The 119058-nt window shown below is 42.7% G+C and overlaps 1 protein-coding gene across 1 annotated transcript; it reads left to right on the top strand.

The window, feature by feature from the left end:
* Window positions 1-41939: 41939 nt before the first annotated feature.
* On the top strand, window positions 41940-108231 carry LOC142465728 (vomeronasal type-2 receptor 26-like). Its single transcript, XM_075570011.1, has 6 exons — window positions 41940-42316; window positions 51456-51747; window positions 78505-79326; window positions 101414-101641; window positions 105500-105623; window positions 107327-108231. The coding sequence occupies exons 1-6, from the start codon at window positions 41940-41942 to the stop codon at window positions 108229-108231; spliced, it is 2748 nt and encodes a 915-aa protein (XP_075426126.1).
* The last annotated feature ends 10827 nt before the right edge of the window (window positions 108232-119058 follow it).

Raw genomic sequence — 119058 nt, 5'->3', positions numbered from 1 at the left:
TGTAGCAGGGGTTCTCCTGATCACAAATACACTAACTAAAACCTCAACAGTGCTCTAGACCTAAAACATGCAGTATTAACTGTGAATATATCCTACAAATTATAAAGAATATATAACAATGAGATACCTAAAAACCACCTAATAACCCAATTAATGAGTCATTGAACTAAGTGGAGCAGCCAAGAGGAAAATAATGGCAAATTGTCCCCTACAACTTGTTAATAAAATGTCGCAAAATTACAGAAAGATTTCCCCGGCGATGGAACCTTACAATCACAATAAGAAACCACTTAATGGAAATAGTCCACCACAATAGTCCATACGTACGTTCCAATTGGAATTGAGCCAATCCTGGATCTTTGCTGGTTGAAATTCTTCTTAACGGGAAAGGTCCACCCTAGTACAAAGCATACAAGGAGGGAGAACACTTCATAGTGTAATATGTAACTGTCCAACCGGAAAGGCTTATTAAACTATAAAAATGCTTACTTACAAGATGTACTTGTTTCAGATGCGGTTGATAGAATCTCTGCTTTAGCCCACGACTCTCACTGCTCCACGACCCCCATGTGTTGCTGAATCAGGAGCTCCGTCGCTGCACTTCTGCACTCGGCACCAACCAATGTTCCCCAGAAATGAATTAAAGGGTTAGATGGTGCAAATCTATGAGGCTTTTAATAAAAACACTGAACAACACAACGAGATACACTTACATTGTATCTTTGTTAAAATGTGACAAGATTGCCGTCCGCAACATGTGCCTGCTGAGTCTCAGTTGTTACGCGTTCACCCTTGTGTTCCCCGATCGCGGAGCACCAAGCGCGCTGATGACGTCACTTTGAGGCTCGCTACACACTTCCTGGCTGGCAAAAAACCTTGGCTCCTCCCACATGGGTTAGCTCCTCCCTACACATTTCGTGACTGCACGCCACTTCCTCAGGGATTTGTGAAGCCTTGCAATCCTTTGTGCTTGAGGTCTCTTATAGGGGATGGCCTCCTTATCCAGTTCTGCAGACATTACAGTACAAGAGAAATTGCCCAATCAATATCAGGTGATGAAAGGGTAGGGTATGAAGGTTTTAGTAATAAATATATCACAATACTCACACGGGCCAGTGTGAGTACACACTTCTAGCGGTATCTTGTTCTTTTGTTCCAATTGTCACCGATGGTGAAGATGGGGTTTAACAAATAAAAGACACTAATGTCTGGGGGGTAAAAACTATCTTTAATAAAAACATGAAAAATAAAAACAAAAACAAACTCAGAATACAAACGATTCTGTGGAAGGTGAATGCAAGGGGTAGGCAGTGTGGTGTATAGTTGTAGGGGGTCTCTCTTTTCCGCGTCCGGATGGAGAGCTGCAACTTCACCTCTGCCTCCTCTGTAATGTGCTTTTAAAATGTTCCAGATGAAGAGCAACGCGTTTCGTCCAGGTACTGGACTTCCTCAGGCTCTGTGAATGTGGTATTCCTATTCCCAGCTTCTTTTATGCCAGGTTTAGCCAATCGTGGCCTAGGTGTGGTCTCCGTTCCACTTTCTGATGCGACGCGACGTCGCCATCTTGTGCAGTTGCGCGCGCATCCCATCTTCTATTGGTGTTGCGCGTGTAATGAATTCTGGTCATTAATAAAGTTATTCATTGTTGAGGGGTCACGTGTCTTGCTGGCATATGCAAGGCAGCCCCATGTCCTTAGTAGTGTCCGTGGATGTCTCAATAAAGTTTGTTATTGAAAAAAAGTTTGGAATTGAAAAAAATAAAAAAATAAAAAAAATGACGATGGGAAAGTTCCGCACACATTCCCCTGCTTGCAGTTTAAATGTGTGCTCTATTGAAGATCTCTGAGTGTTTCTCCTTATGTTGTGAAATCTCAAAAGGGATAAAGGTGATATAGAAGGTATCAAAGATATACCTAAGGTTGCTGCTACATAAGATACATTATGCTGTACCATATGTCTCTCGATGTGTGATTAAATAAAATAGTATATTTATAATAAATAATGTGTCTTTATTGTATACTCATTTTGTAAAAAAGGTGGTCTCGTTTTTAAATTTAAAATGAAAGATATGATTCAATATAGGTTTTATCAATTTATAAATAGTGTATGCTCTAATGAGAATTGCCTAATGAGGTGATAGATATAGTTGAGTCTTGTGTTGATAAAAAGTGATTAATGTTTAAAGTGCAAGGTGTTTAGGCTTAATTTGATTAGATCAAATTAATTGATCTGTTTGTATATTAATTGAGATAGTATGTGGATCAATAAGTGATGTATAAAAAATGTGTAAAATATGTTATCCTTTTAATAAAAGTGAGTAATTTAAATATTTAAAGTGCAGTGTGATTAGAGTTACTTATGTGAGATTAGTTTAAGTATCTATTCAAAATTAGTGAAAATGGTGTTGATAGTGATAATCCACGATTAATAGTGAGCGACATACTGAGTTAAAATCCTATGTGAGTGAGTATGACGGGTGAGATATCATGTTCTAAGTATGTGCCATCCAAGTTTAAAATGGACTACTAAAAAGGGTAAGTAGAATTGATGATGCCTGAAGCAAGCTAATATAGATAAAGAAACAACAAATAATATCTAAAAATGAGAACAGCAAACAATGTCTAAAAATGAGAAAATGGTCTCTATCCTTAGTAGATCGGTGCAAAAAGGGGGGGTGTTCTATAAGATAAAAAATAAAAAATAAAAATAAAAAATAAAGTTCTAAGTTTTTTAAGACCATCGTGGTTAAAACAGTCCAATCCTAATAAACGAATAAACGAAGGGAATTTCGAAGTCTTGAGTGAATGTATCTGTTTGTTGGAGGAAAAAAGTAGATTAGTTATTGCCATTGCTTAAACATAGATGTTGTCCGGAGGATGGAGTATGTGGGCCATAGCCTGGATGTTCACATAAATGCCCCCAGATCTATGTCTATGTTGAGCCCTCTGGGTATCAATGTCTTTAATTTATATATCCAGAAGGTCTCTCGTTGGCAAAGTTTACGTAGGCGATCCCCACCTCTCCAATTAACGTCTACCCTCTCTATTCCTTTATATGTCAGAAGGTTTGGGTTGCCTTCATGGAATAAGCTAAAGTGCTTGGAAACGCTATGTGTCATTAGCTGTCTTTTTATATTTCCCATGTGTTCCAGTACGCGGACTCGCAAAGGTCTTGAAGTGCGGCCCACGTACTGGAGTCCACAGGGGCAGGACAATAAATAAACAATGTGGTCCGTGCGGCAGTCTAAATGTTGATTTATCTTAAACGTTTCTTTTGTAGCATTCGACGTGAATACTAATTTGTTTCCCTTCGCTGCTTGTTTGCATGCTTTGCAATTAAAGCAGCTGTGGAAGCCTTTTACTGGGGGTAACCAGGTCTGAATTTTTGATTCCTCTTTTTTGAAGACACTAGGTGCTAATTGGAGTTTGATACATGGCGCCTTTCTAAATATGACTTTTGGGACATTGGGGGCATTGTCTTTGAGGACAGGGTCTTGTAATACCACATGCCAGTGTTTTTTTATTATTTTTTGGATTTTCATGGCATCTGCATTGTATGTGCTAATAAACGGGGTTTGATAGTGTGTATTGCCCTGTTTTGCTTTAGAAATCAGCATGTCGCTACGTGGTAGTGTATTAGTTTTGGCTACTGCTGATTCTATGAGTTCTTGAGGGTAGCCTCTTTCAAGAAATCTGCCTTTCAGAATGTCGGCTTGATCTCTGAAGGTGCTATCATCAGTGCAATTTCTTCGGACTCTCCGAAACTGACCAAACGGTATGTTGTCTAACCACTTTGGGTGGTGGCAGCTACTCGGCATTAGAAAATTATTTGCATCCGTTGGTTTAAAGAATGTTTTTGTCTTAACTACTGAATTTTCTATATATATGTTGAGGTCCAGGAAGTTGATATTTTCCTTGCTGTGCTCTGATGTGAACTCTAAGTTAATGTTATTTTGATTGATGTGTGTAATGAAATCCCTCAGTCCTAATTCGTCCCCCTTCCATATAAACAGTACGTCATCTATATAGCGATGCCATGAGACCAGGTTTGCGCTGAAGGGGTTGTTAGACCAAATGTTTGATTCTTCCCAGCTAGCTAGGAAAATGTTCGCATAACTGGGCGCAAACCTGGTCCCCATCGCAGTTCCGCACATCTGGAGGTAGAACAAGCCATTAAACCAAAAAACATTATGCGTAAGGATGAAATTAATGCTATCAATAATGAAGCTACGCTGTTCTTCTGGGATGTCAGTGTCCTGGCTAATGGCATTTTCTACTGCTTTGAGACCATCTGTGTGTTGAATGCATGTGTACAACGACTTCACATCGCAAGTGGCTAACGTGAAGTCTTCCTGCCAAATTATATCTTTAAGGAGATTTATAACCTGAGTGGTGTCTTTAAGGTATGATCTCCCTCTGATGGCATATTTCTGTAAGTAGAAGTCTAAATACTCCGACAGGTTCTGGGTTAAAGACCCTATGCCCGATATTATGGGTCTACCGGGTGGCTTCTCCATGCACTTGTGAATTTTAGGCAAAAAGTAAAATACCGGTAAAATGGGTTTCTCCTGGTGTAAATAGCCCCATTCTTTTTCGCTTAGGATTCCTAAGTGTTTCCCTTTTTCCAAAATCCTGTCTAGTTCTTGTTTATGAATGTTTGTGGGGTCGTTCCTTAGTTGATGATATGTGGTTACATCTCCCAATATTCTGTTGGCTTCAAGTAAATAATAATCTGTGTCCATCACCACCACCCCTCCTCCTTTATCCGCTGGCTTGATGGTGATGGATCTATTGTCTGACAGTTCCCTTAGAGCTGCTAGTTCTTCCTTATTAAGGTTATTTCTAGGGTTCTTTTTGTCCTGCGACAATTTTTCGAGGTCCTCTAAAATCAGTTGGTGGTAAACCTCTAGATAATGTCCCTTACTCCCAATAGGGTTGAACTTTGATTTTTCCTTTAGACCGGAATGTACAAAGTTCACTGCTTCTTCCCCTATTGATATGGGTGTATTAATGGTATCCCTAATTGCTGCATCCTTATTTAGAAAAAATCTTTTCATGGTTAGATTTCTTAAGAATTTGTTTGCATCCATGAACATTGTGAAGCCACTGGGTTTTGTTGTGGGTGCAAAATTAAGGCCCCTAGCTATAACTGCGTGTTGTGCATCTGTTAAAACGGTTTTACTAATGTTAAAAACTCCTTTTATCTTTGATATTTCTTTTGGAGCTCTCCTTCTCCCTCTCTTTCCTCTCTTTCTATTTTCTGTCCCTTTTTCTTTTCCTCCGTGTCTGGTTCCGCTAACGCTGAGAATTTGTTTTTTAATGGAGGGGGGTGTGGTGTGCTTTGCTCTAAAAAAGCCACTGATGCTCCATTTTTCGTTCTTTCCCATACGGGGCTCCTAATGGGCGATCTAACGGGTGATCTACTAGTGCGTCTTGTCCTTTCTGGTTCCCTATCTCTGTGCCTTGAGTGATCTCTCCTGTCTCTAAAATGTTCCCTTTCCCCTCTCCATGGTGGTCTTTCCCTTTTATCTTCCCTTTCATATTGTGGTTTATAATCCCATCCCTGACGTCTCTCCTGACTGTGATGATCTCTTCGATATTGGTCCCTCCTGTCTCTGTGGTCATACCTCCTTTCTCCCTCCCAGAAATGTCGTGGCCTTTCCTGATGATAGTGTCTGTGGGGAACATACGTTTCTCTCTCTTGTGGTGGTCTTGGTCGTTCTCTCTCCCTTACATAGCTATCTTTTCTTCTCTCTGGACTTTTTCTTTCTAATTTGGCGGGGGACTTTCTCGCTCGTTCTTGATTTTCTGTGTGATTAGTGGTTCTAGTGTCTGTGGAGTTTATTCTAGGTCTCCTCGGTGTGTGTGTACTACCATCTCTACCTTTATCGTTAGTCTTATTTATTCCACTCTTATCCCATTTTTTATTGTTGGTGTATACTTCGTCTTTGTAGTCATCCTCATCTCTTTTAAATGTTTTGTTTTTAGAGATTATTAAGTCTCTTTCTATTGTATCTATCTCTTTGGAAAGTTTTTTATTCCTTTCATGGAATGTACTGCAGTTTTTCAGGGGTTCTAATTTAGTTCTTATCCTGTTTATATCTTCTTCTAGTTTTTTAAGAGTTATCTGGTGGTGTTCAATTAATAATCTTATGAGGTTGTTGCCACAGGTATCTAGTATGTTCTCCCACCTCACCGTGAATTCGATTTCCTCTAGATCAAAGGAGGCTTTTTTGCTGACTCTTAGGCCTCTTGGTATTCTTTTAACCTTAATGTATTCTTCTAGATAGGCTTTGTCTAATAATTTTCTAATCTCCTTTTTTAGGAGTTTATCTAGTAGATCAAATTCCTCGTTAATGACCTCTGAGTCATCTCTCTCTTCTGTTATTTTCATAATGCTCTCCATGTCTGTATCTCTTAATAGTCTTTTTTCAAAGATGTTAGGGGTAGTTACTGTGGTTTCCATTTCTGTGGTATCCACTTCTATAAATGTTGTTTCTAGATCGGGATCTGTGATAATAGAATCTGATTCCATTTTTTAGAGACCAGTTCTTTAGAGGATGAGAAGAGCTGCCTACAGGTAGTGTGGATACTGAATGAGTTTGTTTGCGAAGGTACCCGGGCGCTATCTCTGTTTGTTATTTCTGATGTGCAGAAGTATAAAAAGAGTGGTGTAATACTGCCTGTAAATGGTTTTCGGGTGGTGTCCTCTCGTGACTCGAAACCCCAGCAGGATCTATCCAGGACCCTTACAGTTAATGAATACAAAAGAGATGGGGGAGCACAATAGTCGGAAACAGGCAGTGTTATAGAATTGATAGTTGCTCTTTTCTAAGGTGAAGCAGTTATAACCTGAATGGATGTGGTGGCTCAGGTGTCTAATATCTAATTGGGAGGGTGGACACACATGAGTGTATGTGTGTTGGTGTAAAAGTGGAATAAAGGTATATAAGACTTACACGGCCTTGTGTAAGCCCAGTCGCATCAGAGTTTCTTTAGGAGTCCCGTGTACTTCTGATGAGGCTTTTCTTCTTGCGATGCTAGTTCTTCTTCTTGTTTTGTAGTCCACTTGCTTCGTTGGTTCACAGTGCCGCTCCAGGGGAAATTTCCTCTCGTGTAAACAAAAAGGAGGATAGGGTTAGCACATATAATTGTATACACGTAAATTATTAATGACCAGAATTCATTACACGCGCAACACCAATAGAAGATGGGATGCGCGCGCAACTGCCTGTTTCCGACTATTGTGCTCCCCCATCTCTTTTGTATTCATTAACTATAAGGGTCCTGGATAGATCCTGCTGGGGTTTCGAGTCACGAGAGGACACCACCCGAAAACCATTTACAGGCAGTATTACACCACTCTTTTTATACTTCTGCACATCAGAAATAACAAACAGAGATAGCGCCCGGGTACCTTCGCAAACAAACTCATTCAGTATCCACACTACCTTTAGGCAGCTCTTCTCATCCTCTAAAGAACTGGTCTCTAAAAAATGGAATCGGATTCTATTATCACAGATCCCGATCTAGAAACAACATTTATAGAAGTGGATACCACAGAAATGGAAACCACAGTAACTACCCCTAACATCTTTGAAAAAAGACTATTAAGAGATACAGACATGGAGAGCATTATGAAAATAACAGAAGAGAGAGATGACTCAGAGGTCATTAACGAGGAATTTGATCTACTAGATAAACTCCTAAAAAAGGAGATTAGAAAATTATTAGACAAAGCCTATCTAGAAGAATACATTAAGGTTAAAAGAATACCAAGAGGCCTAAGAGTCAGCAAAAAAGCCTCCTTTGATCTAGAGGAAATCGAATTCACGGTGAGGTGGGAGAACATACTAGATACCTGTGGCAACAACCTCATAAGATTATTAATTGAACACCACCAGATAACTCTTAAAAAACTAGAAGAAGATATAAACAGGATAAGAACTAAATTAGAACCCCTGAAAAACTGCAGTACATTCCATGAAAGGAATAAAAAACTTTCCAAAGAGATAGATACAATAGAAAGAGACTTAATAATCTCTAAAAACAAAACATTTAAAAGAGATGAGGATGACTACAAAGACGAAGTATACACCAACAATAAAAAATGGGATAAGAGTGGAATAAATAAGACTAACGATAAAGGTAGAGATGGTAGTACACACACACCGAGGAGACCTAGAATAAACTCCACAGACACTAGAACCACTAATCACACAGAAAATCAAGAACGAGCGAGAAAGTCCCCCGCCAAATTAGAAAGAAAAAGTCCAGAGAGAAGAAAAGATAGCTATGTAAGGGAGAGAGAACGACCAAGACCACCACAAGAGAGAGAAACGTATGTTCCCCACAGACACTATCATCAGGAAAGGCCACGACATTTCTGGGAGGGAGAAAGGAGGTATGACCACAGAGACAGGAGGGACCAATATCGAAGAGATCATCACAGTCAGGAGAGACGTCAGGGATGGGATTATAAACCACAATATGAAAGGGAAGATAAAAGGGAAAGACCACCATGGAGAGGGGAAAGGGAACATTTTAGAGACAGGAGAGATCACTCAAGGCACAGAGATAGGGAACCAGAAAGGACAAGACGCACTAGTAGATCACCCGTTAGATCGCCCATTAGGAGCCCCGTATGGGAAAGAACGAAAAATGGAGCATCAGTGGCTTTTTTAGAGCAAAGCACACCACACCCCCCTCCGTTAAAAAACAAATTCTCAGCGTTAGCGGAACCAGACACGGAGGAAAAGAAAAAGGGACAGAAAATAGAAAGAGAGGAAAGAGAGGGAGAAGGAGAGCTCCAAAAGAAATATCAAAGATAAAAGGAGTTTTTAACATTAGTAAAACCGTTTTAACAGATGCACAACACGCAGTTATAGCTAGGGGCCTTAATTTTGCACCCACAACAAAACCCAGTGGCTTCACAATGTTCATGGATGCAAACAAATTCTTAAGAAATCTAACCATGAAAAGATTTTTTCTAAATAAGGATGCAGCAATTAGGGATACCATTAATACACCCATATCAATAGGGGAAGAAGCAGTGAACTTTGTACATTCCGGTCTAAAGGAAAAATCAAAGTTCAACCCTATTGGGAGTAAGGGACATTATCTAGAGGTTTACCACCAACTGATTTTAGAGGACCTCGAAAAATTGTCGCAGGACAAAAAGAACCCTAGAAATAACCTTAATAAGGAAGAACTAGCAGCTCTAAGGGAACTGTCAGACAATAGATCCATCACCATCAAGCCAGCGGATAAAGGAGGAGGGGTGGTGGTGATGGACACAGATTATTATTTACTTGAAGCCAACAGAATATTGGGAGATGTAACCACATATCATCAACTAAGGAACGACCCCACAAACATTCATAAACAAGAACTAGACAGGATTTTGGAAAAAGGGAAACACTTAGGAATCCTAAGCGAAAAAGAATGGGGCTATTTACACCAGGAGAAACCCATTTTACCGGTATTTTACTTTTTGCCTAAAATTCACAAGTGCATGGAGAAGCCACCCGGTAGACCCATAATATCGGGCATAGGGTCTTTAACCCAGAACCTGTCGGAGTATTTAGACTTCTACTTACAGAAATATGCCATCAGAGGGAGATCATACCTTAAAGACACCACTCAGGTTATAAATCTCCTTAAAGATATAATTTGGCAGGAAGACTTCACGTTAGCCACTTGCGATGTGAAGTCGTTGTACACATGCATTCAACACACAGATGGTCTCAAAGCAGTAGAAAATGCCATTAGCCAGGACACTGACATCCCAGAAGAACAGCGTAGCTTCATTATTGATAGCATTAATTTCATCCTTACGCATAATGTTTTTTGGTTTAATGGCTTGTTCTACCTCCAGATGTGCGGAACTGCGATGGGGACCAGGTTTGCGCCCAGTTATGCGAACATTTTCCTAGCTAGCTGGGAAGAATCAAACATTTGGTCTAACAACCCCTTCAGCGCAAACCTGGTCTCATGGCATCGCTATATAGATGACGTACTGTTTATATGGAAGGGGGACGAATTAGGACTGAGGGATTTCATTACACACATCAATCAAAATAACATTAACTTAGAGTTCACATCAGAGCACAGCAAGGAAAATATCAACTTCCTGGACCTCAACATATATATAGAAAATTCAGTAGTTAAGACAAAAACATTCTTTAAACCAACGGATGCAAATAATTTTCTAATGCCGAGTAGCTGCCACCACCCAAAGTGGTTAGACAACATACCGTTTGGTCAGTTTCGGAGAGTCCGAAGAAATTGCACTGATGATAGCACCTTCAGAGATCAAGCCGACATTCTGAAAGGCAGATTTCTTGAAAGAGGCTACCCTCAAGAACTCATAGAATCAGCAGTAGCCAAAACTAATACACTACCACGTAGCGACATGCTGATTTCTAAAGCAAAACAGGGCAATACACACTATCAAACCCCGTTTATTAGCACATACAATGCAGATGCCATGAAAATCCAAAAAATAATAAAAAAACACTGGCATGTGGTATTACAAGACCCTGTCCTCAAAGACAATGTCCCCAATGTCCCAAAAGTCATATTTAGAAAGGCGCCATGTATCAAACTCCAATTAGCACCTAGTGTCTTCAAAAAAGAGGAATCAAAAATTCAGACCTGGTTACCCCCAGTAAAAGGCTTCCACAGCTGCTTTAATTGCAAAGCATGCAAACAAGCAGTGAAGGGAAACAAATTAGTATTCACGTCGAATGCTACAAAAGAAACGTTTAAGATAAATCAACATTTAGACTGCCGCACGGACCACATTGTTTATTTATTGTCCTGCCCCTGTGGACTCCAGTACGTGGGCCGCACTTCAAGACCTTTGCGAGTCCGCGTACTGGAACACATGGGAAATATAAAAAGACAGCTAATGACACATAGCGTTTCCAAGCACTTTAGCTTATTCCATGAAGGCAACCCAAACCTTCTGACATATAAAGGAATAGAGAGGGTAGACGTTAATTGGAGAGGTGGGGATCGCCTACGTAAACTTTGCCAACGAGAGACCTTCTGGATATATAAATTAAAGACATTGATACCCAGAGGGCTCAACATAGACATAGATCTGGGGGCATTTATGTGAACATCCAGGCTATGGCCCACATACTCCATCCTCCGGACAACATCTATGTTTAAGCAATGGCAATAACTAATCTACTTTTTTCCTCCAACAAACAGATACATTCACTCAAGACTTCGAAATTCCCTTCGTTTATTCGTTTATTAGGATTGGACTGTTTTAACCACGATGGTCTTATTAAACTTAGAACTTTATTTTTTATTTTTATTTTTTATTTTTTATCTTATAGAACACCCCCCCTTTTTGCACCGATCTACTAAGGATAGAGACCATTTTCTCATTTTTAGACATTGTTTGCTGTTCTCATTTTTAGATATTATTTGTTGTTTCTTTATCTATATTAGCTTGCTTCAGGCATCATCAATTCTACTTACCCTTTTTAGTAGTCCATTTTAAACTTGGATGGCACATACTTAGAACATGATATCTCACCCGTCATACTCACTCACATAGGATTTTAACTCAGTATGTCGCTCACTATTAATCGTGGATTATCACTATCAACACCATTTTCACTAATTTTGAATAGATACTTAAACTAATCTCACATAAGTAACTCTAATCACACTGCACTTTAAATATTTAAATTACTCACTTTTATTAAAAGGATAACATATTTTACACATTTTTTATACATCACTTATTGATCCACATACTATCTCAATTAATATACAAACAGATCAATTAATTTGATCTAATCAAATTAAGCCTAAACACCTTGCACTTTAAACATTAATCACTTTTTATCAACACAAGACTCAACTATATCTATCACCTCATTAGGCAATTCTCATTAGAGCATACACTATTTATAAATTGATAAAACCTATATTGAATCATATCTTTCATTTTAAATTTAAAAACGAGACCACCTTTTTTACAAAATGAGTATACAATAAAGACACATTATTTATTATAAATATACTATTTTATTTAATCACACATCGAGAGACATATGGTACAGCATAATGTATCTTATGTAGCAGCAACCTTAGGTATATCTTTGATACCTTCTATATCACCTTTATCCCTTTTGAGATTTCACAACATAAGGAGAAACACTCAGAGATCTTCAATAGAGCACACATTTAAACTGCAAGCAGGGGAATGTGTGCGGAACTTTCCCATCGTCATTTTTTTATTTTTTTATTTTTTTCAATTCCAAACTTTTTTTCAATAACAAACTTTATTGAGACATCCACGGACACTACTAAGGACATGGGGCTGCCTTGCATATGCCAGCAAGACACGTGACCCCTCAACAATGAATAACTTTATTAATGACCAGAATTCATTACACGCGCAACACCAATAGAAGATGGGATGCGCGCGCAACTGCACAAGATGGCGACGTCGCGTCGCATCAGAAAGTGGAACGGAGACCACACCTAGGCCACGATTGGCTAAACCTGGCATAAAAGAAGCTGGGAATAGGAATACCACATTCACAGAGCCTGAGGAAGTCCAGTACCTGGACGAAACGCGTTGCTCTTCATCTGGAACATTTTAAAAGCACATTACAGAGGAGGCAGAGGTGAAGTTGCAGCTCTCCATCCGGACGCGGAAAAGAGAGACCCCCTACAACTATACACCACACTGCCTACCCCTTGCATTCACCTTCCACAGAATCGTTTGTATTCTGAGTTTGTTTTTGTTTTTATTTTTCATGTTTTTATTAAAGATAGTTTTTACCCCCCAGACATTAGTGTCTTTTATTTGTTAAACCCCATCTTCACCATCGGTGACAATTGGAACAAAAGAACAAGATACCGCTAGAAGTGTGTACTCACACTGGCCCGTGTGAGTATTGTGATATATTTATTACTAATACCTTCATACCCTACCCTTTCATCACCTGATATTGATTGGGCAATTTCTTTTGAACAAGATACCAAGATAGGACAACACTCACACTAGCCCGTGTGAGTGCTAAACTATATTATATAGAATACAATTCCTGTTGGTGTATAAACACACCATCCCCCACCCCCCCCCTCATTTACGTGTATACAATTATATGTGCTAACCCTATCCTCCTTTTTGTTTACACGAGAGGAAATTTCCCCTGGAGCGGCACTGTGAACCAACGAAGCAAGTGGACTACAAAACAAGAAGAATAACTAGCATCGCAAGAAGAAAAGCCTCATCAGAAGTACACGGGACTCCTAAAGAAACTCTGATGCGACTGGGCTTACACAAGGCCGTGTAAGTCTTATATACCTTTATTCCACCTTTACACCAACACACATACACTCATGTGTGTCCACCCTCCCAATTAGATATTAGACACCTGAGCCACCACACCCATTCAGGTTATAACTGCTTCACCTTAGAAAAGAGCAACTATCAATTCTATAACACTGCCTGTTTCCGACTATTGTGCTCCCCCATCTCTTTTGTATTCATTAACTATAAGGGTCCTGGATAGATCCTGCTGGGGTTTCGAGTCACGAGAGGACACCACCCGAAAACCATTTACAGGCAGTATTACACCACTCTTTTTATACTTCTGCACATCAGAAATAACAAACAGAGATAGCGCCCGGGTACCTTCGCAAACAACATTACAGTACAAGAGCAGAGACATAGCCCATTTTGCAGGATTGTATGTGCTTGCAGTATAGTACATCACAAGCACACACATATGAAAAATATAATTGTGAAATAAGGGGACCAGGTTTGATCAATAATGTGTATTTTTGCTACAGGTTTTAAACAGGGACAAGAGGAATGAGGTTTTTTTTTTCTCCTGTTAATAAAATGCACACAAGAACCAAATGTTTTGACACATATGAGCTGGGTCACCTGCCTATGCAAGCTTCAAAGGTAGCAGGCATTGTCCACGCCTGTAAGTCTCTCTGAACGTTGCATATCAAAAGACCCAGAGTCAGGGGCGTGTGTATTAGCCAGATGAATGCTAAATAGGTAATCCTGTTGACCATTTGTGCTAGCTCACACCCTGAGTTTCCCCCTTCCAGCCTGAGAGGGACCAGGTAAAGAGGGGAGTGTACCTATGCTAAGTAGCCAAGGTGGCGTTGTCGCACATGCTCTGTGTGAACTGGAAATCCCTAGTGCCCACTCTCCAAACTGTGGGCAAGTAGGTGATTGGGGATTGATTATTTTCCCACGAGGGGGATTGGGTGGGTATGTTGGCGATAGGCTACCAAACCCTATATACATCCCACCCAGGCTATTCCCATTTCGTTTTTCATTCTACCATGTGAGCGGAGTTCCAACACGCTTCTCATAGCGGAGAAGAGCAGCAGAACATTCCTGGAAAGCAAAGAGTCTAATTACATCGGAACCCAGGACAAAACTTTGCATTAGGACACTGTGATTGCTGGGGGTTATCTGATTAACCCCAACGGACCAGAAAAGACTTTGCACATTCACAGAAGGATTGGGCTGGCAATTTATGCCCTTGCAAAAGGACTAAATTTTAAAAGACAATCCTCTGGTGCTTGGCACCTTTCTGGACATTATCCCCTGTTCATATACCAGTAATTGTAATTATTAAGTGTATTCTGCAGTTGTCGTGTGCTTGGCTATCAAGGGAATAAATCTCAGTTTATTTTGCTCAACTTGTTCTGCTCAATTGGGATCCACAAAATATACATTTGTTAATAAGTGCGTCCATCGTGACACTCCACCACCACAAAACACATATAGTACAGTAATGGGCAAAATAACTATTATCCAGATATGGATAATAGATTATTTGCCCATTATTAAACACAACATTAGTAAGCATAAATAAAGTAAATGAAAACAGTTCTACTTACCCCTGAAATAGGAAGGGTGTCCTCGTCAGCATACTGCAAGGTCCCGGTCCTACGTTGCCAGGAATCATGCATTTGATTTGGAGAATAAAATGTGCTTTTTGGATAGTGATGAAGTCATATTATATTAATGTAGCACTGCTCCCCCCACCCCCCTCTGGGAGATGTTACCGCTGCTACTAAGCTGTTGTGGTGGTGCTGGCATGCCTGTGAGGGTCAGGAGAGCTGAGATGTCTGCGTTAGTGTGGGGACAGGGACAGGCTTTTGGTGTATTCAGACTTCATTCATGGTGACAGCGCCTCCAGCTTCAGTGAACTCCAGGAATCCCAGTTGTTCTCACCAAAGCACACTTCATTCTCCTCCCTGCCCAATATACTGCAACTAAGGTAGAGGTACTGTATATAAAAACAAAGGGCTTTATTGCAGACACTGAAGATGTTACAGACAGCAGGTGCAGGTGGATAGCAGAACGTCCCCAGACCTCTGGATGTGCTGAACCTCTGGTGATATTGTGGCCTCTATAGAATTTAGATGGTCTCCAAGCCCTCTAGGGGCTGGGGGCCACGCTCATCCCTGATGGGAGAGACTTCCAGTCCTTCCAGTCTCTCAACACTCCAGGCAAGAACTGACTAACTTGGCCCTTCCCCTCTGAGACCCAGAAAGGGGAGGGCATAGTATCTGCACCACTACTGGCTGCACACAAACACCATGTCACCTCATCTCGTGTCACTCAGAGAGTAGCATCAGGGGTCAATACCCCTTTGAATAGCTTATCACAGCCTGCAGCGCTATCAGGACTTACATGACAAGGGCAGAGAGGCGACTGGGACCAGCCCTGTTACATTAATATAGACTTTTAAAGAAAACATCTACCGGATGCTTTTGGGAGAGTCGTTATCTCTATTTCAATAAACAAATAGCACAGATTATGCGTGAAACTGCTCTTCTGCTAAATATAAAAATGCATAATATAGTTTTCTATAATATTGTAGTAAAGAGAGCGAAATATGGTGTATAATTACTATTATTATGTCTATATATGCAAGGTTTATTCTGACACCATTATCCAACTGCTTAATGTATCCTGGGTGTCACGCAGGGAGAATTAGTGGAGCTGGAGATGCTTGTAGTCAGTCTCTCAAATACTTGAACTAGTGGCCACCAGGGGTCACTATAAGCCCTATAATATTGCACTCTGAAGTTTCAACATCCAGTTATAGACATCGTCAATGAAAGGATATTGTATATTTAATAGGACCAAAAAAGGGATCCAAAAGACCCCATAGCAACAGACTCAAAAGCATTATTAAAATAAAAAAAATAATAAAATTTTATTAAACCAATAAAAAAAACACACAAATAGGGAAACATGTAGACAAAGGTTATTAAAATCCCCAACTGGAGAGACGGCTGAATATAGAGAAAACTGCTATCTAAATATAACCTATGCTCATAAGGAAAGGTATCCCATAAGTATATAAGGTACAGTAGGTATAGAGGGTGGATAGAGATGTATATACAGATATACTGTCAAACTTCACATAAAGGTTAGATTTCCTTGATAGTGATTATAGCCACCCAAAATATCACATATTAGATACATAGAAAGGTTTCTCTCCATATGTGTATCTTTCTCATTTTATCTAAGACCATATACATGAATCACAAATGGATGGATGTACAGATACTCATGTATCTGGTGATCAGAGGAGGTGGTATAGCAAAATGGCCACGTTACCTAAAGGTCGCGTTAGTGTGGCACTAATAGCATTGTTACCTTAGTATCCACATAGGTATGGTCAGGGAGAGGAACCAAGTAAATTTCTATGTCCGGCGCTATACTACCTTATCTTCAGACCCCATATAAACAGACCTTCTCTTCCTGGTGTACGTCATGCGTCTGACGTCACCATACCCCGACGTACGTTTCACGTGATTCAGGCATGCTTCTTCAGGGGGGCGAGTCACATAACGTGATAGTAGATGTCAGGTTTTAAAGTCTGTTGCCAAGGAGGAGCCGCATGAGTGGTGGGTATCTGGTCGTGCCTCTGGATGGGCGTGAACATACTGCGGCACATAAATAAATATACAGGGAGTATATATGGGTCATAAAAACACTGTATATAAAGTTTTTGGCAGGAAGGGTGTCTGAAGTGAGGTGGGAAGAGTGATAAAAGGTGAAGTATATTACACAAAGACCTGAAAAATAAGTCATATCGGTCTCTTAGACAGAATGTACATCTGTCTATATTTGATATGTAAGTTGCATGTCACATCAATTTTTAGCATCCAGTGATATCAACTAGGTGATATCATGTGATATGGATGTCAAAAAATATGATGTGATCAATATGGAATCCATATATCAGAAGAAGCACTTACTTAGTGCAAATAGGCAGAGATAAAGGATGTGCCCAGACACCAGGTAGAGGCAGCTGTATTTATATGTGTAGAGATCATAGAGACACTTGCCACTTGAATGACACCATAATAAGCTATGTCCACAGATGGAAGTGGACACTTGAATCATACATATGAACTTAGGTAAGTACTTACATTAAAGGAATACATCCCTATTGTGTTGAAATTATTTTCTTAATGTATTCTTAATTAGGAATATGCATCGAAAGGGTAATTAGATTCACGAAAGCGGAGTCCACAGGTGGAAGAGGACACTTAACTCATACGGATGGACTAAAGTAGGTAGTCACGAAAAGGGGGTAACGATCGTATCTTGGGAGGTATATACCTATGTGATATAAGTAATGAATCTATATATATATAAGAGCATGTGTACTGTGATTGTAGAATCTGTGAGGTGTAAATAATGATGTGATGGGGAAGTGTAATCTAAATCTATGAGGTATTGTTTAAACACTACGTGACGTGTAGTGATAAAATGAAAAAATAAAATAATGTAAAGATGTGTAGGATTGTGCTATACTGTTGGTACCACACAAAAGGGTCAAAACGGAACCTCTAAATATTAAAGTTAACAATCTACCTTGATCCCGCTAACTCCCGACAGGAAATGTGTTAGTGTGAAATGTGAGATATAATGCTAAACAAGTGTGTGAGGGTGTAGGATTGTGCAAATCTAATTGGGAACACCCATAAGGTCAATACGGTACCTTTATAAGTGAATAGTGAATATCTTAATATAGATAAAAATAAATATACCTAAATCGACATATACCCTCTCTAGATATACCGATATAGTGTAGTGCAGTGAAGTAATGAGGGAATATATAAATAGGATGAAAAAAGGAACCCCTCATTCATCCCGTGGGGAGATTGAGTATTAAGCATATGAATCCACTGGCACTCACTTTGAAGGAGTTTCTGATCCCAGTCCCCTTTGTGTGGTCCCCATGGTATATGTTCAATACCTGTGAAGTTCAGGACTGAGGACCTACTTGATGAAGGCCTATAACCTGTCGAGCTACCGGTGTATCTGCTTCATTATGTATGGACCCTAGATGTTCCAAAACTCGGACTTTCAGTTGTCTATGAGTTTCTCCCACATATTGTTTACCGCATTTACATGAGATAAGATATATAACTCCAGTGGTTAAGCAATTAATGAAGCTTTTGATCATATAGTTCTTGATATTTTTGGAATCTGAGAAAGTTTTTGTTACTCGCATAGATGTGCAGGTTTTGCAGCGTCCACACATATAGCAGCCACATGGCTTTGGACCAAGCCATGTCTTGGTAAGTTTGGCTTGATAATGGCTATGTACCAGGCGATCTCTAAGATTTCTATGTCTCCAGCATACCATATTAGGTGTACAGTAAAGGTGATGTGGTGCTCAAGCATGAAATCCCATCAGGTTATAATGTGAGAGGAACACTTCTGGGACATAATACTATTCAAACCTAGAAAAGGGCTCCAGTTGCCCTGAAGGCAGGGGTAGATGCACAAAAACACCCCCCTTAACCTCATTGGGCTGGCCCCAGGTAAGTACTCAGTATTTTGTACTTGAGTATTTTGATCTGCGCATGCGCGAAAAAACGTGGCTTGCTTGAGGCGCATCTCGCGAGATTTGGTCCTCCATTGCCCTGCGGTGCGTGTCACTGAGCAGGTGTGTTTGGAGGCGGCTTTCTCGCAGTGTTAACAGGTATTTAGCCGCCCTTATGATGCTTACACAGCTATATATCATATGTTTAATTAGCATGAGGTTACCAATTAGTGATTTTGGCGCCAAATCGGCAGACTGTCCCAATATACTGTATAGTGTGTTGTATACCATGTTAATACACTTCTTGATAAAGTGCAATTTGTCTGCACGAAATGCGTAGAAGGTTGCAGCCTTCTGTTTTTATGTCCCTACTATAAAGAAATATTTTTGCCAGACCTGCCATCACCTTTTTTGCTGTGCGTTGCACCAACCTACATTGTATACCATATTAGGTGATTGTTTAAGGATCTGTGAAAAATCTAGATCTTGCATCAGTATATGCCAGTGTTTTTGTAGACTATGTCTAATGGCACCCCATTGGTCATTATAAGTACTAACGAACCTAATAGTACTGTCTGTAGAAGTCTGTGCTCGCAGGCCATGTATCAGGAGTGTTGTTTTTAGTGCCTTATCATATGCTCTATTAATCACAGTTTTGTTATAGCCATGTTCATTGAATCTATTAGTCATATCCCCAGCCATATCCCTTATATATATATTCAGGTCAAGAAAATTGATTTTATCTTTATGTGCCTCATATGTCAATTTCAAATTATGGTGATTTTGATTTAGTTTCTGAATGAATTGATGTAATAATTCAGGGGTCCCATTCCATAGTAACAAAATATCATCTATGTATCTGGACCACATGTCATTGTCGTCCATGAACACCATGGCTTCCTCCTACCATCCTACTGTAAATACAGATTAGCATAGGTGGGAGCGCACGTGGTGCCCATGGCTGTTCCTTGGATTTGATGATAAACTTTTTGGTCAAAAAGAAAAAAATTCTTAGTGAGGACTAGTTCAAGAAGATGGAGAATGAATCGGTTATGTATATGGCAATTCTCATCACGTGCCCTTAGAAAATGTGCCACTGCCTTAATACCTGCCTGGTGTGGAATACTGGTATATACAGTAAGCTTTCGACGTCAATGCCTACTAGCAGAGTATCAGTATCAACTATAACGTCTTCAATTCTCAAAAGCACATCCTTCGTGTCTTTAAGATGCGAGGGAAAAGTGCAAACAAAGGGTCTTAGGAACCGATCCAGGTACAGTATTTATCCTCCTGTGGCCGCCACCGCGGGATTTTTAAAAACACGGCGCGCGGCTGTTTTTCGTCATTTTTCCCGCGTCACTGGCGCTTTCAATGATAAGCGCCATTAGCGCTTGTCTGATGATGTGGCCGCCGCGCAGGAAACTCCAAGAAAAACTGAGAAAATCCCCGCATTTTTCCGGGTAAGTAGGAGGATAGGATGGGCCGCAGCAGTAGACACGTGCATTTGAGGTGATGTTATTAATACCTGAAACGATCGGTCTACCTGGCGGAGGAATCTTGTCCTTATGAATTTTCGGTAAATGGGCACTGAAGAAACTGCAGCCCTATTTGTATGGCAGGTCATTCACAATGATAACAGATCCCAATCCCCTCAGGTGGTTGCAGAGAATGTTTGGGGAGAATGGCAAGTTACTTTGCTGGAGCCTTGCTCTGCAGGAGTTTGACTTTACCATCCAGCACAAAAGGGTAGTGAGCATGGTAATGCCGATGGACTCTCCCGACAGGACACCCCCAGTGACTCCAAAGCCTCAAGGACATCCAGGCTTGCGGAGCCACCTGATGTGGTGACTGCCACAGAGCCCTCATCTTGAGGGGGGATGTGTGATGTTAGGGGGTAACCAGGCACTCAAATAAAGGTTAAGCCAGTTTTGGTTACCCCGTGTATAAGTGTTCAAGAGAGTTTGCTCTTGAGCAAAGTAACATTGTATGTTTCAACTGTACTTTGCGTAGTGAAAGTTTTTTTTGTGTTTTTCCCTTTCCCGGCATGCAATCAAGCATGGATTGCTGGGGTATGCGTTCAAGGGGGGTTTTGTGGGGGAACCATTAACAGAATGTGACTAGGAGGTTGGGGTCCGGAGTTGTTGGATCCCCCATAAATGTACCCAGGAATATTGCCTGTTTCTCGGATTCATGTAGGCACAATGTCCCGGCAATAGCTCCCCTTGAAAACGCAAGCACGACTCACCACTAGGGTACCCTGCTTCAGTATAGCTCATAAAGGTGAATGAGGCACAGGGTTAAAACATGTATTTCTGTAGCTGAGGGAATTCCTAGGTTAAGGGGGGTACCCCAGCTGGTGCCCAGGTATCCCAGAGCCAGTGTAGGGTTTGTGTGTGCCCCAACCGTATATAAGGTTGAGGTGGGACTCTGAGTGTCCAGTCTGACTCTAAGAGTCCACACTGAGTGTCACGGTGGACCAGTACTTTTGAACAATTTATATATTTTTATGATTCTCGATTGAGCACAACAAGGAGGGCAAAATAAATTGTCATTTATTTCCTTGATAGACAAACACACAACAACCTCAGAATACACTTGATAAAACACTTACTGGGTAAAGGGAACGAAATAAAATGTCCATAGAACGAAAGTTGAAGAGATAAAGTCTCTAGATCACATTCTGTTTGGCTAGGGTGCAGCTTGCCGACCCTACATGTCCGCCAAAAGAGAGAATTTAATGCTGGTTCGTTTGGATTCATTCTGGAATCTCCAGCGCTATCAAAATCCTGAAGCAGGGGAAGTTTCTTTGTTACGATGGTTTTAACCCCTTGTTTTCTGGAACCGCTGCCGCTGTACTTGGACAAAAGTCAGTTGTTTCTTTGGATAAGTCATGAATCACTTAGATGAAACTTAACATCTGATGGAACTTAAAATCTTGGATGAATCACCCAGGGATGAGGGTTACAGTCACCTTTATAGTTAGGTGCCCTTACAGGTTAAAATTAGCCTCATCCTATTGGCAAGGAATTATCTTCCTCCTATCAGATCCTACAGGTAACGTGGGAGAGAGGTATCAGACCTCCCCTGGCAGCTTTAGACATGCACAGTGCACATTGGAATAGCATAGCTTAGAAAACAGAGGCCAGAATATCTGGAGCCAGTGAGTCTGGGTGGGGTAACATTTAGACCGGTAGGGCTTTGTCTAAAGGTGTGACTTCTGACAAGCCACATGGTTATCACATCTTTACTATCCCCGGCTTGCATACTAAGCAGGGTGAGTTAGATCCCTTGCTGGTCATATCTCTCCAGCCACTCTGTCACCTTCCCACAGGGGTCTCTGGAAATGCAGGGCTTCACAAAGCCAATAATTACCTCCTTTAAAATGCATTAGCATAGCACACGGACACACAAGCCAGGAGGGCTTACAGCTAGAAATTATATGAAAAACATAACATTGTATTGTATTGTATGTATTTATTTATATAGTGCCATTAATGTACATAGCGCTTCACAGTAGTAATACATGTGGTAATAAAATAAATAACAGATAATATAAATAACAGATCATGGGAATAAGTGCTTTAGACATAAAAGTAACATTAAGGAAGAGGAGTCCCTGCCCCCAGGAGCTTACAGTCTAATTGGTAGGTAGGGAGAACGTACAGAGACAGGAGGAGGGAGTTCTGGTAAGTGCGTCTTCAGGGGGCCAAGCTTTATGTATCATGTGTTCAGAATATCCACAGTGCTATTCATATGCTTCTTTAAGCAAGTGTGTCTTAAGGTGGGTCTTAAAGGTGGATAGAGAGGGTGCAAGTCGGGTACTGAGGAGAAGGGCATTCCAGAGGTGTGGGACAGTCAGTGAAAAAGGTTTAAGGCGGGAGAGGGCTTTAGATACAATGGGGGTAGAAAGAAGACATCCTTGAGAAGAACGCAAGAGTCTGGATGGTGCATAACGAGAATTAGGGCTGAGATGTAAGGAGGGGCAGAAGAGTGTAAAGCTTTAAAAGTGAGGAGAAGAATGGAGTGTGAGATGCGGGATTTGATCGGAAGCCAGGAGAGGGATTTCAGGAGGGGAGATTCTGAGACAGATCTAGGAAAGGGTAGAGTGATTCTGGCAGCAGCGTTTAGGATAGATTGTAGGGAGACAGGTAAGAGGCAGGAAGGCCGGACAGCAGGAGGTTATAGTAATCATGACGGGAGAGAATAAGGGCCTGAGTCAAAGTTTTAGCAGTCGAGCAACAAAGGAAAGGGCGTATCTTTGTTATATTGCGGAGGGAAAAGCGTCAGGTTTTAGAAATGTTTTGAATGTGAGGGGTGAATGTGAGAGAGGAGTCGAGTTGACCCCTAGGCAGTGTGCTTCGGCTACTGGGTGAATGATCTTAGTTGCAACAGTAATGTGGAAGGAGATAGGATGAGATCCAGGATAGTGCTTTGTTCCGAATACCAAAAGTATGGAGAATGTGAAGGAGAAGAGGGTGGTCCACGGTGTCAAATGCTGCAGAGAGGTCGAGTAATATGAGCAGAGTGTAATGACCTTTGTCTTTGGCAGCATGGAGGTCGTCAGTTATTTTAGTGAGGGCTGTTTCCGTGGAGTGAGCAGTGCGGAAGCCAGATTGTAGAGGGTCTAGGAGAGAATAGGTGTTGAGAAAATGGAGGAAGCGAGAGAATACAAGACGTTCAAGGAGTTTAGAGGCAAAAGGCAGGAGGGAGACAGGTCGATAGTTAGAAAGACAGGTAGGGTCAAGCTTGCTGTTTTTGAGTAATGGCATGACTGTTGCATGTTTGAAGGAGGATGGAAAGGTTCCAGAGCAGAGGGAGGAGTTAAAAATGTGTGTGAGCGTAGGGATTATAGTAGGAGCAAGAGGTTTTAGGAGATGGGAGTGAATGAGGTCAAGAGGGCAAGTGGTAGAGGGAGAAGAGGCGATCAACAGCGACACATCCTCCTCTGAGACAGTGGAAAAAGAGTCAAGGAAGGCAGGAGGAGAGTTAGGAAGAGGTATAGGATGGGAGGAAGAAACAGAGGGGATATAATGACGTAAGGATTCCACCTTTTCCTTAAAATAGTCAGCAAAGTCCTGAGCGAAGATGGAGGAAGGAAAGGCAGCTGAGGGTGGTTTGAGTAGAGTATAAAAGACAGAGAACAGTCGGCGTGGGTTAGACTTGTGCATGTTGATTAGTGAAGAAAAGTAGGCTTGTTTAGCTTGCGAAAGGGCAGAGTTGAGACAGGATAGCATAAATTTGTAGTTAAGGAAGTCTGCGAGAGTATGGGATTTCATCCAGAGGCATTCAGAGGAACGAGTGGAGGAACGCAGCATGCACGTGTGGCAATTTAGCCAGGGTCTAGGGTTAGAAGGGCGAGTGCGGCAGAAAGAAAGCGGGGCATGTAGATCAAGAGAGGAGGACAAGGCAGAGTTGTAGTTCCTGACCAGGTTGTCAGGGTCTGTTGCTGAGCTGAGAGAGGAGAATGAGGAGCGTAAAGTGGACTCAAAGTCAGGTAAGTGAATAGAGCGCAGGTTTCTGCAGAACCGGGGGGTAGATGGAGGTGGAGAAGGGGAGAAGCGAGATAGAGAGAATGAGATGAGGTGATGGTCAGAGAGAGGAAAAGGGGAAATTGAGAAATCGGAGAGAGAGAAGTTTTTAGTGAAAACCAAGTCTAAGTAGTGGCCATCCTTGTGGGTGCTGGCTGCAGTCCACTGTTGAAGGCCAAATGAAGAGGTTAGAGAAAGAAAGCGGGAAGCCCAAGGGAGAGAGGGGTCATCAATGTGGCAATTGAAGTCCCCAAAGAGAAGAATAGGGGAGTCTGAGGAGAGGAAGAAAGGGAGCCAGGATTCAAAGTGAGAGAGAAAGGCAGAAGGGGGATGAGTAGAGGTAGGTGGGTGATAGATGACCGCCACATGGACACGGAGAGGAGAGAAGATGTGGACAGTGTGAACCTCAAAGGAGGGAAAAGCAAGAGAGGGGGGAATAGGAAAGTTTCAGTAACGGCAGAGAGAGGAGAGCAGGAGCCCCATGCCTCCACCCCTGCCATCAGGGCGCGGATTGTGGGAGAAGGAAAGACCACCATAAGAGAGGGCAGCTTCCAGAGCAGAGTCAGACTGAGTGAACCAGGTCTCAGTTATAGCAAAGAGAAGTAGGGAGTGAGAGAGAAAGAAGTCATGCACAGAGAGGAACTTGTTAGAGAGGGGGCGAGTATTCCAAAGGGCACAGGAGAAAGGGAGTGAGGAGGGAGGGTGGCAGGGGATGGGTATGAGGTTGGAGCGGTTAACACCAGAAGGAGTAGAAGTTGCGTGTGGGAGGCGAGGACGAGAGCAAGTAGAAATAAGACAGGGACAAGGATTGGGAGAGATATCCCCAGAAGCAAGGAGGAGAATCATGGAAAGAAAGAGAATGTGTGTAGATGATTTGTAGGGGTGTGTTTTAGTGCAGGGTGTAAAGCTGTGTGGTGTCAGAGGATGCAGGTAAGAAAGGAGTTCATGTGAACTGAGAAGTGGGGAAGAAAGGAGAGCTGGAGATATATGAATAGAGTTACAGACATAAGGAGACTGGTGGAAGGAAGTGCATAATTTGAAAATAAGTGAGGTTACAGCAAATATAAAAAATAAAGGTGGCATCACAGCAATAGTTAAGTGTTGAGATGTGCAGTCTGGGATAGATGATATCCTCCTTTCCAATGTAGATCAAATGCAGGAATCAGAAGCAGTAGAGGTTGTCCACTTTTCCACTTCTTTTTGAACTTCCTTTTTAAACTTCATAACAACTACTTGAAACATTTCTACTTAGGAGCATGGCTGCAGGCAGCTAAGGCTGCTATTAGTTTACTTATATACTTTCACAAAGTCACCTAGCTGGCCTAACAAACTTAATTAGCACATGTGAGGGACGTTAAAGCAAATGGTTTTTCTAATGCACAAGTGTGAAAGCTGAATTAAATTAAGACAGCAGGGGAGGATATCAGGATAGACAGACAATTTGAAATATGGTTTTACCTAAAAAGATCTAAATACACAGCAGGGGAGGATATCAGGATAGACAGACAATTTGAAATATGGTTTTACCTAAAAAGATCTAAATACACAGCAGGGGAGGATATCAGGATAGGCAGACAATTTGAAATATGGTTTACCTGAGGAAAAAGAAGAGATGAGAAGAGATGAGATGAGTGATTCAATAGTCCCAACTTCCTTCCTTTTTAAACTTCATAACTACTACTTGAAACATTTCTACTTAAAAGCATTTCTGCTTAGGAGCATGGCTGAAGGCTGGAACATTAATTTCTAGTTGCCTAAATAGCATGCAAACATCGGGACATGCTTTTCCACGTGCATAAATAGCATACAAACATCGGGACAGGCTTTTCCACATGCACACTGGTTACGTTCCAAAAATTAGCCTGATCGGTTGTTCACACGCTAAGATACAGTTTCTGCCTTATAACTCATCTCTAATCCCTCACACACTTTGCCAGGTTTGTGAAAGCTGGCACCTATGGCTTCAGAAAAGTGAGAGGGCATTTGTGCACAAAATGCCATCTTGCCCACTTACTATTCAAAGACCCCTGCAGGCTCAGTGCCTCCAAGTCTAGGAAGGTGACAACTGGCCAGGCTGGTCAGCTAACCGTCTAGGATGCGGGTACTTTATTTAGTCATTTCGCCTGAATAGCTTTCACACCTCTGGCAGCTAGTGTCACTTTGATCCAAGGACCTGGGATTAGACTCACTGGCACCAAAGCCCAGGTGGCCAGGAGCCCCCTCCCCTCTGTCCCTAGGATGAAAGACCCTGCCTGATTTAATGAATAAAGTGAAACATATTTTAAAACACTGCTACTTAATAAAATAGACTTTTATACATTCTGCTGCTAAAATGTGTTACAGTCCTTTGGTGTATGAAATAGAGTGTAAAACTAAACTGTTCCCCTTACACCAACCTTTATTTCTTACACACAGCAAACTAGACTTTTAAACATTTTAACTTTACTTTTAAAACGCTCACAGCTTTTTCTCTGAAAAGATTAACCCCCAAACCTTTATACTAGGTTTAGGGGGTCTGGGCAAACACTGGGCACCCCCCCTTATACTAGGGACCCTGTACCCATCTGCATGTTGCAGGGATGCATTAACCCCTTCACGCCCCGTTTTACCCTCTGGTCTGTGATGAAGCAGACAGATTAGCGGTAAGCCGCAACAACGCTTTTATGGTAGGGTTTTGACCGGAGCACTGCACTTTAATGTAGCCAGGTATCTAACCTGAATCCCGGGTACATTTTGGGCTCTCCAGTAACTTTGGAACCGCGCTAAATAGACGCAGTCTGAAAGACGTTTCTCCGTCAAACCTACCCTGAAACTCACAGCCTGGTCATCTCCACTTGCTAGCACTCCTGGAAAGGGTAAAACATAAAAAATTGCAATTGTTGCATATTTTATTACATAGTACAGTAATGCATGCACAATACACAGGCCCAAGAGCTGACTCTCTAGGACCCCAAAACACAGTTCAAGGGCAACCAAGCGGCTTAACCTTTATTATAAAGCCTTGTTACCCCCTCGCCGTCACAACTGTAATGTATTGTGTTTGTATATTCGGAACCAATGTCCACACAGGCTGCTTAGCTAACCCTTAGGCGCTGGTAAGTCTGCTGGTCATCAGAGTTCAAAGAACCAGAGGATGCCCAGAGGTGTGAAAAGCATTTGGTTAGCAGGGAAGGGCTGAGTACCCAGGTCTGGAGAACATTGACAGTCATCTAGGATGCCACTTGTTCTTCCAGACCTGGAGGAGCCTGTCCCAGCGGGTGGCATTGAGATTGCCAGGGAGTGAGGTGCCAGACTTGTGCATGTCTCTTGGCTATTTTGAATTTCCCGCTGACCCGGCTTTCCTCACCAGCTTGGCTCGGAATGGTTGCTGGGAATTTTCCCATGCAATGATTGGCTGCTGAGTTTGTTGAATGAAACTCAGAATACTTTAATGAACCTGTGAGCCATTCAGATTCATGTCTTCCAGATGTAAGAGAGCGGGCGGGATTTTCAAAGTTGCTCTTGTGCGAATAGTAGAGTAACCGACTTCGATTTGTAGCCAGAAAAACCTACCTGCCTGAGACTAAGTCCCGACTTTTGCACCCAAGTTCTGAAAATCTAACATAGCAGACGTGGCTGGGTTCTGGTGCCGATTCAGTTCCAGATGATTGGCAGTAACTCGCGCTCAAGAAAGTCCAAGTTCTCAGATGAGTGAGTCTTTTCATCTGTATTTTGTGTTTGTGTGTAAGCAAATTTGTGCGAATGAACTGCAATGTATTTCATTACCTTGTTTTGCTCATTGGATGATCCCGGTAAAAATGTGTACAATAACCTGGTCTCCCGTGACACATACATTTATTTTAAGGCTCTATGTAACTTGCCCGGGCTACCAGTTAAGATGCCAGCAAGTCTATATAGGGTCCGTAGTTCAAAGGGGAGAGGGTGGCCCGAGGTGTGAAAACGCTTGTTGAGTGAGAAAACGCGAATGGCCAGGTCCAGACTACAAAGGGACACCCTTTTGTCAGTGCCAGACCTGGGGGAGCCGGCCCCGCAGGTGGCAATGTGTTAGCCAGAGATGATGCAGCCATATAGTCTGATCACCTGAGCTAAAATCATATATCCAGCTCACCCGGCTTTTTGAGTCTCTGTGGCATGCCTACTCCCCTGACACTAGCCAAGAGTCGAGTCCCTCTTTCTATTGGCTGATGGGAGGGGATTCCCGTTCTCTGATTGGCTGCTCCTTCGCCCCTCCATTCTGGGGATAGCGCAACCGAGTGCACAGTATGTAAGGTGCTGATCAGGCGAGGGAGCCAGTCCATCCAAGCCAACAAAGCCAGCTACGGCGGGCTTTTCAAAGATGCTCTGCTCAAAATAACAGAGCGACTGGCTTCGTTTGGAAGCCTGAAAAGTTAGCCTCGCAGAGACTAAGGGCCTCATGCAGTAAGCGTTGATAAGGTATTTTTCGGCATTTTATAGCCAAAATTGGGTTTGAGATTCAGTAAGTGCCGATAAGTGCTTGATTTCGGCAGGTTTCGGAGCCGATAATTTGGTTATGGCCAGTCGGCTGCCGATAAGCCTGTTTTCGCCACTGATCGCCACTTTTTTAAATCGGCTGGATTCAAGAAAAAAAATCAGCTTATCGGGGCTGATCGGCACTACGAAATTGAGATGTTATGGCCAATTTCTCCCGCCAACTAAAGTTGGCAGTTTGGAGGGGAGAACGATCGCTAAGGCTGCCGGAACGGCACTTAGAAAAAAAAAATCTTCTGTACATCAATGGAGCCTATGGAGCGGGGACGTATAACAGTATAGTACTGTTTACGTTTCATTGCTCACAATACAAACGTCATTTGCATTACAGTGTGGGGGGCATTCCCTGCATTGTGTCACAGCTGACGTGTATTATTTGCATAACATTGTACTTTTACATGTTTTCAGCATTTGCGGGTCACATTACTCATCATGTGATGATGTGTCAAGGGAAAATACTATACTCAACTCTTAAAGGAGAACCTCACATCATATCACACATTTTACTGAACTGAGCGACAATTATTTACATGATGTTACACATGTCACACATGTCACACATACACCGTATATTCATGTTCCTTTACATTACACAATGCTTGTAATGTGTCACGCATCTTTAAACGTTCATGTACATCTTTATTCTCATGTTTACATCTAGTTTTGGGTCCTCCCTATTTTCATGACGTCACTTATTGGACGCTCAATCACATTGCATGTTTACATTGTAACCGTAGCATTACAAGCACTTCAACCTAACTTATACACACATGTACAGTAATTCATCATTGGGACACCTTGTAAACTCATTCTATAGCAACTATCCTCATTACAGAAATGCATGCATATGCACACGACTATTCATTGTTGTCAACATGTGACAATAACATGGCTAATTACACATGTTACAGCAAACTTGTCCCACGTCCAGCTCAGCCTTTTTGTCTAATTACATGACTGACTGTTGCGTTCACAAGTGTTACATGCATTGCACATTACACTATTTATTTTCAACCAATCTTTGTACAAAGCTTCACGTGACATCATTGGCAAATATCATCATTCCCTGCAGAATACACACAACAAATACTTCTAAGAACAACTGCACACAGCTTGCCACAGAAGTACTTTATTATGTTAATGTAACACCTTGCATTTTACTATGTCACCTGACATCATCACATACCTATTTAAAGGACGCCCATTACCTGCTCATTCACAGCTACTCATTTCAAAATGTTGCGATTGTTTAGGAGACGGAGGAACATTCTTTTCTATGACATGCTTGCTGATCAAGAGAATGATATAGGGCTAGGGAGGGACAGACCGAGGGACAGTGACAGGGACAGTCACGCGGATACGACAGGGACAGGGAGAGGGACAGGCCGAGGGACAGGAGATCAGAGGAGAAGACAGAGGAGACAAGTTGTGCCTCGTCCGCGTGTGTACAGGGAGAGAACCCTGTTAGATGGGATGAGTGAGGAGGAGATTGTAAGTCGCTATCGTTTGAGTTCAGCAGCAATCTTATCTCTTTATGAGGAGATAAGGGGAGATTTAGATTTTTTCACAGCCAGAGGTCGTGCAGTCCCTGGGCTTGTTAAAATGCTGTGCTCATTACATTATCTTGCTTCCGCGTCATACCAGACAACTGTGGGCATAGTGGGCGGGGTCTCGCAATCTACATTCTCACGGGCCTTTACCCAGTTTCTCTATGCACTCAATAGACGCGCTAGGAATTATATTCATTTTCCTACAGAGGCAACAGAGTGGCTGGAAGTCAGGACTGGCTTTTATAATATAGCAGGGATACCATGTGTGCTGGGTGCAATCGATTGCACACATGTTGCTTTGATTGCACCTAGTCAGAGTGAGCATGTGTACCGCAATCGTAAGCACTACCATTCACTCAATGTACAGGTGGTATGTGATGCGACGATGAGGATAATGCATGTGGTACCCAAATTCCCTGGTTCCAGTCACGATTCCTCTATCCTGAGGAACTCTTTAGTCTTCCATGCGTTCGAAGAGGGACATTTTGAACATGGTTGGCTGCTGGGTGAGTACAGATTTACATGTTCTAACACAAAACACATTTTTATTTAGGAATGTTGGCATTGTACAATTTGATCACTAATGTCAGCTTATGTGTGCTCCATTCATTATAGGTGACTCAGGATACGGAATTAGGCCGTGGCTCTTGACTCCGGTGCTAACCCTCAAACTGAAGCAGAGGAGAGGTACAATGCAGCCCATATATCTACAAGATCTGTTATAGAGAGGACATTTGGCCTACTCAAGACCAGATTTAGGTGTCTGTACAGAACTGGTGGGGCTCTTCTATACAAGCCTCAAAAAGTGTCTGATATTATCCTTGCCTGTTGCATTTTGCACAATGTTGCACTCAGGCACAATGTACAATCAGACCTAGCTGAGCCTTTGGTAGACGAGCATCCCACCCATGTAGCTGCTGAAAATGAACAAACAGCCAGTGGTGGCTAGACACGCCAGAATCTCATCAATTCATTTTTTTCTTGTAAGTAAAAACAGATATGTTCCAAGTTCTACTTTTATAGTTAAATTATGTTATCTTAACAATAATGTTTTTTTATATAACCTTCTGTTAGGACACAGATGAATATGGGTTGCACACCTTTCTTTTCTCTGCTGTGTGCACAAAGGGATGTGGCACCGGTATGTTATTGTTGCACAGGTTATATAATCCCTCTTCAATTGTACTTTAGTTGTGTGTATGTGAATACAACTGGGGTAACAAAGCACTAATATTTTAGCATTGTGTTGTTCCTTATGCTAAGACAATACACATATTATGCCCATACTCATTCATGCTTCTAGTATGCTTACATACAATGTTATTGGTGCAGTGTAACATGTACATCCATATGATGTGTACACCAGGCTGATTTACATTTTGAATGTGATTAAATATACATGGTGTTGCACATTTAACACCAAATACACACTTTGCTGTGTTGTTTACGGTACTGAAGATGGCATGTCAATGTTTGCAATTTATATATTGTTCCTTTGCATTATAGGTATATCTCCAGTATGACTGATCATGGTATGTATATTTGCTGACATCTCTCATAAGATGTGCCTACCTCAATCTTCCTATAATTATTTGAAGTAAAAACACAACATATTGGTTTAAACACAAATGTAACATACATGTACTTTCTGTATCATGTATATGCATTTAGCTACTCTTGAGGTTTCATGTGCATTGTATTAGAAAATGATTACTCACATTTCATCACATTTTATGTATGTTTCCTTATAAATTCCATTAATGTAATATAGAGGTGTTTGGAGAAAAGGGGATAACTGTACTTATTTGTCTACTTACGGGAGCTCATTCATCACGGATGAAATTGACTGATCATAACACTCCATGCATGAATGCCTGTAATCACAACAATGCGTACTACATCTTATATTTAGCAATGTAGGTGTTTATTAATGCTAGGAATTAATAGTCAACATTCATTTAAATTTGTGACATGTGTATGTATAAGTCACACGTGTGTGGATGTGTCCTACATGTACCAAGTGTAAAACTGTTAACAGAAAACACAATTTTGTTGCAAATGTTACTGTCATTTAGCATTTCTAATTTACCAATATGACAATGTTGGTAATATTTTCGCAATATAAATCACGTCACTTCATCATTATCATGATGATAATTATCAAGTATTCTCACAATTGTAACGTCAATCACGTGCACATTAGCATAGACACACTTTGTAAGACAACTGTTTGTGTCTGTATCAATTTGTGTAGGATCCATGTATAACACCGACAAATGATAACACCAGCTTTATTATGGTAGCTTATATGATCATATTGACTATACTATTTATTTTTAGAACGTTTAATAAACATAGTAAACTATAGTTAGTTAGGTTAATGAAATATACACAGAAACGTACTTCATTACATGATGTTGATGTAATATTCAGAACATCATGCATTGTAGGGGACCACAACATCTGGGCAATAACATTATTTGCTACAGTCCCAAACCATTTTATCAACATACCCATGTAACAAGAGATTTTTAACAATAAATGGCTAGTTGGTTGTAAGTGTCCTTTACATTGGGAGAAGGAGTGGCTCAGTGAGTAAAGACACACACTGGCACTGAGAGTTTGAAGCAGGGGAGTCTGGTTCAATTCCCGGTGTCGGCTCCTTGTGACCTTGGGCAAGTCACTTTATCTCCCTGTGCCTCAGGCGGCCAAAAATAAATTGTAAGTTCCACGGGCCAGGGACCTCAGCCTGAAAAATGTGTCTGTAAAGCGCTGCGAACAACTAGCAGCGCTATACATGAACATGCTCATATTATAATTATTATTATTATTGTTACATAGTTTCGACAGTCATACGTTCCATTACACAATAGAATACACAAATGTGTTAGCAGAGTGGGAATGGTTGTTATATATAAAACACACCATGCCATAAAATGCTAGTAGTAATTAAAGAACACTCAATAAAAATTCATGAGGCACTCTTTTGCAACATCATTATGTTAATTAAGTGCTTATGCAATATAGGCATAAGGGTATCACATTTTTAATTGTTTGTTAATAAGCGCTTCAAGCAATATAAAATTAGTTCCATATGTAGTATAGTAGTCGGTGGCTCCTCCTCACAATCATCTCATATAAAGGTAGACTCTTCTGAAATCATACATTGATCCGATTGTATCTTCCCCGACATCTCTGAAATACAGCAAACACATGATGGTCAAAGATGGCACCTTACTATATATGTATCCGTGACAACGCGTTACACAGCTCTATATGATTGTGTACATACACACGTCACTCACTTATATGTTAGAAGTACAAGTGTACATCAGTATGTAATGTTTCTTTAAATTTGTAGCAGGCATAACAATGTATATGAAGTGAACGTTGGCTGAATACTAAAATGTGCGCGCACATCTTAGTGTGCGCACGCACTTCACGCTTGGGTCGACTAACTGTTAGCGCATGCGCAAAACAATGCGTACGTTGTGCGTTCAATACATGTTGAAAATACCAGTAAACATAAAATCTTTATTTCAACTACAATGAAGACGAAACTACATTCGTTATGAACGAGTACATCTGTATTCTTTTTAAACAGACGTGTTTCCACAGAAAGCACGGCCGATAACAAAATGCGCAAATGCAATACGTGTGACGTCATGTTAAGCCAGCGTGAAACGCACGCTAACACTCCTACCACTCAATTAACATTCGGCTAACGCCCAGTGTATGCCCCCACTGTATGACACACTGCAGTTACCGTTACTATAACAAAACAAGACAGCCAATAGGCTTTGAGGCGCGCACGTCGCTTGGGGGCGGGACTTACATCCGTAATCCTTTTTAAGGACGCCTTGGCCCATGACAAGGGTCCCACGTCATACGTGGTGGACCCGGTTTTTTATTTTGTAGATGTTGCATGATAACCAAACAGGTATGTGTTAGAGTTATGGTAAAATGTTGCTAATATGTTTAAAGGGATAGGAAAGTACGTATATTTATTCCGTCAGCAATGTGTACTACTCTTTCAGGTTCTACTATATTGTATTAGGAAACAATTTGTTTGTGATCGCTACATGTTATGCTGTGTGCAATGTTACGCTGTATCCACGCATTGAAAGTGAAAATGGTGGTTACAAAAAAAAAAAAAATGTAAACGCAGAGTCAACGCATAACGATTGTTATATTTACCATTCTTCTAGAATTAACTCTTCGTCTGCCTGCAACTGTTCGCTCCAGAAATGCAAGGCATTTTCATCCACGCTTGACCCAAACGCTAAATCCAGTATGACACACATCTCCTCCATGAAGCGCTCATAGGAATCGCCACTGCTTTCTTCAAACAATTGGTCCGGAGGTAGGTTCATTTCTTCGGGTACCCATTCCAATGCATTTTCAGCTGAAAGGCTTGGTACATAATCATAGTAGTTATGTTGTTGTACAATGTGGGTTTCAGGAATGGAGGGTGCAGATATTGCAGCAGGTATCGATTCACACGGAACAGTAGTAGCGGATCCATTGCTATTGGCATTAGGAATAAATATGCCATTAAGCACAATATGTGTGCCCTCTTTCACGGTGAAATGTTTATCCTTGGCAATCTTCCAGAAACCATACCTGTCTTCTAGCTTATCCTGCACACGTTCAAAACAGTCATTAGTTGATAAAGTGAATCTTACTGAGGAATTAAAATTGCGCACATGCCCACGTTCTTGGTAATAAGGATATTTGGCTCTAATCAAATCATAGATTTGACGTGTGTTAGCTTTGTGTCCGCAAGTGGACAAAATCGCTTCTGCTATCATGAATTTATACCCTTTTTGCGGATTCATAGTCGTTACGAATTCTTCATCCATTGCAGATTAACAGGACAAATGTGTGCAGGTCTCTGTTCTTTGCTCTTAAGAATGAAAGTGGTCAATGCATAACAATTTGCTGTGTTTCGTTTTCAAGGTCATAAAAAGTATCAACTCTTACTCCTTTTTTTGAAGCTCCAATTGGATATGTTGAATTAATTGGTTGAACGTTTGTGGTTTCTGATAGCCGTTTGTCTGACAAACATGTATCTTTTTTATCTCGTTTCTCATAACATTCCGAGACTTTTAATTAAGTAACATTGTGGTTTCTTGAAAAAAAAAATAGAGCACTGTGTGAAAATAGTGCTTACAAAGCCATATCATGAAATACACAGACACCTGCAAAAGGAAATGTTTTTTTTCCACATACATTTCTGTGTGTATTTGAAAGTCTGGTTAACTCCCTGTCTGCATCAGTAGAAGTACGTCTGTATATATATATCTATAAATATATCTCTCTCATAAATATAAATATATATATATATATATATATATATATATATATATATATATATATATATATATATATATATAATGCAGGAGTACACACAACATATTGATGGCAGTAAGTAGGCCTTGTATGCAACCTTTTCAAATGGTGTTAAACATGAGTGAATTAAGTAATAAACATTTGTTTTAGGCCAATACTGTTATAGGCTCACAGTTAGTATAGTTCTCAAACATTAGGCCTGTATTCTTAAAATAGTGTGTTTTCACAAGGAAGCATGAAGTGTATGTTTTTGGTAAATACATATATACCAGTTTAGATAGTACTATATATACATACACACACACACACACACACACACACACAGTGTGTGTGTGTGTGTGTGTGTGTGCATATATCCATACATACTACATATATATTAGTATAAATTCAGAGATGTTCTTGAAACAAGAACACATAAAGGATTAAAGGACAACATTACAATGGCCATCAAAGGTAAGTAATATTTAACACAAAATCCTACTGTACACGTACAATAAAGATGTTTGCAGTTAAATAGATGTTTTTAAAATTGCATGTGAATAATATGCACATGCAATGATTACATCAAGTAACACACCCAAATGCAATGTTTTGCTGCAAAGTCAATGGCAGCTTCTCTAAACTTAGCAACTGGCTCCTGGTGGACCATTACTGAATACACGATTCATACATCAATATTAATAACACTATTAATTAATTAGGACTGGTAAAATTTCCAGAAGTTCACGTGTACAAGAACATACTTGAAAGTTTGGAAACAACACAGTCTTCAGCATACATACAATATTAATTAGATAATCTGAAGTCAACAAAACAAGGCCAAAGACATATTTAGTGAATTAGAACATTTATTTTTTTTGTTCCTTTTGAGAGCGTGTAACAGGCCTGCTTGTTGTCTCTTGTATTTTCCTTTTTCGTTTTGAAACAACTTTAGCCACAACAGAGCCACTTTGAGTGGCCTCTGGCACTTCACGGGCAGGGCTTGTGGCCAGTGACTCACCTACAAGGCTTTTGGGCAGTGACTGTTCACCTACAGGGCTTTTGGGCAGTGACTGTTCACCTACAGGGCTTTTGGGCAGGGACTGTTCACCTACAGGGCTTTTGGGCAGTGACTGTTCACCTACAGGGCTTTTGGGCAGTGACTGTTCACCTACAGGGCTTTTGGGCAGTGACTGTTCACCTACAGGGCTTTTGGGCAGTGACTGTTCACAGACAGGGCTTGTGCCCACTGACACATGTGAGCAAGTTGGTAGACACTGCACAAGTGATGGTTGGTCTGTTTCATGTGTGTCTTTTTTTGTTTGTGTCCAAAAACTGGTCAGTAGTAACTGCTTGTGCTGTTTTGTTTTTGTCGCCTCCTTTGTAGGTGTCAGCTGCTGATTTTGTACAGATGGCAGCGGAAGGATGTCGTCAGGAACCTGCACAGCAATGTCTGCTACTTGACCGGTAACATTCGGACCTGGGGAATGAAGATCAGATGCATGTGGTGAAAACTGACCAGCATGTAAAGATCCTGCCTGTGAGGTGTTGAAGTTGAATTGTGGTACATTAGTCATTCTCAAGTAATTTGCTTGGGTTTGCTGAACAACTAATGCTTCGAATGAGGTGTTGATTTTTTGCAACTGTTTAGGCACTTCAATGAAGACTCTGTGGAGATGTGCCAATTGTGATACTGTTTCTTCCTGCAGTGCAATCATCCTTTCCAGCACTGTCATCAGGTCAGAATGGTGACGATTTTCTGCTTCCACAATTTTTCCCTCAGATGCTACAATTGCATCGTATGTGGTAGTTGCTGGACGATTTGGCGGTAAAACAGTTTCAATTGGAGCCTCTTCATGGTCACTTGCTTGTATTTCTGTGTCTATGGCGGCATCATCATCATCATCATCATAATCCTCATCATCATGTTCTACAAATAAATGTACACATTATTAAATGGCATGTTAATCTCTGCTGTGTTACTATGTAATTCTACTGTGTCATAAGTAACACCTAACATGTTTCCATATGTTTTATAACCTCACATTAAAAACTACCTTGACTTACGAATAATGTTTGGACTCAGTATGAAATATGAATGAATGAAAACTTGCTCTAAACTCAGAACTCCTACATGATAGTTCACATCACTAACACAATACATGTTGCCTTACACTTCATTTTCACTGACACTAAGTAATCCTATTTAAAGAAGATGTGCAAAACAAATAATGAACATGACAACATAACATATAGAAGTGCACATATTATATGGCCACCAACTGATACACTCACCTTCTAGGTGTGTTGAGCTGCATGACCCAGGTGAAGACACTTGTTCCATCTCAGGTGACACATGTCTTCCAGGGGCAACTATATATAACAATAACATTAGTTTTACATTTACATGTGTAAATATTGAACAAACACTTATTGTATGTTCTGTATTTATGATTACCTAACAGCATCAGTTCCTTAACCGAAAATGTGTGTGAAAGTGAACATAAATAGTTGTAATAACAATGTACATGCCTGTGTACTTAGAACTTTTGAGTTCCCTAACATACAACATACTATGTTTCTGCAGTAATGCGTGAGGATAAATAGATTAAATTTGTACATAAAAATCATATGTTGTGTAGTCATATCAGTATCATAATGTACATAACTATCATGAGATGACCATTCACAATGGTTATCATGAAGGTGGTCATATTGCAAAAAGTTTTGTTTTTGGTACAGGATATGTGTGGTACATTAATAGAAGATGTGGCACACCTGAATGTGGCTGTCACTCAACAAGACAACACATGCAGTGTGTGATAATGTGTCGTTGATAGTAGTTCAACTATAGATATGAGTGAACTAATGTGTGACGTACGGTTTGATAACTAATGAGTTGTTGGGGCATTTAGTAGCTAGAGTTAAGCTTTCAAATGAGTGTGATTAACTTCAGTTGTGCTAGTCATGTTGTAAGAACGGTATTCCCTTCCCCAAAAAGCCTAATCAGCCACACCTTTCAATTACTTCAAACAGGTGAAAATGGTGTGAACTAAGTTGACCCTAAAATGAGCCTGTAATTTGTGTGTGTGCTGAACCCCACCCCCTCTGTTGAAGTGTATGCTGTGATGAGATATTAATTGCAGCTGCTTTAACACAATGGTAGAGGAGCTAAATAGTCGTCTGCAGTGTTTAAGTTATGAACACAATGACATAACATATGCTACGTGTGCCTCATTATGCTGTCTGTATATGACATAAAGCAAAAATGGACCTTTTCATAAACAACTATAGATGTGTTAGTGCAAGTGATGTTTGTAGGCCGTTGCATGCAATATATTTGATGCATGTTTAAAATAGGCAGTAATGTCGTGTTTGTAGGAGTAAAATAAATAAAATACACAATAATATTATACATATTTATGTTCTGTACCTGTAGCTACTAATAATTTCTCATTATCATGTGTTACACATGTGTGCTACCCTGTTGTTCCCCATCTTCGCCCACCATAAATTGCTTCCAATGCAGCAAAGCATTGTGGGAATTCACATGCAAATGAGCATGCAATGCAACGTGGTATATTAGTTACTGCTTTTAGTAGGACTACAACAGATATGTCTAATTTGACACACACACACACACATATATATATATATATGTGTGTGTGTGTATATATATATATATGAGACAGAGAGAAACAGACATATACATATATAGAGGTAGGTATGTTTATATTGGGAAGACACTATAAAAAGCTGCGTAAATATGCAAAATAACTTTAAACAACGACACGCCTAGTACAGTAATATTTCTCACTTGGTGGAAATTGTGAGGGATAAATTCCAATATCACGGTCACTAGCCAATCCCTCCACGACGACGGGAAGTAATTTTCCCCGAAGCAGCTCCTCCAATGGAGTTAATATCAGACGTTGTGGTGTGGGCCCACCTCCAGTGCCAGTAGCATGCACGCGTTGGTCTTGTATTTTCCTTTTTAATTTTGACCTAATATCGTCAAATCTCTTGTGACAATTCCGCTTGTCCCTGATATGATTCCCACACGCATTGACACCAATGACTATTGTGTCCCACATTTCTTTTCTGCTTGATGCACTTGTCCGCCCTTGAAAAACATATAAAATATATGAGGTTAATTAATAATAATACAAGCACCAGTTTCCTACACTGCTAGCTGTTCCAAGAGATAGCAAACATGCTGTTTTAGGTGTAATATGTGAAGCACATGAGCATTCACTACTAAACCTATACATGTAAGCAAGCTTGCATTCATATTTTATGCAGTTATGGCAAATTGACCGCCTGTGTTTAGTTGTCCTTGTAACGCATGATAAAAAGCTGTGTTTCCACACTAATTAACATAGAAAGATATTCTGAACCCATATTTGCATATGAACAAAACTCAGATGACCTAGGATCACATGTATTTGAATAATAAATGTAAAGGTACACTTACCTAGTAAATGTCCATAGATACTGTCATAGTGCTCCAGAATCCCAGTGACAAGAGCTGTATTTTCCTGGTCATTGAAGCGAGTATTACGTGGCTTCTCCACACGTTTCTTCCGAGCAGGTTTAGGGTCAGAGCTTGGCTGGTGCTGACTGGACTCTCCTTCTTTCAATGGAAGAGCCTCCAAAATCTGGCCACCAGCAAACACGCCACCACCAGACACCCCATCAGCAACTGCGCCACCAGCAGCACTCCCAGCACCAGCACTCCCACTCCTAGCACCAGCACTCCCACTCCTAGCACCAGCACTCCCACTCCTAGCACCAGCACTCACACTCCTAGCACCAGCACTCCCACTCCCAGCAACAGCACTCCCACTCCCAGCAACAGCACTCCCACTCCCAGCAACAGCACTCCCACTCCCAGCAACAGCACTTACACTCCCAGCAACACCAATCGCAGCACCAGCACTCCCACTCCCTGCAACACCACTCGCACTCTCAGCAACATCACTCCCCTGAACAGTACGTTCACTCCGACGCGTACTCGCACGAGTAGCACTCCCACTCCCACCAGCATCACTCTTCCCACGCTTTGCGGGCATACTTACAGCACTCACAAAAAACAGACAACAAATGTACAGCCAATCACACGAAACACTTCCACATATAAAACAAGACAAAGATGAAAACAAAACAACAAAGGACAAAGCTTTCCCAATACACAACAAGTCTCTCAGTAAATATGCAAATCTTCAATCACCAAGCTCTGTGCGTCTCTCTCTCTCTCACTCCCAACAACACAGAGAATGATTAGCAGTACACGTTGCCTTTAAATATGGCGCGCTATCCAATACATGCTTGTTTCGCCTGATTCAGCAAGATTTGTGATTGGGCAACCTAACAGCACCCCGCCACGCACGCCGATACACCTGTGTGTGATCGGCTAATCATCGTGAGAGTGGGCGGATTTGTTTTCGCCTTGATTTTGAATGTATTCGGCACTTACTGCATACGGAGAGGAAAAATCGCCAATAACATGACTAATCGGTAAGCTTGCCGATTTCACATAATCGTCGCTTACTGCATGAGGCCCTAAGTCCCGTCTTTTGCGCCCAAGTTCTCAAAATCGGATTGGTCACGATTAGGAATTGAAGCCCAAAAGAGGAGGGAGAACCGGGGGTATATCCCGGTCAGGGTAAGCTCCTCCAAGCGGGCGCCCTGCACCTAGGAAAGCCTAGATTCCCCCCCTCCCCCCAGACGCCCAGTAAGTGTATTTGTAACTGTTCATTGTGTATCTCTTCTTGTTGTGCGTGGGTTTACCAAAATAAACGCAATTTGTTTTTACTATCTTGTTCTGCCTAATGAATGATCCAGGTAATCTATAAATGGTTTAAAAAGTACCTGGTCTTCCGTGACAATGGTAACCTATAAAACAAGATTTTCTTAAGTTCAAATTATAGACAAGGTTAAATTCTGTAATTGTTTGGGTGCCTGATAGGACTGAAAATTAAAGCTTTTACTTCATGTACTCAGAACCAATGACTGTGTTTATCTGTTGGTTGGAGCTAATGATTGACACACTGTACATGTAACATATTTTAAGAGTAGGCGTCCCAAACCACAGATGGAAATAACTTCAGTAGGACGCTGTGAAACGTATTCCCCTGAGCTATATAAGAAGAGCATAAGATGATTCTGTTCCCTTACACTGTCATACAGATGCAGCAGGCTTCATTGTCATGTGTGCTGCTCTATGCCATTGAGTCCTATGCAGTTATATTCTGCATTATAATGGGATATGTTGTGTTATCTCGGAAAACAAAGCCACCCACTGTATCTCATTTGTTTCCAGTACTGTTCTGTGTGACAGTCCTGTTTGTGGCTCCTTGCAGATCTGTGATTCAGCGTTCCAAACCTGCACCTGATCTCCAAATGAGACAATTTGTGGAAGAATATAAATATGTTAAAGAAGGAGAAATCATCATCGGAGGAGTGTTCACGGTGAATTATGAGTTGTACGAGTTTACACCACACAATGGTCTTGTCCCCAGAATGATGTGTGTGGGGTAAGTCCCTTCTCTTACAAATACTAGAGATCAAAAGGAAAAAGATGGCTGTAACATTAGGAAGAAAATGATCACACTACAGTATGTCTGCCCTTGTTTATCCTCCAAATCCCTTCTCAGAAGGAGTGTGTGAGGAGTGTAGGTAGATGCATTATTAAAGGTTATCTCTCTTTACTTGCTAGCACAGGAATATCTATAGTTTAAGCTATTTGGCCCATATTACTTAGTGGTGCTATGCCATAAAACCCTTCTGGTGATACCTTATGGCCCATTCACGTGAATGAGATATACAGTGTCTTCTGCTGCAGGAAGGTGTCTAATGACAAGGTGTCACCTAATCAAAATGTATCTTGGAGAGGGTTTAGGGACTGGGGCAGGCTGGAGGAAACTGTGTGATGTGGCAGCTCTCTGATTTTCTGCCTTTAATGCACCTTAAATGATAGAGATTTTATTTTGTGTTTTTGTTGAAGCTGCAATCACACAGTATTATTGTAGGTACAGAGGCAGCAATCCTTACTGAATACATAATTCTCATGTTTATATATCGTATATGTGAAACCACTAATGGTGCAATATTATGAGATACTGAAGGAAGAATGCACATCTACAGGAAAACATGACTGATCTGTGAATATGTTGATATGCGATTCACTTCATTTTTTACATTGATAAAATTTTTGCCAATTTCACCAGATTTTACCCAGAATAGTGGTTTATTTTCAAAGCTTGTCATTTTTTGCAAAATTTTTAACAAAAATTCCCACCCAGCAAATGACACCTGATTCACAGACTTCAGCAACATATGTGCACATCTCTTGTAAAGATAATAGGTAATTAGTAAGAAATGACTTCACTGCCGCCCTGTGATTCACTTTACACATTTATCTTGGTCTCACTATGTTTGTGAAATACTATTTCTAGTTAAACTGATTCTGAATAACGTTTGTTTTATTCTTGGAAGAGTATGAGGAAATGGGAAAAATAGATAGTATATTCGATTTGAATTGTGAATATTTACCTTATTTTATTTCTGCCCTAAATATGACTGTAGAGGCTCTGGATGTACAAACTGTTGTTGGACCTCAGACAAAGGGAGCAGCCAGAAGTAATAAAACCTTCCCAAGTTTAAGCTCACTGTGTTTACAAAGTAACTTACACAAAATTATTCAGGTTTTTATTTATAAAAGGGAGGTGGGTGGATGGATGGACTGCCGCTCCAAAAAGGAAAAATGATGGAAACTCACCAGCGTTGAAAAAATAAAATCCATTTATTAAGCTACATAAAAAAGGACAAAACAGAACAAAACTCCTCCTCCTACGCGGTTTATCGTCCACTGCGGCGCTTTCTCAAGGAGTATGCAGTTGGGGAAGGAAGGTACAATGTTTACCTCCACCAAGAACATATAGACAACTGGTGTCAATTAGTAATCATGACATAAAAGAACAAACAAAAAAACGCACAATGTAAGAACAGTGACTCAAAAAACAAAACACAACAAAGCACAAAGACTAGACAGGAGATCAATAATAAGAATACATTAAACAGAAATTAACCAAAGAAAATACTGTACTGTATGTAGTGAAACAAAATATAAATAAAAAATACAAATATATATAATTCCTATATAAATAAGAAATGGGTTATGAAATTTGATTTTAAAAAGGCATCAATCAGTTGGATATAATATAACCCTAAACATGTCACTAACATTAATATATGTGATATTTCTGATATACTGTATGATACAAATTGATATATTTTTTTCACATACAAAACGTTTTTGTTATATACACTTTTATGAAATGAGATAATTAGTCGGTTTTTCATGGGTCATGCTTAATCTTTATTTATTATATATAGGTTCTCAGATTACCTACCGTAAGGGAGATATCTACCCCGCTTACTGCCTTGTTACTCTTATATGTACTACAATCAATTATACTCTAGGTTGTATTTTAAACACCTCGTAAGATATATTTTAATTAGGGTTGTTACTGTATGTCTTTTTGGTGCGGTTTTTGTGTTTTCATATAATTTTTTATGTATAAGGAAATTGAATTTTTTAGAGGGCAATCTAGTTCAGGGGTATAGAGTATGTTTTTGGGGGTTTTCTGAGAAGTTACTTGGTGATATATATATATATATATATATATATATATATATGTTCTTCAGTATTAGGTGATACCTTTTTTTTGGGGCTAATAATTTATGTCATAGGACAAGTTTTCGAGAGTTATCCTCTCATCTTCAGGTCAGCAATACTGATATACAAAGGTTTCAATGGCAAAAACAGTGTAGAGAGAGGGGGAAAAAAACAGCAGATATTTACTGTAGATAAGGTAGGGTGTTAAATGTGTTTGAAGCCAGGGAACGGTGTCAAAGAAAGGTGGGGAGGGGTAGGGATACAGGGGGGAAACCTTTATATATCAGATTTGCTGACCTGAAGAAGAGAGGATAACTCTCGAAAGCTTGTCCTATGACATAAATTGTTAGTCCAATTTTAAAAGGTATCACCTAATACTGAAGAACTCATTTATTCTGCACTATCGCAACTGGACTAACACGGCTATTTTCTGCTTTATATATATATATATATATATATATATATATATATGTAGCGGTCATGTAAAATGGCTACAGTCATCTCTCCTGCTGACAGTAAGGCCTGGTAAGTTGTGGGCATGCCAGAAGTAATTATGGAGGTTTGCCCTCACACCCTGGTGAGGTGCCCTATGTATGGATGGGAGTGGTCACAGGCTCTGACTCCATGGTTAGTGATGTCAGGGGTGTGTCAGCCTCCAGAGTATACATAAGGCACAGCACTGAGCCAAAGTGTGTGTGTGTGTTACTGGAGGAGGAGTAAGAGTATGAGCAGTTAAGAGTTATGTTATAGTAGCTGAATAAGAAGACTGTGTCCAGGGACCTGGCACACAGTAAAGACATCCCGGCTGGGATAGGGAATCCCTATTTAAGGCGAACTATACCTTTTAAAGGGAAGTGCGGTGACAATGAAGGGCTAATACACCCCATTGTGGAGGGCAGCACGGCCCACCGTACAATAAAGATGCTCTTAATTACAAACCCTCTCGTGTACATGTGTGAAGTGATTGTACAGAGAGGAGCACCACAGAGGAGTTCCTCGCCAGGATCATCCCCAAGTGACCGAAGGGACCCTGATGAGGTGGAGGCGCTGCACTGGAAATAGTTAGGACTCAGCACACTACCTCAGCGGCCTGTCTGGACGGGTCCTCCCCATACACCATCACGCGGGAGACTCAGGAGTACTGTAGCCAACAGGTGCACCACCAGACACTACCACACTGTAATGGGGACTGGTTAGACCACAGGGGCCAATATGAGATTGGGGGGGTCAGACCGGTTCACAAAAACCGTTACATTTGGAGGCGAGCTGCTGAGATCAGATCTGTCAACAGGACAGGCTCTAGCTAGGCACACTGGGAAACAGGGAGAGTGTCTGCTGCCACTCTGTGCTGCGTTGGGACGGACCTAGGGGTGGTCAGGGGCTGACAGGGTATTGTCAGTTCGCAGGGACGACCTAGGGGCCTGAAAGGAGTGAGGGGTTTGGAGCCGGGCTATAGCTGACCGAGTCACCTTGAGGTAGTTCTAGTTGGTAGGATGCCAAAAGGGATAGCCTGTTAACGTGGTCAGGAATCCTGGAGAGGGTCTGCGCTAGGCTGACCAAGAGAGGTAGACGCCCAAAGTACTGCATGGCAGAGCCAGAGTACTCTAGCCCATTCCAGACACTTACCATAGGGAGCACAGACTGGGAGGAAGGAGTTACAGCAGACACTGAGAGAGTGAGCCTAGCCTGAGGTAGTGCAACATGAGTCCAGCCTAGATCAGGTGGTGCATCTGAGCAAATCTTTATTGTACTGGTGTGGTGGCTGCCCCGCAGAGCGGAGCCCCATGTACGATAACTGGTACGAGAGCGTGACAACCCAAGGAATGGAGGATCCGCGTGTTGCGGAGAGCCAAAAATGGCGACCAGAGGCTGATGGGGAAGGCACCCGTGGCGTGAGCCCCACTGAAGAGCAAACTGTCGCTGAGCTGTCTCTAACTAATCTGCTCTGGAGTGGAGCGAAGGTGGTGGCTGCCCCATTTTTTTCCTGTCTGGGACACCGAGGTGCCCCCTTGAGGAGTGTGAGGACATTGTGATAAATGGGGTGGAGCACCGTGAGGATGGATGTCAGTGGACGTGCAACCAAATGAATGCTACCTTATCAAGAAAACAAACTGACATTTCGGACTCAAAAGCTATCCAAAATGGCGGCTCCCGCTTGCTAGGGAGACCGCGTGGGCCAGTCGCAGAGAACTTGGCTGATTCAGGACTTGCAAAAAGCTGGCCGGGAATGGCGCGAACAGCAGAGCCCCGCCCTGATGGGGGGCATGGCACGAAAGCTATGGCGGCGCCTTCATGGACAGTGACTCACTCGGCCCCTGTGCTGAGTCAACCGCTTAGTCTATGGGGCCCTCCCCTGATTTCCACCAGGGGGAGTGACTTTCAACTATGGCCTGTGGGAATGCACCCACTGGGCCCAGGGACTGATATCCAGACGGCGACACTACAAGAAGTAGTTCCGGCCGCGGAGATGCAGTGCAAAAAGGATGGCTACCTTGCACAAAGGGCAGCTGCCAGGAGAAGGCGGGAACTAGCCGCGGGAAAAGAACCTCACCCTGACGGGGAAACTGGCGCGAAAACGCAGACCGCGCCCACCAGGACTGAGAAAGGCGTGGCCTTAATTAAGGGGCATGCTATTCCCCTGTGGGACCCACCCATTATTGCAACCCCTGGGGGCAGGTTCCAGCTATGTCAGCGGAGGGAGGAGCCGAAGCAGGAAGTGGCTGGCCCAGCAACTTCTACCCGTCAGTTGCGAGGAACCACTGACCTGGAGAGACCCATACAGAAAGTGGACCCTATTAAAAGGATGGCCTGCTCCTCCACTGTGGGCACTATGGTCTCCACCCAGACCTACTCGGTACCCGGCGGGCTACTGGTAATCAGGGTGGCCAACACCGAGACGGTGGTCGGGCTCTGCCTTCAATGCGGGCTGCCCGGAGGCACTGTTAATACAGCGGCACGTTGCCCACACTGCGGGACATTATATTTGTGGCCGACGTTCATCCCGATCCAACCTGCTGACCCCCCGGGGGATACGGCTAGGCGCTCTGCCGAGTCCCCTGGTGCACTGTGGATCAGTCGTGCAAGTCCCGGAGAAAGGGGACTGGAGTCGATTAAATCGGCTGGGTCAGCAGCAACCGAGACGGTCGGGTCACCCCCCGACCGAACTGGAAAGAGACTATCGCCCCGATCGGTGACCCCTAAGTCGGGGAAGGGAGACTACTCGGATGAGGATCTCCGCGAGCTAGCGGAGGTGAAATCAAGGCCCAGGAAAGAACCGGGGAGGACGACACCCCGTGGCATGAGTAGCAGCCTGGAAAGCCGGGCGTCCCCTGCAGATCGGCGAGCCGAGAGACGGAGTCCCCCCGCCCCAGGATATGGCGGCGACGGGCGAGAGACGCCTACACCTCTGCGGAATGGTAAGAGAAGGCCACTTACTTACCTTGCTCCGGTAGACGGTGTAGCGGAAACAAGGCCGTGCCAGGCCCAAGACGCACGTGCGGAGAAGACACCACTTCCGGTGGAGACGACAGCGGAGCTTCCGGATGTCGTCATAGAGGAAGAGATCCCGCATGGGGGTCCAACTCAAGATGGCGGCACTTCCGGTTCCGGAGAGGACATCACTTCCGGTGGCGACGGCGGAACAGACGGGAAGGAAGCAGCGATGCTTCGGCGATCGGGTGAAGGTCCCCGATCACCTCAAGGGCCCAAGAACTGGATGGGCGAACCGCAGACTGAGGAGGGTGAGCTATCCTCATTGGATCAATCCATGGACAGCCGGGAACGGGTCGTAGCCCCGTTGCGCCCCCTCGCTTGCCCTTACGCCCAACCCCACGCCCTAGGTAAAATCCCTGCCCCCATCACCTGTTCCCCGGGGTCCCCGCCTAGCCTAGAACTTGTGGACGTACCTTTGGGGGAGGAGGAGAGACGGACTGGGGAAAGACAGCGCAGTTGCGCTACAGAGGGCATTTCTCGGGGTGGGGGAGAATTGGGTAAGGCCGCGGTAGGCCGGTGGTTGCCTCCTGCGACCAACAAACCAGAGAAAAAGGCCCTGGGATCATCACGGTGGTCCGTACCACGGTCGGCACGGACATCGGGGGTATTCTCTGGGGGGGGTGCGGACGAAAGCGATTCAGGGGATTCGCACCGGTTTAAAGAACACCGTTGGTGGGCCCCACTCTTTGAAGGCTATGTAGCCTGGATGGACCGTACGCGGTTTCTCATCCGTAGGGAGGAGGTAGTAGATTTTTGGTGGGCCGAAGGAGAATTCACCCCTGAGCAACGAGATAGGGAATTGCAGGACCGGTGGATTAAGATAGAACACAGGGAGATAGAGCCCATGGGTCCTGACACACTATCAGACCCTGTGGATCCTGACAAACCCCTGTTATGGGTGCTACCTGGGAGGGCAGGTAGGGCTGATCTGACCAGGATCAGTAGAGCGGAACGGGCAATAATGGCTAGATATAAGTCTTCCCACGGGTTGGAGTACCCTTATGTCCCTGAACCCCTCATGGAGGAGATAGAAGAAAACAGAGAAAGGTGGCTTAGGGAAACCATTGAAATGTATCTGGTCAGTAAGGGGAGTGAAGTTACCGGAAGGAAGGCAGAGGACAGGATAGATCACCTGATGCGAGTGTGGAGTATAGGGAGGAACATACATAAACACAAGGTGACCTATAGGCCCGAGAGGGGACTGCCTAGACATTATCATGTCACGGTCCTGGACATGGGTGGTAGAGAGGTTAGAAAACCTGAACCGAGCCACTACTATTAGGGGGTACTGAGACATTACGCGGGCTCGTGGCTGCTGGTCGTGGCGGGCTTGGCGAGATGTCACTGTAGTCATTTTTTGTTGTATTGTGCAAATCTGTGTGATGTTAACAATTATGTTTTGTGTTACAGTGCTTCATGGAGGAAGGTATGCAAATTTAGGTCCCAGCGAGGACGATGGGATTCACCAGGGGGACAAAATGTAGCGGTCATGTAAAATGGCTACAGTCATCTCTCCTGCTGACAGTAAGGCCTGGTAAGTTGTGGGCATGCCAGCAGTAATTATGGAGGTTTGCCCTCACACCCTGGTGAGGTGCCCTATGTATGGATGGGAGTGGTCACAGGCTCTGACTCCATGGTTAGTGATGTCAGGGGTGTGTCAGCCTCCAGAGTATACATAAGGCACAGCACTGAGCCAAAGTGTGTGTGTGTGTTACTGGAGGAGGAGTAAGAGTAGGAGCAGTTAAGAGTTATGTTATAGTAGCTGAATAAGAAGACTGTGTCCAGGGACCTGGCACAGAGTAAAGACATCCCGGCTGGGATAGGGAATCCCTATTTAAGGCGAACTATACCTTTTAAAGGGAAGTGCAGTGACAATGAAGGGCTAATACACCCCATTGTGGAGGGCAGCACGGCCCACCGTACAATAAAGATGCTCTTAATTACAAACCCTCTCGTGTACATGTGTGAAGTGATTGTACAGAGAGGAGCACCACAGAGGAGTTCCTCGCCAGGATCATCCCCAAGTGACCGAAGGGACCCTGATGAGGTGGAGGCACTGCACTGGAAATAGGTAGGACTCAGCACACTACCTCAGCGGCCTGTCTGGACGGGTCCTCCCCATACACCATCATGCGGGAGACTCAGGAGTCCTGTAGCCAACAGGTGCACCACCAGACACTACCACACTGTAATGGGGACTGGTTAGACCATAGGGGCCAATATGAGATTGGGGGGGTCAGACCGGTTCACAAAAACCGTTACATATATATATATATATATATATATATATATATATATATATATATATATATATTTATAGAATCCAATGCACAGCCGGCACACCATATGCAAGTAAATAAGTTTGGTGCTTATCCCATAAAGCAATAACAGACCATACGATACCGGTTGCAACACAAAAACCGACGTTTCGGTCCCCCAGTGGCATCACCTTGAGAAAGGTCCCACTGGGGGACCGAAACGTCGGTTTTTGTGTCTTCTATCAAATATAAAAAATTCATGATTTACTTACCTGCGTGCTGTCCCTTGATGTCGTGTTGCAACCGGTATCGTATGGTCTATATATATATATAAATATAATGCCTGTATATAAAGGACTCTTAGTCTTATTGCCGGTATACACCTGAAAAAAGAGTGTTCTTCCTACGAAATATTGTGTATATTGTTTCTGCACTTATTTGTAAATAATACAAGCAAACTTTGCTTTTTGAAGTGACAAATACCCTGGTAGGGAAGTGGTTATTCTGTTACTATATGAATGGAGGGTCTGAGAGTAACATATAAAGTTAAATAAATTGCAGCAGATACTGTTCTGTATATCCTAAAGTTAGAGGAAAAGTTCTCAGTGCCAGATCCTGGAATCACAGCAACAGGGAGCAGAACTAAATAACAATGCCCCTATTCTATATATAGTCCTGTATAAGATAAATTCCACCTCTTTGAAACAATACACTTCTCTGGTTTACCTGTATTGTTGTGCCTTAAACAGAAGAAAGGAAAGCAGGACCCCCGGAACAGAAATCTGTTTTATTCAGAAAATTACAAATATTATATTAAAAATTATCTATACAATATTTATAAAAGCATCTTTAAAAAACCTAACCAATGTTAAAGAGATTATAGGAAACACCACTAAACCCCAATTGTAGAGAAATTGTTTAATATTTATAACATTTCTGTTTGCATGTGCTATATAAATATAAAACACTGAGAAATGACATTGGACTATTTAAAATTCTACAGGAAATTTAACAAAAGTATTTTATTATTATAATTACTTTTATTTTATTGGTTTACTTGTATTTATTTATAACATGTTTTTCTTCCTTAAGCATTTTAGTTAAACTCTTCATGCATTCTGTATGTTTCTATGTCTGGTAAATCCTTTGTTATTCTTTATATGATTATTACAAAATGAACAGGTTACACATCCAAGAACCAAGACGCTATTTTAACCAATCAATCCATTCATTTTTATCCCACAGGACTGTCCCCCAGCATTACAAACAATTTCAGGCGTTTATTTTTGCCATTGAGGAGATTAACAAGAATCCAGACCTTCTGCCCAATGTTACTCTGGGTTACCATGTATATGATTCATGTGCAAGTGACCTGAAAGCTGTGCAAAGTGTGATACAGATATTATCCGGACCCCGCAGGACAGTTCCCAATTACTCCTGCTTGGAACATGAAAGGCTGGCAGGTTTTATTGGAGATTTCACTTCAGTCACAACTGTGCCTATAGCACAAATGCTGGGAGTATATGGGTACACACAGGTGAGTGCTGGTAGTCATATTTATCCCTGAAATAGTAAAAAGTAAGATACATAGTGGTTTGTGATACCTTTAATGGACATATATACTGCACCGACACACTTTATTCGAGCAAATACCCAGAATGTACCTGGCAGATACCTGGAATGCGCCGCTCCTCACCTCTGACAAGCCCCGTTGCATTTGCCTTCCCAGCCTGGGTTCATGCCTGGCTGACGGGCGGCTGATCTGTTAAATGATAATGATTAGGATTTAATAGGCTGCAATGCTTCGTGTGTCTACCAGATGGCATAAATTCATGAATTGTAATGCAGTATATATATATATACTGTGCAGTATTGCAGCCAGGGGGAATAAAATGCTTCAATCCCTGCCTGGAAAATACCTCAATGCACTCGGGCAGAAAACAGTCACAAACCTCAATACACCCGGGTATACCCGAATTCGTGGGACTAGCCAAGCTCGAATAAAGTGTGTCGCCAGTGTATATATACAAACACACAAACACACATATAATAGTGGTTTATATATATAGCAACAGAAATATAGTATACTCCTGACGAAGTCTGTTGAGTAACTGATGAAACACATACAGTGCGTCATTGCGTTGGAAGCTGCGCTACTGGAGAACTCCTGAAATGTGATCAGCTGTTTCCTGCCTGTTCTTTTTTGGAACACTGCACCATTTGATTGAGATCAGAGGTTCCATTTTGCCGGTTCATTTCCTCCTTCAGTGCTCAAAGTATGGTGGCTCATAGCCACCGTCGTGATGGGAAATACACCCTCAGAACATTGCGGAGGTGCTCTCTCTGACATATGCGGGCCTTGACGCCGGCCGGTAAGGTACTCCCTTTAGCATTTGCATATATCCTGGCTCTCACTGCTCACAGATTCGAGGCATCCAGCTGACAGGTGCGCTACAAGCATTTTCAACTGATCAGCATTACATCTGGGCTTATCATCATGAGAGTGTGCCATCCATCTACTTACTGGAACTAATTTTACATTGCTTCTATTTGGAGTTTAAAGTTCTTCACCTATTTTACCGAAGGAGGATTTACATGGCATATTAATATACGGTACTCATTACAGACTGATCTTACCTCAGGATTAACCCCTTACTTGCTGCAGCATCCTCCGGTATTCCTTATTATTCCTTTTGTATTTATTGTTTATTCATTTAGGATTGTCATTTCCACCTTCAGTTCTGTTTTATCATTTACTGATTCTTTATTAAATTGTTACTATATTATATATGTAGCCCTCTTTTAAAAAAAAAATATTTTGGGGGTGTGGGGATCAAAAGATTATGATGACCTGTTGAAAATATTTATTTGAACTACAGGTAATCCATCATACACTGCTCCCCCCCCCCCCCCGCACACACACAAGGCCAAAGGATTTCAAATTCTTATCGACACATCTCCCAAACCATTCATTTTCAAATGGTTGGCACTGTGGCTTTAATCTTCCTGAGCCTGTTCTCATATTTCTGCGCCTGCATGTAATTCTCTTTGGGACCTTGTTGACGATTAATGCGCATGCGTGTTTAACTTCCCATTAAATTAGAAGTTCAAGTCTGAAAAAATATATATTTTTTTTTGTTTCTTGACATGGGCTTGCATAACAATTCTTGATCTTCTGAGAATTAATCAGTACTGTAGCTTTTTAATTCTACACTAGTCATGCACATACTTTTTGAGGTGGGTGGCATACTGTGATTTTTATTTGGGGGTGTGGGGATCAAAACATTATGATGACCTGTTGAAAATATTTATTTGAACTACAGGTAATCCATTTGACAGCGCTCTCTCCCTCCCCCTCGCACACACACAAGGCCAAAGGATTTCAACTTCTTTTCGACACCTCCCCCAAACCATTCATTTTGAGAATGACTCATCCATTAACTCATCCACTCATCCATGAATCACTCATCCTGTGATGCATGTGCACGTGTGATAATCCTTTCTTGAATTGAATATGTTAATCTGATTAGCCCTTATTGCAAATTAACTAGTGTTGGCAGAGCCTTTCATTAAGGGGATGAGTTTAACCGCTGGCCATAAGATTTCTCTGAACCAATAATCCCGCACACACTGCAACTGCAGCACCAACTGTAGCCCACCCCCAACCACTTCACACACAAAGCCAAATGTGCCCAAAGCAATTAACCGGTGATAAGCCCTTCATGGAGAATACAGTACCCCACACATTAAAATTGAGTTTCAAGTTCAAAATAAAATAAACCCGTTTTTAAGGATTGATTTATGTTTTTGTTTTTTATACTGTAAGTTATATTGACAAATTTGATCCTTGGATCAAAGTAAGACCCTCCAAAAATGAACCTTTTCCTCTGTTTTGCACCATGATTTCAAATGAAATATTCTATGAATAAATAGGTGAGCAGAATTGAACACAAAATCGTTTCTAGTATACTGTAATTTACCAATATTTGCCATTCTTTCTTTTTCTGGGGTGTTTAAATGATTCTCAGAAAAATTACAGGTACATTTTTCTTATTTTATCAGGATAATGATTGAAAAATGAAACATGCAAAGAATCATGAATAATACAAAATGTAGTTTTTTTCTTCGTCGTTATGGCCGCATTGCATCTGTAGTTCATTGAGAGAGGGGGGGGGGGAGTTGTGTAAATTATGACTGTTGATACACTATACACACAGTTCACTAATTTTACACATGATACCTCCCCTCCCCCCACCCTTTCTTTTTTAGTGCAGCTCTCTGAAAAGAAAAAATGAGTGCAGTTAAGTGCATATAATGGCATTGTGTACAGTGTCACTACTCCAGTACTATGCAGTTACTACTGTCAAACTACTATATACTGGAACTCTATACTACATTATAGTGTAACAACTGTATGACTACTGGACAGTACTTTGTACCAAGATTTGTCGTGTAGCTCTCTCTGAAAAGGAAAGAAAAAATGAGTGCAGTTAAGTGCATATACTGTAAAGAATCTGTGCCATACTTACCAGTATCATACTTGGTGTGTCTGTACTTACCATACAACAGAACTGTACTGTACCTTACTACCTTCCTGATGCATGCCTATTATGCTCTTTCACAATGGGCAACACAGTCGCAATATGATCGATATATTTATTACATATTTCAACGGTGAGTACATTATTCCAAAAAACTTAGTATGCCATTCGCCAACTCATCCTTTTTTGAGGGTTTCACCACCTTTTGGATATGATCCTTCATCTGATGCCATACCATTTCGATAGGATTGAAGTATGGCGATCTGTCATTGGAGGGGGAAAAGAAGGAGAATTAGTTAAAGAGATACACAGTAAACAGATTAAAAAAATGAGACACGGTTACCGTACTTACTCCGCTGGCGACTTCATCCTGTTGATACCGCAGGCAAGAATATGCACACTAGACGCGGTGTGTTTGGGATCGTTGTCCTTGTAGAAACGGTGACTATCTGGGAATTCACGTGTGATGTATTCCACAATCTCAGGCACTATCTTCTCTTGATAAAAAACTTTATTCATGATTACTGTAACAAGCAAAGAAAAGTGCTCAAAATACTGCACACAACAGTAGTACAGTACAGTGCATAAAGCTACAGCATGTGACTTTGTGCATTATTTTACCATCAAAAATTACGATGCATCCTGGTCCATGCCTAGAGAAGGCACCCCACACATGCAGAAAAAAAGTGATCTGTGCGCAGCTAAAACATAGTCCCACATACAGTGCTGGACAGTAAACCCAATGAAGAGTGATATAATAACACAATAAGGATTGATTGGACCTTGTGAAGGAAGTCACTATATTGTGTCTGCAGCCTTTTTGAAGGGGTGGCTCGACACCCCAGCTACTAGAGAAACGACACAAAAACAAGGCGCACAACGGACATAGTGAAGTAAAGTAAAAAATTATGCATTTAGTTATATTAATAGCGTGTTTTTGTATAGCGCTGCTAGTTTTACGTAGCGCCTTACAGAGACATTTTGCAGGCACAGGTCCCTGCCCCGCAGAGCTTACAATCTATGTTTTTGGTGCCTGAGACACAGGGAGATAAAGTGACTTGCCCAAGGTCACAAGGACCCGACACCAGGAATTGAACCAGGTTCCCCTGCTTCAAACTCTCAGTGCCAGTCAGTGTCTTTACTCACTGAGCCACTTCCTCGCCCTTAAAAGGTTAAAGGTTCTGCGTACATCAATAATGAATAAAACAGGCAATGGGTTAGTGGGGTTACCACACAGTGAGATGGCCAGAATGTCAGCTCTTCAGCGGAGGCTGTTCAAACCACAGGATTACAGCACTCATCAGCCAGGAAGGAAACCTCAGTGGAGTCTTGGGTCACGCTTCACTCGTCTCAGGGTAACCAGATGGTACAGACCGGTGAAATGTCCCATTGCGGAGTACCGGTACCTCCGTGAGTCCAACAGGTCAGGCTCGGAACACCGGCAGCGCGCCGCTCAGTTCCGTGGTGCACCTGCCGATGATGTCACAAGATTCCCCTCTGTTCCGGAGCATAAAGGAACGTCCAGGGCGGCGTCAAACACATACGGCAGTATGCAGTAGTGCGGGGGACAGGGAGGCAAAACCAAGTGTAAGCTTGGCTAAATAAAATACCAAGGTTTGCGTCAGGTAAAGGAGCAAAAGATCTTCCAACGCGTTTCATAACTGAAATTTACATCTTCGGAGAATGCAGAAAACCCACACTTTTACCTCCTGTACTGTCCAGTACTAACCTCTCGCGTCCATATTTCCATCCAATTCTGCGTCTCATCTTCTTAATGCAGCTCTCAGAAGCAGTTATATTGTTATTTTTCTGCAGAGCGTCTTTGACCCTTGTGGCACTCCCCTCATCATTCTCTTCACTTATTTGGTCAACCAGAAGAGTTGTCTCCCTACAATGTAAAGGAAAAACAACAATAAGTTACAGTAGGCCACAAGTATTGTACATCATTTATGCTCAGGCCTACAGTATGGCTAAATATATATAATACTGTATACTGTAGTTATATAAATAAACATATATATATATATATATCACTGGCTGATACTGAAAACAAGGAGGATTTGTCACATCAACCAGTAGCAAGACATTACAAAGAGAAGAGGCATGGCTCGCCACCTTGCGTTGTATGCCAATTGCCCAGGCACGGACTTCAGGGAGAGGAGGGAATCGCAACAGGACACTACTACAGCTTGAAGCCAGACTCATCTACAGTTTGGGCACATTGAGCCCACGGGGTCTAAATGAGGACTTCAGATTAAGCTGTTTCCTGTAATCTCCGCACCTGGCCCATTGAGCTGCCTGCTGATACTAGGATTCATCTTTAACAGCAAAACCAGCGCATACTGCCTTGGGGTGTCAGCCAGTTAGCCGCATTTCCTCCATCATGTCAGGCACCTTAGGTCCCTTGCAGTCAAGATCCACCTGTGGCAATGTTTGCTGAAAGCGAGACACACACAATGTATCACTAGTTTCTCCATGTGACAGTGTCTGCATTATGTGTTTATGTTGGTATTTAAGGTGTCGCTCCCTGAAATGCATTATCATTTCTTACAATACGCATTATGCGTTCTATGGCTGAGTGCTTTCAGCATTTATATACTGTCTTTTTTGTTTGTGCAAATTATTATGCTTTGATGCACGATTTCACTTTTTATGTATGCTGGTGCATTACAGTGTGTCAGATACCTCAGGTCCCTTTTAGTCAAGAGCCACCTGTAGCAATGTTTGCTGAGAGTGTGACACAGCATGTATTCTAATTTATTACCAGTTTCTCTATTTGACATTGTCTGCATTATGTATTTGTGTTGGTTTTTAAGGTGTCGCTTCCTGACATGATGCATAGAGTCATCATTGCATTATCATTTCTTACACTATGCATTAGGCGTTTTATGGCTGAGTGCTTTCAGCATTTATATATTGTCCTAGATTCCAGTCAGCCACGTCATCCACACGTGTGTATATATGTTTTAATCCCTCACATTTTTTTGCACATTTACGGTGAGCACATCAGATGTTTCACATGTTTCGCTTAACTTGCAGTTACAATGTGTATTTTGCACGTCCCTGAAATAGTTAATCCATCCAGGTATCAGCTCCAGATCAGTTTAGCCCATGCGCACTCTCTCCGGTTATCCAAGATATCGCTGGGTCTGGCAGACTTATGTAGTCTCTCAGCAGTAACATTATGCAATTCCTGAGCCTTTATGCGCATGCCTAAACACATATCAGGTAAACAAATATAGAGTTAATATATTCAAAATGGATGCTCTTTACCTGCTGATACTGTGGATGCATGTCACATAGGCAGGTGAGGCTAATTAACTGTGATTGGTTTTGTTGAATTGCACTGGGGTTTGGGGTATATATATGTATTGTGCACTGCATTCAATTGCACCACCTTGAGAAAGGTCCCACTGGGGGACCGAAACGTCGTTTTTTGTGTCTTCTATCAAATATAGAACATTTTTGATTTACTTACCTGCGTGCTGTCCCTTGATGTCGTGTTGCAACCGGTATCGTATGGTCTATATATATATATATATATATATATATATATATATATATATATATATATAAATATATATTATTATTTATATCGCTGTATATTTATATAACTATATTACTGTATATATATATACAGTAATATAGTTATATAAATATTCAGCGATAACAATTATAATAGATAGCTGGATATATAATAAAGTTTAAAATATACAGCAATATAAATAATAATACATATATATTTGCAGTAATATTTGAACTATAGACAGCATTTGTAGTTGTGGTAATGCCTTGGGAGAGAAGTAGTAGTTTCCGTTGTACCGCTGTTTGAAACACATTGATCGTATGGCCAGTGAAAAACATAGGATGAAACACAGATTTGTTTCTAAGACCTGATGATTGGCTACCTAGAAAGGTTTGTGGATCATATCCTGTATCAGGTTGATCTTGTAATAACTCAATCAAGTCCTGTATGTGACAATTGTCACGAAACGTTAAATGTGTGCCGATGTCAAAGATTGGACTTAGTTGGCCATCATTAGATATTGTAGTATTCGCATTAGGTATCTTGGATGTTGTCTGAGACCCGTCAAGATTAGGCATGGACATTGAACTGTTCTTATGTTTTGAAGAATCTTTTGAGGGTTAATTTCCTGGTGAACCGGTAAAGGTCCACAGTAGTTGAAAATAAGTCAAAGTTACTATCGGGTGCAAATGTGAGTCCCAAATTTAGCACACTCATTTCAGATTGGGACAATGTGTATTTGGAAATATTAAGAATGTTAGTGTCTTCTAATTTCAGTACCTCATCTTTTTTGCAGGGGCCACCCACCAGCTTATGCCTGGATCTTCTTCGCCTCCGATGTCGTTTTTTGACTGTGGGTGTGAAGAAATATTCATGGCATACGTCTGTGCTCTTGCTGGTAGAAGAATTTCTTCATTGGATGATGCCCCAGAGTCAGTACCTGAAAAAAACACACTGGGAGGAACATGTTCAGAATCCGAAGCATCGGACTCAGTGTTTTTCCCTGAATGTGTATCTGATTTAGAAATTTTCCTGAGTATGGATTTGGGTTTAGGATTTGTTTTCTTATTGCCATTGTAATTTGTATTCTGTGAATTTTTCTTAGAATTGGTTTTGTTATTGTATGGTTTCTGCCAGAGATAAATTTGCTTCTTCGGACAGTTTGTCCATATCTTTGAACCTATCAATATGTAAGAAGAAAAAAACCACTTTATTTGCTAGGCTTCAGAACTGAGAGGAACCTTTCCTCTGCCAAGAAAGCTGAAGGCCTTGTGACTGGATACACATCTGCACCGTTTACAGCAGACTTCCCGGGGAAGCTTTCACGAACTGCCACTTGTTATCTCTGATTTTTTATTAACTTACAGGCCCAGGAATACGAAAGAAATGAAATGTAACGCAAGCCAGGTTTCTGTGAGGACTCTGGGATCGCGGCACCCGCGCCCTGGTGCCTCCTCACCTTCATTAACCCCCGCTGCCGTGGCGCGCGCCCCTCGCTGGCGTCACTTACCTCCGGCGGCTCTGGGGGTTCCCCGCCGTCCTCTGCATTCTCGAGCGCTCCTGCGGGACCTTCCCTCTCTCATGCGGCTGCTACCGCTTACGAGCGCGCGCCCGTCTCTGTTACAGAGCACGCGCAGGACTCTTTTAATTTATTCACTGCTCCTGCAGTGAGGCTCCGCCCCCAACACATACACAAGGATCAATCAGGCATAAATACCACTCACCTGTATCCTCCTTTGGACAGCCTATCCAGGACAGCTCCATGCACTCCTCCAGGCCTGCCTCCTCTTCCTATTGGTCAGCCACGCTTTATATTGCCTGTCCTGTCATTCAGTCATTGCTCGACATAGTTTCCACTAGGATCACTATTCTGGCATTCTCTCTCATTCACTCAGGTTACGACTTGGCTTGGCGGACGTCTTTCTCTGGCTCCCGACCCCTTGCTTGGACAAACGACCTTCCGGAATTCTCCTATCCCTGACCTTTGCTAAAACGGCAACGACGACGGCACTTCTACACCGGTACCGGCAAGTATTGCTAGCTAAACGTCACCTGGCCTGGCAACGCCAAAATCACCACACTCCGGACACGCTCCTTTTGCTGCGGGTGCGTGTCCATATACGTTCCTCACCTCAGTAGAAGGGACGGGTCTGGTCTGCGGGCAGTACCGGCGTAACATTATGTCGAGCCCACAAGACGCAGACCAGACTGATGTGGACTCTATGATGACAGCCATGTACCAACAGATTCAGGCCTTAACGGATCAAGTGACTCTCCTCTCCCAACAGGTACAGGACCGTACTCTACAGGCACCACCTGCGGCTGCGCCGCCGGCACAGTCTGACTTAACTTTCACTTCATCCTCAGTTCCGAAGATTCTGGTTCCGAGGCCTTACGCAGGGGACCCCCACGCCTGTCGTGGTTTTCTCAACCAGTGTGAGATCCAGTTCGAGATGGCTCCGCAGTTGTATACCACTGGCCGGAAAAAGGTAGCCTACGTATATAGTCTTCTCACAGGTAACGCATTGGCGTGGGCCTCCCCGATCTGGGAATTACGCCCTGATATTACCCGAGATTACGCGGCCTTCAGATGAGAATTCCGACAGGTCTTCGACACCCCTGCATGACAAGAGACTGCTTCTGATTCCCTGCTGGAGCTTACACAGGGACGTCGGCCTGTGTCTCAATACGCCTTGGAATTCAGAACCATAGCAGCTGAGACTCATTGGGGTCAGGAGGCTTTAGTCTCCGTCTTCTGGAGAGGTCTATCGGATTCCCTGAAGGATGAACTTGCTTCTCACCCCAGGCCAGGACTACTGTAGGACCTCATCTCCCTGGCCAATCGTATGGATCAGTGTCTCCAGGTACGCCGCGCTCAGCGTCAGCATTCCCGGTCTACGCCTCTCCGTGCTTCCTTTTCCAGGTTCTCTGCTACCCCGAGACCCGTGTTCTCTCCGCTGCCGGCGCTGGAGGCTCCAGAGCCGATGCAACTCAGGGTCCAGCAACCTCGGACACCATTACTTCAACTTCGCTCTACTGGAGAGTCGTGCCATCATTGCGGATCTTCTGAACAGCGTACACGTAACAATCCACCATTTCCGGGAAACGACTAAACCCAGTGAGTACGAAGGGGCGCTCGCTGGGTGCTAAATCTCCTTGTCCCCCTCTCGAAAGGGAACTTCCCAAAAGACTGACCATTCCCGTCTCCCTTTCAGGCCCGACTTTCCGCATCTCCACGGCAGCATTTATCGATTCCGGCGCAGGAGGAAACTTCATGGATCAGACATTTTCTGAACAAAATCAGATTCCACTTTCCAAAAAGAACTCTCCCGTTGCCTTGGTTGGGATCGATAATCAGCCTCTCACTCCGGCTTATATCTCCTTGGAGACCGGACCTATCACCCTTTCTACTCATTCGCACAAAGAGACTCTGGGCTTTGACGTTATTCACGCCCCAGGAACACCGATTACGCTCGGCTTACCCTGGTTACAGAAGCATAATCCACTTATCGATTGGGTTTCTTCTAATCCTATTAACTGGAGGCCAAGGTCAGAGGAATCTTCCGTGTCTACCGAGCGATCATCATTCCTATTAGGTAACGCATCCAGTTCTCTGAGAGAGTTACCTTCTCCGTACGCAGAATTTTTGGACGTTTTTAGCAAGACACAGTCTGAGCTCCTACACCCTCATCGCTCCTACGATTGTCCAATTGACCTGGTACCTGGTTATACCTTGCCTAAGGCCAAATCTTACCCTCTCTCGTTGCCCGAGACGGAAGCTATGGACGAATATATTCGTGAGAATCTCAAACGGGGCTTTATACGTCATTCCAATTCTCCTGCGGGGGCCGGATTCTTCTTTGTCAAAAAGAAGGATGGTACTCACAGACCATGCATTGATTACCGGGGTCTGAACCATATTACGGTGAAGAATCGTTACCCACTCCCACTCATCTCCGAACTCTTTGACAGACTTCAGGGGGCCAACCTCTTCACTAAACTGGACCTTCGTGGGGCATACAACCTCATCCGCATCCGTGAGGGCGATGAATGGAAGACTGCCTTCAACACCCGTAGTGGACACTACGAATATCTTGTGATGCCCTTCGGATTGTGCAACGCACCAGCAGTTTTTCAGGACTTCATCAATGACATTTTTCGGGACGTCCTCAATCGCTTTGTCATTGTTTACCTGGATGATATCCTCATTTTTTCTCAAAACTTACAGGATCATATCATTCACACGAAGTTTGTACTTTCACGCCTCCGAGAGAACCGGTTGTTTGCTAAAATGGAGAAATGCAGTTTTCATCAGTCCACCACTGCCTTTCTCGGATACATCATCTCCAACAGAGGTTTGGCCATGGACCCAGAGAAACTGAAAGCCGTCGTGGATTGGCCGCAACCCAATTCCCTCAAATCTATTCAACGGTTTTTAGGTTTTTCTAACTATTACCGGAAGTTTATCCATAACTTTTCTACCATTGTCGCTCCTATCACAGCACTAACCCAAAAAGGTGCAGATCCTTCAGCTTGGTCTCCTGAGGCACTAACGGCATTCGAAACACTGAAACAAGCTTTTGTCTCTGCTCCCATCCTTCGACACCAAAAACACTAATTTTCCATTCACCCTAGAGGTTGACGCTTCGGATTGTGGGGCTGGTGCGGTTCTGTCTCAGAAATTTTCTCCCCAGGATAAACTTCATCCTTGCGGGTTTTTCTCCAAAAGATTTTCATTGGCAGAGAGGAATTATGACGTGGGCAATAGGGAACTTTTGGCCGTCAAAATGGCTCTTCAAGAATGGAGACATCTTCTGGAGGGGTCAAAAGAGCCATTCACCATTCTTACGGACCATAAAAACTTATTGTACATTGAGAATGCCCGTCGCTTAGGTCCTCGCCAAGCTCGCTGGGCGTTATTTTTCTCTAGATTCAATTTTGTTCTCTCATACATTCCCGGCACTAAGAACGTCAAGGCGGATGCTCTCTCCCGGCAATACTCTTCTGAAGAGAGATCAGAGAAATCCACTGAGTCCATCCTCCCTAAACAAAGAATCTTAGCAGCCGTGGCATTGAAGAATCTTGAGAAGATCATCAAGTCTCAAGAGAACCTCCCGTCCGGTCTTGTGGTTCCTAAAGACTCTTTGTACTGCACCGACACACTTTATTCGAGCAAATACCCGGTATGTACCTGCAGATACCTGGAATGCGCCGCTCCTCACCTCTGACAAGCCCCGTTGCATTTGCCTTCCCAGCCTGGGTTCATGCCTGGCTGATGGGCGGCTGATCTGTTAAATGATAATGATTAGGATTTAATAGGCTGCAATGCTTCGCGTGTCTACCAGATGGCATAAATTCATGAATTGTAATGCAGTATATATATATATACTGTGCAGTATTGCAGCCAGCGGAAATAAAATGCTTCAATCCCTGCTTGGAAAATACCTCAATGCACTCGGGCAGAAAACAGTCACAAACCTCAATACACCCGGGTATACCCGAATTCGTGGGACTAGCCAAGCTCGAATAAAGTGTGTCGCCAGTGTATGTGGAACCCAAATTTATTCCTGAAATACTGGACTGGGGACACGCCGTCCGTTCGGCAGGGCATCCTGGATTCAAGAAAACCTTGGATCTCATCCGTCGTACAGTAGCGACATACTTTATTAAAGTAAATGCCGGCGGCATGCCGGGATCTACCCCAGCTGCCGCCAGTCAGAAACGCGCGCCGCCGCGTTTCCCCCACGCACCCCCCCTCCACATCGCGCGCAATTACCCCCCCAAAGACACCCCGAACCCGGCTTCTACTCTGCCCCTCTGCTTCCCCGCACCCCCGCTTACCTAGATTTGAACTCCAGGGGTGTCGGGGAAGCCTGGGGAAGCCGGGGAAGACGGGGAAGCCGGGCGCGCTTGTGACCGTGACGTCACAGTGCGCCGCCATGCGCCGCGGCTACCCGCTTCCCAGCCTCATTCAGCCAGCGGCATTTGCTCGAATAAGAGCTGCCGCTGCTGTACCTTTTGGTGGCCCAATATGGTTAAAACCATTCTGGAATTTACACGGGCCTGTCCGGTATGTGCGCGTAACAAGATTCCTCGTCAGAAACCTCAGGGTCTTCTCTTACCTTTACCTATTCCGGAGCGTCCCTGGTCCCACATTTCGATGGATTTTATTGTGGAGTTGCCTAGGTCGAATGGCATGAATACCATTCTTGTGGTAGTGGATCGATTTTCCAAGATGGCACACTTTATCCCTCTGAAAGGATTACCCTCCTCACCCGCCCTTGCGGATATTTTTTCCAAAGAGATTTTCCGGATCCATGGGATTCCCACATCCATAGTGTCCGATCGGGGTTCCCAGTTCGTCTCCAAGTTCTGGAGAAATTTCACCAAGAGACTAGGTATCTCGTCTTCCTTTTCTTCTGGATATCACCCTCAATCCAACGGACAGACCGAGAGGGTTAATCAATCCCTCGAGAAATACTTAAGGTGCTTCGTCTCTAATTCTCAGGATGACTGGGCAGAATTACTTACCTGGGCTGAGTACGCATTCAATTCTTCCAGGAATGAGTCCACTCACGAGACCCCCTTCTTTATCAACTACGGATTCTATCCGGCTCGCCTACCTATTACCAAAGAGTCCTCTGGGGTACCAGCCGTGGACGAACATATTGCTCTCCTACAAGACTCTTGGTCCAGAATACAATCTGCATTACAAAAAGCATCCTTGACATCTAAAAATCAGGCTGATCGTCACCGTCGTCCGGCACCCGAATACAAACCCGGGGACAAGGTTTGGCTTTCATCCAAGAACATCCGTCTCAAAACGCCTTCCCTCAAATTGGCTCCTACTGTAGGTTCCTGGGTCCCTTTTCCATTTTGGAGCAGGTTAATCCGGTTTCTTTTCGACTCCAACTTCCTCAAAGCATGAGAATCCCGAATGTCTTTCACACCTCACTTCTCAAACCTTTTATCTCCAGTAGCCTCTTTCCGGACCACACTTCTAAACCAGATCCTGTGATGGTACAGGGTAACGAAGAGTATGAAATACAGGCTCTACTGGATTCCCGTCTTTCAAGAGGTAAAGTCCACTTCTTGGTCCACTGGAGAGGTTTTGGACCCGAAGAAAGGTCATGGGTACCCCTGAAAGATATTCATGCTCCAGGACTCCTCAAACGCTTTCGAAAGAAGTTTCCATCAAAACCATGGAAGGATCGTCCTGAGGCCGATCCTGAGGGGGGGGGGTACTGTGAGGACTCTGGGATCGCGGCACCCGCGCCCTGGTGCCTCCTCACCTTCATTAACCCCCGCTGCCATGGCGCGCGCCCCTCGCTGGCGTCACTTACCTCCGGCGGCTCTGGGGGTTCCCCGCCGTCCTCTGCGTTCTCACACTCCTGCGGGACCTTCCCTCTCTCATGCGGCTGCTACCGCTTACGAGCGCGCGCCCGTCTCTGTTACAGAGCACGCGCAGGACTCTTTTAATTTATTCACTGCTCCTGCAGTGAGGCTCCGCCCCCAACACATACACAAGGATCAATCAGGCATAAATACCACTCACCTGTATCCTCATTTGGACAGCCTATCCAGGACAGCTCCATGCACTCCTCCAGGCCTGCCTCCTCTTTCTATTGGTCAGCCACGCTTTATATTGCCTGTCCTGTCATTCAGTCATTGCTCGACATAGTTTCCACTAGGATCACTATTCTGGCATTCTCTCTCATTCACTCAGGTTACGACTTGGCTTGGCGGACGTCTTTCTCTGGCTCCCGACCCCTTGCTTGGACAAACGACCTTCCGGAATTCTCCTATCCCTGACCTTTGCTAAAACGGCAACGACGACGGCACTTCTACACCGGTACCGGCAAGTATTGCTAGCTAAACGTCACCTGGCCTGGCAACGCCAAAATCACCACACTCCGGACACGCTCCTTTTGCTGCGGGTGCGTGTCCATATACGTTCCTCACCTCAGTAGAAGGGACGGGTCTGGTCTGCGGGCAGTACCGGCGTAACAGTTTCAAATATTTTGTCTCAATTTATTACTCATAGGGTAATGACTTTTATACCAGAAAAAGAAGATACTGATTAGAGGCGTAACATAGGTGTAACATAGGCGTAACATAGGCGTAGCATAGACGTAACATAGGCGTAACATGGGTGTGTTTTGGGTGTAGCTTTGATTAGAGGCGTGATTTAGGGGCAGGACATATTAGTGGCCTTGAATCTCTAGCAACTAAGTTATACTATTTTGCCTCTTTCAGAGAACCAGTCTTTTGTATATTTGCTTAAAAGAGCAGGAAACTGACAATACAAAATGTATCTTAGAAATATCCTGAGCAGGGAGAAAGGAAATGTAATTTGGCAGAAACTCAGTGCATTAGGAGTTATATTTCAGCAAAAGACTGACTACAGAATCTTAACTAGTTATGAACAGACAACATGGATGCTTAACACAAGTGCAGATTCTGGCCTGTCCTACTGGTCCTAACAATTCCCTCCTTTTTGTTCTCTTTAAAGAACAAATACCCTTACTTGGTACTCCTCTCTATGACTTAGAGCCTTGTAGTGACCAATAAAGACATAAATATATATATAATAATAAATATTTCTATAGATTAGAAAAATGGCTTACGTCTCAATATGTCACATAATTTAAAGGTCAGCTATTTGTGAGAATTGATGGGGGCTAATTTCTGCTAAGAGCGACTGCACAAACATTCTTCTTGCACGCATCTTTTATACTGCATTTACTCAGAATGGCAAAACGGACCAAGATGGCTGCTATGGTCAAAATGGCTGACTTGTGATACTTTCCTTGTGGTTGAGTAACGGCCCTTGGTGACCTCCCACCTTCCTCATATCCAGTCTTCTCAGTCCCCCCATATTCTTAATAGACAGTCTATTTAAAGAACAGAACCGTTAACCATTTCATAGTCCTGCTGGTCCAAGATGTCCAGGTTCTGCATAACTTCATTCCTTTTCTTTCCGGCCATTATATCAGCCCAGTTGATTTCTTCTTTGGTCTCTTCCTCTGGGGGACTGGCGACATCATCACCGCAGAGAGGGATAGCGTCGGTGGGGGTTGCAACGCACTTCTGGATCAGAGTTTTGCAGTATTTAACACATAGAGAGCAATGAGTAGAACAGACACACATACAAAAACATTCGCTAGCTTCGCTCAAAGCAAATCAATCCAACTACCAAGTCCCAATGGTCCCTGAATCCTGGATAAATACACAACATTGCGCTTTAACTAGGGCGCATACATGCCCCTCCCTTTGAGGCTAAAATATAGTCTAGAGCTATTCTATTCTGCAGAGCCATTAATTTAAACTAAACCTATTCTTGGTTAAGTGAGTAAATGTCTGTGGTTGTATGATTGAGGATATCCCTGTAAACCTGTCATACAGTAATCCAACTCCTACATTTGGGAATAAATTCCCAGAAATTTATTCTTCCTATAGACTACTTTTCAGCACTTGTTTATTGGGTGTCTCTCTTCTGTTTCCATCTTTACCTGTGAGCAATTAACATAACCGTTTGTTTGACTGATAAAACATTCTCCCATCGGGATATCATTCTGCGGGGAGATTCTATTAACCTATAAATCCAAACAAAATAAACAGAGTTAAACAAATAATACCTTATACTATTTTGTCATCCTTATGGGACGCCACTTACACAAACATAATGGAGCATACATTGTAACTGAAAAATAATAAAAACCTGTAAAAATAAAAAGTTCAAAGTTCGTGTGTTGAGGCCTGGACTTTTTTGCCTATAACCTTTCTCCCATGATGATTAGTGGTCAGAGAGTATTGTGTCCACCAAAACACTAATTTGCAGGCGCTATGTCTTTGTCTTTATTAGCTGTTTGTGCCGAGGCTGGCACTATTTTGATGTGCGTGATGTGTATCCATGATGATAAGCAAATTTTTACTGCAATGCTGGTGATGAGTAGTATTTAAATGGCCTTTTCATCTGGGATGAAGAGCATGTTTGCGTAGAAAATGCTTGACCATTAACCCGTCTCACGTAGGTGCACTTTCAGCTTTAACCTGTGCCCAGAGAGACTCAAAAATATATATTAGTTGCATGCAATACTTATTAATTGTTTTATTACCAATAACATGGTCCTTAATTCGTTACTTTGAACTACTGATGGTCATAACTCATCCCATAAGTGTCTCATAGGGAGATAATTTATACCTAGAAATTAATTCTTGTATTAATATGGTTACTACTATTATTAGCATCCGCATATAAACAGAGATATCCCCTATTAACGCTCTTCAAATTTTAAACTAAGCAACCAATGTGGACTTGACTTTGCTTCAATCCAAGTTCCTAAAACTTGGTACCCCAGCCTGTGCCAAACCAATTGCTTCAATAATCAACTCTATCCTGTCTGCAGGCCATATCCCTAAGACCTGGAAAACTGCCAGAGTTGTCCCAATCATCAAAAATGGGGACAAAAACACTGTCTCAAACTACAGAACAATCTCTCTTGTCCCAATACACACTTACTCTCATTCATACCTAACTGCCATCTGCCATTTTCTCTGATTCAAATGGTGTCAACATTTTAGTCATTTAATACAAACTAATCTTAAAATTCACCCCACAAATCAAGCATCCCAACAGCCTGCACTCATGGCTATTGTCCCACACCCACAGTCACTCCTGGCTTTTACCTCAAACACTCCACTGTAACTATTCTGCTAAAAATGTGAAGTGCCCTGTATATAATGTATACCCTGTTCACTTATGCAACTGCACTTGCAATTATATATCCCCTGTCTTTTAACTCTATGTCCAGGACATACCCAAAAACGAATAAATGGTTACAATATTATAAATTTAGCAGATATGATAAATCCCTCAACATAGGGACGGCTTGCTACCTGCTTTGCTGTGACATCTGCAAAGGTATTATTATTTTTTACCAGGGGTCTGTCAGCCCTGTTAGTATGGCAGCAACCTTTATTACTGCAAGAGCCCTTGGAGTTAACATTGCTTCAAATAAATTCTGAACTTGCTGTGCATTGTATTATTTACAACATATCAAGTTCTGGAGCCTCTATAGGGATCTCAGAGAGTCCTTCAATAACCTATGTATCTCCCCTCTTTTGTTCATATACTATCTATATAATTATGTGAACAAAAATACAAAAATAGTTATGAAAACAGGTTGCTTGATATATAGCAAAATTAAACTGGTAAATAGATTTGTATGTGTAGCGACTATAAAAATATTTACTGCTTGTGTTAAAAGAAAAATCCTGCAGTAGGTCTTTTAACAACTGTAGCATTAACAATAGGGAACCTGTAAATATAATAAAAATCCTGAAATCCTGAACAAGAGATTTCTTTTTTAAAATAGACAAATAATTTTGAACTCTTTGCAAAGTGCTGAGCACATGGCCTGCATTAACGTTTAGGGACACTCTGAATAAAAAAAATTATAATTTTGAAAGCGCTTTTTTTTTTCTTTCTGGGCAAAAAGCCAGTTGTTCCAGGCTTTTCGCCAGAAACCTCAAAGTATAGATAGCAGATAATGAGTTTCGCTGTTTTATTAATCCCTCGCGCAGGGGATTGGAACATTAGTTTAATGTTAAATATGAAGCTTTCCACGCTGTCCTAAAACTGCATTTTGTATGGCCTTTCAAAAATTAAATAACGGGAATATTTCAAATGACATATAAATACCAAATCTATGCCAACAAGAGTATGCAATATCCCCTGAATTACTCATTCCCCTGAATGCCTTCTGAAAGAAATCTCATATTCCTGCAAACTTCCATCAATACAATTTTATGCTATCCTGTTTCAACTCTGCCCTCTCTTAAACTAAAACAAAATCTCTTCAAACATGTTATACCATGACTAAAAAAAAAACAGCAAGCTTGACCCTACCTGTCTTGTATGGCTTCTACTCTGCTTATTTAACGGACACAATTCTCACTAAAATAACTGATGACCTCCATGCTGCTAAAGACAGATATCATTACACTCTGCTCATATTACTCAACCTCTCTGCAGCATTTGCCATCACGAACACCCTCCTTTGAAGCGCTATGAACATTAATGGCGTTATATACATATATAATACAATATACTAATTCAAAAAGTGCTTGTGAGCTTTTACCAGCATTTTTAAACTAAAACATTCCCAAACATATCTTAATCCTGTAGAAATAAAATTGAAATGTGTTATCTTACTGGTTACACACAATACAGGACACACAACACAAAAACGTCTCTCATACACAGCCAGCCAACTTCACATAAAAAAACAGATGAGAAAACAGTTCTACATTACCTTGTTCTCATAAATAAAACTGCTTAAGCACAGAGCTAGTTAATTTTAATGTGAATGCTTCACATTCTTTAAACTCTAAGGCAGAGGCTGTGCCCCTCCTTTCGTTAAGATAGAAATACAGCAAACAAAAATAATTTGTCCGGTTTAAAAAGTATCCGCCTGGCCAGGACGAATAAACCTTTCAAACTATAACAGGGACAGAGCTAAATATACTCCCTTTTTGTTGTGAGGTATTTCTCTTCTATATTCGGTGTACACCTTTTTAAAACCTTTTAAAATTTAGATTTCATCATGAGCAACTAATATTCATATTTTTTTTTTTTTTGTAATTATCTGCAAATTCATGGATGGCGACCTATACACACATGATAATCAGCATGACCCACAGTATCTTTCACTCAAGAAATCATTTAGGAAAAAATTCATCAGGGTTACAAACAAACTCTATTACATAAGGTAGCGTGTTTTTTTTTTTTTTTTTTTTACAGAGACTTGCACTCTGAGCCCCCACGGGCGAAACAGCACTTCCCTGCTTCTGACTGGTAGTGGCACACTCTCTGCCAATGACCAAAACCACCACAATTAAAACAGACACCATTATTCTGAGCTATTCTTCCTGATTGATTTCTGGGACCAGCATAAACCATTAGTAGCTTATAGAAAAACAGCTACATTATGACAAATAATTGCAGATAAATAATAATACAATACTTATACTGAGACAATATACAATTGTCATACAGCTAGATCAGAGATAACAGTTCAGTCGTGCACAATATTTAATGGACTCTAACCAAAAATTTTGTCAAGGGACTCTAACCCAATCCACAGTCACAATTCAGAAATTATCTGGACTCTAACCAGCATAATTTAGGTACTGAATTCCCAGAGGGGGAGTGAAAAAATGTAAAAATCACATATACTCACTTGCCGCCTTAGTGAATTCCACTTCTGGAAGCCAAGGGTCTCATTCTGGATCGGGTGACACTGGTAATATAATACGAATAAAATGTATATCTTGTACCTATCCCAGTGAGACCCAATCCCACTTCTAGACACCAAAACTGAAGGAAAAACCTCATTCTTGGCTAGGCTTCAGATCTGAGAGGAACCTTTCCTCTGCCAAGAAAGCTGAAGGCCTTGTGACTGGATACACATCTGCACCGTTTGCAGCAGACTTCCCGGGGAAGCTTTCACGCACTGCCACTTGTTATCTCTGATTTTTGATGAACTTACAGGCCCGGGAATACAAAAGAAATGAAACAAAACACAAGCCAGGTTTCAAATCTTTTGTCTGAATTTATTACTCATAGGGTAATGACATTTATATCAGAAAAAGAAGATACTGATTAGAGGCGTAACATAGGCGTAACATAGGCGTAACATAGGTGTAGCATAGTCGTAAAATAGGCGTAACCTGGGTGTGTCTTGGGTGTAGCTTTGATTAGAGACGTGATTTAGGGGCAGGACATATTAGTTGCATGATTTTGGGACGTGTTTCTCCCAATACAAGCAATGTCTGAATACATAGCTTATTCATTGTCTGTTATCAAAAGAGACCTTGAATCTCTAGCAACTAAGTTATACTATTTTGCCTCTTTCAGAGAACCAGTCTTTTGTATATTTGACTAAAAGAGCAGGAAACTGACAATACAAAAAGTATCTTAGCAATATCCTGAGCAGGGAGAAAGGAAATGTAATTTGGCAGAAACTGAGTGCATTAGGAATTATATTTCAGCAAAAGGCTGACTACAGAATCTTAACTAGTTATGAACAGACAACATGGATGCTTAACACAAGTGCAGATTCTGGCCTGTCCTACTGGTCCTAACAATGTACAAAGGCTTGCAGTTGGCATTGAAGATCCATAACATTTTTGTGTGCGACAGTTTTCTCTCTGGATTTGTGTGGAATAATTAATTCTATTAATTTAAAGGAACATTGGTCCAAAATTTGGTTCCACTGTTTCTCAAATTCTTGCGTTTCAAATCCAAATGATGGGGCTTTTGTCATGCGGAGACCTCTGGGTATTCTTTAATTCATCTGATAATTCTCCAATGTAACAATGTCCCACCATAATCTTAAGTCAAGTGATATAAATTTTTCTAAACGAAAAAATTGCGCCATGAGATCTTGTGTATCTTCACACAGAATATTACAGTTCTTGTCAAACAAAGATTCAGCTTTTTTAGTACTAGCTGCCAAATTAAAACAATTAAAGGCAAAATGAGAATGCAACTCTGGTAAAGGCACTGTAGGCATATCCATGTTGGTAAGAAAAAAAAAATATATAGGTGAAAATGTATTGTAGAGTCCAGCAATCATAAGAGGAACAAAAATGTCAAGGAAAGTATCACATCAAAAAAATTAGAATCCAGGGTTAAATTTACCTGCTGGAACACTGGTGAGTCTGTGGAGATGATAAATGCATGAATCAGGGAATGATCCGAGTGCAGGCGGTATGAAGATGCAGATATCCAAGGAGACCGTCTGTCCACTCTAGGATGACTCCCACATGGTCAGTTCCTTAGTTTACGGAGGAACTGTTCGACTATGGAACATTTTGATCATTGGTTTCTATGACCTCATTAAAAGATTTGTGGATAGAGGCTATGACTTACGATCTGTACAATGAGCCTATACAAAAGCCAGAAGTAAACCAAGAGATGATCTCATTAATACTGACCTTTCAAGTTTAAGTTATGGGAAACAGAATGATTACTCTACATCTAAGGATCATAATAAATGTGAACCTCCATATTTTATTACCAAATATAGCCGGCAGGCTAATAATATTAAGTCAATAATTAGAATGCACTGGACCATTCTAAAAACTGATGTACTTCTATAGGAGATGGTCTCTATGGACCCTAAATTTGTTTTTCAAAAAGCATATGCATTGGGTAGCTTGGTTTCACCTAGCATGATTTCAGATAAGAATGAGCATAAAAATAAGTTATTTCCAGACCTAAAGGGGTATTTTAGATGCGGGAAATGTAAAATATGTCAATATGTTCAAAAAAGTAAAAGTTTCACTAATACAGAACTTACTAAAGAATATAAAATTCTGTTATTCGTGACATGTAATACAGATCATGTCATTTACATGATTACTTGCGGATGCAATAAACGGTACGTGGGCTTAACTACACGCTAATTTAAAATGAGAATGTTGGAACATATTAGACATATAATAAACCTAGATATCACTCATCCCGTGTCTAACCACTTCAAGGAATTCCAATCTGGAAGTCTTAAAATTTTCAAGTGTATTATTTTAGAGCATGTTAGACTTTATAAACGTGGTGGAGATGGATCCAGGACTCTTTACCTACGGGAAGCATTTTGGATCTTCACCATTGTACATTAAAACCCAAGGGTCTGAATACAGAATTGGACCTGAAGGTATTTCTGTGATCCCCACAAGTTATAAATGGACATTGTTGTTTTTTCATTTTATTAATTGTATTCCTTTACAGCTGTCTTCTTTTCTCTCCTTCTTTTTCTTTCTTTTGTGTGTCATCTTTCTTCTTTTGTTCTGCTTCCTTGTCCATTTCTCTTGTTTCCTTCCACATTCTCTCCTTCCCCACCTACATTCCCCCCTCTTTACCCTTCTTTTTCTCCTTCTCCTCTCTTCTTCCCCCCCTTCCCTCTCCCCCCTTTTTTCTTTCCTTTTCTTTTCTTTTCTCTTGCTTTTTTCTCCTCTTTTATACTTTACTAGCTGAGAGACCCAGCGTTGCCTGGGAGTCACACTGTCCCCCCCCACACACACACTGTCCCCCCCACCACACACACTGTCCCCCTCCCCCACACACTGTCCCCCCCCTCACACACACACTGTCCCCCCACCCCCACACACACACTGCCCCCCCTCCCACACACACACTGTCCCCCCCTCCCCCACACACACACTTCCCCCCCCACACACACACTGTCCCCCCCACACACACACACTGTCCCCCCCCTCCCCCACACACACATGGTCCCTCCACCCCACACACACTGTCCCTCCCCCCCCCCACACACACACACGGTGTCCCACACACACTGTCCCCCCCTCTTCCCACCACATACTGTCCCCCTCAAATACACACACACTGTTCCCCCCCTCACACACACACACTGTCCCCCATCCCTCACACACTGTCCCCCACCTCACACACACACACAATGTCCAACCCCTCCCCCACACACACACTGTCCCCGCCTCCCCCACACACACACTGTCCCCCCCTCTCCCCATGCACACACAAAGCCCCCTCACCTCTACCAGGACTCACAGCACCACTCCTCTCTCCCGCGCTCCTCCGATTGTCATGTGCCTGGCCCTTCTCTGCTCTCCCTCCTCCCGTCCGGGAGCGCTGCGCACGTGCCCCCTCTCTGCACCTGTGAGCGCGAGCCGCCGGGAAACGTGCAGCAGGGAAGGTGCAGGGAGTGTCCTTGTGACAGGGGAGAGTGACGGCCACCGGGAGGGGGGAAGGTGCGGGCCTGTCTGGGGGGGGAAGGTGAGCTGCGGTCCGGGTGATGGGGGAGAGTGAAAGCCACCGGGAGGGGGGAAGGTGAGCTGAAAGGGGGCCTGAAGCAGTGGAGTGAGTGTGTGAGGCCAATGAGAGGTGTGCGGGGGCGGGCCAAGGGGGCCTGAAGCAGTGGTGTGAGTGTGTGAGGCCAATGAGAGGTGTGCGGGGGCGGGCGGGCCAAGGGACCAATGAGATTGCCGCTAGGGACAGGGAACACACCAGGGAAACATACATATATACAATGCTTTCAGAAATATATAGTAAGATATAAATTATTAATTGTTATTATTATTTAGATGTTATTACATCAATTAACTAAATGACGATATATGAACTTAATACTAACCTGTAGTCATGAAGTGGTCAATAAGGTCATATACAGTATACTGTACTACACAATAGATTCATTTGCTGCTGTGTTTTTTGTATGTATCAAATGATTTTCTAAACTGGTTTTCCACATATGCATTCATTTGTGGCTATTTGACACATTATAGGCTTATATTATGTTATTCTGTGGAATATCGTGTTGGTATAGACAAAGGTACTATGAGAAATTTATAATGATATATGCATTGATTTTTTCTGTTATGTGATATATTCTTTGTGATTATTTGATATGAGTCCTGTGTGTTGAAATTTGCATAAATGTTTTCTAATCAGGTGCAATACATTAGCCAACCATTAGAAGGGAGTTATAAATAACACTCCCTTCATGTCTTGTTACACTCCTTGAGAAAGGGCGAACTCGCCCAAAACGCGTGGGAGGAGTCCTTTTGTTTTGTTCTTTAGTATCTGTTTTATGTAGATTTAATAAATTGCTTTTATTTTTACCTGGTGAGTCTGTCATCTAACGGAGCAGCGCTGATATCGATCATCTTTACTCTTATTAAACATTACACTGAATTCAGTCATGCAATATCTTCATTGAAATGAATGGGGATTGAACATATTAAAACATCTAAGGCAGGTATAGACAAGGATGTCTTATTATTACAGCGTGAATCCTTCTGGATTCACACTTTAGACACAGTTTATCCCAATGGATTAAATGATTTTCTATCCTTGGGATGCTTTCTTGAGGAAAGATGAATGTTTTTTCTTTATAATTATTTGTAGGTTGCTGCCACTGTGTGCTGAACTGGATTAAAAATCTGTAAAGTCACTATACCTCTGGGATTAGGAAATTACTTAAAGATATTTAAATATCCTTTTTGACAAAATAAAAGACAAACCATTTTTAACTTTATTCATCTTTATTTGTATTCACTTGACACGGTAGGGTTAATATTCTGCACTATGTCCATAATTGGTGGTGCTGATATACTCTTTTTCTCTCCTCTATCATATTGTTTTATGACCAAGATATTACCATTGGCTGCTGGAAACATGAAGAACGAGGATTTAGACACACCGAGGGACCAAACAAGGATATGATGGCCATCATAAGAGGAATATAGATGCCACTGAGGAACACTACGCATGCGCAGTGACTGAAACGCAGTCCGCGTCATCATGCACTCTGTGGAGAAGCAAACAGCAGGAAATCGGCATTTGGATGGACTGGCATGCGCAGAGACTGAAACACACCGTCCTGTGTGCGTTCCACTGCATAGGACACAGACGGATGAGATCATCATGCAGGGGCGCAACAAGACGGACCGCGCATGCGCAGATACTGAAACGCATCGCAATACGATTGCGCTCCACTACACAGGACCCAGACGGATGATGTCATCGGACATGGACGCAGCCTAAAGGATATGGATGCCAAAGATCTGCAGAGGCAGCCATGAGGCAGCTGAAAGAGGTTATATAAATATATCAACAGTATGGACATTGGAGGAATGGATATGTTTTGCACATGTTTTCAACCTATAATAATTGGACAGATTGCATGATGGGGATTGGGGCGCTATTTAAAGGCTGTTATGGGATTGTGTGTTATGCCACTATGTCACTTGATAAAGACCCGTGAGGTCGAAACGTTGTGTTGGCTCAATAAAGGAGTATACATTTTCAAATCTGTTGTGCCCTGTGTTCCTTCTACTAGGTAATAAACAATGACATTATTAGGAACAGCAATAGAAATATATGTATACCAACCCGCGGAATAACCCCTCAGTATTTGGGTTTAGGGGCACCAGTGTCCCTGTGTCCAGAACCCAATGGCCTTTCCCACCTTCAAGTGTGTGACAGCACTGCCCACATGTATGTTGGTGTGATTATGCGGATACCTTCCCGAGCGCTCCAGCCCCTCGGGGGTGTCGCTGAACTACAGTCAATGTGCAGTATGCTACAACGACGCATAATGCTGGGTTGGTCTCCAGCAGGAGCATCTCACCATATATAGTCTCTGAACGTAGGTGGTCTGATCCCAGACCCCAGGTTACGAGTCACCGCGTGGCATAGACACTGTATCCCAGATACTGCACAACACAGGGAAAAGTGTCCCTTACTATTGGCTTCCCCATACAGCTACAGGTGCCTACTGTGAGCCGGGGACTAACTGGGGCCTGCAGAGGAAAGCTGGCCTAGTCCCAGGGCTACTGGCACCTGTAACCCTACCTTCCTCTCCTGTACCCTGCTCCCAACTGCCCTCACTGTCCTAACTGTTATCACTGTTCTAACTGTTATAAATGCAGCAGCCCAATTGACTGCCTGGCATCATGTGGTCTGCAGCCCCTGAGGCCCGCTCACCAGCTCACAATCTCCCTGCAGCAACCACACAGGTGTCCTCCTCATGCAGCCTGGAAGTAAGAGGGAGACCTGGCTACAGCAGTGTGATAATATGCAGGAGCAAAAGAACACAGCTAAGCAGTGTGATAATATGTAGAAGCAAAAGAACACAGCATAGAAGTGTGATAATATGTAGAAGCAAAAGAACACAGAATAGCAGTGTGATAATATGTAGAAGCAAAAGAACACAGAATAGCAGTGTGATAATATGTAGATGCCATTGGTCACAGAATAACAATGTGATAATATGTAGCAAATGAACACCTAACTGTAATGTTTTTGTGGCTGGCAAAAAAATCTGTGGTTGTACCATTGTACTATGTGCAAGTACAGGACTTACCGCTGGAATTATTTGTTATAACTAATGACACAATGGCATGAAGAACCTTTAAAGATGTTTTATGACAAAGATGCCTTGTTAACATGTTTCACAATCATTTTTGGTCTGTTCGTTTGCAACAGTTCTGAAAAGTCTGGGAAACCTTTCCTGTATTAGTGATGTTATTCCATTGACTAAGAATAAAAAATGCCATGAAGGAAATACAGTGTATCACACTGTGTAGTGCATTTGGGGGATTTAACATTTTGCACTTTGTTTCACTTAGCATTGTGACATTTTGTGTCAGTGCTTAATATTTCTGTTTATCTTTGCAGATAAGCTATGGTGCCACAGATCCTGTGCTAAGTAACAGATTTATGTATCCACACTTTTTCCGGACACTTCCAAATGACCATGTTCATTTTTCCGCTATGTCAAAGTTGCTGAAATACTTTGGATGGACCTGGGTTGGAATTATTACAACAAATGATGACACGGGAGAGACTGAAAGTCAAGTTTTGACAAAATATATCACCAGTCTTGGAATTTGTGTTGCTTTCAAAATTAAGATAAATCGTAATACAGATACAAGTCAAGAAGAAATTAAAAGAAGAAACAGTGAGATTATTCATAACTCCTCTGCCCGAGTTATTATACTTTGTGGGACAGTTTCGATGGCTTTTACTATTGTGTTACAAAAATTAGATGATGTTCTCAGTGACAAGACTTTAATTCTTCCTCCTACATGGGCCTTTAACAAGTTCTACCTAGATATTTGCAGTAAAGCATTTAATGGGAGTTTGGCTTTTGAAGTTCTTGAATTAAGTGTTCCGGGAATGCAGACATTCCTAGAGAATATCCGTCCTTCAGAGCACCCAGAAGACATGTTACTTGAAGATATTTGGATGTTATCCTTTTACTGTTTGTCAGATAATCCAGGAAAGAATAGTTTTTTTGCAAGGTTTTACAAAACGTTTCTTCGCAACTGCACTGGGATGAAAAGTATTGCAGGTCTTCTTGATGTATGGTCTGATGGAGGAACAACCCAAATGTACTTTGCAGTATATGCCATGGCTCATGCTCTGAACAGTATGCATTTGTCTCTTAGTAGACAAACTCCTGAAAGGAACATAAAAAGCTATAATTATAGATATCAGGTAAATATAAAGCAGAGAATATGTGGAACAACACATATGGAATAATAACATGGGCTTCACTGTTCATTGCTATGACCACGGCCTATAGGACATTAGACATTAAACATATTGATGTAACCTGCCCCATTATTTGTATTACTATTATCATATGTTATTTTTATGTAGCTAACATATTCCGCAGCGCAGTACAATGTGGGAGTGAGGACAATAACATTGTGAGAGAGTTACGTGTATGCTAAGACAAACTGAGACAATAGAAATGAGGTCCTGTCACGCCTGTATGCCCGCAGACCTGGCAGGACCCCAGTGGGGAACTGTATTTCACCACACACCCACAGCAGTGTGAGCAAGCCCGGAGTGTGGTATAGCGTTTCTACGCCTGTTGAAACAGTGGTTAATGATACTTGCAACGTCTGTTGGTATAAGCGTAAGAATGGTCGTGTCCGTGTGCCAATGTCCAGGGGTCCAGAGAGTAGAGTCGTCAGGGTACAAAGCCAGGTCCAAGGATTCCAGAGGTTAGCGAGGTTGAGTTCGTAGCAAGGTTCAAAGGGTACAGAGAGCAGGGTTAGTCCAGGATATTAGGGGTCAAAGCCAGGGAAATCCAAAGTAAACACAGGAACAGGATACAGCAGGGACACAGAGGGAGCACAGCATAGGTCAGCACACACAGGAAACAGGAACTATGCAGAGCGACGATAGAGAGGACAGACAGGGATTATAAATGGAGACACACCAATAGGAGAGAGGGGAGGAGCAGCGAGAGAAATGGGAGACAACAGAAATAGGTCAGGGAGAGAAGAGGAGGAGACAGAAGGGGCAGACTGGGGAATGGCCTGCAGGGACTGGGAGGAGGAGTCAGGAACGTGACAGGCCCAAGAAGATGAGTGTGTGCGCGTGCACAGGCTGTGACAGGGAGATGGCCCGCAGGGACCAGGAGGAGGAATCAGGAGGACAACAGACCCCAGAAGAGGAGCGTGTGCGCGCCCCCCCTACGAGCTGAGGGAGCGTGCATACAGGTTGTGTCACCAAGCGCGCGGAGTGCCGCGGGCACCCCGGTGGAGGGAGGCAGAGGACCGGACGGGGAAGCCAGGGAAGGTGAGGTATTGGCTGCGGGCATAGCGAGTGTCTGGGAGCGGGGAGCGCCGCCGAAGGGGCTCGGGGACCGTGCGGGCGCACGAGACCTGTAGGGTATGCGCTGAGGCAGTGGGGTAGTAAGCGAGGTAGACGGAGCGGGACAGGATTGGGAAAGGGTAGAGGGATTGGAAGGAGATGGGATATAGAGGGAGGCAGAAGGGGAAGGAATCACCTGAATCGTCACATTATCCCCCCCTTGAGGATCGATCTCCGAGCGATCCAACCAAGACTTGAGCGGGAACTTTCGGTGGAATTGAAGGAGTAGTCTTGGGGCATGGATGTGACGTGCTGGTACCAATGAACGTTCTTCTGGGCTATAGCCCTTCCAGTGGACCAGGAACTGAAGTTTGTTTTTGGACCAGCGGGAATCGATGAGTGACTCGACTTCGTACTCCTGTTGTCCTAGGGTGGAGACTGGATTGGGTTTCTGAGAGGGGACAGGAAAATGAGGACTTGAAACAAAAGGTTTAAGAAGGGAAGCATGAAACACAGAAGGAATCCTCATGGTGGGAGGCAGATCAAGACGGAAAGCTACCGGATTAATTTTCTCCAATATTTTGAATTTTATTTATAAAAATGTTTTACCAGGAAGTAATACATTGAGAGATACCTCTCATTTTCAATTATGTCCTGGGCACAGAGTTATAAAAAATACATGGTTACGATAAAAGAACAGGGTTATACAGGGAATTCACAGACATTTCATGGACAGATAAAGTTGGAAAATTGGGTACAGGGGATAAAGGGCTTAAGTGTTTCAGATAGAAATAGAGCAGCTTTAACATCCCTTTAACATCAACTAACATCAGCGAACGGCAGCAAACGGCTCACGCCCTTTGGCTGCGCAAAGGCTGTGCACCTTTGGAGCAACGCAGATGTACTCTGGGTGAGTGACGTTGAATCTGGTGCGTCTGTGAACAAAAATATCTTTTCTTTGTCCACTTGGCTCATTAACATTCCAGTGGGTGGGGTTGCCGATTCAACAAAGAACAAGCACATGTTAACCCTTAGCTTGCTGGGCCTGTGCAGAGGGGAGCAGTTCTTGGGGGTCGCTCATCAGGCTGTGCACCTTTGGAGCAACGCAGATGTACGCTGGTTGGGTGAGGTTGAATCTGGTGAGTCTGTGAACAAAAAGATGGGCCCAGGAATCTTGGAGATAGTTAAAGTGATGGTGTTTTAAGCCTGATATTTTTTGAGGATAACCACACCCTGTCACAAGGTTTGAAAGAAGGCCCAGGTTGACGAAGACGATCCGCCTTGGTCTTTAATTTGGCATCCGCAGATTGTAAAGTCTTGAGGATCTTTTCCCAAGATTCTTGTAGATTGGCAACATGAGAGTTGGCCGCAGGAACGCCCAAAGGGGAAAGCGAGAGAGGGAGGCTACTCGGGTGGAGACCAAAGTTAATAAAAAAGGGGGACTCCTCAGTAGACTCGTTTTTGAGAGAGTGTATAGCAAATTCAGCCCATGGCAAAAGGTCCACCCAGTTGTCCTGTGAGTCGGATATGAAGCATGTTAGATATTGTTCAAGAGTTTGATTCATCCTTTCTGTTTGACCATTGGTTTGAGGATGGTATCCTGAGGAAAACAAGAGAGAGATACCGAGTCTTTGGGAAAATGCCCGCCAGAATGTCGAGATGAACTGTGATCCACGGTCCGAGACAATAGAAATGGGAACGCAATGTAACCTGAAAATTTCTTTGGAGAAGACATCAGCCAAGGTGGGAGAGTTAGGGAGACCCTTGAGGGGAATAAAGTGTGCTTGTTTAGAAAACCTGTCTACTACGACCAGAATGGTGTTCATTCCTTTGGAATTGGGCAGTTCAACAATGAAATCCATCGATATATGTTTCCAGGGTTGTTCCGGAATGGGGAGAGGCAAGAGAAGTCCGGAAGGTTTGTGATGGAGTGTCTTACTCTGGACACATGCAGGACAGGCGGTGGTGAAGTCGAAAATATCTTGGTTCATCTTTGGCCACCAAAAACTCTGTTTTATGAGATCTGTTGTCCTTTTGAAGCCTGGATGACCGATTGCTCTAGAAGTATGACCCCCAAAGTAAAACTTTATGTCAAAAGCGTGGAGCTGCATATAGGCGTCCTTCTGGTACCCTGAACCTGCTGGGAATGTGAGCTTGGGCTTTGTTGATTTCATCCAACACATCAAAGTTGTTAGTGGAAATTATACATTTGGCAGACAGAATAGGCTCAGTGGTTTCATTAGCTTCGGTTCCAGTGGCGAACTGACGAGAGAGAGTGTCCGCTTTGACATTTTTGGTACCAGGAATATATGAGATGGTGTAGTTAAAGCGGGAAAAGAAGAGTGACCAGCGAGCTTGGCGGGATCCCTGGCGACGAGCTCCCTCGATATTTAACATATTTTTGTGGTCAGTGAGAATAGCAACTGGTTCTTTGGAACCCTCCAAAAGATGCCTCCATTCTTGGAGAGCCAGTTTTATGGTCAAAAGTTCATGATTACCAACATCATAATTCCTTTCGGCAGATGAAAATCTCCGTGAAAAAAAACCACAGGGGTGAAGTTTCTCTAGCGGAGATGTCCTCTGGGAAAGAACTGCGCCGGCTCCTACGTCCGAGGCGCCGACCTCTAAAGTGAAGGGGAGGGAGGTGTCCAGATGACGAAGAATGGGTGCAGAAACAAAAGCCTTCTTGAGAACCTCAAAAGCCAGAATCGCCTCTGGAGATCAGGAAGTGATATTGGCGCCCTTCTTGGTCAATGCGGTGATGGGAAGAGCAATAGAAGAAACATTTTTGATGAATTTCCTGTAATAGTTGGCAAAGCCGAGAAAACGCTTCACAGCCTTGATTGAATTAGGCAGCAGCCAATCGAGAACAGCTTTCAGTTTTTTTTGTTCCATGGAGAAGCCTTGGCTGGAGATGATATAGCCTAAAAAGGCAGTAGAGGTCTGGTGGAACAAACACTTCTTCATCTTGGCATATAGGCGATTAGAACGGAGTCTAGAAAGCACTAGTTTGGTATGTTGAATGTGTTCCTCCAGATTTTTAGAAAAAATAAGAATGTCGTCTAGGTAGACTATGACAAAAGTTCCCAATACATCACGGAAGATGTCGTTCATGAATTCTTGAAAAACGGCAGGAGCGTTACATAAACCAAAGGGCATAACAAGATATTCATAATGTCCTGAACGTGTGTTAAATGCTGTTTTCCACTCGTCCCCATCCCTTATGCGAATGAGATTATAAGCACCTCTTAAGTCGAGCTTAGAGAAGATAGAGGCCCCCTGGAGATAATTGACCAGTTCTGAGATAAGCAGAAGAGGATACCGGTTCTTCACCATAATCTTATTGAGTCCGCGGAAGTCAATGCACAGCCTAAGTGATCCATCCTTCTTCTTCACAAAGAAGAAGCCAGCCCGACAGGGGAGGTAGAGTTGCGGATGAATCCTTTCTCCAAATTTTCCTGAATGTAGGACGTCATGGCCTCGGTCTCCGTGACAGAGAGTGGATGTGACTTAGACTTCGGCAGGATGGTCCCAGGAATGAAATCGATAGGACAATCGTACGGACGATGGGGAGGAAGAACCTTCGCTTGTACCTTGTTGAACACATCCAGGTACTCATGATACATGGTTGGCAGGGTCAATAGATTAGAAGAAACGGAATCCAGGTCGGCAAGCACTGCAACAGGAGACTCTGCAGGAACGTCATCTGCGGACGAAGGCCACTGGAGAGGCAGAGTCCCGGTCCAGTCAATGCGCGGATTGTGGAGTGCCTGTTTCCCGGCCTCAGGGGACAATTCAGGAGACGATGTTCCGGAGAAGCACAGTAGAAGAAAAGTCTATTTAGGTGACGCCGCGCTCTCTCCATGGCCCGAAGTTGCTGACTGCCAACCTGCTTCGGCTCCAAAGTCTCCAGTACCAGGAGGGGTGTTGTAGGCGACCTGTGAGAACCAACAGAAGAAGGGGAGCGAGAACAGTGCCTTTCGTGCCGTCGCTCCTGAGTACGCTGATCCATGCGTACGCTCAGGGTGATCAACTGCTCCAGGGAAGAAGGCTGGGCATGAGTAGCTAGATCGTCTTTCAACGTATCTGAGAGTCTGTGCCAGTACATGGCGGCGAGTGCCTCCTCATTCCATTGGACTTCAGCGGCCAGTGTACGGAACTCGATGGCTGATCTTCGGGCCTGTGAAATGTGAAAAAGAGAGAAGGCGGCTGTCTCGCGCTGTGCAGGAGTATCAAATACAAGTTGAAACTCGCATCTGAAGAGAGAGTAATCTTGCGTTACTTCGCTTTTGCGCTCCCATAGGGGGAGGCCCAGGCGAGAGCGTCTCCGGTGAGCAAGGCGTAGATATATGCTACTTTAGCACGACCAGTGGGAAACAGGGAGGGGGACATCTCAAACTGCACATCACATTGGTTTAAGAAACCGCGGCAGGCGAGGGGGTCCCCATTGCAGCGTTTGAGATAAGGAATACGGGGCCCAGTGTTGGCGTAGTTTGTTACCAGCGGTGGCGTAGGAGCCATGGGACTCTCCTGAGGGGAGAACTTGGCCAATTGCTGGGAGACTGTAGTCAACTGGTTACTGACGAATTGCAAGGCCTCTATGGAGATACTTGTACCCACCTCAGGGGGGTCTACGTTTGTTTGGATCTGCATAATGTCTTGCCTCTATGCCCGCAGACCTGGCAGGACCCCAGCAGTGGGAGCAAGCCTGGAGTGTGGTATAGCGTTGCTGGGCCTGTAGAGAGAGTGGTTAACGATACTTGAAACGTCTGTTGGTGTAAGCGTAAGAATGGTCGTGTCCGTGTGCCAATGTCCAGGGGTCCAGAGAGTAGAGTCGTCAGGGTACAAAGCCAGGTCCAAGGATTCCAGAGAGCAGTGAGGTCGAGTTCGTAGCAAGGTTGAAAGGGTACAGATAGCAGGTTTAGTCCAGGACAAGCAGGGGTCAAAGCCAGGGAAATCCAAAGTAAACACAGGAACAGGATACAGCAGGGTCACAGAGGGAGCACAGCATAGGTCAGCACACACAGGAAACAGGAACTATGCAGAGCGATGATAGAGAGGACAGACAAGGATTATAAAGGGAGACACACCAATAGGAGAGAGGGGAGGAGCAGAGAGAGAAATGGGAGACAACACAGGTAGGTCAGGGAGAGAAGAGGAGGAGACAGAAGGTGCAGACTGGGGAATGGCCTGCAGGGACTGGGAGGAGGAGTCAGGAACATGACAGGCCCAAGAAGAAGCACGTGTGCGCGCGCCCTCTGTAAACTGGAGGTGCGCGCGCACAGGCTGTGACAGGGAGATGGCCCGCAGGAACCAGGAGGAGGAATCAGGAGGACAACCCCAGAAGAGGAGCGTTTGGGCGCGTCCCCTGCGAGCTGAGGGAGCGCGAGTACAGGCTGCGTTACCAAGCGCGCGGAGCGCCTTGCCGCGGCCACCCCGGTGGAGGGAGGCAGAGGCCCGGATGAGGACGCCAGGGAAGGTGAGGTACTGGCCGCGGGCATAGCAAGTGTCTGGGAGTGGGGAGCGCCGCCGCAGGGGCTCGGGGAACGCACGGGCGCGATAGACCTGTAGGGCATGCGGTGAGGCAGTGTGGTAGTGAGCGAGGTAGACGGAGCGGGACAGGAGTGGGAAAGGGTAGAGGGTTTGGAAGGAGATGGGACAGAGAGAGAGGCAGAAGGGGAAGGAATCCCCTGAATCGTCACAGGTCCTTCCCCAAGGAGCTATTACAATACTCAGAACGGCTTTTTCACAGATTCAATTGCTAATCTCTAGCAGGGAAGGGGCCAGAGTTATTTATTCACATGGAGGGGTATTGTGCATGTATAAAGTATTTTTTTACAAACAGTCATAGTCAGTTGGGGGACCAGAGCACTAATATATAATTTCAATAATTTCAAGGAAAAATCTTTTTTGTTTGTTTAACTTTGTTCTATTTTTTAATTTGCCTTTATTTGTCTTATTATTTTTTAGGTTTCACTTTAAGGGCCTCATTCAGAGAAGGTTGATAAAAATTATCGCCAGGGCATTTAAAATGCCGTTTTTTGGGGGGTTGCTATCACGGTATTCAGGAAGCCTCGATTACCTGTGATAGCAAAATTCCGAAAACGGGTGAGAGCATCGAGCCTCTGAAAAGGCCTAAACCGGTGATTCATTTCTGCTGCAGAGAGAGCGCATCTCCCAGCGGAAATGTCGCCTGAATATTATTTATTTTAATATAAATTTCTTTCATAGTGTAGATGTGCAGGGGGTCTCCGGAGCTGAACCGCGTTGGTTTCAGGTCCAGGGACCCTCTGCTTCTCGAGATACAGGCCCCGTTATGGGGTGCTGGTATCTCCTATGCAAGGAAATGTCCCGGTCACGTGACGTGGGATATTTCAATGCAGAGGGATACCGGCACCCCATAAAGGGGCCTGTATCTTGGGAAGAAGGGGGTCCCTGGACCTGAAACCAACGCGGTTCAGCTCCGGAGACCCCTGCACATCTACACCATGAAAGAAATTTATATTTATAAACATTAATAAACATCAATACACCCCCCCCTCCGCCCAAACCCATACAGTACAGTAATAGGCAAAATAACTATTATCCAGATATGGATAATAGATTATTTGCCCATTATTAAACACTGCATTAGCATACATAAATAAAGTAAATAAATACAGTTCTACTTACCACAACAGCAGGTCCCCCTGTCCTCCGTGGCAAGAAAGCATATACAGTATACAGTACATAATAAGGACATTCTAATGGCCCCTAACCCCTTAATCACCTTAGCGGTTTCTAACCACTATAGTCATTAAGAGGTTAACCCACCCTGACCCGATACAAACCCTGGTGGCCTAAGCACCCACCCTTGACTGACTATACCCACCCTGTACCCATTGAGTAGTATAGTGGTACATCATACCCATATAATAATAATATGGGCATGATTAGCCTCTATTGCACTCAATGGGCACCCTAATTACAATACATTAATACACAAGAGACACAATAATAAAACCTAACTAAACTCCAAAAAAACACACTTCACTAAATAAAAACAGTAGCCAGCTAATCCAATGAATACAAGCAATATCAACATCAACAATGAATTAATTAAACCATTAACCAATCAAAACAATTCATTCCTAAAACAACTCCGAATTATTTTATAAAGTATCCAATCCAACCACATTATTACTAAACCAACTCAAAATGTATAGTAACACTAACCAATCAAACCAATTAATTACTACAACATTCATGAATTAATGTAAACATTAAAATACAAAGAAACAAATTCAAACAATATCTGAAATAACCACAAAATGCATTAGCTAACATACACTGCCGACACAGTTTATCCGAGTGCGGCTCATTCCGCAAGCCGGGAAATGTCCCGGCTTGCGAGCCGCACTCCCTCAGCGTGCCGCGCATCACCGATGCGCGGTCACGCATCATCGGGTGCCAGCGCCCCCTGCACGCGCGTCCAGGGCTCCCCGAGGGAGCCCTGGTGTCCCGCGATCGTGGGACGGCGGCAGGGGGTTCCGGGGGACCCGGCGGACCCGGCAGCGGTAGGGAGAGCGCTCTTCCGCTGCTTCGGCGCGCGCCCGTCACCCTCCGGCGCGTGCCAGGATACTGCTGCGGCCAAGAACGGGCAAATGCTCGAATAAACTTGGCCGCAGCAGTAATACTCCATTAACTAAAAACGAACACCAATCGCAAACATTGTATTAACATTAAGTAGGAAAAAAAAAACAATGACATCCACATAAGAAACTGAAATGAAAAAAAAACAACAGCAATACCAAGCCAGAAATGTCCCCCCAAAATATTGTCATAATAATGTATTAATCTGTACCCTAAAGTACTACAGATTAATATATTATCAGTCAATGTGCCTCCCCCCCAAAAAAACAAAAAGCACATCCAATGAAAAAACCTGTAAAAAGAGACATTTACAAACATTCAATATATTACTTACCATTAGAAGCGGTGGCCCTCCGACTCCCGGGGAAACAGGAAGCTCACATGTACCTTGGAGGCCACCAACAGCATCCGATGCCATCCACCATGAAGATCCGGATCAGGTACCCCAATCTTCTTTTTTCTTTCTTTAATCACCTTCTTCTATCTTCATCTGTCACCATTTCTTGATCTTCTTTATCTTCTATCTTCATCTTTCAATCCAAAAAGCCACATGGTAAATCCCAACCGTTGTTGTCTCGTCATCTTCTTGGGCTCAAGTGAGACATCAAAGCCTTAAATAGGGCTTGTGATGTCACATTTAGCCTCAAAATGTATTAACCACTAAGGTAATGAAGGGGTTAAGTCCCCCGCAGCCCCCCTGCAAGGCCTAAACAGCCACTAAGGGCCAAATTCCCCCTTCACCCACCCTCGCTAGCCACAACAATCCTGGCATGGGTGTTGAACTCCTTCATTGCCTTAGCGGTTAGCCGCTAAGATAATGAAGTTGCTGTAAATGCATTTTTCCTGCATCGGATGCATGCCGGGGGGCTCCGGTGCTGGTATTAATGGCTATTAGCTCCGGAGACCCCCGGCATCAATCCGAGGCAGGAAAAGGGCCTGATTTTTTCTAAGTCCTGACACATCGCAGCTCATTGAGGCATTTGCCCAGCAATTTACCTAAATTTTGAGGTGAATTGGATTTGGGGAGAAGATCGCCTTTTAGGGCTGCGATAGGCGGCGACAGCCGACTCGCGGGTACTAGAATCGCGCGAGTTTTTGATCCTTCAGAAAATGGTCGATAAGCCGCTGATTGCCGCTCAATTGGCGATTTTCTTTTGATCATGAGATTTTGCGTCGATACAGGCCGTTATCGAGCACTTATCAAGGCCTACTGAATACGAGTAGCCATTTTGGTCGATAAGTGCTCGATAAGGGCCTTAAAGAGGATTTCTGAATGAGGCCCTAAATGTTTATGTAACTGTGACGGGAGGGATAACCAGGCTATATAATAAAGGCCAAGCCCCTTTGGTTACCCCTGCTCCGTGTATAAGGGTCCAAGATTGTACTTTATGTAATTAAACCCTTTTCTGTTTTTTTTCCTTTCCGGGCATGCAGTCAAGTTAGCCCCTATTCATGCCAGGACGTATGTACTTGAGTGTAACACCGGTACTCCGCCTGTCCTAACACCTTGGCATCTCTGAGGATTTCAAGTCCGGGACCCGAGAAGACACAGTGGCACCAAGCCTGGTGACCATCTGGTCTCTCGGAACCACAAATCTGGAAATCCCATAGTTCATTTACAGTGCATCAAGCATATATACCTATTAAATAAAACTGTTTAATAAAATACACTTTACACTGTCTTTGCTAAAAATGTCTAAGGGCCTCATGCAGTAAGCCCCGATACAAAATTTTCGGCACGAATTGCGAAAATGTATTTTTTGGGCGATTTGCCCTCGCAGTATTCAGTAAGGGCCGAATCCTTCCGATCCCTGCTGAAGCACTGCGAAAGCAAAGCTGCCGATGAGCTGTGGCGATACAGCCTGGCTCCCGATAAGGCTCCCGATAAGCCTTTGGTGCCGATAGATGTTTGCAGCTGAGAGAGACAAGCCGCTCTCTCAGCGCAAACGTCGGCACCAAAAAAAGTATTTAAAAACAACTTTTATTTATACTCTACATGTGCAGGGGGTCTTCGGAGCTGAACCGCGTTGGTTTGAGGTCCGGGGACCCCCTGCCCCCCGAGATACAGGCCCCTTTATGAGGTGCCGGTATCCCTCGGCGTTTAAAGGTCCCGATCACGTGACCGCGGCCTGTAAACAAACCAGAGGGATACCGGCACCCCATAAAGGGGCCTGTATCTCGGGGGGCAGGGGGTCCCCGGACCTCAAACCAATGCTGTTCTGCTCCGGAGACCCTCTGCACATGTATAGTATAAATAAAACACACACACATCAATAAAGACTCGTTCCTTACCTTGGCGGCTATGTGCAACGGTAATGAAGCAGCATGAATGTCTTTTTAATTATACTGTACAGTGAGCAGGGGGTCCCCTGAGCTGAACCGCATTGCTTTGTGGACCAGGGACCCCCTGCTTCCCGAGTTACAGGCCCCGGTATGTGTCATCGGGTGGCAGTGTCGCCGCCATGTTTATAGCGTCCCCGCAATAAACATGGCGTCCACACTGTAACCGATGGCCCAAACCGGGGCCTGTAACTCGGGAGGCAGGGGGTCTCTGAGCCACAAATAAATGCGCTTCAGCTCAGGGGGCCTCCTGCTTCCGCACAATATTATTAAAATACATTAATGCTGCTTCATTACCATAGCGGATAGCCGCTAAGGCAATGAAGGGGTTAACGCATAGTAGCATGTTTATTGGGGACAAATGCCCCCAATAAACATAGCAGCAATACACAACATACAGTATAGTAATGGGCAGAATGACTATTATCCACAAATGGATAATAGTGCAGTTGTCCATTTACAATACTTACACAACAATAAAGACTTTAAATACATATAGCACTCACCCCTGTCCCACTGCCACGATGAAGGCCATCCTCATCTTCATCCTGCCCATGCCCCATCCGCTTCTGCAAAACAAACACAAGAATTACAACATCCAAATTAATGTCCCCTAACCCCTTAATCACCATAGCGGTTATTAACCGCTACAGTTATTAAGGGGTTAAGCCACCATCACCCACATACCCTCCCCCACAAAGCCCCCCAACCACCCTCACCCAATACCCACAGGGGAGTCCTACCAAATACCCTTGGGCCTAATACCCCCTCCCCCAGCACATACAGTACAATAATGTGCCAAATAACTATTATCCACATAGGGATAATACATTATTTGGCCATTATTAAACACATTCAATAACGTTAAAATGTAAATAAAATTGTACTAACCTCATCAATAAGAAGTCTCCGTCGCCAGCATCATCCTTGGGGTCCGTTGCCAACATTAGAAATAGCCACAACATTTCAATATCATTAACATAACACTGAACCCCTTAATCACCTTATCGGGTACTAACCTGAAAGGTAATTAAGGGGTGAAGCCATCCTGCAATGCCTACAACAGTTATGCATAACATCTTCAGTGAAATAAAAACCAATTGCCTAACCAAATTCCATTTAATCATTCAATCTGTAGGCTCACATGCCTCATAAAACATTGCATTTACAGTGTATACATGTAGCATAACATGTAAACTGCATGTACACGCTGCAAATCAATGTTAACAATACAATAATGCCACTCAAATCGCCATACATCACAAGAAGTATATTATTTAATACAATAAACTCACCATCAATGAATTACCACACATCAATTACATCCCTAAACAATTAAAATACCATCCATACCAATTACACAATGAACTAAAGCTATCCTAACAGAGAACCACTTCAAAACATAGAAAAAAGTACACCAACAAATACAATATACTAAAGCAAGGCTTTCCATATCCTATTGTACGGCCTGGAAGCCCAAAACTTACATCTGTCTAAAAATAAAATACATTTAGCACACATCAATGCATAGCCACAATGATTAACAATACAGAATTAGAAGCTTTAACAACACTATCATTTCTTACCCTGTATATATATCTGTACACATACATACAGACATACATACAGTGGGAAGAAATGATATGCATTATAAAAAATGAAAACATGAAAAAGCAACACAAAAAACAGTTACATTAAGTACATTTCTTTATTTAACTTACCATTACTTGCCCCCACCGACTCCCGTTGATCAGCTTACTCACGAACCAATCCACGACACCATCCACGACACCATCCAGGAACAAATCCACGACACCATCCAGGAACAAATCCACGACACAATCCAGGAACAAATCCAAGAACAAGTGCAGGAACCAATCCAGGAAGCAAGCCACGAAGAAATCCAATAAACAATCCACGACACGATCCAGGAACAGGAACCCATAAAAGAAAAGAAAAAAACAAATTAAACATTAAAATAATAAAACATGACAATCAAGGGTTGTACTAGTTTTATTCTTAGTGAATCTGTATTACAATACCTTGTTCCGGGGTCTTCTTGACATCCGGTGCCACGCCCTGGTCTTCAATCTTCAGGAGGAGGTCCGTCCTCCTCGGCATCTGCCTTCAAAATGAGACGACATAGGCTTTTATAGGCCTATGACGTCACATTTGTCGTCATATGGTTCCCACGGCCCTGATTGGGCCGTGAAAACCATGTGTTTTGGCCGATGTAAAAAAATTGATGACGTCACTTAAAGGCAATGCCAGCACAGCCAATCAGAATGGCTTTGCTGCTATTGCCTTTAAGAAAACGTCATGAAATGACACATGGCCGGACTCACATGGTAAGCCAGCCAATCAGAGCGTGGGAACTCCATCCCTACTCTGATTGGTTCAAGTACCATGTGAGTCCGGCCATGTGTCATTTCATGACGTTTTCTTAAAGGCAATAGCAGCAAAGCCATTCTGATTGGCTGTGCTGGCATTGCCTTTAAGTGACGTCATCAATTTTTTTACATCGGCCAAAACACATGGTTTTCACGGCCCAATCAGGGCCGTGGGAACCATATGACGACAAATGTGACGTCATAGGCCTATAAAAGCCTATGTCGTCTCATTTTGAAGGCAGATGCCGAGGAGGACGGACCTCCTCCTGAAGATTGAAGACCAGGGCGTGGCACCGGATGTCAAGAAGACCCCGGAACAAGGTATTGTAATACAGATTCACTAAGAATAAAACTAGTACAACCCTTGATTGTCATGTTTTATTATTTTAATGTTTAATTTGTTTTTTTCTTTTCTTTTATGGGTTCCTGTTCCTGGATCGTGTCGTGGATTGTTTATTGGATTTCTTCGTGGCTTGCTTCCTGGATTGGTTCCTGCACTTGTTCTTGGATTTGTTCCTGGATTGTGTCGTGGATTTGTTCCTGGATGGTGTCGTGGATTTGTTCCTGGATGGTGTCGTGGATGGTGTCGTGGATTGGTTCGTGAGTAAGCTGATCAACGGGAGTCGGTGGGGGCAAGTAATGGTAAGTTAAATAAAGAAATGTACTTAATGTAACTGTTTTTTGTGTTGCTTTTTCATGTTTTCATTTTTTATAATGCATATCATTTCTTCCCACTGTATGTATGTCTGTATGTATGTGTACAGATATATATACAGGGTAAGAAATGATAGTGTTGTTAAAGCTTCTAATTCTGTATTGTTAATCATTGTGGCTATGCATTGATGTGTGCTAAATGTATTTTATTTTTAGACAGATGTAAGTTTTGGGCTTCCAGGCCGTACAATAGGATATGGAAAGCCTTGCTTTAGTATATTGTATTTGTTGGTGTACTTTTTTCTATGTTTTGAAGTGGTTCTCTGTTAGGATAGCTTTAGTTCATTGTGTAATTGGTATGGATGGTATTTTAATTGTTTAGGGATGTAATTGATGTGTGGTAATTCATTGATGGTGAGTTTATTGTATTAAATAATATACTTCTTGTGATGTATGGCGATTTGAGTGGCATTATTGTATTGTTAACATTGATTTGCAGCGTGTACATGCAGTTTACATGTTATGCTACATGTATACACTGTAAATGCAATGTTTTATGAGGCATGTGAGCCTACAGATGGAATGATTAAATGGAATTTGGTTAGGCAATTGGTTTTTATTTCACTGAAGATGTTATGCATAACTGTTGTAGGCATTGCAGGATGGCTTCACCCCTTAATTACCTTTCAGGTTAGTACCCGATAAGGTGATTAAGGGGTTCAGTGTTATGTTAATGATATTGAAATGTTGTGGCTATTTCTAATGTTGGCAACGGACCCCAAGGATGATGCTGGCGACGGAGACTTCTTATTGATGAGGTTAGTACAATTTTATTTACATTTTAACGTTATTGAATGTGTTTAATAATGGCCAAATAATGTATTATCCCTATGTGGATAATAGTTATTTGGCACATTATTGTACTGTATGTGCTGGGGGAGGGGGTATTAGGCCCAAGGGTATTTGGTAGGACTCCCCTGTGGGTATTGGGTGAGGGTGGTTGGGGGGCTTTGTGGGGGAGGGTATGTGGGTGATGGTGGCTTAACCCCTTAATAACTGTAGCGGTTAATAACCGCTATGGTGATTAAGGGGTTAGGGGACATTAATTTGGATGTTGTAATTCTTGTGTTTGTTTTGCAGAAGCGGATGGGGCATGGGCAGGATGAAGATGAGGATGGCCTTCATCGTGGCAGTGGGACATGGGTGAGTGCTATATGTATTTAAAGTCTTTATTGTTGTGTAAGTATTGTAAATGGACAACTGCACTATTATCCATTTGTGGATAATAGTCATTCTGCCCATTACTATACTGTATGTTAGGGGGGTATAGGTGTTGTTGGGTATATATATATATATATATATATATATATATATATATATATATATATATATAATTATTTAATTATTTATTTAATTCGTTATTGTGGTGCTGGGGTGTTTTTTTTTTATTATTGTGGGTAGTGGGGGTGTGTGAAGGGGGCATTAGCCCCAACGGTGGTTGTTTAGGGCTTGCGGGTGGGTAGCGGGAGGCCTTAACCCCTTCAGGACCGTAGCGGTATTAACCGCTACGGTCGTGAAGGGGTTAAGTGCCCCCGCATCCCCCCCGCAAGTTCTAAACTCACACCCAGGGCCAAATACCCCCCTCACCCATCCCCGCTACCCACAATAACGCTGGCACGGTGGGTTAACCCCTTCATTGCCTTAGCGGTTAGCCGCTAAGGTAATGAAGTGGCTTTTAAATGCCTTTTTCCTGCCTCGGATGCATGCCGGGGGGCTCCGGTGCGGGTATCAGCTCCGGAGACCCCCGGCATCAATCACAGGCAGGAAAAAGGGCTGATTTTTCCTAAGTGTCGCCCTTGCCGATGCTTCTCCTTCAGCAAGTTGCCAACTTTAGTTGGCGGGCTGGATTGGCCATAAAATCTCCAATCTGGCCTGCCGATCAGCACCAAAAAGCTGATCGGGGCTTACTGAATTCAGGCGGGAAAAAAAAGTCCCGATAAGTGGCTTATCGGCAGCCGGGTGGCGAAAAAATTTTTTTCGCAAGAAAAGTTGCCGATAATTCCCACTTATCGGGGCTTACTGAATCAGGAGGGCAAAAAACGGCTATAAAATGCCGAAAAAGCCTTATCGGGGCTTACTGCATGAGGCCCTAAGTCTTTCTTTGGTGCCAGGTTTAGAATAAGAATGTTTATGATCTATTTTTACTAGCCATATCCCTGCCACACTGCAAAAAACAGACTTTACACAAAATAAACCTTGCAGCTTTATCATATATCTGGAGCACCCCCTGAACCCCAATACCAGGTTCAGGGTGACTTAGACATGAACTGGGCATCACCCCTTATGCTAGGGACCCCTGGGGATACCTTGATCCCCTGTGCCCATTTTACCTTTCTGGTCTGTGCTGAAGCAGGGACTCCTGGTTGTGAGCTGCAAGAACGTTTTCAGGGTAGGATTTTGACATGAACATCGTGCTTCAATGTATCTGAGAATATCACCTGATTCCCAGCTACATTTTTGGGGTATCCCGTAACACGGGGACCCCGCGGCATAGACACAATCTGTAAAGACTCTCTCCACCAAACCCACCCTGAAACTGATAGCCTCGCAATCTCTGCTTGCTAGCTCTCCTGGAAAGGCAAAAGCATAACAATTCTTTATTGTCGCATATTTTCATACAATGCATAGCAGCACATACACGCTAAGCCAGGTCCAAGAGCGGACACTCTAGGACCCCCCAACGTGACTCTGGGTCAACCAAGTGGGCTTGACATTTTTTTGCAAACCTGGTTACCCCCACACAATCACACAAGGTGACCCACAAACAGTATATGGTTTGTGGGTACCCAACCATACATAAGGTTGGGGGGACTCTGAGTACAAACTGAGTCAAAGGGAAAGTGTGTGGGGAAATAAGGCAGACAGAAATAAAGAGACAACATGTTTTCCTTTTCTGTTCCCTGTACCCAAAAGACTCCAAACTTTGGGAGTCTAAGTCTTAGGTGGAGGTTTGGGGTGAAAAGCAAGACATTGTGATTGCAGGAGGTCTGGGGACAAAGTTACCGGTGGCCCTATACTTCTCCCTGACTTACTCACGCTATTTTCGGTTACCCGGGGTGAGTTGCACTGGGGCCATACAGTGTCTCCCCGACGCCTAGTTTTCAAACCCCAAGATCCTAACCTAATGTTCCACATAGCTAAAGGGGTTCCCCGATACTCAGAGTTTATTATAATGTATTTCATTGTGTTTTACATTCTGAACCGATGTCCAAACAGGCAGCCCGTGCAAACCCACAGGCGCCGGTATGTCTGCTGGACATCGGAGTTCAAAGCAGCCAGAGGATGCCCAGAGGTGTGAATGGCATTTGGTCAGAGGAGAAAGACGGTTTCAATTTCAAGCCTGGGAAGCCTGCCTGCCATAGATTAAGTTCAGCATTTTGGGACCAAGTTCTCAGAAACAAAAGTAGCGTTCTCTGCTGGGATTTTATGCAGATTTGGATTCCAGGATATTCCTGGCTAAGTCCCGGTCAGGGTAAAACTCTCCCATATTTATTTATTCATAAAATGTTTTACCAGGAAGTAATACATTGAGAGTTACCTCTCGTTTTCAAGTATGTCCTGGACATAGTTACTATGACAAATAATACATGGTTAGAAATACAGTTACATAAATGAACAGGGTATACATTATATACAATACATTGCATGCACAGTTAGAGAAGATGTATATTATAAGCTTATGTAACAGTTACAGACCAGATTAAAATGTGAGACAGCCTTAGTTTTGAAAGAACTTAAACTGCTGGATGTGAGAGTCTCCGGTAGGTTGTTCCAGTTTTGGGGTGCACGGTAAGAGAAGGAGGAGCGGCCGGATACTTTGTTGAGCCTTGGGACCATGAACAGTCTTTTGGAGTCTGATCTCAGATGATAAGTGCTGCATGTGGTAGGTGTGAGGAGCTTGTTCAGATAGGTGGATAGCTTGCCCAGAAAGTATTTGATGGCAAGACAGGAAAGGTGAACTTTGCGCCTAGACTCGAGTGATGACCAATCTAGTTCTTTGAGCATTTCGCAGTGATGTGTGTTGTAGTTGCATTGGAGAACGAAACGAAAAATTGAATTGTAGAGGGTATCAAGTTTGCCAAGGTGGGTTTGAGGTGCCGAGCCATATACTATGTCTCTATAGTCGATAATTGGCATTAGCATCTGCTGTGCAATACGCTTTCTGACCAGCAGGCTTAGGGAGGATTTGTTTCTGTAAAGTACACCTAGTTTGGCATAGGTTTTGGATGTCAGGGCTTCAATGTGCATTCTGAATGTTAGGTGGGAGTCAAACCATATGCTCAGGTATTTAAAACTAGTGACAGGTGTTAGGGTGGTGTTACCGTTGGTTCTGATCTGGAGCTCAGTCACTGGAAGCTTTCAAAATTTAGTTTTGGTCCCAAATACCATTGTTACAGTCTTCTCAGTGTTTAAAAACAGTTTGTTTTGTGAAATCCAGTTTTCGAGTCTCAAAAAGTCAGACTGAAGTACGTGTTCAAGGTCGGAGAGGCTATGGCAGTGTGCATATAAGATTGTGTCATCTGCATACATGTGTATTGAAGCTTCCATACAAGCTGTGGGAAGATCATTGATGAACACTGAGAAGAGTAGGGGCCCCAGAACAGAGCCTTGCGGGACGCCACAGGTGATATCCAGGGGGTTGGAGTTAGAGCCTGAGATGGACACATGTTGAGATCTACCTGATAGGTAGGACTAAAACCAGTTTAAAGCATGCTTCCCTATTCCAGAGCTCTGGAGTTTGTTGAGCAGGATAGCATGATCAACAGTATCTAAAGCCTTTGCAAAATCTAGAAATATTGCACCAGTGAGTTGACCACATTCCATTCCACACTGGATTTCATTGCAAACTTTTAGCAGGGTAGTTACGGTAGAGGGTTTGGGGCAAAAGCCAGATTGGAATTGGCTAGGGAAATTTGTCTTGGTATAGTAATCGCTTAGTTGGGAGTGGACACATTTTTCCATGACTTTGGATAGGATTGGGAGAAGGGAGATTGGCATGTACAGTGGAGGCCGCCTTTATTCTAATGCGGCCATATCGGTGCAACTCTGATAACCGCGGGCAGATGCAGTTTTTTTTTTCTCAATATGTTCCGGTATTTTAGCGCTCATAATATTGAATGCATGAGCGTGAATGCGGTATGAATGCGGCATGAACACGGTGAAGAGCGGTGAAGTGCGTGAGATTCGGAAAAATCTCCCCCAAAATTTGGAGATGTTGGAGAATAAAAGGGGCGGCGGCTGTACAGTAGTTTGAGACAGTGTTTTTGTCCCCACTTTTGAAGATTGGGACAACTCTAGTAGTTTTCCAGGTTTTAGGGATATGGCCTGCAGACAGGATAGAGTTGACTATGGAAGCAATTGGTTTTGCAATTGCTGGGGCACCAAGTCTTAGGAACCTAGATTGTAGCAAGTCAGGTCTACATTGGCTGCTTAGTTTTAATATGAGGAGCGCTTGTGTAATCTCCTCTTCGGATACTGGGCCAAATTGAAAATTGAGGGCAGTGTTGGGAGGGGGTGGGGCTATATGGGTACTCAAAGGATGAGATTCATGTTTGTGGTTTGGATTGCGTTTCGATAATACGTTAGTAGCACACCCCATAAAGTAATCATTGAATGCATTTGCAATGTCGGTGGGGTTTGTCAGAGTAATATCCCCCTTAGTGATATTACTTGGCTGTTGATGGTTAGAAGGCAGGAATATGTTGTTGGTAACCTTCCAGAAGTTAGCTGGGTTTGATGTATTCTGGAGGAGATTGTCAGAGTAATATTGTGCTTTTGCGTGCCTTGTTTGCCTTGTGCACATGTTCCGCAGGCATCTGTAGTGATTGAGATCCTTGGTAGTGCCAATTACTTTGTGGCTTTTCCACAAGGCATCCCTGAACTGGTAGAGTGCTATAAGGTCAGGTGTAACCCATGGAAGGTGGGCACCCCGTACCCTTATTCTGCGTAGTGGAGCATGGGTATCGCAGAGTTTTAACAACTCGGATTGGAAATAGTCAAGCGCAGAATCAGGGTCGGGAATTAAATCGATTCTGTGCCAAGGGCAGTTGGTAAGGTCAGCCAGAAACTGTTGTGGATTAAAGTTTCTAAATGTTCTAGTGAGGAGAACTTTAGGGCATAATTGGGGCGGTTTAATTTTCCTTACACAGTACAGTACACTATTGCATGGTCACTGAAAATGTCAGGAAGGATGCCAGATTATTGGATTCTGCTGGGATTTGAGGAGAGAATCCAATCAAGCAAGGAATGGTTGTGCGATTTCAGGTTTGTCAGTGTGGGTTGGGAAATGAGTTGCGATAGGTTAAGCGATTTGATTTGTATCTGGATTTTGTGGTTTTTAGGGTCAAGCCAATTGAAGTTAAAAACCACAAGAACTAGCAGCTCACTCTTTTCATTCAGAGTGGAATTGGAGCCAAGAAACTGGGTGATATCAGTCAGGGATTGTAGAGGGGCTTTAGGGGGGCAGTAGATGCCAGCTAGCAAGATGGGCTTAGAAAAGGGGAGGCATATTCTGCCAACTAGGATTTCAAAAGAGGGTGGGCTTGGGGGGCAATTTAACAGTGTAAATTCTAAGGTGTCTGCAATATAAAATAACACCCCTCCTCCTTTCTTTGACCTATCTCTCCTAGAAATGGAGTATCCCTGAATGGCAATATTTGCATCAGTAATTTTAGGGCTTAGCCATGTTTCTGTAAGAACGATGGCTTTTGGTTTATGCATAAGGCACCATGCCCTTAGTTCATCCAGTTTGGACAGCAGACTTCGGATATTTATATGGGTGAGAGATAGCCATTTTTGGATTTGAAGGGGTTATTCTCAGGGGTATGGGACAGAGATGAAGTGGGAGGGCCTGGGTTAGAGTTCCCTGCACCTAGGAAAGTCTAATTTCTGACCACAGACACCCAGAAAGTATATATTTTTGTCTGTATTTTGTGTATCACTGTGTGTAAGCAAATGTTTGCCGAATAAATTACAATTGATTTCTCTACCTTGTTTTGCTCAATGAATGATCCTGGTAAAAAGGTGTAAATAACCTGGTCTCCCGAGACGGTAATATATAGTCCTTATTTTATATTTTTATCTCTTTTTAAAATGTGTACTTCAGCAGATTTCGTAATGTATACACGTACTTTTTATCAAAGAGAAACAATGCATAACTACCACTCCCATGTAAATTAAAAGATAAAGTGAATTTCTTCCAGAGTCATATCTAAAACAATAGGTAATCAGCCAAGCTGAGGCATTGAGAACACATATTATAGCACAGACTCACTATAAAATATCTTATAACAGCACAGAACAGGAAAATAATAAACCTAACTGGGTGTAGGACGTTGCGAAGAGAAAACATGTTGTACTGTATCTACACAGAAACAGAATAGTAAAACTATAACTTTTTATCAGTCTCCAAAAGGATGATTTGTCTTTCCGGATTATTCTTTTCACTGACGATCCAATCCGTGGATTCCGCATTCTGTCCGATGTTTTTTTTTTAAATCTTCCAACATATTGTGGAATCCGTGGATTGAATTCTTTAAAATTCATACGGGTTGTATCCAATGGCGGTTTTATATGAATCGCCAAGGATTGAAATTGGAACAATCCATCGACGGATTTTACACAGCGTAACCGATTTTGAATGGAAAAGTCGGGGAATTCCGGAAAGTGAATTTTGACAGTTTTCACCCACCCCTACCTGGGATGAACTGTCCCTTTCAGGATAAGAACCCTTGTACTGTATAAACACACTGTACATTTCTTGCTTCTCAAATTTACTCCCTAAATACAGAACAGGCAGAAGGTTCATTTCTTTAATGAATTACCAAACGATGTATTTTATAAGTATCCAACAATTCTGTACAAAAGAAATAATGCATATAAATATATTTTCTATTTTAAAGTTGCAGCATTATGTACAAAAAGTTCCTTATAAGGATGCATTGAACCCAGATATGTTTTTTGATGAAAAGGGAGAATTGGTCTTCCCGTATATGATCAATAACTGGATTTTGCTACCCAATGAGAGCGCAAGTTACGACATTGTTGGCGATTTCAAACACTGGCTTCCAGATGCTCAGCAGTTTCGTATTGACACAAGTGCGATAATGTGGAAGAATAACATCAACCAGGTGAGAAGCAATTTTAGATACAGTATTAAATCAAATTAGAAGAATTTTACAATGATTGCTTGTCCTATTAAAAGAGAAGCCATCACAGAATACTGATGTACTTATTTCTTTTATATATCTATATATATATATACACACATCAGTGAATCATCACGTGGGAAACTTCCCAGCAACCAATCCGAGCCAAGCCAGTGAGGAACGCCGGGAAGCGGAAAATTTGAAATAGCCAGGAGATAGCCAGGAGACATGCACAAGCCTGGCACCTCACTCGCTGGCTTTCTCAGTGCCACATGCTGGGACAGGCTCATCCAGGTGTGGCAGAACAAGTGGCATCCTAGATGACTGCCATTGATCTCCAGACCTTGGTACTCGGCCCTTCCCTGCTAACCAAATGTGTTTCACACCTCTGAGCATCCTCTGGTTCTTTGAACTCCGATGTTCAACAGAATTAACAGCGCCTATGGGTTAGCTTGGGCAACCTCGTTGGACATGGATTCCAAATGTTAAACACAGTACATTACATAAAAGTACATTATTAAAGTATATTTGTATACACTTTCCTGAGTGTCTATGAATAGGGAATAGAAAAGGGGAAATAGTTTGGTGTGGTGAGAGAGGGGTTAATCAGGCCATTAATAAAGGCATTATACCCAGCTGATTAGCCCTAACTCGCATTAGGACTGAAGGGGTTAAATGTATGTGCACCACACTGTTCTGTTTTCCCCTACACCACCTGTATTGTCCCCATTTTGCAGCTGGATCCTATCTGCAGTAATAGAAATGTATACAAAGAAAAGAAAGAATTGCCGGCGCCAAATCAGTCCTTTAAATAAGCAATTCAAATAAAACCAAACCGTCTCTTGAAAAATCCCAAAAGTGTCCTTGAACAAACAGGCAGTGAAGGGGTCAACGAACGGCTCACACCAAATGATTTGTCATTATTCTGTTTTTAGAGTTGTTCGTTTGGTCGAGGAGGCTATTGGCAGCAGTTGTGTAGGCTGTATGGGGAAAAGAGAGAAAGAGGAGCAGCGATTTCGGTAACACCGCGGCGTGTGACGTCACATCCAGCCGGAATTTCCGGTTTTCGTGCAACTCAACATCCATCCCCCCCACGAGGCAATCCCTAAAGGAGCTCCAGCTATCATCAGAGTGGAGCACCTGAGCGATCTTCAGCTTTACTGCATGTACCATCTACTGTCCTGTAAGTAGGGTTTTAATTTTACCCCTCTGGACTTAAGTGCTGTATCCTCCGGACCCAGTATTTCATTGTTAATAAATAGCTTTTTGTTAGGATTTTAGTCTTGCTAGTGTCTGTTTGTCATTGTGTGTTTTGTTTGTCATATGTGAGTTTTTATGTTTTAATGTCAACTTTTTTGGCGTACTGCACCATTATCTGTTTGTTTTCTTCTCTTTTTTACATATTGCACTATCATTTGGTGTGAGCCGTTCGTTGGCCCCTTCACTGCCTGTTTGTTCAAGGACACTTTTGGGACTTTTCAAGAGACGGTTTGGTTTTATTTGAATTGCTTATTTAAAGGACTGATTTGGCGCCGTCAATTCTTTCTTTTCTTTGTGGTTCTTTTTCTGACTGTACAGTCAGTATTTGCCAGGCTGCCTGTAAAATTTATTTCAAGTGTTGTTATCATTTTTTTTTAGCGCTGTTTTGCACCGTCTTTTTTTTTTTTTCGTTAGAAATGTATACAACCTGTGCTACTTGGTTTTGCGACACAAGAGGGAGCTGTGAGCACTAAACCAAGTGCTGATTGAAGACGTGTGGCTGTGTATGGGAGGGCCGCTTTGAAGCATAGGTATCGCTTTCAAAGCACTAGACCTCGTAACCGCAAGGTCAATTGAATAAGTGGTTTGCGGTTTAAACTGAAGTGGTTTCTGACAACATTTATCCGTTGCCTTGTGAGCGTTCTTAACTTGAAAGGGAGAAAGTCTATTGGCGTGGGAACTACTGTAGGTGAACCTCGAAAACCACATCATAGCCCTTTCAATTAAGTAAGCTAACTTGCGAACGGAGGGAGCTAGCACTATAATTTTTGGAGTGCATCTAGGAATAAAGAAACCATACACCCACATATAAAGTGTATCCCAGTGGCACAAGCAGAACATACTTTATTAATAAACTGTGTTTTACTGTTGATTTCAAATGTAAAATCAGGGAGGTTTTTCTGTTAGCCAGGAATAAATCCTTTTAAGATGGGGTACTTAGGTTACACCTCCCCATTTCACACCTTAGTCGGCTTGAACCTTTCAACTCTGAACTTTCCTAGACATCGTGGCATTGAGCCAGCAGGATGCTTTAGAACTCCGGAGCGAATATGGTCCACTCAGTCGCCGGAATTTCCTGCCATGCATTTCTAATGACAATGATGGCAAATTAAGTGTTTCCTCTCGCTCTGGCATTTCAAATGAAAATCCCTATATGCCTAATAAGTTGGGACAATTAAAATAGGGGGACATTAATTCACACATTTTTCGATAACTTTCTAAAAATTACGCTACATGTATATGAATTTTCATGGTTTTACCCGACCGGCGCTCACAGCAAATCTCAGCACTCTAGCAGCTTCCTAGCCAAAGTTACCACAAAGCGTTTCAATGCTGCCAACGCCGGACTTTAAAACCATTTTTCCTTTTTGCGTGCACATGAAACACTGCTACATTTTAACACTTTAAACTTAGAAAATAATTTTTTCTCGCCACCTTATACCTGATGGGAGGTACACTGAACCTTGGGCATATACCGGGGACCCTTAAATCTGATACCTTCCCCTGCCCGGTCTTACTATTCTGGTCAGTGCTGAAGCAGGGAAATCTCCATTGCTGGACAGTCCTGGAATAGTAAGACACACATACATTTTCATCACATTTACCGTGTTCTGCCATGACTGGGTTGCAGAGCTGACATTCCACAATTCCCCAATATGGCTCAGGGGCATCCAGCCAGGCATAATACCTTTATTATTGGCATGGGTACTCCCTCAATGTCACACCCAGACATGGGTACTTGAGCCTTCCCTCCTGCCCGAATGGCTTTCACACCTTTTCTTTAACTGCGCACGCAATGTCTTGTATATAATGTATACCCTGTTCATTTATGTAACTGTATTTGTAACCATGTATTATTTGTCTTAACTCTGTGCCCAGGACATACATGAAAACGAGAGGTAACTCTCAATGTATTACTTCCTGGTAAATATTTTATAAACAAATAAATCATCTGGCTACTTTGAACTCTGATGTCAACTAGACTTACTGGCACCAACTTGGTAGCCCTGACAGTCTGTGTGTGCATCGGTTCAGAAACTCCCAGCTCATACACAGTGCACAACAGTACATAACAGCATTAATACAGTATTAATAAAATATACTTTCAATACATCCTAAGTCTCTGGGTATCGGGAATAGAATAGAAAGATGCCCTTTTATTTCTATCAGCCATTATTCCGCACACACTATCTAAGGGACTTAGACTGGACTCTGAGAGTCCCCTCACAACCTTATATATGGTTGGAGCACCCATGAACCCAATATAGGTTCTGGGCTACCTGGGCATTATAAGTAACCATAAAAATAAAGAAACATCACGTAGTGTAGTAATGTTAACAAAATAATTTGCAATAAAGTGGGCTCGCAAATGGCTACTCACAATAGAGTAGAAATATCAAGCAGTCATCCAACTCAAGGGGTGGATGTTGCCATAGGTGTGCAGCAATATTCAGCAGCCAATCTCAAATGAAAAAGAAAAAACCAATGTGTAGAACGAAAGATATATTGACAAACAGTGAAATACAATTCAAGGCTTTCACTCGTGTGTTGTTTTGTGTCAAGTCTTTTTCTTTTTTACAGATTCCAAGATCTCAATGCTCAGACAACTGTGTTCCTGGGACCCGAAAAGCCCTTAGAAGAGGACAACAAGCCTGCTGTTATGACTGTGTCCCATGTTCAGAGGGAGAGATTTCTAACACATCTGGTACACATGTTTTATTACAGAACATTAGGAAATTGCAAACAGAATGATATAGAGAATGTGGAGAATGTGCCAGGGTCAGTGTTTGGATTCCCGTGGCTTCCCGGGCAGGGATAATTCTTTCTGGGGGTCCCATTCAGCAGAACAGAACCCCCTCAGGCAGCCCAAGCTTTAACTGTCCTCAGAGCCGCCGTGTTTTGCTTTTCTTTCCGTGGCTCCAGGACAGTAATTCTGGCTACACCTGTAGGGCTTTAAACTGTGTACACACTGGGCAGTAGGAGATAAGGAGAATAGCCATCTATTAATACTTGTATATAGTAACAACGGCAACTCTGTAGCTCATTGGCAGATTGAAGTTTTCTATGTATCCCTTCCTGCAACATTGTAAATATCACACAGAAAGATTGTTTATTTTTCATCCTACTCTATTTGGGCATTTATTTTGCAATGGGAACATTGGCGATGCGTCTGTGCAACTGTTCCTCTTTCTGACTAGGAACAAATTATTTCACTCTGACACATGTGAGTATTCTTTCACATTAATGCACAGTCTGTCTGCTGCTCAGTATATACTGTATATTGGCGTCAGTTTACCAACTACACAAGAGGATTTGCTGGCTGGATCAATAACTTTCCAACTGTGGAAACTAGATAATATGGTCAGAGGAATTTCCTGGTAAATTTTTTGTTATTTTGACTCTTAGTATTATTTACAGGTTGTCTAATTATTCCTTATTTTTTTCTATATACTGTATGTAAATACAACAAAGATTATGTTTTAAAGGCTAAGGAATGTGCAGCAGAAGAGGAGACATTTTTCTTTCTGAGTTACTGCCGGTGATTTTAGTTGAGTAATGTTTTGTTTGATCCTAATTTTTCCAAAAACAATTCCACATGCATAGCAGCTCATGGGCTCCAGAGATTGAGAACATACAACATGTAACATTCCCTCTCCAGAGGCGACAGGATCATTTGACCTGGAACGTAAGGGAATACTGACCAGGAATAAATACTGTCGCGGCCGCCTTTATTCTAAAGCTTACTGGGATAATTGCGGGGCTTTCCTCCATTTTGAATCACAGTTTCCCGTGCTTCGGCCACATAAGCATATAAGCGCTAATGGCGCTTATCATTGAAAGCGCCGAGGCGCGGGAAACCGGTCGAAAAGAAGCCTCGCACCCTCCGCGGTTTGAAAATTCCCGCGGTGGCGGCTGCTTTAGGATAAAGGCGGCCACCACTGTAGGGCTTTATTTGTATTAGTATTCTTCTGGGTTGTGGGATGAAGATCAACACATACAGAGCAGTTATCGTGTACTGTAATACATTAAAGTCACATTGGTTTTGTATGGTACTGTATATTTTATTTACATTGCCTGACATAGTGGCCCATGTTTGCTAAGTTGTGCTAATCTATAAGACACCTTATGACCCTGTAAGATGCATTATGGCCTATTCAAGGGAATGAGCTATTAGGCGCCTTTCAGCCTCAGATGGTGACCCTTTGCAGGCCACTGCTTAGTAAATATGTCCTGGTATATTTGCTGATACTTCTGCATTTCATTTCTAATTGAGATTCATGTACATGTAGCAGATCTTAATGATGGTTTTATGGTTATTATCCTGTAGTGTAGTTTAAATAAATATACTGTATATTTTAGTTTCTACAGCATAAAAATTCATTCTTGGTGTTTTTGTCATTTTTGCAGATAGTGAGAATTGCCTAAAATGCCCAGACAATGAATGGCCCAATGAGAAGAAGGATCGGTGTTTTCCCAGACTATTTGAATTTCTATCTTACAAACAGGATATCATTGCCATAGTCTTTTCATCTGTCTCGGTTCTCCTGTGTCTTATAACTGCACTGATATTGGGAGTTTTTATTAAATTCCAGGACACTCCCATTGTCAAAGCTAATAGTCAGAGTCTCAGCTTCATTCTCCTTGTCTCCATCATGCTGAGCTTCCTCTGTGTGTTCTTGTTCCTTGGTCGTCCTGTGGATATAACCTGCATGCTGAGACAAACCTCTTTTGGAATTATCTTCTCCATAGCGGTCTCTTCTGTGCTGGCCAAGACTATCATGGTTTGCATTGCTTTCAAAGCCACCAAACCTGGCAATGTATGGAGAAAATGGATGGGAGTCAAACTGTCCAATTCAGTTGTCTTTTTCTGCTCATCCATTCAAGTCACAATTTGCATTAGTTGGTTGTCTATTTCTCCCCCATTTCAGGAGCTCAACATGCACTCTGATCCTGGAAAGATCATCATTCAATGTAATGAAGGCTCAGATATTGCCTTTTACTTAGTTCTGGGTTTTATGGGGATTCTGGCAGGCATGAGCTTTATTATAGCTTTCTTTGCTAGGAATTTACCTGACAGTTTTAATGAGGCCAAGTACATCACCTTCAGCATGCTGGTATTTTGCAGTGTTTGGATTGCAATGATCCCAGCTTATCTGAGCACCAAAGGTAAAAATATGGTGTCTGTAGAGATTTTTGCCATATTGACTTCAAGCGCTGGACTTTTAGGCTGTATATTTTTTCCTAAATGCTACATCATTTTATTTAGACCTGAGATGAACACAAAAACACATTTGCTTGGGAAGAGAAATTGATAATCTTGTACAGAGATCTACAAACCGGAAAGTCCTAAAAGTTTGCTTCACATTAAATAAGTTATCGTGTGTAAATGTTTGTTATTTAATGTGTGGTTGAAACCTATCACAGCTTCAAATTGCAAAGCCAATATAAACAACCTCACACTGCCGAGACCAAAAAGGTCAAAAGAGCTGTCTGTGAGTAGGGTTTCTAGCTCTGTACTTTTTTAATACAGGCTGTGCTGAAAAGCTGTGTAAAGCGGCAGGTATAAGCTCATACCGGTCTATATTAAAATGGATTTGAAGCAAAAGGTGACACTGAGTGCTAGTTTGCATGCCATCTCACAGAATCCCTAGCTGCAGTGGGAGCATGGTATGCTAGGACAGGTGTGAGCAAACTTTTTATGCCGAGCCCCGCTTTTCATCCATTACATTTCTCGGAACCCCCCTGCCTGAATCAATCACATGAAAAAAAAAAAAAAAAACCTTTATTTAACAGTATACAATGTAAACACAAATACATCTCAGCCCCGTTATAGCGTGGTCCTCAGGGGCCACCTGATCTGACCGCGCTATAACCAGGGTTGCGCTATTTTTTTTTTAAATGGCCACCGCACGCTATATCGGGAGGAGGGGTGAAGAGGTGGAGTGAGGCGCCGGCAGCCAGCGTACTTCCCCCAGCATTCCCCTTGCACTTCCCCCAGCAGCCTCACTTCTACCAGCACCGATTCAACCCTACCCCCGACACCCGCATGACACTGATTCCCCTCAGCCTGGCTCTGACCCCCCCCGCCAGCAGCCCCGCACCCCAGCCTGGCACTGATCTCCCCCGCCAGCAGCCCCGCACCGATCCCCCCCGCCAGCAGCCCCACACCAATCCCCCCCCCAGCAGCCCCGCACACCAGCCCGGCACTGATCTCCCCTGCCAGCAGCCCCGCACCGATCCCCCCCCCCGCCAGCAGACCCGCACCCCAGCCCGGCACAGATCCTCCCAGTCCCACACCAATCACCCCCCAGCCACGATCCCAAACAGGTAGCCCCACGATGCCCCAGTAGCTGACACCGGGGGTAGGGGGTGGGCTGTGAGTGAGTGTTTGCAGTGAAAGTATGTGCAGTGTGTGTGTGCAGGGAGTGTGTGTACAGTGAGTGTGTGTGCAGTGAGTGTGTGTGCAGCGAGTGTGTGTGTGCAGCGAGTGTATGTGCAGTGTGTGTGTGTGTGTGCAATGTGTGTGTGCTGTGAGTGTGTGCTGTGTGCAGTGTGCTGTGAGTGTGTGCAGTGTGGTGTGTGCTGTGAGTGTGTGTAGTGTGCTGTGTGTGCATTGTGTTGTGTGTGTGCAGTGTGTGCAAAAAAAACACATACACAATCACAACACACTCAATCACAACCAACACAGGCAGAACACACACACACTCAATCAATCACAACCAGATACCACACACACACCCACAATCACAACACACACTCAATCACAACACACAATCATAAGTCACAGACTTTCACCTTGTGGGGAGGAACTACTGTAAGCCTGCTCCTGTCCCCCGCCATGCTGCTGAAAACTGGGACGGGTAACACAGGAGGAGGAGGGGATGTCTGTGTGAAGGGAAGGAAAGCCCCGCCCCCTCTGACACAGACATAGAGCAGAGCAGTCTCAGCACGAAGCTTCTGGCCGCCCATGCACAGCTCTGCCCGCCCCCAGGTTTCCCCGCCCGCAGCGCGTGCCCCCCAGTTTGCGCACCACTGTGCTAGGAGATAATGTTGATAAGTAGGGCTGCAGACATGATACGTGTGAATGAGCTCACCAGTGATATTTTTAAAAGTTTGCTAATTGGTAAATTCTCATTTTCAATTGAACTTTTAATATTACCAAAGAAAAATATACCCTGGGAAAATTTTTAGGTAAAGAGATGAGAGAGTAGAGAGTAGAGAGAGAGTATTTCAGGTGTGCTCACATGTACACTGTATCTCTTCACATTTGGGATAAAGAAATGTTTTTATAGCTACAGTATATAATTCAAAATCTACAAAAAATCTCAAAATACTAAATCTCTCTCCATTTCTCCTCTCTCCTACAGTATGTTTATAATACTGCTGAATTGGAGAATATAGAACTTCTAATATAGAATATATTTCTTATTGATGGGATATTAGATTAGCATTAATATGTTACTACAGATGCAGCGGCCGTTATTCAAAAATTTACCAGGTACATCTCGTGTTAACAAGCCTGGTGGACCCGAGATGGTCAGTTGCAGACATAATGGCCCATCGGAGTAACACAGCAGGGGCCCCTGCTGTGTGAATGCTACCGGAGCCTGTCTTTCTGTAATAGACGCACAGTAAGAGGCTGAATCAGTCACTCTAACTGTGCGCCTCTCACAGGCGATCGTGGTGGTTTTATTAAAATTCTTACATGACAGTAATGTAGCAGGGGTTCTCCTGATCACAAATACACTAACTAAAACCTCAACAGTGCTCTAGACCTAAAACATGCAGTATTAACTGTGAATATATCCTACAAATTATAAAGAATATATAACAATGAGATACCTAAAAACCACCTAATAACCCAATTAATGAGTCATTGAACTAAGTGGAGCAGCCAAGAGGAAAATAATGGCAAATTGTCCCCTACAACTTGTTAATAAAATGTCGCAAAATTACAGAAAGATTTCCCCGGCGATGGAACCTTACAATCACAATAAGAAACCACTTAATGGAAATAGTCCACCACAATAGTCCATACGTACGTTCCAATTGGAATTGAGCCAATCCTGGATCTTTGCTGGTTGAAATTCTTCTTAACGGGAAAGGTCCACCCTAGTACAAAGCATACAAGGAGGGAGAACACTTCATAGTGTAATATGTAACTGTCCAACCGGAAAGGCTTATTAAACTATAAAAATGCTTACTTACAAGATGTACTTGTTTCAGATGCGGTTGATAGAATCTCTGCTTTAGCCCACGACTCTCACTGCTCCACGACCCCCATGTGTTGCTGAATCAGGAGCTCCGTCGCTGCACTTCTGCACTCGGCACCAACCAATGTTCCCCAGAAATGAATTAAAGGGTTAGATGGTGCAAATCTATGAGGCTTTTAATAAAAACACTGAACAACACAACGAGATACACTTACATTGTATCTTTGTTAAAATGTGACAAGATTGCCGTCCGCAACATGTGCCTGCTGAGTCTCAGTTGTTACGCGTTCACCCTTGTGTTCCCCGATCGCGGAGCACCAAGCGCGCTGATGACGTCACTTTGAGGCTCGCTACACACTTCCTGGCTGGCAAAAAACCTTGGCTCCTCCCACATGGGTTAGCTCCTCCCTACACATTTCGTGACTGCACGCCACTTCCTCAGGGATTTGTGGAGCCTTGCAATCCTTTGTGCTTGAGGTCTCTTATAGGGGATGGCCTCCTTATCCAGTTCTGCAGACATTACAGTACAAGAGAAATTGCCCAATCAATATCAGGTGATGAAAGGGTAGGGTATGAAGGTTTTAGTAATAAATATATCACAATACTCACACGGGCCAGTGTGAGTACACACTTCTAGCGGTATCTTGTTCTTTTGTTCCAATTGTCACCGATGGTGAAGATGGGGTTTAACAAATAAAAGACACTAATGTCTGGGGGGTAAAAACTATCTTTAATAAAAACATGAAAAATAAAAACAAAAACAAACTCAGAATACAAACGATTCTGTGGAAGGTGAATGCAAGGGGTAGGCAGTGTGGTGTATAGTTGTAGGGGGTCTCTCTTTTCCGCGTCCGGATGGAGAGCTGCAACTTCACCTCTGCCTCCTCTGTAATGTGCTTTTAAAATGTTCCAGATGAAGAGCAACGCGTTTCGTCCAGGTACTGGACTTCCTCAGGCTCTGTGAATGTGGTATTCCTATTCCCAGCTTCTTTTATGCCAGGTTTAGCCAATCGTGGCCTAGGTGTGGTCTCCGTTCCACTTTCTGATGCGACGCGACGTCGCCATCTTGTGCAGTTGCGCGCGCATCCCATCTTCTATTGGTGTTGCGCGTGTAATGAATTCTGGTCATTAATAAAGTTATTCATTGTTGAGGGGTCACGTGTCTTGCTGGCATATGCAAGGCAGCCCCATGTCCTTAGTAGTGTCCGTGGATGTCTCAATAAAGTTTGTTATTGAAAAAAAGTTTGGAATTGAAAAAAATAAAAAAATTAAAAAAATGACGATGGGAAAGTTCCGCACACATTCCCCTGCTTGCAGTTTAAATGTGTGCTCTATTGAAGATCTCTGAGTGTTTCTCCTTATGTTGTGAAATCTCAAAAGGGATAAAGGTGATATAGAAGGTATCAAAGATATACCTAAGGTTGCTGCTACATAAGATACATTATGCTGTACCATATGTCTCTCGATGTGTGATTAAATAAAATAGTATATTTATAATAAATAATGTGTCTTTATTGTATACTCATTTTGTAAAAAAGGTGGTCTCGTTTTTAAATTTAAAATGAAAGATATGATTCAATATAGGTTTTATCAATTTATAAATAGTGTATGCTCTAATGAGAATTGCCTAATGAGGTGATAGATATAGTTGAGTCTTGTGTTGATAAAAAGTGATTAATGTTTAAAGTGCAAGGTGTTTAGGCTTAATTTGATTAGATCAAATTAATTGATCTGTTTGTATATTAATTGAGATAGTATGTGGATCAATAAGTGATGTATAAAAAATGTGTAAAATATGTTATCCTTTTAATAAAAGTGAGTAATTTAAATATTTAAAGTTCAGTGTGATTAGAGTTACTTATGTGAGATTAGTTTAAGTATCTATTAAAAATTAGTGAAAATGGTGTTGATAGTGATAATCCACGATTAATAGTGAGCGACATACTGAGTTAAAATCCTATGTGAGTGAGTATGACGGGTGAGATATCATGTTCTAAGTATGTGCCATCCAAGTTTAAAATGGACTACTAAAAAGGGTAAGTAGAATTGATGATGCCTGAAGCAAGCTAATATAGATAAAGAAACAACAAATAATATCTAAAAATGAGAACAGCAAACAATGTCTAAAAATGAGAAAATGGTCTCTATCCTTAGTAGATCGGTGCAAAAAGGGGGGGTGTTCTATAAGATAAAAAATAAAAAATAAAAATAAAAAATAAAGTTCTAAGTTTTTTAAGACCATCGTGGTTAAAACAGTCCAATCCTAATAAACGAATAAACGAAGGGAATTTCGAAGTCTTGAGTGAATGTATCTGTTTGTTGGAGGAAAAAAGTAGATTAGTTATTGCCATTGCTTAAACATAGATGTTGTCCGGAGGATGGAGTATGTGGGCCATAGCCTGGATGTTCACATAAATGCCCCCAGATCTATGTCTATGTTGAGCCCTCTGGGTATCAATGTCTTTAATTTATATATCCAGAAGGTCTCTCGTTGGCAAAGTTTACGTAGGCGATCCCCACCTCTCCAATTAACGTCTACCCTCTCTATTCCTTTATATGTCAGAAGGTTTGGGTTGCCTTCATGGAATAAGCTAAAGTGCTTGGAAACGCTATGTGTCATTAGCTGTCTTTTTATATTTCCCATGTGTTCCAGTACGCGGACTCGCAAAGGTCTTGAAGTGCGGCCCACGTACTGGAGTCCACAGGGGCAGGACAATAAATAAACAATGTGGTCCGTGCGGCAGTCTAAATGTTGATTTATCTTAAACGTTTCTTTTGTAGCATTCGACGTGAATACTAATTTGTTTCCCTTCGCTGCTTGTTTGCATGCTTTGCAATTAAAGCAGCTGTGGAAGCCTTTTACTGGGGGTAACCAGGTCTGAATTTTTGATTCCTCTTTTTTGAAGACACTAGGTGCTAATTGGAGTTTGATACATGGCGCCTTTCTAAATATGACTTTTGGGACATTGGGGGCATTGTCTTTGAGGACAGGGTCTTGTAATACCACATGCCAGTGTTTTTTTATTATTTTTTGGATTTTCATGGCATCTGCATTGTATGTGCTAATAAACGGGGTTTGATAGTGTGTATTGCCCTGTTTTGCTTTAGAAATCAGCATGTCGCTACGTGGTAGTGTATTAGTTTTGGCTACTGCTGATTCTATGAGTTCTTGAGGGTAGCCTCTTTCAAGAAATCTGCCTTTCAGAATGTCGGCTTGATCTCTGAAGGTGCTATCATCAGTGCAATTTCTTCGGACTCTCCGAAACTGACCAAACGGTATGTTGTCTAACCACTTTGGGTGGTGGCAGCTACCCGGCATTAGAAAATTATTTGCATCCGTTGGTTTAAAGAATGTTTTTGTCTTAACTACTGAATTTTCTATATATATGTTGAGGTCCAGGAAGTTGATATTTTCCTTGCTGTGCTCTGATGTGAACTCTAAGTTAATGTTATTTTGATTGATGTGTGTAATGAAATCCCTCAGTCCTAATTCGTCCCCCTTCCATATAAACAGTACGTCATCTATATAGCGATGCCATGAGACCAGGTTTGCGCTGAAGGGGTTGTTAGACCAAATGTTTGATTCTTCCCAGCTAGCTAGGAAAATGTTCGCATAACTGGGCGCAAACCTGGTCCCCATCGCAGTTCCGCACATCTGGAGGTAGAACAAGCCATTAAACCAAAAAACATTATGCGTAAGGATGAAATTAATGCTATCAATAATGAAGCTACGCTGTTCTTCTGGGATGTCAGTGTCCTGGCTAATGGCATTTTCTACTGCTTTGAGACCATCTGTGTGTTGAATGCATGTGTACAACGACTTCACGTCGCAAGTGGCTAACGTGAAGTCTTCCTGCCAAATTATATCTTTAAGGAGATTTATAACCTGAGTGGTGTCTTTAAGGTATGATCTCCCTCTGATGGCATATTTCTGTAAGTAGAAGTCTAAATACTCCGACAGGTTCTGGGTTAAAGACCCTATGCCCGATATTATGGGTCTACCGAGTGGCTTCTCCATGCACTTGTGAATTTTAGGCAAAAAGTAAAATACCGGTAAAATGGGTTTCTCCTGGTGTAAATAGCCCCATTCTTTTTCGCTTAGGATTCCTAAGTGTTTCCCTTTTTCCAAAATCCTGTCTAGTTCTTGTTTATGAATGTTTGTGGGGTCGTTCCTTAGTTGATGATATGTGGTTACATCTCCCAAAATTCTGTTGGCTTCAAGTAAATAATAATCTGTGTCCATCACCACCACCCCTCCTCCTTTATCCGCTGGCTTGATGGTGATGGATCTATTGTCTGACAGTTCCCTTAGAGCTGCTAGTTCTTCCTTATTAAGGTTATTTCTAGGGTTCTTTTTGTCCTGCGACAATTTTTCGAGGTCCTCTAAAATCAGTTGGTGGTAAACCTCTAGATAATGTCCCTTACTCCCAATAGGGTTGAACTTTGATTTTTCCTTTAGACCGGAATGTACAAAGTTCACTGCTTCTTCCCCTATTGATATGGGTGTATTAATGGTATCCCTAATTGCTGCATCCTTATTTAGAAAAAATCTTTTCATGGTTAGATTTCTTAAGAATTTGTTTGCATCCATGAACATTGTGAAGCCACTGGGTTTTGTTGTGGGTGCAAAATTAAGGCCCCTAGCTATAACTGCGTGTTGTGCATCTGTTAAAACGGTTTTACTAATGTTAAAAACTCCTTTTATCTTTGATATTTCTTTTGGAGCTCTCCTTCTCCCTCTCTTTCCTCTCTTTCTATTTTCTGTCCCTTTTTCTTTTCCTCCGTGTCTGGTTCCGCTAACGCTGAGAATTTGTTTTTTAATGGAGGGGGGTGTGGTGTGCTTTGCTCTAAAAAAGCCACTGATGCTCCATTTTTCGTTCTTTCCCATACGGGGCTCCTAATGGGCGATCTAACGGGTGATCTACTAGTGCGTCTTGTCCTTTCTGGTTCCCTATCTCTGTGCCTTGAGTGATCTCTCCTGTCTCTAAAATGTTCCCTTTCCCCTCTCCATGGTGGTCTTTCCCTTTTATCTTCCCTTTCATATTGTGGTTTATAATCCCATCCCTGGCGTCTCTCCTGACTGTGATGATCTCTTCGATATTGGTCCCTCCTGTCTCTGTGGTCATACCTCCTTTCTCCCTCCCAGAAATGTCGTGGCCTTTCCTGATGATAGTGTCTGTGGGGAACATACGTTTCTCTCTCTTGTGGTGGTCTTGGTCGTTCTCTCTCCCTTACATAGCTATCTTTTCTTCTCTCTGGACTTTTTCTTTCTAATTTGGCGGGGGACTTTCTCGCTCGTTCTTGATTTTCTGTGTGATTAGTGGTTCTAGTGTCTGTGGAGTTTATTCTAGGTCTCCTCGGTGTGTGTGTACTACCATCTCTACCTTTATCGTTAGTCTTATTTATTCCACTCTTATCCCATTTTTTATTGTTGGTGTATACTTCGTCTTTGTAGTCATCCTCATCTCTTTTAAATGTTTTGTTTTTAGAGATTATTAAGTCTCTTTCTATTGTATCTATCTCTTTGGAAAGTTTTTTATTCCTTTCATGGAATGTACTGCAGTTTTTCAGGGGTTCTAATTTAGTTCTTATCCTGTTTATATCTTCTTCTAGTTTTTTAAGAGTTATCTGGTGGTGTTCAATTAATAATCTTATGAGGTTGTTGCCACAGGTATCTAGTATGTTCTCCCACCTCACCGTGAATTCGATTTCCTCTAGATCAAAGGAGGCTTTTTTGCTGACTCTTAGGCCTCTTGGTATTCTTTTAACCTTAATGTATTCTTCTAGATAGGCTTTGTCTAATAATTTTCTAATCTCCTTTTTTAGGAGTTTATCTAGTAGATCAAATTCCTCGTTAATGACCTCTGAGTCATCTCTCTCTTCTGTTATTTTCATAATGCTCTCCATGTCTGTATCTCTTAATAGTCTTTTTTCAAAGATGTTAGGGGTAGTTACTGTGGTTTCCATTTCTGTGGTATCCACTTCTATAAATGTTGTTTCTAGATCGGGATCTGTGATAATAGAATCTGATTCCATTTTTTAGAGACCAGTTCTTTAGAGGATGAGAAGAGCTGCCTACAGGTAGTGTGGATACTGAATGAGTTTGTTTGCGAAGGTACCCGGGCGCTATCTCTGTTTGTTATTTCTGATGTGCAGAAGTATAAAAAGAGTGGTGTAATACTGCCTGTAAATGGTTTTCGGGTGGTGTCCTCTCGTGACTCGAAACCCCAGCAGGATCTATCCAGGACCCTTACAGTTAATGAATACAAAAGAGATGGGGGAGCACAATAGTCGGAAACAGGCAGTGTTATAGAATTGATAGTTGCTCTTTTCTAAGGTGAAGCAGTTATAACCTGAATGGGTGTGGTGGCTCAGGTGTCTAATATCTAATTGGGAGGGTGGACACACATGAGTGTATGTGTGTTGGTGTAAAAGTGGAATAAAGGTATATAAGACTTACACGGCCTTGTGTAAGCCCAGTCGCATCAGAGTTTCTTTAGGAGTCCCGTGTACTTCTGATGAGGCTTTTCTTCTTGCGATGCTAGTTCTTCTTCTTGTTTTGTAGTCCACTTGCTTCGTTGGTTCACAGTGCCGCTCCAGGGGAAATTTCCTCTCGTGTAAACAAAAAGGAGGATAGGGTTAGCACATATAATTGTATACACGTAAATTATTAATGACCAGAATTCATTACACGCGCAACACCAATAGAAGATGGGATGCGCGCGCAACTGCACAAGATGGCGACGTCGCGTCGCATCAGAAAGTGGAACGGAGACCACACCTAGGCCACGATTGGCTAAACCTGGCATAAAAGAAGCTGGGAATAGGAATACCACATTCACAGAGCCTGAGGAAGTCCAGTACCTGGACGAAACGCGTTGCTCTTCATCTGGAACATTTTAAAAGCACATTACAGAGGAGGCAGAGGTGAAGTTGCAGCTCTCCATCCGGACGCGGAAAAGAGAGACCCCCTACAACTATACACCACACTGCCTACCCCTTGCATTCACCTTCCACAGAATCGTTTGTATTCTGAGTTTGTTTTTGTTTTTATTTTTCATGTTTTTATTAAAGATAGTTTTTACCCCCCAGACATTAGTGTCTTTTATTTGTTAAACCCCATCTTCACCATCGGTGACAATTGGAACAAAAGAACAAGATACCGCTAGAAGTGTGTACTCACACTGGCACGTGTGAGTATTGTGATATATTTATTACTAAAACCTTCATACCCTACCCTTTCATCACCTGATATTGATTGGGCAATTTCTTTTGAACAAGATACCAAGATAGGACAACACTCACACTAGCCCGTGTGAGTGCTAAACTATATTATATAGAATACAATTCCTGTTGGTGTATAAACACACCATCCCCCACCCCCCCCCTCATTTACGTGTATACAATTATATGTGCTAACCCTATCCTCCTTTTTGTTTACACGAGAGGAAATTTCCCCTGGAGCGGCACTGTGAACCAACGAAGCAAGTGGACTACAAAACAAGAAGAATAACTAGCATCGCAAGAAGAAAAGCCTCATCAGAAGTACACGGGACTCCTAAAGAAACTCTGATGTGACTGGGCTTACACAAGGCCATGTAAGTCTTATATACCTTTATTCCACTTTTACACCAACACACATACACTCATGTGTGTCCACCCTCCCAATTAGATATTAGACACCTGAGCCACCACACCCATTCAGGTTATAACTGCTTCACCTTAGAAAAGAGCAACTATCAATTCTATAACACTGCCTGTTTCCGACTATTGTGCTCCCCCACCTCTTTTGTATTCATTAACTATAAGGGTCCTGGATAGATCCTGCTGGGGTTTCGAGTCACGAGAGGACACCACCCGAAAACCATTTACAGGCAGTATTACACCACTCTTTTTATACTTCTGCACATCAGAAATAACAAACAG

Source organism: Ascaphus truei, chromosome 1, assembly GCF_040206685.1.
Source record: "Ascaphus truei isolate aAscTru1 chromosome 1, aAscTru1.hap1, whole genome shotgun sequence".
NCBI lineage: Eukaryota > Metazoa > Chordata > Amphibia > Anura > Ascaphidae > Ascaphus > Ascaphus truei.
Note: the sequence above shows the minus strand (reverse complement) of the source record. Positions and strands in the feature narration are given on the sequence as shown.

Coding starts and splice junctions, on each gene's coding strand:
- LOC142465728 (XM_075570011.1), top strand. CDS start 41,940: ATGATTCTGTTCCCTTACACTGTCATACAGATGCAGCAGGCTTCATTG. Junction 42,317..51,455: donor CCCAGAATGATGTGTGTGGG/GTAAGTCCCTTC, acceptor TTTATCCCACAG/GACTGTCCCCCAGCATTACA. Junction 105,624..107,326: donor AGAGATTTCTAACACATCTG/GTACACATGTTT, acceptor TCATTTTTGCAG/ATAGTGAGAATTGCCTAAAA.